Below are 144,179 nucleotides of genomic sequence, written 5' to 3' on the forward strand. Positions count from 1 at the left end.
GCCCCCGTGCGCAAAGCGAGGTCCATAAAGAAATGGTTTGTCGAGATCGGTGTGGAAGAACTTAACTGGCCTGCACAGAGCCCTGACCTCAACTCCATCGAACACCTTTGGGATGAATTGGAATGCCGACTGCGAGCCAGGCCTAATCGCCGAACATCCGGGCCCGACCTCACTAATGCTCTTGTGGCTAAATGGAAGCGACTCGCCGCAGCAATGTTCCAACACCTAGTGGAAAGCCTTTCCAGAAGAGTGGAGGCTGTCATCGCAGCAAAGGGTCCCCAACTCCATATTAATGCCCATGATTTTGGAATGAGATGTTCAACGAGCACTGTAGTGCACTATTATTCTGTCTCTCACTGTTCAAATAAACCTACCATTAAAATTATAGACTGATCATGTCTTTGTCAGTGGGCAAACGTACAAAATCTGCAGGGGATCAAATACTTTTTTCCCTCACTGTAGGTTCGGAAATGACCATGTCTCAACAGCAGAGATGAAGAGCTTTGTATCCTGTAGCCTCTCATCTCCCGCCTGGGCTTGGGGCAGCGGTCATGTTTCTCCTCCCTGGAGTTGCATGGCTCTGTTTCGAAATGCCGCCTTTTAATGCAGGTAACCAGCCAATGTAGAAATGCCAGGTGGAGGTCTGCTGACAACACACTACATGACCAAAAGTATGTCGAACATCTCATTCAAAAAATCACAACCTTTTACATATGAGTTAGCTTACTTGTACACTTTGAAATATGAAATTGTGTTGAATCTTTGAAGTTAAGTGTTAACTATTATTCAAGGTGAACTAGTGTCGATGTTGATTAATCACAGATCACAATCCTGCAGTGAAGAGGGAAAGGGAATCTGTCTCTAATTGGTCTGTTTCTGTGTTGTATTCTAAAATGAACAGTTCCTTTTTGTTCAGTCATAAGCTCTCCGGTTAGTTTTATTTGGCTGTCACTATTTTAAGGATATCAGCCATGTGAACCCATTTTGCAGCTGATAATGACTTGCAACACCAATGCAGCCATAGGCCTACAGCAGTGGTTCCCAAGTCCAGACCTTGAGTACCCCCAACAGCAAACATTTTTGTTGTAGCCTCGGACAAACATATAGTGGCTTGCAAAAGTATTCACCCCCTTTGGCATTTTTCCTATTTTGTAGCCTTACAACATGAAATTAAAATATATTTTTTGGGGGTTTGTATCATTTGATTTACACAACATGCCAACCACTTTGAAGATGCAAAATAGTTTTTTGGTGAAACAAACAAGAAATAAGACAAGAAAACAGAATACTTGAGCGTGATAACTATTCACCCCCCCCCAAAGTCAATACTTTGTAGAGCCACCTTTTGCAGCAATTACAGCTGTCTCTTGGGGTATGTCTCTATAAGCTTGGCACAACTAGCCACTGGGATTTTTGCCCATTCTTCAAGGCAAAACTCCAGCTCCTTCAAGTTGGATGGGTTCCACTGGTGTACAGCAATCTTTAAGTCATAACACAGATTCTCAATTGGATTGAGGTCTGGGCTTTGACTAGGCCATTCCAAGACATTTAAATGTTTCCCCTTAAACCACTTGATTTTTGCTTTAGCAGTATCCTTATGGCAATTGTCCTGCTGGAAGGTGAACCGCCGTCCCAGTCTCACATCTCTGGAAGACTTAAACAGGTTTCCCTCAAGAATTTCCTTGTATTTAGTGCCAACCATCATTCCTTCAATTCTGACCAGTTTCCCAGTCCCTGCCGATGAAAAACATCCACACAGCATGATGCTGCCACCACCATGCTTCACTGTGGGGATGGTGTTCTCAGGGTGATGAGAGGTGTTGGGTTTGCGCCAGACATAGAGTTGTCCTTGATGGCCAAAAAGCTCAATTTTAGTCTCATCTCACCAGAGTACCTTGTTCCATATGTTTGGGGAGTCTCCCACATGCCTTTTGGCGAACACCAAATGTGTTTACTTGTTTATTTATTCAAGCAATGGCTTTTTTTCTGGCCACTCTTCCGTAAAGCCAAGCTCTGTGGAGTGTACGGTTTAAAGTGGTCCTATGGACAGATACTCCAATCTCCGCTGTGGAGCTTTGCAGCTCCTTCAGGGTTATCTTTGGTCTCTTTGTTGCCTCTCTGATTAATGCCCTTCTTGCCTGGTCCGTGAGTTTTGGTGGACGGCCCTCTCTCTGGCAGGTTTGTTGTGGTGCCATATTCTTTCCATTTTTTAAATAATGGATTTAATGGTGTTCCGTGGGATGTTCAAAGTTTCTGATATTTTTTTATAACCCAACTCTGATCTGTACTTCTTTACAACTTTGTCCCTGACCTGATTGGAGAGCTCCTTGGTCTTCTTGGTGCCGCTTGCTTGGTGGTGCCCTTTGCTTAGTGGTGTTGCAGACTCTGGGGCCTTTCAGAACAGGTGTATATATACTGAGATCATGTGACAGATCATATGACACTTAGATTGCACACAGGTGGACTTTATTTAACTAATTATGTGACTTCTGAAGGTAATTGGTTGCACCAGATATTATTTAGGGGCTTCGTAGCAAAGGGGGTGAATACATATTCACGCACCACATTTCAGTTATAATTTTTTTGAATGTTTTGAAAAAAGTTGTTTTTTTAATTTCACTTCACCAATTTGGACTATTTTGTGTATGTCCATTACATGAAATCCAAATAAAAATAAATTTAAATTCCAGGTTGCAATGCAACAAAATAGGAAAAATGCCAAGGGGGCTGAATACGTTAGCTAGGCACTGTAACAAATTAAAGCATAATGATAAGGGGGACCTCTGGTGGTAGGTGTGGGGACTGTACTGTAAATAGTAAATACACGTTTTTTTGTGCACTGTATTGTCAATTATGCTGCAAAAATACACCGAAGCTCGATACTTAAATGTTTTAAATGATGTAAAAACAGAGTAATAAAGATTGACATCTATTTCTCCATCAACTTTGTTGTTCTTTGTGTCAAGTGTGACCAGAAATATGTTGATATGACATTCAGTTAATTCATTTCTACAAAGCTGGATGATGGTTCTAAAATATCCTACAGTGATTTCAGTGCTAGAGAAGGATTAGGATTAAGCGCAGGTGTTTATTATATATAATATATCATTCCAAATGAATGTAAATTGTGCTTCATTTACTATCGGAAAATACCCCAAGACCAAAGTCCACTATGTTTATCAGTCAAAGCCTGCAAACCAATAGAGGGCAACATTGTTGAACAGGCTCAGTTAATGTAAAACCAGACACAGCTTCCTTATTAGTGGTTGTGGAGGTGGAGTTTGTGGTACAAATAGGGAAGTTTGTTCCTTTTTGAAGTGATGAATACATTTAACATTTCTTCCTCATAACAGGTTTTAATATTACTGTAAAGTGCTCTTATTCTAGCCTTGTCTTCTATACTTATTGTGGAGACATACCTTCAGTCTGAATCACAGACATTTAAAAAATCAGAAGAGATGGAACACGCTGCAGTAATTTCTCTCACTATTGCAATACTCTCAGGAGCGATTTAAAGGGACAATCAGCAGTTGAAACAATAACAAAGCATTATCCTCACCCTTATTTTGATAAAAGCTGAGGGATGGGGCTGGAGAAATGCTACCACTCTCAATTTCATAATCCGAGCTATGGATGTAAGGACTGACCATCCATGATATCAAAAGTATAGTTTTAACCATGTTTTGAGACTTAATAGTGTTTAATTACATTTTGATTATAAATATTGGAGTAAAACAAGCTTTTGGGATCTGATGGGGAACTACAGTTGAACTAAGCTCATGAAGCATGTATAAGTTATATTCTTTAAGAATCAATAGGTACATATCATTAACTTATAAGTCCAAAAATGGATGTAGAAGCTGTAGATTGCCCCTTTTAAGAGGGACAATTGATCTAAAAAAGGAGAAGTAAGTAGAGAAAAGTGCAATGGACATAAATTGTTATTCAGTTTTGGATCACTTTTATGGAGCTACCTTTATAAAAAATAAAAGAAATACATTTTCATTATTCTTCAATATTCACAAATGTACCATTTGAATGGCATTATCTATTCACCTTTGTATGACGCCTGATATTAGTGACAATCCTTTAAGTATTTGTCAATAATGTATATTTTGTATCTATGTTATATTAAGAATAATTGAGACAATATTGATTCCTGATGGTGGTGGTTAGTTATAGGATATGTAGTCCCTCCTACTGAGGAAGCATCTTAAACTAACCTATTTTCTATCTAAAGGTACAAACTTCTATTTCGACAGCCTGAACCTGACACTGTTGGTTGGGCTGGAGAAATGTCATCACTGTCAAATTCAGGGTTTGAAGGTTCTGTTTTAACAATGATGGATTATCAAACTGTTGCTTTACTAAATACCTCAACACCAAAGTCCAGTATTGTTGTCTATATAATCAGCATACTATTATACCAGTAGAGGGCAACACTGTATGACAGGGAAAACCTCACACAGCTTCCTTATTGAAGCGTCATTGCAGTTATTCATTTGTTCCGTTGTGCTGCAGTATCACTTATGAAGACATTTTAAACCAATTTTATATAATATTATGATCACAAAGCAAAGAGTCTGGTATTACTGAATACCCTTATTATTTGTTTGGACATATTCAATCGGAATCACCAACACTTGTTACATCAGGAGAGATGGAAGCAGCTACTGTAGTGTCTCTCACCATGGCAGTACTTTCAGGTAAGTCTTTACCTGCCGTTCTCCACAGACACAGACACAGACACACAAAGGTAAAACAGGGATGTTAACTGCATAGTGGAGAGAGGTGCAAGAGAAGTGTTTAGCTTTTAGTTATTAGTTTACCTTCATTGTTATTTTTCTTCTCCCTACCCAGCTACCAAAATTACTTTCCAGGACGTGACCACAAAGTTATTTTAGTCACTACATAAGTCATGATAACATTATTGTGAAACTTACAGACAATGTTCCAAAATGCTTTTCTATCATTCCGATTGTAACGTCATATGAAGACAAACCATAGCTCTAAATGTAACGTTATGAAATGTTCCTAGGATATCTCCAAAATAACATGACATTCAGAACCTTTCATGGACTACCAAGGAACATTTTTAATGTTCCCATGATGTCTGTATAGCGACCTGATATTTATAACCTCTATAATACTTATTAGAAATATCATGAATGTGCCTATAATGTCCCAAACGGGCTATGGTACCTCTGGAAGACTGAAGGGGAATGTTACAAATGTCTCAGTTATGTTCCTTGTTAGCTGGGTAGTTTGCAAAGAAGTGTGAGATCAACCTTTCTTGTATGTTCTTCTTTGGTAACACTGTACATTAAGTTGCACATATTACTATGTAACTACACACATTGGAACGACTGTGTAATTACAAATCCACTTGCTGAAGCTTATTCCACATGTGTAATTATTCATTATATATTTTGTTGTTACACATTTTCTTGTTCCGCTATGAAACTAATACGTTTTGTAATTACATGTTTGAAAGTCACTTGTGAATTACCATGTTAATAATTCCAACCAAAATGTGACATTGTTACACGTAACTATCATAGACATTAAAACCAGAAGATAATGATAACGCTGACGTCATCCACGTATTCCTAAGTGATATTCCTGATGGCACATGAAGCCATCAGGAATATAACTCCCCTTGGCATATGACTGTAAGTCGCTTTGGAGAAATGCGTCTGCTAAATGGCATATTATTATTATTATTATTTGTCCTTTTTTGTTGCCTTACAACCTGGATGTAAATAGATTTTTTCGGGGTTTGTATCTTTTGATTTACACAACATGCCTACCACTTTGAAGATGCAAAATATGTTTTATTGTGAAACAAACAAGAAATAAGAAAACTGAAATCTTGAACGTGCATAACTATTCACCCCCCCATAGTCAATATTTTGTAGAGCCACCTTTTGCAGCAATTACAGCTGCAAGTCTCTTGGGGTGCAAAACTGCACCAGCTCCTTCAAGTTGGATGGGTTCCGCTGGTGTACAGCAATCTTTAAGTCATAACACAGATTCTCAATTGGATTGAGGTCTGGGCTTTGACTAGACCCTTCCAAGACATTTAAATGTTTCCCATTAAACCACTCAAGTGTTGCTTTAGCAGAATGCTTAGGGTCATTGTCCTGCTGGAAGGTGAACCTCCGTCCCCAGTCTCAAATCTCTGGACGACTGAAACAGGTTTCCCTCAAGAATTTCCATGTATTTAGGGCCATCCATCATTCCTTCAATTCTGACCAGTTTCCCAGTCCCTGCAGATGAAAAACATCCCCACTGCATGATGCTGCCACCACCATACTTCACTGTGGGGATGATGTTCTCGGGGTGATGAGAGGTGTTGGGTTTGCGCCAGACAAAGCATTTTCCTTGATGCCCAAAAAGCTCAATTCTAGTCTCATCTGACCAGAGTACCTTCTTCCATATGTTTGAGGAGTCTCCCACATGCTTTTTGGCGAACACCAAACATGTTTGCTTATTTTTTTCTTTAAACAATGCCTTTTTTCTGACCTCTCTTCCGTAAAGCCCAGCTCTGTGGAGTGTACGGCTTAATGTGGTCCTACGGACAGAGACTCCAATCTCCGCTGTGGAGCTTTGCAGCTCCTTCAGGGTTATCTTTGGTCTCTTTGTTGCCTCTCTGATGAATGCCCTCCTTGCCTGGTCCGTGAGTTTTGGTGGGCGGCCCTCTCTGGCTGGTTTGTTGTGGTGCCATATTCTTTCAATTTTTTAACAATGGATTTAATGGTGTTCCGTGGGATGTTCAAAGTTTCTGATATTTTTTTATAACCCAACCCTGATCTGTACTTCTCCCCAACTTTGTCCCTGACCTGTTTGGAGAGCTCCTTGGTTTTCATTGTGCCGCTTGCTTAGTGGTGCCCCTTGTTTAGTGGTGTTGCAGACTCTGGGGCCTTTCAGAACAGGTGTATATATATTGAGATCATGTGACACTTAGATCGCACACAGGTGGACTTTATTTAACTAATTATGTGACTTCTGAAGGTAATTGGTTGCACCCGATATTATTTACGGGCTTCATAGCAAAGGGGGTGAATACATATGCATGCACCACTTTTCCGTTATTTATTGTTTTGGAATTTTTTGAAACAAGTAATGTTTTTATTTCACTTCACCAATTTGGACTATTTTGTGTATGTCCATTACATGAAATCCAAATATAAATCCATTTAAATTACAGGTTGTAATGCAACAAAATAGGAAAAATGCCAAGGGGGATGAATACTTTTGCAAGGCACTGTATTTGAATTTGAAGCGTGCCATATTGCTGAATGATCATGGTGATAGTGTCTGTAACTATCAAAGGATCATGGTCGATGTATTCATTTTCATCCTGTCTGAAACAGTCAACCTTAATGTCTATGGCCCCTCCTCGCTGCCTGCTGGCCCGTGATTGGTCTGTGGCAGCAAGTGGTCCTGTTTGACGACAAATGTAATAGTCAGAATGGATCACTATTTAATTAAATATCTTGTTTTGTAGTTAACTTTAAAATAATTCACAGTGGGAATCGAACTTGATCATTATAAACACATTTTAGAGCCCAAAATGGGTGTATATGTTTTGGGGGATTTGTCTGTTCTGGCGATCGTAATTTAAATAGGCTTTCTAGGGCAGACCAGGGCTTTTGGCACCGCTAGGTTGCTACACAGTAGCCGAGCAGTAGAGCTCGTGACTTCACGCTCCAGACCGGACACTGGGGGCCTGGTAACTACACATGGCCAGTATAACCAAAAATCCAGGTATTCAAAGGGTTGATATGGTCTTGATATGTTGATCTTAATAGACTAGGACCTGTTAACAACTCTTGTAACAAGGCACGCGCACACCTTGCCATTAAAACCCCTTAGAGTCGATTGACGCACATTTGCCTCAATCTAAGTAACATAATAAAAAAATCCCCATCAAAATCCTTCATTATAAGCTAGATATATATTTTTGCATTGGATGCGTCTCAATTCATCATATCCGCCAATCTTGCACTTTTGCAACTGCAGTGAAAGGTGGCAGAGCTAGAGCGATGTTTGTCAGAATATGAGACATCCCTAAAATCGGTCTTTTCACGAAAGCGTCAGAACTATTATTACTCTATGGAAAGGGGAGACTCTCGTGAAGAAGATGGTGTTCTCCGTTTTGCTCTATGACCCCCAAAAGTGTCAGAATACTCTTCTGGAGTCGGTACCATCGATGTCCCAACATTCCTTTTGTAGCGTCCAAATCGTTTGGGCTACAAACTAATCTGACCCCCACAAGTGTCACAGGATTCGTCTGAAGGTAACCGGTGCCGGTTGAAAAAAATATATAGAAGTATGAAGGTACAGTGGCTTTGTGCCTACCCGAAAAAGGGATTAAATATGTGTCCCAAAAAAATATATACATATTTCCTGAGCTTTCTTATATCTCCGAGATATAGGACAGACACTTCAAAACCTTGTTTCTTAAGATGTATTTTTGGACTGTCCTTTTTGCCATATCTGAATGTGTTATTCAAGGTGTTTCTATGGGCTGCAGTGGTAAAGGCCAAATTCAATATTTTTTCATAAATAGATATGAAGCAGAGGCAAACAACAAAAATTACATATTTTAAGGCATGGTTTTCATCACAGTTTGAGTACATTTAGCTTCCCCATTCATTTAAATTCATTTATTTCCATATTTTATTCCATAAACATAATTATCTTACATTTAACTTTAAAAACCATGCTAGTTAAAATCATACAAAACATACAAACCAAACAATACAAAAAGGGGCACAGTAAGTGATGCAGCCCAGGAGGCAGGCATCCATTTTTTCCAGTTCTCCATTAAAGCTCAAACTTCATTGGGAAGGCTGTACGGATACGCTTGGTGCCCAAATTGATTACGTATGTCGCGCAGCTGAGAGTCGAGTGTAGACGAACAGATTCAGTTCAGTCAGATGTTCTGGGGTGTATTCATTACGGAAACCATTTACCATTTACAGCACATTCGGAATGTATTCAAACCCCTTGACTTTTTCCTAATTTTGTTACGTTACAGCCTTATTCTAAAATTGATTAAATGAAAACATGTCCTCATCAATCTACACACAATACCACATAATGACAAAGTGAAAACAGGTGTTTAGAAATGTTTGCAAATGTATAAAAAAAAACAACATAAGAGTGTTGGTGGTTCCAAAATTCTTCCATTTAAGCATTATGGAGGCCACTGTGTTCTTCAATGCTGCAGACATTTTTTGATACCCTTTCCCAGATCTGTGTCTCGACACGATCCTATCTCAGAGCTCTACGGACAATTCCTTCGACCTTACGGCTTGGTTTTTGCTCTGACATGCACTGTCAACTGTGTGTGCCTTTCCAAATAATTTCCAATCAATTGAATTTACCACAGGTGGACTCCAATCAAGTTGTAGAAACATCTCAAGGATGATCAATGGAAACAGGATGCACCTTAGCGCAATTTTGAGTCTCATAGCAAAGGGTCTGAATACTTATGTAAATAAGGTATTTATGTTTTTTAAATTTTTAATACATTTGCAAAGATGTCTCAAAACCTGTTTTCGCTTTGTCATTATGGGGTATTGTGTGTAGATTGATGAGGGAGAAAACATTTTAATCAATTTTAGAATAAGGCTGTAACGTAACAAAATGTGGAAAAAGTCAAGGGGTCTGAATACTTTCTGAATGCACTGTAAAAACCAAAGGAAGGCAAACAGCAAAACAAAAGTCTCTACGGGACAAATTTTGCTCCGTTTGCATCCGTTTTGCAACAAAATCAGCGGAATGAATACATCCCAGACAGTGGCGTAGCACAGACTCACGACCACCCTGCAAGGTCTGAGTAAGCTACAGTTTTAGCACTACTTCCCTCTCCTTACTGCGGAAAGACTGTATCATGGTGACATCCAGATGGTTACTACCAATGTTACAAGTTATCTATTTTGTAGGCTGCTATTCTACTCTAAATAAAATCAAGTAGGATGGAACAAATTGGCCATATTAGCTACCGCTAGCGACATGTGATATAGCTTTCCGGTGGGAAGCAACTGCTGCCCAGTGGGTATGAAGCAACTCACGTCGGCAACCATCTCAATACAACACCGTTGTACTGGTCATTCGCACCGGCTTCTCGTAACTTTAGCTAATTGGCATGTCACGGTGACATCCAGATGGTGACAAATACTACAAGTTATTTCTCCCTCGCCCATTGAAATAAACTTTATTTTACACATTTTAACTAAAGCCATGCTGCTGTTGTTGCCAGCTAGCAAGCATAAACTTTCTAGCTAAGGCTCATCAGAAGGACTTACTAAACTAACTGAACCGAATCCATTAATTTTCCATTTGGGCACCAGGCTTGTCCGTGTTGCCTCCCCCAGCTCTCTGCACACTCAGACGCACCATGCCTCCGGACTGCATTCACTTCCTGCACCATGCCTCCGGACTGCATTCACTTCCTGTGGGCGGCCGCTAGAAAAAACAAAACAGGAGTTTAAATATGCACAGTTCAAATCACATGATAAGTCAATCAATCAATAGGAATGCTAGTTATATTAAACATGCAAATAAGTCACACATGTAACATTCTCACCCACTTCAAATGAGTGTGTCCTCGCACTGGTTGTGAAAAACACTGCACAATGGCACACGTGCAAAAATACGTTTTACACTGGTTAGAAAAAGCCAATATACACACATAAATAAATAAACCCTGAATATTTCAAGAAACAAACAACGTCTCCTTGAAAATACAGTCCCCCAATGCCATAAGCAGCTCACCCACATGGTGTCCTGGGGCAGCCAGGCCATTTGTCTTCTCCATCCCCTGCTTCCTCTTTTCCTGGGCATCAGGCTTCCGGTGACCCTGGGTGACATCCTGACTGTGAGGTAACGATGGGTGTGAAATACAGAACTCTGCCCATCTCCAGTCACCTCAAGCCCATCGGTCACCCACTTTGAGACACTCTATCTGGCTGTCCGCGGACCCCCTTAGCAGTGCTGCCTTGTCCTCTTGCTGGCACATTCCCCTCAGCTCAGCAGGTCACACACCTCCAGCCATGTTGTTTGAACCGCTTAGGCTTCACCCATAGAGCACCTTAATTCCCCCCAGGCCAGTTAGGTCACACATAGTCCCTCAGTCCAGCAGGGGATGGTTTCCTCTTCTATCCCAGCTACCTCCAGAACCACCCAATGGGGAGACTGCAGAACCTGGGAGCACAGAAACACAGAACAGTAAAAGGCAAAACAAAACTGGCCCCTGCTCCACAACTGGCCACTCATTGGCCCAGATCCTGCTGACTACACCACACGTTTCACAAGTTGGAAAGTGACAGGTTCCAAGTCTGGAGTCAATTAACCAATTGGAATGCTAGTTAGATTAAACAGGCAAATAAGTCACACCTGTGACAGGTACATTGAATCAAATGATATGTAATTACAACGTTGTTACAAAGAATACACTTGTAATTATAATCAAGCAATGTAATTACCATCAAGCAACATAATGTAAAGTGAAACACAGTAGGAATGACTTTTTAATTACTATGTAATTACAATGCAACAACCTTTGCAGACAATAGGCTAACCAGTAGGTGACCTTCAAACATGTAATTACAAAACGCCATAGTGGACCTTTGAACGCCTGTTGATCTTGTTGTTTATAGTTGCAGCAGACAAAGACGTTTCTACAACAGGCCTTTCACCGTAAAGTAGCACATATGCAGAAGGTACGATTGTTTAGCTATTCGGAAGAGGCATCCAGAGAATCCGGCCATTCAGCCACTCCGTAACATAAAATAGGTAATTAGTAATTACACATTTGGAATAACCTTCAGCAAGTGGATTTGTAATTACACAGTCCTTGTTCCAATGGTCTTATAACCGATACAGCTAAACCCTATTACCATGTAAATAGGGCTACATAGCAAATCCTATGTAACTACTATGATGTTACTAGTCATTACTGTGTAGTTACATGGTAATAGGGGAAACTTAATGTACAGCGTTACCATTCGACCCAAAATTAAACATAAGGATGCTCCCGAGTGGCGCAGTGGTCTAAGGCACTGCATCGCAGTGCTAGCTGTGCCACTAGAGATCCTGGTTCGAATCCAGGCTCTGTCGTAGCCGGCCGCGACCGGGAGACGCATGGGGCGGCGCACAATTGGCCCAGTGTCGTCCAGGGTAGGGGAGGGAATGGCTGGCAGGGATGTAGCTCAGTTGGTAGAGCATGGCATTTGCAACCCCAGGGTTGTGGGTTCGATTCCCATGGGGGGCCAGTATAATTTTTTTTTTTATGTATGCACTCACTAACTGTAAGTCGCTCTGGATAAGAGCGTCTGCTAAATGACTTAAATGTAAATGTAAATATGATATAAACTCAGGCAAGTGCTGCTGTGATCGCTGCCTCATACGTTTTAATTTACTATATCAAGAGTCGTTGATTTAGCCAATATAAAGCTAGGCACGATTAGGTGGCATTTTTATCTCCTATCCAGCTACATCATTGACATCAGTGGCCAGGTGTGTTACACAATAATTTTGTGGAAGTGATATCATTCAACTGACATACAGAGACAGGATCACTTGAGTACTACAGTAAAGTCGACACACATTGTTACTCAAACCTGTTCTTGCCTTCCCAGGGTTTTGTCATGGATCAGGTGTGTTACCAGACGGGTCCCTGGTTGGGGGGATAGGAGGGAGTGTTACATTTAACAGAGCATCAGCCCAGCCATTTCTAACATTACAATGGAAAGTTAATGGTACAACTAATATACAACTAATAATGTAGGCCGTCATTGTAAAATAAGAATTTGTTCTTAACTGACTTGCCTAGTTAAATAAAGGTTAAATAAAATAAAAGAAATATATATATATATATATATATATATATATATATATATATATATATATATATATATATATATATATATATGTTCAACTATATAAGCAGTTCTGACACTTTAAACTCTGAAGATAGATACAGAGACAGAATCACATTTTCACAACCCCTGTCCCAAGACAGGTGCATGATAATGGTCCATTCTAAATCAAAACAAATGTCACACATATATTATTTAGTATATGTAAAGACAAGATTAAATCAAGAATAGTGTGATGGGTGACAATATTAGCCTACCACTTGTGAATTATATATTATCACTTGTGAATGATGCCCAGCATAAGAAACAAAGCCTTTTTTTTGCGACATGTTCGAATCATAGTCGCACACCTCATGTAGCCTAGCCCATAGGCCTATATGTTTTAATACGATTTGTATCACAACTAAAGTGGCCAAATAACTTCTTAAAATTAAGCATATTAATCCACTTTACAAGGGGTGTTGAGCCTAACTGGCATATACAGTGGGGAGAACAAGCATTTGATACACTGCCGATTTTGCAGGTTTTACTACTTACAAAGCATGTAGAGGTCTGTAATTTTTATCATAGGTACACTTCAACTGTGAGAGACGGAATCTAAAACAAAAATCCAGAAAATCACATTGTATGATTTTTAAGTAATTCATTTGCATTTTATTGCATGACATAAGTATTTGATACATCAGAAAAGCAGAACTTAATATTTGGTGCAGAAACCTTTGTTTGCAATTACAGAGATCATACTTTTCCTGTAGGTCTTGACCAGGTTTGCATACACTGCAGCAGGGATTTTGGCCCATTCCTCCATGCAGACCTTCTCCAGATCCTTTAGGTTTCGGGGCTGTCGCTGGGCAAAACGGACTTTCAGCTCCCTCCAAAGATTTTCTATTGGGTTCAGGTCTGGAGACTGGCTAGGCCACTCCAGGACCTTGAGATGCTTCTTACGGAGCCACTCCTTAGTTGCACTGGCTGTGTGTTTCGGGTCATTGTCATGCTGGAAGACTCAGCCACGACCCATCTTCAATGCTCTTACTGAGGGAAGGAGGTTGTTGGCCAAGATCTCGCGATACATGGCCCCATCCATCCTCCCCTCAATACGGTGCAGTCGTCCTGTCCCCGTTGCAGAAAAGCATCCCCAAAGAATGATGTTTCAACCTCCATGCTTCACGGTTGGGATGGTGTTCTTGGGGTTGTACTCATCCTTCTTCTTCCTCCAAACACGGCGAGTGGAGTTTAGACCAAAAAGCTCTATTTTTGTCTCATCAGACCACATGACCTTCTCCCATTCCTCCTCTGGATCATCCAGATGGTCATTGGCAAACTTCAGACGGGCCTGGACATGCGCTGGCTTGAGCAGGGGGACCTTGCGTGCGCTGCAGGATTTTAATCCATGACGGCGTAGTGTGTTACTAATGGTTTTCTTTGAGACTGTGGTCCCAGCTCTCTTCAGGTCATTGACCAGGTCCTGCCGTGTAGTTCTGGGCTTATCCCTCACCTTCCTCATGATCATTGATGCCCCACGAGGTGAGATCTTACATGGAGCCCCAGACCGAGGGTGATTGACCGTCATCTTGAACTTTTTCAATTTTCTAATAATTGCGCCAACAGTTGTTGCCTTCTCACCAAGCTGCTTGCCTATTGTCCTGTAGCCCATCCCAGCCTTGTGCAGGTCTACAATTTTATCCCTGATGTCCTTACACTGCTCTCTGTTCTTGGCTATTGTGGAGAGGTTGGAGTCTGTTTGATTGAGTGTGTGGACAGGTGTCTTTTATACAGGTAACGAGTTCAAACAGGTGCAGTTAATACAGGTAATGAGTGGAGAACAGGAGGGCTTCTTAAAGAAAAACGAACAGGTCTGTGAGAGCCGGAATTCTTACTGGTTGGTAGGTGATCAAATACTTATGTCATGCAATAAAATGCAAATTAATTACTTAAAAATCATACAATGTGATGTTCTGGATTTTGAAGTGTACCTATGATAAAAATTACAGACCTCTACATGCTTTGTAAGTAGGAAAACCTGCAAAATCGGCAGTGTATCAAATACTTGTTCTCCCCACTGTATAAGCAGCGCGTGAGTTTCAAGTTTGGGGAAGATAATCTTCACCATAAAATGCACCTTTATAATAAAAGCATTACATGCATAATTGCATTTGCGGTCACTTTTGATAATGGTGTTTTTTGCTAATAGACCATTCACGCTTATAGCCTACTACCATGTGCACATTGATGCGCTTATAATGTGAAGAAATAACCTAATAGTTTATCAACATTTTAAGCTAAACATTCTGATCTGTTGCGTCAGCCAAATTGCATAAAAAGTTGTTTTGATGCTAGAGGTTGTATTAATTTGGGATCTATCTCATCCCACAACTGTTCCAGACTATGTTTGGAATATTTATTTCCTGCACAGAATAGAATAGGTTGACCTTTGTACTATGTATACTCCCGAGTGGTGCAGTGGTCTAAGGCACTGCATTGCAGTGCTAGCTGTGCCACTAGAGATCCTGGTTCAAATCCAGGCTCTGTCGTAGCCGGCCGTGACCGGGAGACCCATGGGGCGGCGCACAATTGGCCCAGCGTCGTCCAGGGTAGGGGAGGGAATGGCCGGCAGGGATGTAGCTCAGTTGGTAGAGCATGGCGTTTGCAATGCCAGGGTTGAGGGTTCAATTCCCACGGGGGGACAGTATATAATAATGTATGTACTCACTAACTGTAAGTCGCTCTGGATAAGAGCGTCTGCTAAATGACTAAAATGTAAAAAAAATGTAGATTGACATAGGCTAGTGCTTTTGCTGTTCGTTAGGCCTACTCATCTTGTTGGCTGACGAAAAGTACATGTGGACAGTTCTTCCAATATCTTCAATATGCACCTCAGAATTGGATAAGGACGCGCGCAGTTGCGTCCCCGATGTGTCTGTCTTAACTTGTAGCCTGTGAGTGAGTGAGAGATGCTTCAGATTGCGCAGCACACTCAGGGAGGCCGCAAAAGGCATGGATTTGTTTAGGGTGTATTACGACCACATAGGGGATGTCGCCGTGAAATTCGAGGCATTATCAAGTGCTTGTCAAATTGTGAATGAGAGACTATTGGAGTGTGTACAGCCTGCGCAAAAAACAAAGCAGAGCTCATGCCTTTCAAGTGCCTTTTTTCAAATCATCATTAGAGTCTCATCATGCAGCCTTACAATGTATTAAAAATCTAAACATATAGCCCAAACTTTGTAGAACAACTAAAGTTTCATTAATAACTCTAAATTAAGCATATAGGACTACCTATTTCTTTGTTAATCGCTCAACACAGAATAGCCGCATGTGCACACTCCCTCAAATCGTTTGGAGAAAATATGTATATTTTATTCAGCTTTGTTCAATTGTATTCTTCATACTATAAAATAATATAAAATAATGACACGGAATTATAAGCAAATCTTGTCTGCTAAATGAACTAGTGTAGCACACAGCCATTTGGCATAGACACATCAGAACCTAACATTAGGACAACTCTGAGTATGCTATTCTTTTCTTCTGAAATAGACTACATTTTCTTCATATCATGCTTCTTTAGACCTGTCTAAAATAAATAATGAATTTATTGTGAAGGTGTAGGCTATATTACATGGATTTATTAGACTTTTTAAAATGGCTTGTAGGCTATGTGTGGAAGCCAGGAGATGCTAAATGTGTTTATGTTAGTTAACGGTCAATTACCGTGAGACTGACAGTTATTTGCTTGACAATCACCGGCTGACTAAATCTTGTGACCTCCACAGCCCTAGTAGTGAGTGGAAACACCAACTGTATGCTTCACAGTTATACATCAGTTGAAATATCTGGCTCATTGTTCTATCTGTGACAGAAGCGAGGGAGTTCTATAACTAACATTTCAAAATATCCACTCCAGCAGCCCCTGAGACCAAGAACTGAGAATGCATAAAACACTTGATACCGTTTCCATAAGCAAAGTCGACATTAGAATGAAGTTTAAACCACCTCCAAGCGATTTATCTAATGTGCTCTAGTGCACCCAAAGTTGTTTTCCAGTACTTTGTCAACATTTTTTATTGATGTTCATCCATTCTAGCGTGATAATATGTTTTATGGAAAAAGGGTTGGAAAAAAATAGGTGTCTCCATAATGACAATCTAAATAGCCTACCTACAACTGGAAAAAAATAAAGAAAAACCTTGAATGAGTAGGTGTGTCCAAACTTTAGACTAGTACTACCAGTCTAAAGTTTAGACACACCTACTCATTAAACGGTTTTCCTTTATTTTTACAGTTTTTTACATTGTAGAATAATAGTGAAGACATCAAAACTATGAAATAACACATATGGAATCATGTAGTAACCAAAAAAGTGTTAAACAAATCAAATTATATTTTATATTTGAGATTCTTGAAATAGCCACCATTTGTTTTGATGACAGCTTTGCACACTCTTGAAATTCTCTCATCCAGCTTCATGAGGTAGTCACCTGGAAAGCATTTCAATTAACAGGTGTGCCATCTTAAAAGTTAATTTGTGGAATTTATTTCCTTCTTAATGCGTTTGAGCATATATGGTTGTGTTGTGACAAGGTAGGGGGGTATACAGAAGATAGCCCTATTTGGTAAAAGACCAAGTCCATATTATGGCAAGAACAGCTCAAATAAGTAAAGAGATACGACAGTCCATCATTATTTTAAGACATGAAGGTCAGTCAATACTGAACATTTCAAGAACTTTGAAAGTTTCTTCAAGTGAGGTCGCAAAAACCATCAAGCGCTATGATGAAACTGGCTCTCAAGAAGACCGCCACAGGAATGAAAGACCCGGCGTTACCTCTGCTGCAGAGGATAAGTTCATTAGAGTTACCAAATTGCAGCCCAAATAAATGCTTCACAGAGTTCAAGTAACAGACACATCTCAACATCAACTGTTCAGAGGGGACTTTGTGAATCAGGCCTTCATGGTCGAATTGCTGCAAAGAAACCACTAATAAAGGACACCAATAAGAAGAAGAGACCTGCTTGGGCCAAGAAACACGAGCAATGGACATTAGACCAGTGGAAATCTGTCCTTTTGGTCTGATGAGTCCAAATGTGAGATTTTTGGTTCCAACTGCCGTGTCTTTGTGAGATGCGGTGTGGGTGAATGGATGATCTCCGCATGTGTTTTTCCCACCGTAAAGCATGGAGGAGGAGGTGTTATGGTGTGGGGCTGCTTTGCTGGTGACACTGTCTGTGATTTATTTAGAATTCAAGGCACACTTAACCAGCATGGCTACCACAGCATTCTGCAGCGATACGCCATCCCATCTGGTTTGGACTTAGTGGGACTATCATTTGTTTTCAACAGGACAATGACCCAACACACCTCCAGACTGTGTAAGGGCTATTTTACCAAGAAGGAGATTGATGGAGTGCTGCAACAGATGACCTGGCCTCCACAATCCCTCGACCTCAACCCAATTGAGATGGTTTGGGATGAGTCGGACGGCAGAGTGAAGGAAAAGCAGCCAACAAGTGCTCAGCATATGTCGGACCTCCTTCAAGACTGTTGGAAAAGCATTTCAGTTGAAGCTGGTTGAGAGAATGCCAAGAGTGTGCAAAGCTGTCATCAAGGCAAGGGTGGCTATTTGAAGAATCTCAAATATAAAATATATTTTGATTGGTTTAACCCTTGGTTACTACATGATTCCATATGTGTTATTTCAAAGTTTTGATGTCTTCACTATTATTCTACAATGTAAAAAATATTAAAAATAAAGAAAAACCTTTGAATGAGTAGGTGTGTCCAAACTTTTGACTGGTACTTTATATATAACATATATACCATGTTTTTTGGACAAATGCCATACTTTTTCAAGTTAATTTAAGTCAAAACTGTAACTCGGCAACTCAGGAACATTCACTGTCTTCTTGGTATGCAACTCCAGTGTAGATTTGGCCTTGTGTTTCAGGTTATTGTCTTGCTGAAAGGTGAATTCATCTCCAAGTGTCTGTTGGAAAGCAGACTGAAACAGGTTTTCCTCTAGGATTTTGCCTGTGCTTAGCTCCATTCCATACATTTTTTACCCTGTAAAACTCCCCAGTCCTTTACGATTTAAAGCATACCTGTCACAACTTCGGCTGAGGCTGCCTCCCCTCCTTGTTCGGGCAGGCTTTCGTTCGTTCGTCGTCACCGGAGTACTAACCACTGCTGCCCCAATCATCATCACAATAGTCTTGTCTCGTTATCACACACACCTGGTTCTAATCCCTAATTAGTCTGTGTATAAGTGTTCCCTCTGCCCCTTGTCCTTGTGGGTGATTGTTTATGAAGGTTAGTGAAGCTCGGTGGAGCTCGTGTATTTTGTTAGACGGGAGTATTTTCCTGTGTGCCTTGTATTTTCCAGTGCACCTGTTTTGTGCCCTGGAGTGTGTTTGACGCATTTCTGCGTAAACGTGTATTTTGCGGATTAAAGCCTGTTATTCTGTGATTTACCCTCCTGCGCCTGACTCCTTCAACACCACCTCATCACAATACCCATAACATGATGCAGCCACCACTATGCTTGAAAATATGGAGAGTGGTACTCTGTAATGTGTTTTATTGGATTTGCCCCAAACATAACATAAACAAACATATTCAGGACAAAAAGGTAATTGCTTTGCCACTTTTTTTACAGTATTACTTTAGTGCCAGGATGCATGTTTGGAATATGTTTTATTCTGTACAGGCTTCCTTTCAATTAGGTTAGTTGTTGAGTAACTACAATGTTGTTGACACATCCTCAGTTTACTATCACATCCATTAAATTCTGTAACTGTTTAAGAGTCACCATTAGCCTCATGGTGAAATACCTGAGCGGTTTCATTCCTCTCCGGCAACTGAGTTAGGAAGGATGCCTGTATCTACTGTATGTACTGACTTGGTGTATTGGTGTACACCATCCAAAGTGTAATTAATAACTTCACCATGCTCAAAGGGATATTCAATTTCTGATCTTTTTTTTTTTTTACCCATCTTTGCGAGGCATTGGAAAACCTCCCTGGTCTTTGTTGTTGAATCTATTTGAAAATCACTGCTCGACTGAGGGACCTTACAGATAATTGTGTGTGGGGTACACAGACATGAGGTATTCATAAAAAAGCATGTTAAACACTGTTGATGCACACAGTCCATGCAACTTATGTGACTTGTTAAGCAAATGTTTACTCCTGAACTTACATACTTATTGACTCAAGACATTTCAGCTTTTCGTATTTAAATACTTTTTTTAAATTTCGAAAAACATAATTCTACTTTAATATTATGGGGGATTGTGTGTAGGCCAGTGACACAAAATCTAAATGTAATCAATTTTAAATTCAGGCTGTAACACACAACAAAATTAGGAAAAAGTCAAGGGGTGTGAATACTTTCTGAAGGCACTGTATATATTTTTTTGAAAATAAGGCGTATATACATATTTCAACCCTTTTCCATCCCAAAAATTTGGAAGAAGCAAAGGCTTTGATTTCTGGTCGAACAGATGGAAAAGGGGGTCTTAGAAAACATCTAGCAGAAAAAATCTTAAGGTATTAGACCAAATAACAACAACAATAATGTTGAAGTAAATACCACTGCCAACTAATATCAACATTTTATATTGTCAGGCGTCAGTGTGTAGCGGTTGGACAGAGTCAGGCGCAGGACACAGAGCTAGTAGACAACGTACTTTACTCGTAAATAACAAATGAACATAAACTCCACGCAGGGAGGGCAATCCTGCTCACCAGTCGATAACACCATACATAGAACAAACACGCACAGAACACAGTGGGAGCCAGAGGGTTAAATAGGGACCAAATCATAGACATAAAGGAACCAGGTGTGTACAATGAAGACAAAACAAGTAGAACACAGAAAAATAGATAGGTAGCAGCTAGTACTCCGGTGACGACGAACGCCGAAGCCTGCCCGAGCAAGGAGGAGGAGCAGCCACGGCTGAATCCGTGACAGTACCCCCCCCCCCCGACGCGCGGCTCCAGCATCGGCCTCGGGGACGGCCAGGAGGACGCGGCACAGGGCGAGTCGAATGACGACGGTGGATATCCCTCAACATGGAGGGATCGAGGATGTCCCTCCTAGGGACCCAGCACCGTTCCTCCGGACCGTACCCCTCCCACTCCACGAGATACTGCAGGCCCCCCACCCAACGCCTCGAATCCAGGATGGAACGGACCGAGTACGCCGGTGCCCCCTCGATGTCCAGTGGGGGGGGAGGAACCTCCCGTACCTCAGACTCCTGGAGTGGACCAGCTACCACCGGCCTGAGGAGAGACACATGGAATGAGGTGTTAATACGATACTCAGGAGGAAGCTGTAACCTATAACAAACCTCGTTCAATCTCCTCAGGACTTTAAATGACCCCACAAACCACCGACCCAGCTTCCGGCAGGGCAGGCGAAGGGGCAGGTTTCGGGTCGAGAGCCTCACTGCGGTGGCGGTCGGCGCTCGCCTTTAGTCGCCTGATGGCCCGTTGCAGGCGTACATGGGCAGTGTTCCAGGTGTCCTCCGAGCGCCGAAACCATTCATCCACCGCAGGTTCCTCGATCTGGCTCGGATGCCATGACCGGCTGATAATCTAATACACACTGAAATGGAGAAAGGTTAGTGGAGGAGTGGCGGAGGGCGTTTTGGGCCTCTGCCTCTGCCCAGGGCATGAAAACCGACCACTCCCCCGGCCCGTCCTGGCAATATGACCACAGAAACCTATTCACATCCTGGTTTACTCTTTCCACCTGCCCATTACTCTCGGGGTCAGACCCTTGAGGTGAACTGGGAACCCCGATCAGACACTATATCCTCAGGTACCCCGTAGTGCCGGAAGACGTGTGTACATAGGGCCTCCGCAGTCGACGGCAGGACTTAGAAAACCGATCCACAACGACCAGGATCGTGGTGTTCCCTTGTGACGGGGGAAGGTCCGTAATGAAATCCACCGATAGGTGGGACCACGGCCGTTGTGGAATTGGTAGGGCTTGTAATTTCCCTCTGGGCAGGTGTCTAGGTGCCTTACACTGGGCGCACACCGAGCAGGAGGAAACATAAACCCTCACGTCCTTAGCTAAAGTGGGCCACCAGTACTTCCCACTAAGACAGTGCACTGTCCGACCGATGCCAGGATGACCAGAGGAGGGTGACGTGTGAGCCCAATAGATCAATCGATCGCGGACATCTAACGGCACATACATAAGACCCTCTGGACACTGGGGGGAGTGGGCTCTATACATAACGCCCGCTCGATGTCCGCGTCAACCTCCCACACCACCGGTGCCACCAGACACGAAGCCGGAAGTATGGGAGTGGGCTCCATGGACCTCTCCTCTGTGTCATACAGCCGGGACAGAGCGTCTGCCTTAGCGTTCTGGGATCCTGGTCTGTAGGAAAGGGTGAACACACAACGGGTGAAAACCATGGCCCACCTTGCCTGGCGAGGGTTCAGTCTCCTTGCCGCCCGGATGTACTCCAGATTGCGGTGTTCAGTCAAAATGAGGAAAGGGTGTTTAGCCCCCTCAAGCCAATGCCTCCACGCTTTCAGATCCTTAACCACAGCTAACAGCTCCCGGTCCCCCACATCATAGTTACGCTCCGCCGGGCTGAGCTTCTTCGAAAAGAAAGCACAGGGGCGGAGCTTTGGTGGCGTACCCGAGCGCTGAGACAGTACAGCTCCTATCCCAGCCTCGGACGCGTCCACCTCTACTGTGAATGCCAAGGAGGGATCCGGATGAGCCAGCACTGGAGCCGAGGTAAACAGGTCCTTCAGGTGACCAAAAGCCCTGTCCGCCTCAGCTGACCACTGCAGTCGCACCGGTCCCCCCTTCAGCAAGGAGGTAATGGGAGCCGCTACCTGACCAAAGCCCCGGATAAACCTCCGGTAGTAGTTGGCAAACCCTAAGAATCGCTGCACCTCCTTAACCGTGGTTGGAGTCTGCCAATTACACACGGCCGAAATGCGGTCAATCTCCATCTCCACCCCTGACGCGGACAGGTGGTGCCCTAGGAAGGAGACAGACTTTTGAAAGAACAGACATTTCTCCGCCTTGACGTACAGGTCATGTTCCAACAGTCGACCAAGCACCTTGCGCACCAGGGACACATGCTCGGCTCGTGTAGCGGAGTATATGAGAATGTCATCTATATACACCACTACACCCTGTCCGTGCAGGTCCCTGAAAATCTCATCAACAAAGGATTGGAAGACTGATGAAGCATTCATCAACCCGTACAGCATGACGAGGTACTCATAGTGCCCAGATGTGGTACTAAATGCCGTCTTCCACTCATCCCCCTCCCGGAAACGCACCAGGTTGTACGCGCTCCTGAGATCCAATTTGGTGAAGAAGCGCGCCCCGTGCAATGACTCCGTCATACTAGCAATGAGAGGTAGTGGATAACTGTACTTAACAGTGAACTGATTTAGACCACGGTAGTCAATGCACGGGCGTGAAGTGGAAGGCCGAATGTATCCCTGTCCCAGAGAGTCGGAGACATATGTTTCCATAGCAGCCGTCTCTTCCTGTGACAGAGGATACACGTGACTCCGGGGAAGTGCAGCGCCTACCTGGAGATTTATCGCACAATCCCCCTGTCGATGGTGTGGTAATTGAGTCGCCTTCTTTTTACAGAAGGCGAGAGCCAAATCGGCATATTCGGGGGGAATGTGCATAGTGGAGACCTGGTTTGGACATTCCACCGTAGTTGCATCTATGGAAACACCTACACACCTCCCCGAGCACTGACGTGACCATCCCTTGAGAGCCCTCTGTTGCCATGAAATCGTGGGGTCATGAGAGGTTAACCAGGGAAGCACCAACACCACTGGAAACGCAGGAGAATCAATCAGAAAGAGATTAATTCTCTCCTCATGACCCTCCTGCGTTTTCATCCAGAGTGGAGCTGTGACCTCCCTAATCAGGCCTGACCCTAAAGGGTGACTATCTAAGGCATGAACAGGGAAGGGCACATCAACAGGAACAATAGGAATCCCTAATCTACGGGAAAATGTACGATCAATAAAGTTCCCAGCTGCGCCTGAATCTACGAGCGCCTTATGCTGGGAATGCGGGGAAAACTCCGGAAATTCGATGTCAATACACATGTGCGCAACAGGGAGCTCTGGGTGAGTCGGGTGCCTACTCACCTGGGACGGTCCACCAGTGCTCTGCCTGCCGCCTTGACTCCCTGAGGACCCTCCCCAGCACCGACCAGCAGTGTGTCCTTTGCGGCCACAGTTGGTGCAGGAGACGGCCCCCCTTCCGGTCTCCCTGAGAGTAGCACCTCCAAGCTCCATCGGTGTAGGGTCGGAGGTGCTGGGGGATGGAATGGACGGACCCTGATCCGGACATCCGCGGGTCACCAACAGGTTATCCAGCCTTATCGACATATCCACCAGCTGGTCCAGGTTAAGGGTGGTGTCCCTGCAGGCCAGCTCCCGACGAACGTCTTCCCATAGGCTGCATCGGTAGTGGTCAATCAGGGCCCTCTCATTCCATCCCGCGCTGGCAGCCAGGGTCCTGAAGTCCAGTGTGAAGTCCTGTGCGCTCCTCTTCCCCTGTCTGAGGTGGAACAGACGTTCTTACTGACACCTACCCATGAGACCCCTCTCTTTCCATTTATTGTAACCCTCATCCACTGAGCACCGACCGACACCGGACGTGCATGGACGTTGAACATTTGTTCAGTCCAAAATCGAACAAATCATAGACAGCACAGTACAGTAAGGATATAGGTCTGTACAATACAGTACTGCACTGTACAGTAAAGTTTCGTACAGTAGAGCACACTATAGTAGAGTGCAGTGTAATTTACTGTATTGTACTGTACTGAACTCTTTTACTCTACTGAACTGAACTATACTCAACTGTATTGTGTTGTAGTGTATTGAACTGTACTCTGTACTGTATGTGATGTCCAAACTTGTGAAACATAGACGTCTATGATTGGTACAGATTTGGTCTTGTTTGGGGGCGGAGCTCATTTGAATAATAGCCAGTGTGTAGAACAGGGGTAGGCAACCCTGTTCCTTGAGTGTCGCATGTACTGCAATATTTTGTTCCAACTAGGCACCACACCTGACCAACTGAGCTAATTGATCAGTTCAGTGATTTCCTAAATTCAACATAGTGCCTGCGGGCACTCCAGGAACAGGGTTGCCTACCCCTGGCGTAGAATAATACTCAAACATGCAAAGGGGGATATTACATTTTTCTATCTTTGTGTACAAATTCAGGATACATCACAATGAGAATGACATTCATAATTATGATTTTCGGTATTGTACAGATCAGGGACCCCTGGTGTAATTCTGTTACCATCATTCTTTTACCGGGTATTAATCCACTTCACTTACTGTAGTTCAATAACTAGAAGATATGTTTTCAAACTATAAAATGTGTTATTATATTTGACACCCCATTCTTTCTGCAGTTATCTTTGAATCTTAATTCGGAGTAGATATTTAACAGAGCTTTGGGAAAACTTGGTCACATTCTGTTACCCAACTTTACATCTGCACTGTTCTTCGATTAAAGGTATTTTTGTAAAATGTTCAGTGGAAATTGTTAAAAGTAGTCATAGAGTTTTATGGCATTTTGCAATCAATTGTTTTTATTTGGCATACTTTTAAAGTGAATTTTTTTTTGTCTCAGCGTCATTTTGTTACCGTGGAGTTGCCCTAAATCATTCAAAAAATAGAATTAAAGGGGTCCCGAGTAGCACAGCGGTCTAAGGCACTGCATCACAGTGCTGAGGCACCACTACAGGTTTGATCCCAAGCTGTGTCACAGACGGCCATGACCGGAAGCCCCATAGGGAAGCGCCAACCGGGTTATGGGAGGGGTTGGCTGTGACACCTTGGGGAGGGCCGGGCGCCTGCAACCTGACTTTGGTCGTCAGTCGAGCTGTGTTTCCTCTGAGACATTGGTGCGGCTTACTTCATGGTTAAGTGAGCAGTGTCTTAAGAAGTACCGCGGCTAGGCGGGTCATGTTTCGGTCATGTCTCAACCTACGCCTCTCCCAAGCCCATAGAGGAGATGTAGCAATGAGACAAGGTTGTAACTACCAATCGGGGAGAAAATGGGGTAAAAAAATCATTACAATATACAAAATATTTAAAAAAGGGAATGAATGTATCATAGTAGGCTAACATAGGCTGTGATGGCTTTAAAAAAAGAATGGAAATGCTCTGATTAGAGGAAGCAGAGTTAATGGGGTCACTCCTACGCGACGCTCGTCCCTCAACCAACAGTGCAGGAGGAATCAATGCGCTATCTGACGTAAGACAATGAAGTCCAACAGTGATTTTGAAGTTGGAACAATTATAATAATAATAATATGCCATTTAGCAGACGCTTTTATCCAAAGCGACTTACAGTCATGCGTGCATACATTTTTGTGTATGGGTGGTCCTGGGGATCGAACCCACTACCTTGGCGTTACAAGCGCCATGCTCTACCAGTTGAGCTACAGAGGACCACAATTCTTCAACCAATAAGATTTTTACTAGCTTGTTAGGCTAGCTAACATGACTAATAATAAAGTTAGCTAGATTGCTTAACCTTGACAATGTGGTCTACATTATCCATATTGAAAAGGTTGTAGTTGTCAGATGGTGTTACAACATTTTCTCAGAGTTTCCCACTTATAGACCCCCCAACTTGGAGGGTCGTTCAAGTGAAATGTCCCACTTGGAACTAGGAGCTACCGACAACTCCTATACAGGAGCACTTGAACACAGCATAAGTAGGCCTAGTTGGGCTTGATAAGGTGACGCCATAATGTCAATAAAGACGCCTTACATTCAACAAATCCAATTAGCTCTTCATAAGGCCTATAATAATTATAACGTTTGATGTAGCTAATGTAATGATGATGATGATGATGATGATGTGCAAGCTGAAATGGGTAATCTGCGATTGCTCCATACATTTCTGGACTTTTAAATTGATGAGATACTGTATAGCCATTGATTCTAGAAGAATATAACTTACAAATGCCTCATGAGTTTAGTTCAACTGTCTAACCCCATCAGAGCCCAAAATATAAGCTTGTTTTACTCAATTGTTTGTCAATTGTAAACCAACATATCTACAAACATACATTTGGGGTGTGGTGAGTGTGAGGGGTTGCTGCATAACACTACTCCCATAGCTTTGGGGACCCTCTTACAGTGAGTGGACCCATATTCAGAAAACACTCATGTTTGAACCAGCTGAACTTTGCTCTTCTGAAATCTGATATGTCTTTCATTACAGCATTTTGTGTTTGTTTTGGAGACATGATAATCATGCCCTATTATTGTTTCCTCAGGATATTGTGCTGGTCTAGAAGTGCTTCCACCTGGACCCGTGAATGGATCATTGGGAGGAAATGTGATTTTCAAAACCACCATCAATCCAACCACACTTATTTCAATTGCCTGGGACTTTGGTGATCCCCCTGTTCCCATTGTTAACTTTGTCAACTCTGCAGGTCTTTTGACCGGAGAGGGATATGTTGGTAGGATCAGTCTGGAAAATAGCACTGGATCTCTGGAGCTCAGGAAACTGACCCTGAATGACAATGGAACATTCCGAGTGACCATAAGAAAGGCTGATGTTGTCTCTCTGGGATATACGTCACTGAATGTTTATGGTGAGTTCCAAATGTTGCAGGGTAAGCTATGTACATAAAGTTACGTTCACTAACGTTACGTTCACGCAGGGCAATATTTTGAGAACAATTGTCACAATGCGTCAGTGTTTTCTTTGATCAAGTGTCAAACTAGTTAAGACGATCTAAGCAAGGCTGGCTGAGGTCCCTAAGGTTGAGATACCGTATGAAAACAACCGCTCACTCATTTAGGTCAACTACCAATTCTGGGTTAACACTTGGCGTTTTAAATGGTTTTGAGCATTATTGCAACATGGGCTGAACACAATATTCTATAATTTTACAAATTACCTTTTGAAATGGTATGTTCTCTTTTTTCCCAATTTATGAGAGGATTGTTCTTAGGTTGTACCTAGGTTATCTACTTTTGAACGTAGACTTCTACTTTGAGAATACATTTTTATTTACACATTATTTTTTAAACGTCCAGGCATTTCTGGCAATGAAACATTGAATGTGACAGGCCAAAGTACCCTAAATTAATGTTGCAATTTACTATCAATTGGTAAACCTACACTCTTTTGCAATAGGGTGGTGCAGTAAGAGGAGGTCTTTCATTAGCTGGCTTGTCATCACTGGTCAGGTGGGGGCTGTTGTGAGCAAGGTATTGTAGCGGACGAATGGACAGGGGCGTGAACCTGGGTCACTGGCAGGATAGGAAAACACCCTACACATTGTGCCAATAGGGTTTCCCCAGTGGGAAATGTAATGTGGCTTATTAGCAAAGATCACTACAGTACCTTATCTTCCAATCTGGCAGACATTGACAGACAAGAAACATCTAATTCATTACATGTATATTTTCTCATAATGTATGCAGTGTGCCAACAATGTGGACTCTGCTACCTCATGTGCTGTAGCGTGGAAAGAGTCAATAGAGCAAAGCGCAAGCCAGGTACCTGGTTGGGGTAAATACTAGTATGCCTAAACATGACAATGCCTTAACTTAACTTTACCCTAACCCTAACCTTAACCACCTGCTAGCATGCTTCAACTAAATATGTAAAAAAAACACATTATGTGCAAATACACAGTGAGTCTGCAAGGAATCGTTTAACTATACTCGAAACAGTATTATTATGTGTCTGTGCTTTTGTAGTGAGCAACAGTGCAGTGTTTTGTAAATAAAGGCCATGGTGTTCTGAGTAATTTTATAAGAGTGGCTGCGGATCCGAATTCTCTGGAACCCTCTTCAGAAAAGCTAATGGTCTGCGGCTCCTACGCATGTGTGTGATTCTCGACTTTATGCACAGTCTCTGTTCTACTCGTTCTGTTGCCCAGAGAACAGGCTACTCGTGGCACATTTCAGTGATGAATGGAGAATGGTGCTTGTTTAATAAAGTTAGATCAAAGCTGAATCAATGTCTGCAAGAACACATAATGATCTTATTCTACATATCAAAACCGAATATTAAAGCATTGTATAACTTTTTACTGTAAGACAAAAAACACCACCGCATTTCTTACAATATTTTAGGATGCAGCCAAAACTCAACAGCGTGCCCCACTTGGCAAGATATATGCTTTGAAGAATGAAGAATGGCACCGGAGGAGATGGCTGCCATTTTACGGGCTCCTAACCAATTGTGCTATTGTGTGGGTTTTTTTGCGTTATTTGTAACTAATTTTGTACATAATCTTCCACCGATTCTGCCACCGTCTCTTATGACCGAAAAGAGCTTCCAGGTATCAGGACAACGATTACTCACCTCGTACTGGACAAAGATTTTTTCTTTAACGAGTCGGACACGAAGAGTTTTCTTCAGACACCAAACAAGGCCCAAATCCCAGTAATTCGCATGAGAAAGTGACAGAGATATCGGGCACGTAGGTCGGGGTGCCTTGTAAGGATCCGACGGCGAGTGGGTAATCTGCCTCTACCATCAGTAATATTAGCCAACGTACAATCATTGGATAACAAAATAGACAAACCACGATCTCGGATATCCTACCTACGGGACATTAATAACTGTAATATCTTATGTTTCACCGAGTCGTTGAACGACAACATACAGCTGGTGGGATATACGCTGCATAGGCAAGATAGAACAGCTGCCTCCGGTAAGACAAGGGGTGGTGGTCTGTGTATATTTGTAAACAACAGCTGGTGCACGAAATCTAATATTAAGGAATTCTCAATGTTTTGCTCGCCTGAGGTAGAGTATCTCATGATAAGCTGTAGACTATATTATTTACCAAGAGAGTTTTCATCTATATTTTTTGTAGCTGTCTATTTACCACCACAAACCGATGCTGGCACTAAGACCGCACTCAATGAGCTGTATAAGGCCATAAGCAAACAGGAAAACGCTCATCCAAAGGCGGCGCTGCTAGTGGCCGGGGACTTTGATGCAGGGAAACTTAAATCCGTTTTACCTCATTTCTACCAGCATGTTAAATGTGCAACCAGAGGGAAAAAACTCTAGACCACCTTTACTCCACACATAGAGACACGTACAAAGCTCTCCCTCGCCCTCCATTTGGCAAATCTGACCATAACTCCATCCTCCTGATTCCTGCTTACAAGCAAAAACTAAAGTAGGAAGCACCAGTGACTCGGTCAATAAAGAAGTGTTCAGATGCTAAGCTACAGGTCTGTTTTGCTAGCACAGACTGGAATATGTTCCGGGATTCTTCCGATGGCATTGAGGAGTACACCACATCAGTCACTGGCTTCATCAATAAGTGCATCGATGACATCGTCCCCACAGTGACCGTATGTACATACCCCAACCAAAAGCCATGGATTACACGCAACATCCACACTGAGCTAAAGGGTAGAGCTGCCACTTTCAAGGAGCGGGACTCTAACCCGGATGCTTATAAGAAATCCTGCTATGCCCTCCGACGAACCATCAAACAGGCAAAGCGTCAATACAGGACTAAGATTAAATCGTACTACACCGGCTCCGATGCTCGTCAGATGTGGCAGGGCTTGCAAACTATTACAGACTACAAGGGGAAGCACAGCCTCGAGCTGCCTAAAGACACGAGCCTACCAGATGAGCTAAATTACTTCTATGCTCGCTTCGAGGCAACCAACACTGAAGCATGCATGAGAGCATCAGCTGTTCTGGACGACCGTGTGATCACGCTCTCCATAGCCGATGTGAGTAAGACCTTTAAACAGGTCAACATTCACAAGGCTGCAGGGCCAGATGGATTACCAGGACGTGTACTCCGAGCATGCGCTGACCAACTGGCAAGCGTCTTCATTGACATTTTCAACCTGTCCCTGACTGAGTCTGTAATACCAACATGTTTCAAGCAGACCACCATAGTCCCTGTGCCCAAGAACACTAAGGTAACCTGCCTAAATGACCACCGACCCGTAGCACTCACGTCTGTAGCCATGAAGTGCTTTGAAAGGCTGGTCATGGCTCATATCAACACCATTATCTCAGAAACCCTAGACCCACTCCAATTTGCATACCGCCCCAACAGATCCACAGATGATCTCTATTGCACTCCACACTACCCTCAACACCGGGGCCCCTCAGGGATGCGTGCTCAGTCCCCTCCTGTACTCCCTGTTTACTCTGTACCCATACCCCGTGTATATAGCCTTGCTACTGTTATTTTACTGCTGCTCTTTAATTCATTATGTTTTATTTTTTACTTAACACTTATTTTTCTTAAAACTGCATTGTTGGTTAAGGGCTTGTACGGAATCATTTAACTGAAAGGTCTACACATAAATATGCCATTTAGCAGACGCTTTTATCCAAAGCGACTTACAGTCATGCGTGCATACATTTTTGTGTGTGGGTGGTCCCGGGGATTGAACTCACTACAAGCGCCGGATCGAACCCATTACAAGCGCCGTGCTCTACCAGCTGAGCTACAGAGGACCACATGTTGTATTCGGCGCATGTGACAAATAAGATTTGATTTTTGATTTGATTTGATTGAAACAAAACACACATACGCTACCGTTTAACACCATCTGCTCTAAAATTCACTCACTGTACTTAAGGGTCTTTCTTTAAATAATGGGGCCAATGTGTGACATTGGGATAAGAATTTCAAAATGGTTTGAATCAAAAATAAAAAGGATTTTCCTGCTGTTCCACATGTGGACTTAGATGAGTAAAAGTTAATATATGCTAATTGGCCCATAACTCCGCCTAGGACTACACAGCCTTTAAGCAGGGTTCATACAGACATTGGCAAGTCGAATTCAATAACTTTTTCAAGCACTTCACTGTAATTTTTAAGGACCTCAATGTTATACAATTCTATAATTTATATACAGTGTATTCGGAAAGTATTCAGACCCATTGACTTTTTCCACAATTTGTTACATTACAGCCTTATTCTAAAATGTATTAAATTGTTTTTTCCACTCATCAATCTACACACAACACCCCATAATGACAAACTGAAATATTAAATTTCCATAAGTATTCAAACCCTTTACTCAGTACTTTGTTGAAGCCCCTTTGGCAGCGATTACAGCCTCAAGTCTTCTTGGGTATGACGCTATAAACTTGGCCCACCTGTATTGGGGGAGTTTCTCCCATTCTTCCCTGCAGATCCTCTCAAGCTCTGTCAGGCTGGATGGGTAGCGTCGGTTCACAGCTATGTTCAGGTCTCTCCAGAGATGTGCGATCGGGTGCAAGTCCGGGCTTTGGCTGGGCCACTCAAGGACATTCAGAGACTTGTCCCAAAGCCACTCCTGCGTTGTCTTGGCTGTGTGCTTAGGGTCGTTGTCCTGTTGGAAGGTGAACCATCGCCCCAGTATGAGGTCCTGAGCACTCTGGAGCAGGTTTTCATCAAGGATCTCTCTGTACTTTGCTCCGTTCATCTTTCCCTCGATCCTGACTACTCTCCCAGTCCCTGCCGCTGAAAAACATCCCCACAGCATGATGCTGCCACCCCCATGCTTCACCTTAGGGATGGTGCCAGGTTTCCTCCAGACGTAATGCTTGGCATTCAGGCCAAAGTGCCTCGATACAATCCTATCTCGGAGCTCTACAGACAATTCCTTCAACCTCATGGCTTGTTATTTGCTCTGACATGCACTGTCAACTGTGGGACCTTATATAGACAAGTGTGTGCCTTTCCAAATCATGTCCAATCAATTGAATTTACCACAGGTGGACTCCAATCAAGTTTTAGAAACATCTCAAGGATGATCAATGGAAACAGGATGCACCTAGCAAAGGGTCTGGTGTTTTATTTTGAATTAATTTTCAAAAATTAAAAACAAAAACTGTTGTGATGAGGAAAATGTTTCATTTAGGCTGTAACGTAACAAAATGTGAAAAAGTCAAGGGGTCTGAATACTTTCCGAATGCACTGTAATAATTGTCAATGTAATAATACATAAAGTTACATACAAAAAGTGTTTTTAAAAAAGTAGGCCATTACCCACTTTAAGAATAATTACTTTTTTTTAGGCCTTGCCAATGCATTGATATTCCAATTATAATTACATTCTAAAATCTGTGAGAATAATTTGGACATTGCCTGACTAAATAGATTGGATGCATGCATGGTGATTTTTCTGTAGGCTATGTGGCCGATGCAGGCACACATAATAAAGCCATGAATAGCGGTAGCATTAAGCTCACCATTTGAATCTCACCATCTCTGTTTTTATGAGAAAGTGACCGAAAACCAGGTAGATTTTTTTAATGGAAGGATTTCCCGTGTAGCTCAGTTGGTAGAGCATGGCGTTTGCAACGCCAGGGTTGTGGGTTCGATTCCCACTGGGGGGTCAGTATGGGAAAAAAAAGACTAAAATGTAAAAATGTAACATTAGATGTTGTTGTCCTCATAATAACCACATGTGGTTTTACTGTGCAACACCCTTCAATTGAAGCAGTGGGAAATAAATGGAAGTGGCCACATGTCTCACAAAAACAGATCAAAAATGAAATCACTGATAATAATAAGGGAGCAGGAGAACTTGTAAATTGGCTACATTAATTAAAATGAATTTTCAAGCACCAAATTGAGGAAATGTCTGATTTTCAAGGTAGACCTATTCCAGTACTTTATTTATTTTTTGCTCCAAATTCAAAGATCAATTATGCTATTTCAAGCCCCTTGCATTGTAAAAAAATAAAAAAATAATGTTTATTGATGCAATGATGTGTCAATATAAGTAACATAATAAAAAAATCCCTGGAGCTAGAGATATCTGTTTTTTAGCATGGGCTGCACCTCAATCCAACGTATCCGCCTATGGTGGCCTTCCGCATCTGCTATTGCAGCATCATGGCTTTAGACACCTTGGAACACCTTGCTTTAGACACATGCATTTGTACACAAACACCTTGACAGATGTCATCTACGCTCTCACCCACAGATCCCATTTCAAACGTGACTCTGAGGGCCAACGTCATTGATCTAGTGGAACTGAATGACACTGCCATTTTCACCTGTTCTGTGTCCTCTGGCTCCTCCCCCCTTTCTTACCACTGGCTGAATGGCAGCTCTGAGGTCACAGCCAGAGATGGAATTCAGCTTGGTGATGGAGGCCGTACTCTCACCATAGCCAATGTGACCCAGTATGACCAGGGTCCATACAGGTGTATTGTGTCCAACCCCGTCAGCAGAGAACCCAGCCAGAATGTAACCCTCACCATCAGCTGTGAGTCTCTAACCTGCATATCTAACTTATCTACATGCATTTATGTAAACGTTGTTTACCTTTCACCATGTAGTTCACGTACAGTACTGTAGCCATCTCTTGATTTTGCTTCCTGCAGTACCTGTCTGCATAACTGTAACTGCTTAAGTATAACTACGTATATTGCATATAATGTCAGATGCTTCGGTTACAACGTTATTGCCTGTTCTGTATATCACTAAGACCTACTTAGGAAAACAGTCTTGTGGCAGGTCTTAATGTTTTTTTCTTTTCTTTTATCACTTCATCCTTTTGCCCCTAAGATGTAGCTTATATTTCTGTTGAATCCAGCCTGCCTACTGTATGTGTTGGGTGGCTGATTGCTGGTGATGGGACACTGAAGCTAGCTAGATAGATACACTAATGATAACAATAACCATCTTAAATGGGTCATTTGAAGATGGTCTAAAAAGTATCATTACATCACTGTTGGTGAACCTCCCCTCTTTAATGCTGGGGTTAAACATGGACCATTCATTACAGATGGTCCAGAAAACACAAGAATGAAGGTGACCCCTCTAGATGTCCTGTATGGATCAGGGTCAAACCTCACTCTGTCCTGCTCAGCTGAGTCCAGACCTCCTGCCCAGTTTCAGTGGCTTCTGAATGGAACACTGCTGTCCAATATGGGACCAGAACTCAGGCTGGAGAACATCCATGCCAATCAGAGTGGTAGCTACAGCTGCTGGGCCCATAATATCAGAACCCTGAGGTACCAGACATCTGAGCCCTCTGACATCACTGTGCTGGGTAAGTGGCAGAGAGGAGAGGAGATGGAGACAGTCATGGGAGGAAAGAGAGAGACTGGCTCTGGGGTGTCATGGCTGAACTAACTGAAATGTTTGTAAGGTTTGTTCTCAAGACCTTTGCAAGGTCTTTGAGTACACCATCTTCCTCGATGTGCAGGGGTACGAGCCCTGGTGTACTTCATAAACCGTTTCAATTTCCATATCTACTAGGAAGCTAAATGTTTGTTTCTTGGGCTTCAGGAATGTGACTGAAAAAGTGCCTCACGTCTTGAAAAATAAAAAAAATTAACTGATTGAAAGTATAAGGGGCGAACAAATGCCATGGACAAGGCTACAATGGCGCCAGTGCAATGAGAGGAGCTTACTCAGGTGTTCAATAGCTCATATCAGACCAAGAGCCTAATGCTTTTTATATACTGTAGTTCACTATGAGTTTTAGTTTAGAAAAAGATCTCTTGGCAGAAGCAACAGTTACAGGGATGGTAAAAACAGCTTGATTGCCGTAGCAACATCAGGGAATCTGGGCAGTAGGGAGGAGTGCTTAAAATACAGCAGTTCTGCAACATCTTTAATTGAGCCTCTCATTCTCCTTAATTGCCTGCCTCAAAACATTATGGAGAGATTGGATACTGCAAAGCCAATAAATTGGCAGATGCAAACAGATTATAATATTTAGCGGACAACAGTTCTTGAGGGCTTGAAAAAGGAAACAGTTAGCGATTTTTTTTCATACTGGTGAACTGGCGTTTGAGTTGTGGGGTTGCAGTATCAACAGTCCCTTATCTATGGTATATCTTGGCATGACTGTATTACTTGGCATTAATAGACTGGTTTTACGCACAACAGCATTCTCTCCAAGCTGGGAGAGAACGCGAGGATGGCTCATGCAGGTTCAGGTAGCCTATACAGGACAGCTGTATATTTAAAAAAATGAATTGGTATCTGATTAGTATTCTGTTGTATCGAACATTTTATTTTACAATCTGCAATTACTGAAAAAGTAATTACATTATTGCCACCAGCCAGCAGTTTAAAAATGGCAGCATTGCGACACCGTGTAAGCCCTATAGCTTCATGAAATATTAGGCTTAACCTGAGAAAATTACGACCAAATAGACCTACCAATAAACAGTTATCCATTAGCTAAAGCAAAGCTATGCCCTGGCACCATAGAAGCCCATCATCGATTCGATAGGCATGCAGCCGCATAGACGTTGCAATTTCAGCACCAACGACACCGATCGGTAGTCGGTAGCCTTTCTTGCGGGGCCCAAGAAACTGTGTTACGCCAGTGCGAGGTAATTAAGCAGATATGTACATATAACTAGGAATAAAGTGACGGATAATAAACAGTAACAGTAGCAGCAGCGTATATGATGAGTCAAAAGTTAGCGCAAGAAGGGTCAATGTAGATCAGGGGTGTCAAACTCATTTTAGCTCTGGAGGAAAATCTATTCCCAAGTGGGCCGGACCGGAAAAATCATGGTATATATAACTTAAAAACAACAACTTCAGATTGTTTTCTTTGTTTTAATACGATCAACATACAACATAAAGCTGGAGCCTGAGGACAGTGTGTCCAAAATAGTACAAGCACAACATCACTATTAATCATAAAACACGTCAAGTTTATTTGAAAATTCTAAAGAAAAAGAACACACAAACACACAATGCCTCAGTGATTAACAGAACTGTTTCACAGATCTCAGAACTATATCAGGATGTCATTTCTCAGGCAGAAATGTAGATAAAAATAATGAAATCCTGTTCCCCAAACAAGTGCAAGAACCACAGAGTCAAGAATAGGTTAAATATACAAATAAAATAAAATCAATTAAAAACAATAGCACATCAACATAAAAACATATAAATATAAAGCTGGAGCCTGAGGACAGTGTCCAAAAGCACAACATCACTATTAATCATAAAACACCTAAAGTTATTTGAAAGTTCTGAGGACAAAGAACACACAAACACACAATGCCTCAGTGATTCACAGAAGTATATCACAGATCACAGAACTATATCAGGGTGTCATTTCTCAGGCAGAAATGTAGATAAAAATAATGAAATCCTGTTCCCCAAACAAGTGCAAGAACCACAGAGTCAAGAATAGGTTAAATATACAAATAAAATAAAATAAATTAAAAACAATAGCACATCAACATAAAAACATATAAACATAAATCTGAAAGCGTTGCTCAAACTCCCGTAACAGTCCCGTTATTTTATCTTTGAACCGCTTCATGTCTGCCACATGTTGGGTCACGCACACATTTTTCAGACAGGGGAAGTGAGCTGCATCACCACCGGCAAGTTGCGTCTCCCACAATGACAGCTTCAACTTGAATGAACGTATGCTGTCATAATACTGCGTGACAACTTTGTTGCGCCCTTGCAGCTGTTTGTTCAAGTTATTCAGGTGCTCTGTAACATCCACCATAAATGCAAGGTCCTGCATCCATTCTGCGGAATGAAATTCTAACACTGGTTTGCCCTTTTCTTCCATAAACTGTTCAATTTCTTCTCGTAAATCAAAGAAACGCCTCAGCACAGCACCTCGGCTTAACCATCTTACCTCAGTGTGGTATGGCAGGCCATAGATGTGGTCTTTCTCTCTGAGAAGGCTGTCAAACTGACAGTGATTCAGGCTTCTGGATCGGATGAAATTAACAGTTTGGATGACCACCTTCATGACGTTATCCATCTTTAATGACTTGCAACACAAAGCCTCCTGGTGCAAAATACAGTGAAAAGTTAAAAAAATCACGTCCTTCATTTGCAGATTGCACTTTCTCTCTGAACTTTGTCACAACGCCTGCTTTTTTCCCGATCATTGAGGGTGCACCAGCTGTAGCCAGGCTGACAGCGCGGGACCAGTCCACTCCGACCCTGTCCAGCGCGCCGACGAGTGCGGTAGAAATATCAGCTGCTGTCGTTGTATCTGTCATCGGCACCAACTCCACAAACTCCTCGGTAACGGTCAATGTGTCATCAACTCCGCGGATGAAAATGGCCAGTTGTGCAACATCTGTAATATCTGTGCTTTCATCAATTGCAACCGAAAACGCAATAAATGACTTTACTTTTTGCTTCAACTGGCTGTCCAAATCCACTGAAAGATCGGAAATCCTGTCTGCAACTGTGTTTCTTGTCAGGCTGATATTTGCAAAAGCCTGCCGCTTTTCAGGGTGCACAATCTCCGCTGCCTTCATCATGCATGTTTTTACAAATTCACCCTCACTAAATGTTTTGAAGCCACTGCGATTTCATTAGCAATGAGGTAGCTAGCTTTCACTGCAGCGTCACTGATGTCTCGGCTGTGAGTAAACACAGACTGCAGTTTCTTCAGACCCGCCAACAGTTCATTCACCTTCTCTCATCTCCGCTGTCCTTGAAAGTTGTCATATTTGTCGGCATGAAGACTCACATAGTGGCGACGAAGGTTATATTCTTTCAGCACTGCAACATGCTCTGAACACACCAAACATACAGCTTTCCCATTCAATTCCGTGAATAAATAGGATGACCATTTTTCTTGGAACATTCTGCACTCTGCGTCCACTTTTCTCTTTTTTGACAGAGACATATTGGGGCAATGAGGGTGCCAAAGCACATAATGTTAAAAGTAGAAGCCGTAATAAATATCGCGGGCAAAACAAAGTAGCTCATTGGCTGCACGTGCTTGACCTACTTGCTCTGCCCCGGTATAAACAGTTTGCTTGCTTAACACAATTGCTATTGCGCCATCCAGTGGACGCAATTGGAACAGCAGTTTATTTTATTGAAAAATTGCAGCGCATTTTTATACTTAAAAAAAAAAGAAGACATTTTTTTTTTCTTTTTTTTTCGAAATCATCTCGCGGGCCGGATTAAACCCGTTTGCGTACGTTTGACACCCCTGATGTAGATATTCCGGGTAGCTATTTGTTTAACTAACTACAGTGGCTTGCGAAAGTATTCACCCCCCTTGGCATTTTTCCTAAAATAGATTTTTTGGGGGGTTTGTATCATTTGATTTACACAACATGCCTACCACTTTGAAGATGCAAAATATTTTTTTATTGTGAAACAAACAAGAAATAAGACAAAAAAACTGAAAACTTGAGCGTGCATAACTATTCACCCCCCCATTGTCCTGCTGGAAGGTGAATCTCCGTCCCAGTCTCCAATCTCTGGAAGACTGAAACAGGTTTCCCTCAAGAATTTCCCTTTATTTAGCGCCATCCATCATTCCTTCAATTCTGACCAATTTCCCAGTCCCTGCCGATGAATAATATCCCCACAGCATGATGCTGCCACCACCATGCTTCACTGTGGGGATGGTGTTCTCATTGTGATGAGAGGTGTTGATTTCTGAGCCAGACATAGCGTTTTCTTGATGGCCAAAAAGCTCAATTCTAGTCTCATCTGACCAGAGTAACTCTTCCATATGTTTGGGGAGTCTCCCACATGCCTTTTAGCGAACACCAAACGTGTTTGCTTATTTTTTTCTTTAAGCAATGGCTTTTTTCTTGCCCCTCTTCCGTAAAGTCCAGCTCTGTGGAGTGTATGGCTTAAAGTGGTCCTATGGACAGATACTCCAATCTCCGCTGTGGAGATTTGCAGCTCCTTCAGGGTTATCTTTGGTCTCTTTGTTGCCTCTCTGATTAATGCCCTCCTTGCCTGGTCTGTGAGTTTTGGTGGGCGGCCCTTTCTTGGCAGGTTTGTTGTGGTGCCATATTACTTCAATTTTTTAATAATGGATTTAATGGTGCTCCGTGGGATGTTCAAAGTTTCTGATATTTTTTTATAACCCAACCCTGATCTGTACTTCTCCACAACTTGGTCCCTGACCTGTTTGGAGAGCTCCTTGGTCTTCATGGTGCCGCTTGCTTGGTGGTGCCCCTTGCTTAGAGGTGTTGCAGACTCTGGGGCCTTTCAGACCAGGTGTATATACAGTGGGGGAAAAAGTATTTAGTCAGCCACCAATTGTGCAAGTTCTCCCACTTAAAAAGATGAGAGAGGCCTGTAATTTTCATCATAGGTACACGTCAACTATGACAGACAAATTGAGAATTTTTTTTCCAGAAAATCACATTGTAGGATTTTTAATGAATTTATTTGCAAATTATGGTGGAAAATAAGTATTTGGTCACCTACAAACAAGCAAGATTTCTGGCTCTCACAGACCTGTAACTTCTTCTTTAAGAGGCTCCACTGTCCTCCACCTGTTACCTGTATTAATGGCACCTGTTTGAACTTGTTCTTAGTATAAAAGACACCTGTCCACAACCTCAAACAGTCACACTCCAAACTCCACTATGGCCAAGACCAAAGAGCTGTCAAAGGACACCAGAAACACAATTGTAGACCTGCACCAGGCTGGGAAGACTGAATCTGCAATAGGTAAGCAGCTTGGTTTGAAGAAACAACAGTGGGAGCAATTATTAGGAAATGGAAGACATACAAGACCACTGATAATCTCCCTCGATCTGGGGCTCCACGCAAGATCTCACCCCGTGTGGTCAAAATGATCACAAGAACGGTGAGCAAAAATCCCAGAACCACACGGGGGGACCTAGTGAATTACCTGCAGAGAGCTGGGACCAAAGTAACAAAGCCTACCATCAGTAACACACTACGCCGCCAGGGACTCAAATCCTGCAGTGCCAGACGTGTCCCCCTGCTTAAGCCAGTACATGTCCAGGCCCGTCTGAAGTTTGCTAGAGTGCATTTGGATGATCCAGAAGAGGATTGGGAGAATGTCATATGGTCAGATGAAACCAAAATTGAACTTTTTGGTAAAAACTCAACTCGTCGTGATTGGAGGACAAAGAATGCTGAGTTGCATCCAAAGAACACCATACCTACTGTGAAGCATGGGGGTGGAAACATCATGCTTTGGGGCTGTTTTTCTGCAAAGGGACCAGGAAGACTGATCCGTGTAAAGGAAAGAATGAATGGGGCCATATATCGTGAGATTTTGAGTGAAAACCTCCTTCCATCAGCAAGGGCATTGAAGATGAAACGTGGCTGGGTCTTTCAGCATGACAATGATCCCAAACACACCGCCCGGGCAACGAAGGAGTGGCTTCGTAAAAAGCATTTCAAGGTCCTGGAGTGGACTTGCCAGTCTCCAGATCTCAACCCCATAGAAAATCTTTGGAGGGAGTTGAAAGTCCGTGTTGCCCAGCGACAGCCCCAAAACATCACTGCTCTAGAGGAGATCTGCATGGAGGAATGGGCCAACATACCAGCAACAGTTTGTGAAAACCTTGTGAAGACTTACAGAAAACGTTTGACCTGTGTCATTGCCAACAAAGGGTATATATCAAAGTATTGAGAAACTTTTGTTATTGACCAAATACTTATTTTCCACCATCATTTGCAAATAAATTCATTAAAAATCCTACAATGTGATTTTCTGGAAATGTTTTCCTCATTTTGTCTGTCATAGTGGACGTGTACCTATGATGAAAATTACAGGCCTCTCTCATCTTTTTAAGTGGGAGAACTTGCACAATTGGTGGCTGACTAAATACTTTTTTCCCCCACTGTATACTGAGATCATGTGATTGATCATGTATCACTTAGATTGCACACAGGTGGACTTTATTTAACTAATTATGTGACTTCTGAAGGTAATTGGTTGCACCAGATATTATTTAGGGGCTTTGTATCAAAGGGGGTGAATACAAATACACGCACCACATTTCAGTTATTTATTTTTTTGAATGTTTTGAAAAAAGTAATTTTTTAAATTTCACTTCACCCATTTGGACTATTTTGTGTATGTCCATTACATGAAATCCAAATAAAAATCAATTTAAATTACAGGTTGTAATGCAACAAAATAGGGAAAACGCCAAGGGGGATGAATACTTTTGCAAGGCACTGTATTTAGCAGTCTTATGGCTTGGGGGTGGAAGCTGTTCAGGGTCCTATTGTTTCCTGTTGGGTCCAGACTTGGTACATCGGTACTGCCTACCGTGCGGTAGCAGAGAGAACAGTCTATTACTTGGGTGGCTGGAGTCTTTGACCATTTTTAGGGCCTTCCTCTTACACCGCCTGGTATAGAGGTCCCAGAGGGCAGGGAGCTTTGCCCCAGTAATGTACTGGGCCGTACGCTCTACAATCTGTGTTGCCATGCGGTCCAATGCCAAGCAGTTGCCATACCAAGCTGTGATGCAGCCAGTCATGATGCTCTCAATTGTGCAGCTGTAGACGACGTCGTCCCCACATTGACCGTACGTACATACAGTGCTATGAAAAAGTATTTGCCCCCTTTCTAATTTTCTCTACTTTTGCATATTTGTGATACTGAATGTTATCAGATCTTCAACCAAAACCTAATATTAGATAAAGGGAACATAAGTGAACAAATAACACAACAATTACATATTTATTTCATTTACAAAGTTATGCAACACCCAATTCCCCTGTGTGAAAAAGTAATTACCCCCTTACACTTAATAACTGGTTGTGCCACCTTTAGCTGCAATGACTCCAACCAAATGCTTCCTGTAGTTGTTGATCAGTCTCTCACGTCGCTGTGGAGGAATTTTGGCCCACTCTTCCATGCAGAACTGCTTTTATTTTATTTTATTTAACTAGGCAAGTCAGTTAAGAACAAATTCTTATTTACAATGACGGCCTACACCGGCCAAACCTAGACGACGCTGGGCCAATTGTGCGCCGCCCTATGGGACTCCCAATCACGGCCGGTTGTGATACACCCTGGAATCGAACCAGGGGGTCTGTAGTGACGCCTCAAGCACTGAGATGCAGTGCCTTAGACCACTGCGCCACTCGGCATTACTGGAACCATGTCGTCCAAAAAGTTATACTTTTGAATCATCTGTCCATAGAACGTTCTTCCAAGAGTCTTGATGATCATCCAGGTGCTTTTTGGCAAACTTGAGTCAACTTTTTGGATGAGATGGGTCCCATTATGCCTGGCGAAAACCAAACACTACATTCCACAGTAAGAACATCATACCAAAGGTCAAGCATGGTGGTGGTGGTGTGATGGTTTGTGGATACTTTGCTGCCTCAGGACCTGGACGACTTGCCTTAATAGAAGGAACCATGAATTCTGCTCTGTATCAAATAATTCTACAGGAGAATGTCAGATCATCCGTCTGTGAGCTGAAGCTGAAGCGCAGCTGGGTCATGCAGCAAGACAATGATCCAAAACACACAATCAAATCTACATGAAAATTGCTAAAAAGCAACAAATTGGAAGTTTTGGAATGGCCTAGTCAAAGTCCAGACCTAATCCCAATTGAGATGTTGTGGCAGGACTTGAAATGAGCAGTTCATGCTTGAGAACCCACACGTCACTGAGTTAAAGCAGTTCTGCATGGAAGAGTGGGCCAAAATTCCTCCACAGCGACGTGAGAGACTGATCAACAACTACAGGAAGCATTTGGTTGGAGTCATTGCAGCTAAAGGTGGCACAACCAGTTATTGAGTGTAAGGGGGCAATTACTTTTTCACACAGGGGAATTGGGTGTTGCATAACTTTGTTTATGAAATAAATATGTAATTGTTGTGTTATTTGTTCACTTATGTTCCCTTTATCTAATATTAGGTTTTGGTTGAAGATCTGATAACATTCAGTATCACAAACATGCAAAAGTAGAGAAAATTAGAAAGGTGGCAAATACTTTTTCATAGCACTGTATCCTAACCAGCTGCCACTTTGAAGGAATGGGACAATAATCCCGGTGCTTATAAGAAAACCCGCTACGTCCTCCGACAAACCATCAAACAGGCAAAGCGTCAATACAGGACTAATATCGAATCCTACTACACTGGCTCTGACGCTCGTTGGATGTGGCAGGGCTTGCAAACTATCAAGCGTTACAAAGGGAAACCCAGCGCGAGCTGCCCAGTGACACGAGCCAACCAGAATTAAGATGTTGTCATAGATTTGAGAGCTCTTCTGCACCTATTACACTACTAAACTTAATAATTTATTTTATTTATGTTTTATATACCATGTGTGGGCCTTTACTTTCTTTATCATACACAAAGTTTACCAAGTTGCATTTTCATTTCACTTGTGCTTTGTGTTTTCAGGCAACTGTTACTGTTTGACAAAATAATATATAATCTACATTATAAACTGGGTGGTTTGAGCCCTGAATGCTGATTGGCTGACAGCCGTGGTATATCAGACCATATACCACGGGTATGACAAAACATTTATTTTTACTGCTCTAATTACGTTGGTAACCCGTTTATCATAGCAATAGGGCACCTCTGGGGTTTGTCGTATATGGCCTAAGAATTTAACCGTGGTATATTGGACATATACCACACCCCCTCGTGCCTTATTGCTTAATTATAATCTAGGCTACAATCTGTATTATCAATTCAATTCTGATTTATATACCATTGTCCTTCACAGAACCAATATCTGGTGCTATCATCACTACTACCCCAAATCCTCCAATCATCGAGGGGAATTCTGTCACCTTAACATGTGCTGCTTCTGGCTCCATCATCACCAGAGAGTGGATGAAGGATGGTCAGCTTCTGTCTGCTGGAGGCAACATAATAATCTCTGAGGATAAGAGAGTGCTGTCCATAAACCCTGTGAAGAGAACAGACAGTGGAGAATACCTGTGTAGAGTCGGCAACCCCATCAGCACCGCTGATGCTAATCACAGTCTCATTGTAAACTGTAAGTAGGCCTACTCTGCTATAAACTTGGGTTTACAATGACTGTTGTTTAACATTTTTTTGTTGCATTTAATATCTGACAGTTACAGTGTAAATGCTGGATATGCAAGAGTATGCAAAGCTGTCATCAAGGCAAAGGTGGCTACTTTGAAGAATCTCAAATATATTTTATTTGTTTAACACTTTTTTGGTTACTACATGATTCCATGTGTTATTTAATAGTTTTGATGTCTTCGCTATTATTCTACAATGTAGAAAATAGTAAAAATAAAGAAAACCCCTTGAATGTATCACGTTTCAGGTGAAGACCCAGATGCAGAGTGTCGAAGTAACAAAAGTTTATTACAAAAACAGGGGGCAGCAAACAACAGGTCAAGGGCAGGCAGAGGTCAGTAATCCAGATCAGCATCCAAAAGGTACAGAACGCCAGGCAGTCTTAGGGTCAGGGCAGGCAGAGGTCAATAATCCAGGGTGGTGTGACAAGGTACAAAATGGCAGGCAGGCTCAGGCCAGACAGAATGGTCAAAACCGGGAAACTAGAAAACAGGAACTTGAGATAGACAAGCAAGGGGAAAACCGCTGGTAGGCTTGACAAGACAAAACGAACTGGCAACAGAGATACAGAGAACACAGGTATAAATGGGGAAGATGGGCGACACCTGGAGGGGGGTGGAGACAATCACAAAGACAGGTGAAACAGATCAGGGTGTGACAGAATGAGTAGGTGTGTCCAAACTTTTGACTGGTAGTGTATATATTTATATAACAATTTGAGTGTATAACATCACACTGATTACCAACTAACAAACACATTGCTACCTCTAATTTGAATGGTAATCTGTGTTACAGATGGACCTTATGGTATGGAAATCAAGGGTCCAACTGAAATAGAAGTAGGACAGAAGTTTACATTGACCTGCTCTGCTGACTCCAACCCACCTGCCAACTACACCTGGATGCTCAATGGAACAGAGATACCTGGACATTCACCTGAGTTCCCTAAAGAGAAGAGTGAATACTCTGACAGTGGGGATTACACCTGTACAGCAACAAATGATGTCACTGGAAACAAAACATATGTGGTCCATAAACTGTCAGTAAAAGGTAAAGTTAGCTGAAGCTTTAAAGACAATATGAGCATAGTAAATCGATAGTAATTACATTTTTAAGAATCTCCAGCTTGCATAGCATACAGTAGGCTATTTCACTTTGTACATATGTAAACTGCAGTAGTTTTTACGCCATAGTGATATCTATTTTAAAACCTGCTCCTGATATGCTATGTAAGAATGTTCCATTTAGAAAACTTGCTGCAAGATTATTCATTTGTATTAGTTTTGCATTTCAAACTTGTTTTGAAATAATGCCATTAGGTGTATTTGTTGTGTTGTAATTGTCACCTAGATGCACTGTAATGTGCAGTTATGTTTCGTCATTGTGTGTAGCCTTTCTCTAATCTGTGTATGGTTCTATCTCTGGTCTCTGCAGCGGATGGCTCTCTAACTCCAGGACTGTCTGCTGGTGCCATCACTGGGATTGTGATTGGAGTACTGCTGGTTGTGGGACTGGCAGTTGGTGTTCCAGTCTACTGCACGAAGAAAAAGGGGTGAGAAAAAAAAAATACAACATGTGTAGACCTTACTGTGAAATGCTTACTTACAGGCCCTTAACCAACAACACAGTTCAAGAAATAGAGTTAAGAAAATATTTACTAAATAAACTAAAGTAAAAAATTAAAAGTAACACAATAAAATTACATAACAATAAAGAGGCTATATACAGGGGGTACCGGTACCGAGTCAATGTGTGGGGGTACAGGTTAGTCGAGGTAGTTTGTACATGTAGGTTGGGGTAATCTGTAAAGGAGCTTTTTGGACCTAGACTTGGCGCTCCGTTACCGCTTGCTGTGCGGTAGCAGACAGAACAGTCTATGACTTGGGTGACTGGAGTCTTTGACAATTTTTTGGGCCTTCCTCTGACACCGCCTAGTATATAGGTCCTGGATGGCAGGAAGCTTGGTCATGTACTGGGCTGTACGCACTACCCTCTGTAGCGCCTTATGGTCGGATGCCGAGCAGTTGCCATACCAGGCGGTGATGCAACTGGTCAGGATGCTCTCGATGGTACAGCTGTATAACTTTTTGAGGATCTGGGGACCCATGCCAAATCTATTCAGTCTCCTGAGGGGGAAAAGGTGTTGTCCTGCCCTCTTACCGACTGTCTTGGTGTGTTTGGACAATGATAGTTTGTTGGTGATGTGGACACTAATGAACTTAACTCTCGACACGCTCCACTACAGTCCTGTCGATGTTAATGGGGGCCTGTTGGGCCCTCCTTTTCCTGTAGTCCATGATCATCTCCTTTGTCTTGCTCACATTGAGGGAGAGGTTGTTGTCCTGGCACCACACCTCATCCCTATAGGCTGTCTCATCGTTGTCGGTGATCAGGCCTACCACTGTTGTGTCGTCAGCAAACTTAATGATGGAGTTGGAGTCGTGCTTGGCCACGCAGTCGTGGGTGAACAGGGAATACAGGAGGGGACTAAGCACGCACCCCTGAGGGGCCCCGGTGTTGAGGATCAGCGTGGCAGATGTGTTGTTGCCTTCCCTTACCACCTGGGGGTGGCCCGTCAGGAAGTCCAGGATCCAGTTGCAGAGGGAGGTGTTTAGTCCCAGGGTCCTTAGTTTAGTGATGAGCTTTGTGGGTGTTGAACGCTGAGCTGTAGTCAATGAACAGCATTCTCACATAGGTGTTCCTTTTGTCCAGGTGGGAAAGGGCAGTGTGGAGTGCGATTGAGATTGCGTCATCTGTGGATCTGTTGGGGCGGTATGCGAATTGGAGTGGGTCTAGGGTTTCCAGGATGATGGTGTTGAAGTGAGCAATGACCTGCCATTCAAAGCACTTCATGGCTACCGACGTGAGTGCTACGGGGCGGTTGTCATTTAGGCAGGTTACCTTGGGCACAGGGACTATGGTGGTCTGCTTGAAACATGTGGGTGTTACAGACTCGGTCAAGGAGAGGTTGAAAATGTCAGTGAAGACACTTGCCAGTTGGTCAGCGCATGCTCTGAGTACACGCCCTGGTAATTCATCTGGCCTCGCATCCTTGTGAATGTATTTTTTTTAAAGTGTTAAGTAAATAAAATAAAAGCAAATAACTAAAGAGCAGCAGTAAAATAAAATAACATTAGGGAGGCTATATACAGGGGGGTACCGGTGCAGAGTCAATGTGCGGGGGCACCGGCTAGTCGAGGTAATATGTACATGTGGGTAGAGTTAAAGTGACTATGCATAAATAATAGACAGAGTTGCAGCAGCGTAAAAGAGGGGGGTGGGGGTGAGGGGGCAGTGCAAATAGTCCGGGTAGCAATGATTAGCTGTTCAGGAGTCTTATGGCTTGGGGGTAGAAGCTGTTGAGAAGCCTTTTGGACCTAGACTTGGCGCTCCGGTACCACTTGCCGTGCGGTAGCAGAGAGAACAGTCTATGACTAGGGTGGCTGGAGTCTTTGACAATTTTGAGGGCCTTCCTCTGACACCGCCTGGTATTGAGGTCCTGGATGGCAGGAAGCTTAGCCCCAATGATGTACTGGGCCGTACGCACTACCCTCTGTAGTGCCTTGCGGTCGGAGGCCGAGCAGTTGCCATACCAGGCGGTCACAACCCACAGAGGGAAACCACAACTGTATGCAGTATAAACAGGAAGAAAGGGGGAAAGTATTAGCTTTGTTGCATTTCTCCCTGACCTCTGACCCTCAGGTTTATGTGTCTCTCTGACCAATAGCTGAAACTAAAACAGATGTTTGTCAATGATGTGGTTGCCTGATTCCTAACAGACTTTAACTCATGGAACTTATAAGGTTAGAGGCCATGGAGAGATATTTCTAAAGTTCGGTAGTCAATTATGAATTCCTATGTTGTCACCATTTGTTTAGAGACCATTTACTGTGATAGAGCCCTATCATAAGTTGTCTCTGTGTTTTAACTCCAAGGTATGGCTTTTCAAGTAACCAAACACACATTTCTGGAATCAGATACGCAATCATCAGCTATAATAAGAGAGGGTTTCAAAATAAAAAGTAATAAACAATGTGTGAAGGCTGTGGAAAGGTCAGTTGAAGGGCAGTTGACCATTACCTATAGGTCATTATAGACGGATAACAATCAAAGTATTGCGCCGCAGGGTGAAGAGGAGATACATTGAGTATACTGTAGTTTACAGTAAAATGAGTTTATAATCTGATAACAGGTTAACCCTCTCTGTATTTGGCTGGCAGGGCTGATTGTCAATGGTTGTTACGGAGAAATATAATTGTACAGAATTTGTTGGTGGTTCACAATGCATTTGCCTCATCTAAATTAAGCCTACATGTGTCTCTGCAAATAACAATAATGATTTCCCAAAGATACTGACTGCTCCCTAATTTACATTAGTTTATTCAAGAAAGAATCCTCCAGTGGAAATGGTGTTGGCAACAGTAAGTATGAGTTATGTGTCTCACATGCATCCATTGATTTAGTAAATAATGTATATGACCACTTAATGACCTTATGGTCTACATCTACTTCTGCTCTGTCTACTACCACTCTAGTAGTAAATGGATCTCCATATCTCTATCCACTGGGCACATACTGGTTGAATCAACGTTGTTTCCACGTCATTTCAATGAAATTACGTTGAACCAACGTGGAATAGATGTTGAATTGACGTCTGTGTCCAGTGGGTCTGTTCCCAGCTCTCTGAATACCTAAATTCCTCTGTTTACGTGGGCAAACAATCTCTGCTCCCGCTTACCATAATCTTCTGCACAGACACACAAAATATGAACTAATGATAACCTACTAATGTTAAGCATCATGCCTGTAATCTAAGGCAATGCTTTCAATTAAGGTGTGAATATAGACACTCAAAGTGGATCAGGGTTTCATAATTGGCAAGCCTATATACTGTAAACTACAGCTCCATCTCTAAATGCAGTTTGTGTGTCATCTCAATAGGTACAAGCTCTGCTAACGGTGGGGGACCAGGAGGAAACCAGGTACTATGCACTGTCATGTCATGCATTTAACTGTCATGTATTCTGTTTTCATAGCTTCCATAGTACATTGGTTTATCTGATATGCTTTTATTCCTTTGATTCTGCCATTTTGAGTAAAAAGAGCTGCACACTGGGCTTCATGTACAGTATCATATCTTGTCTGGCTATCAGAGATCATGATCAGTATAGTAAATATCAGTGTTGTGTAAGACCGAAGAGAATAATGTAATGATAATCACAGATAGCCTCGTCACAGTGTAGAGAAAGATGGGTCAATATAATAGTTATAATCATTATATAACTATATGACTATAATAGTTAACATAGCCTACCTAGAGCTTGGCTCTGGTGCTATATCTCCTGGCGTCTCTGCTAAGCAACAGTCTGGCCTTTGACCAGGTTTATAACCTCACATCATTATAGTGATGAGCACACTTCCAGGCAGGGGCAGTATGCATGGCCTGTTTACTGTAAGGCTGAGGGACTTTGCTCCAGGAAGATAATATTATATTGAGCTTACACAACTTTTATTGTGAAGTATTTCAAATAGATGAAACTGTTTCCTCAGTTCAGACAAATGTATTTCTGTCAAGTGCCACGAGCCTTAATGTATCCAATTTGGCTGCAATTTAATCTTTCCTGAAACTTAACCAAAATAAATATGAAAGCTATGAGGAACTACCTTTGTAATCAACACCACTGACCTCTTTCAGGATGACAATAGAAACATGCCAACCTGCTCATAATGAGCTAGTCTGGTAACTGGTTCACTAGCCGTGTGACACACCTTATCTCCTGGCATGCAAGGCTAGTAATGACCACACAGTTTGAGGGGATGTAACAAGCTCCCTGCCCTCAAGAAGTTGTATGAGAAATAACCAAAAGCATGTTGACTGAACTAACTCTGTGTTTGCAATTATCCACTGCTCTGGTGCTTATAGCTCTAGATGTCAGGCAATATAAGTGGGGACCTGAGTTTTTCCATTTCAGGTCATGGTCAGGACTTAACTAGGACATGTCTCTACTCTGTCCTCCTAGGACCTGAACTATGCAGACATCACGCAATTCCAGAAGAGGGACGGTGGGTCAGTTCAGCTGGGGAACCTGGGTACTTCCTCCACAGAGTACGCTCAGGTCCGAGTCAACAACCGGCCCAGTCAGCCTGCCGAACTGCCCACCTACCAAGCCCACCAATCCCAGTATTCCCAGGTGAACAAGCCCGCCCTTAAGACTGCCCCCGATGCTGCATCCACCATCTACTCAGATGTCCGAAGGAACTGACCACGCCTCCCTGTCAATCATCTGGACCAGTTGGGGTCAGTCAGGGCGACCAGGCCTGTTCAGACATGGTCAGTGAAGCCCCACAACCTTCTGTGTCTACAGTATGTGCCAACCAAACCTTTTCTAATACCTTATTAGGCCTTACAGATCCCTGGACAAACAAAAATGTCAGTTGACCCCTTAGCTATTATCAATACATTGGGTGCTCATTTGTTTTATCATTTATACTCAACTAATAGTAAAGAAATTATATTTCATTGACAATGTCGTAATAGATCTTAATGGTCGTGAGTATTTTGATATACACAAAAAATACAGCTACATACACAATTAAAGAAAGTCTCCCTTACTGCTCTATTCAGTTCTCATACATACTGTGGAGGTAACTGTACTGTACCACATATTGGGAAAAGCATTCGCATGCGTCCCTAGTTTTAGCATAATAGCAACATAGAGGAACACCATCTCTCAGGGTGACGTGGGTACCATTACATTTACGTCATTTAGCAGACGCTCTCATCCAGAGCGACTTACAGGAGCAATTAGGGTTAAGTGCCTTTCTCAAGGGCACATCGACAGATTTTTCACCTAGTCGGCTCGGGGATTAGAACCAACGACCTTTCAGTTACTGGCACAACGCTCTTAACCACTAAGCTACCTGCCGCCCCCATGACCATTGCCCTGGTCATTTGCATGTACGGTGTACATGATACCTTATGTACTGTTAGATACAGTATCATAAAATGGAAATGAAATAGCCCTGTGCGCAGTATGTGTAAATGATCAATACTTTGTTTGTTTTGTTTATTAGCAATAGATGGCTCTCACTGTTGCTTTGTTTCTCTTGTAAAAAAAATTATTGCGTGTACAGGATGTGCATTCAGGAATTATTTTTATCAATAATTTCCCTATTGCTATTTGATTATTAAAACACCAATAACAAGATAGAATATTTTGCTTATTATTTCTAAGAATATCTTTGTAAGTTGAAATGAACGAAACCAACAATGGTTATGTCGGTGACAAGGTTCAGTACCACACACATCTAGCATAGAACTTTAGCATAGAACTTCCTGCATTGTTGCTTGTGGACAACAAAGTCCGAACCATGCAATGGGAAGTTGTTAAACATTGCACTACCCCTTTAGCTTTAATAACAAAGCTGTATTTATTATTTGGGACATTTTCGACAATGATGCTTGTACCGCAAACTTATATTACTATATTTTAAATGATTCAATGAATTTACAATGTGAGAAAGTAGGCTTGACTTACAGTGAGATACATTTGATAATTGTTTTGATTGCCAGCTTTATTCTGGTTTATTGTGGTTCCAAGCATTTTTGTTATTTGTGAATCCACCTATGTTTGAGTTATGATGTATTTTGCAGCAAAAATAGAAGTGCCTGTATGCTTAAGAATTGTTTATTTAATGTCAAATGTGCTGTACATGATTTAGTGCCACATCTACTCCCAAACCAAACCAAACATTCCAGTCTATCTACTCCCAAACCAATCATAGAGTTGTTATGTACAAACACAGGGGAAGGAACAGCATGTGTAATGCTATACTCCAATTTCAAAGGCCCTCTTGTTCAACCCTCTCAATACACTTAGTATTTCCTTTATACTCATATGAATCCATTGGTTCCTATGATGTGAATGTGGGCCTGTCATTAAAGTTTAACTTTCTAACCTGTATACTGCTACTGTACACTGCACATGATCATAATGCATAATGAATCTTAGACTTGTCTGCATAAAAAAAAAAAGAGGAATACAACTATTTGTTTTGAAATAATTGCACTTTTATGGAAGAATTAGAATTTGAATGCCAATAAATTGTATTTGCTGTAACATGGCCAAAGTTTCTGTCTTGGAGTGGCAGGGAATAAGCATACAGGGTTCTGTTTTCAAATTGCTGTGTAGTACAGAAAAAGTACATCTGAGACAAACTATTTGGGGGTTTGAATGGTTTAAACTAAAGAATCTGGCAGTAACATATTCTTAATTTTAATAATGAACTGTAATGAGTGAAGTCCACGTATAATATTAAAGCACTTCTCTCTTTTAACAGTGTAATATTTCTGGAACTTCCTTGTTGAATATTTTAAAGCGCTTCCCTCTTTTAAAGGGCAGTTACGCCACTTTTCAATCTCATATTCATTATCTCCAGTACCAAACCAGTGTCGACATATGTGAAAACAGCGTGTTTCTATGAAAGGTCCTAAAAAATGCTTCTTTGTGACACCACTGGGTAGGATAATTTTTTTAACAAAAACAGTGATTTTTCAAACCCTGCAACCCGTTTCTAGCCAGAGGGAGGGTATTTTCTTGCTCCCCACATCACCGCGAATTTCAGTGTTTGAAAATCACTCTTTGAGGATGTAATCGGGTAGAACTTTTTAACTTTACATATTTTTCTACAAAATGTAGAAATGTGCCATTTTCACATATGTAGAAACTGGTATTGTGCTGGAGATAATGAAAATGAGGTTGAAAAGTGGTGGAGTTGCCCTTTAACAGTATGATGCTTCTGGAATTTCCTCGTTGAAAATACACAGGCACACACGCTCTCTTTCTCTTATTTTCTTTCCCTCTCGCATGAGTTTGGATATGTTTTACATTCATTAGTAAAGTGAATAAACATCTGTCTCTGAAGCACAAAGATGCAGTTATACGGTACATCACATTTGACATTGGGTTTCACAGAGTGCAAATAAGAGGACGGACCTGTGACAATCAGGGGAAACAGCTCATTAACTATTTTGAAAGGGAGACAAAATGCTAATGTTTTAGTGTTTGTTTTTTACCATATATATGTTGACTCATACAGGTTGTCACCTTAGCAGTGTTTTGTTTATTTTTTATTGCACTATCAGAGCCCAATAAATCCATCGGAAAAATTGAATTATGCAAATAGATTTAATTCATTCAGGGCCTGCAAAACACACCAGCCACCCATGGACTGATATAACACTGAACTGTTGAATCAACCTCATCTAACTCTTCATTTAACAGAATCTCACAGCAATATTTTTTTATCCATTTAATCCTTTATTTATAGACGTGATGCCGTTGAGATAACAAGTGTATTTTACCTACTTCAAGAAGGCAGCCATTTCTTTTATATACACTACCAGTCAAAAGTTTAGACACACCTTTCAGTTGTAAATGAGAACTTGTTCTCAACTGGTTTACCTGGTTAAATAAAGGTTAAATAAAAAATTGAAAATAAAATAAAAACACACAAATCTAAGTAAGGAATGAATTAAGAATATATACATATATGGACGAGCCATGTCAGAGCGGCATGGACTAAGATACAGTAGAATAGTATAGAATACAGTATATACATATGAGATGAGTAATGCAAGATATATAAACATTATTAAAGTCGCTAGTGTTCCATTTCAGTGATTTCTAGTCTATGTCTATAGGCAGCAGCCTCTAATGTGCTAGTGATTGCTGTTTAACAGTCTGATGGCCTTGAGATAGAAGCTGTTTTTCAGTCTCTCGGTCCCAGCTTTGATGCACCTGTACTGACCTCGCCTTCTGGATGATAGCGGGGTGAACAGGCAGTGGCTCGGGTGGTTGATGTCCTTGATGATCTTTTTGGCCTTCCTGTGACATCGGGTGCTGTAGGTGTCCTGGAGGGTGGGTAGTTTGCCCCCGGTAATGCGTTGTGTAGACCGCACCACCCTCTGGAGAACCTTCAAATCAAATCAAATCAAATTGTATTTGCCACATGCACCGAATACAACAGGTGTAGACATTACCGTGAAATGCTTACTTACAGCCCTTAACCAACAATGCATTTTTTTCTTAATAAAAAAGTACAACAAAACAACAACAACAAAAAAGTGTTGTGAAAAAAAGAGCAAAAGTAAAATAAAATAACAGTAGGGAGGCAATATACAGGGGGGTACCGGTGCAGAGTCAATGTGCGGGGGAACCGGCTAGTTGAGGTAGTTCAGGTAATATGTACATGTGGGTAGAGTTAAAGTGACTATGCATAAATAATTAACAGAGTAGCAGCAGCGTAAAAAGATGGGGTGGGGGTGCAAAAGTCTGGGTAGCCATGATTAGCTGTTCAGGAGTCTTATGGCTTGGGGGTAGAAGCTGTTAAGAAGCCTTTTGGACCTAGACTTGGCGCTCCGGTACCGCTTGCCATGACTAGGGTGGCTGGAGTCTTTGACAATTTTGAGGGCCTTCCTCTGACACTGCCTGGTATAGAGGTCCTGGATGGCAGGAAGCTTGGCCCCAGTGATGTACTGGGCCGTACGCACTACCCTCTGTAGTGCCTTGCGGTCGGAGGCCGAGCAGTTGCCATACCAGGCGGTGATGCAACCAGTCAGGATCCTCTCTATGGTGCAGCTGTAGAACCTTTTGAGGATCTGAGGACCCATGCCAAATCTTTTCAGTCTCCTGAGGGGGAATAGGTTTTGTCGTGCCCTCTTCACGACTGTCTTGGTGTGCTTGGACCATGATAGTTCGTTGGTGATGTGGACACCAAGGAACTTGAAGCTCTCAACCTGTTCCACTACAGCCCCGTCGATGAGAATGGGGGCGTGCTCAGTCCTCTTTTTTTTCCTGTAGTCCACAATCATCTCCTTTGTCTTGGTCACGTTGAGGGAGAGTTTGTTATCCTGGCACCACACGGTCAGGTCTCTGACCTCCTCCCTATAGGTTGTCTCATCGTTGTCTGTGATCAGGCCTACCACTGTTGTGTCGTCGGAAAACTTAATGATTGAGTTGGAGGTGTGCTTGGCCATGCAGTCATGAGTGAACAGGGAGTACAGGAGGGGACTGAGCACGCAGCCATGAGGGGCCCCCGTGTTGAACACCAGTGTTGCGGATGTGTTGTTACCTACCTTTACCACCTGGGGGTAGCCCGTCAGGAAGTCCAGGATCGAGTTGCAGAGGGAGGTGTTTAGTCCCAGGGTCCTTAGCTTAGTGATGAGCTTTGAGGGCACTATGGTGTGGAACACTGAGCTGTAGTCAATGAATAGCATTCTCACATAGGTGTTCCTTTTGTCCAGGTGTGAAAGAGCAATAGAGATTGCATCATCTGTGGATCTGTTGGGGTGGTATGCAAATTGGAGTGGGTCTAGGGTTCCTGGATAATGGCTACAGACGTGAGTGCTACAGGTTGGTAGTCATTTAGGCAGGTTACCTTAGTGTTCCTGGGCACAGGGACTATGGTGGTCTGCCTGAAACATGTTGGTATTACAGACTCAGACAGGGAGAGGTTGAAAATGTCAGTGAAGACACTTGCCAGTTGGTCAGTACACGTCCTGGTAATCTGTCTGGCCCTTGTGAATGTAGACCTGTTTAACGGTCTTATTCACATTGGCTACGGAGAGCATGATCACAAAGTCGTCCGGAACAGCTGATGCTCTCATACATGTTTCAGTGTTACTTGCCTCGAAGCAAGCATAGAAGTAATTTAGCTTGTCTGGTAGGCTGGTGTCACTGGGCAGCTCGCGGCTGTGCTTCCCTTTGTAGTCTGTAATAGTTTGCAAGCCCTGCCACATCCGACGAGCATCGGGCCGGTGTAATACGATTTGATCTTAGTCCTGTATTAACGCTTTGCCTGTTTGAAGGTTCTTCGGAGGGCATAGCGGGATTTTTTATTAGCTTCCGGGTTAGAGCCCCGCTCCTTGAAAGCGGCAGCTCTACCCTTTAGCTCAGTGTGGATGTTGCCTGTAATCCATGGCTTCTGGTTGGGGTATGTACGTACAGTCACTGTGGGGATGACGTCATCGATGCACTTATTGATGAAGCCAGTGACTGATGTGATGTACTCCTCAATGCCATCGGAAGAATCCCGGAACATATTCCAGTCTGTGCTAGCAAAACAGTCCTGTAGCTTAGCATCTGCTTCATCTGACCACTTTTTTATTGACCGAGTCAATAATGCTTTAGTTTTTGCTTGTAAGCAGGAATCAGGAGGATATAATTATGGTCAGATTTGCAAAATGGAGGGCGAGGGAGAGCTTTGTACGCGTCTCTGTGTGTGGAGTAAAGGGGGTCTAGAGTTTTTTCCCCTCTGGTTGCACATTTAACATGCTGGTAGAAATTAGTTCAAACGGATTTAAGTTTCCCTGCATTAATGTTCCCGGCAACTAGCAGCGCCGCTTCTGGATGAGCGTTTTCCTGTTTGCTTATGGCCGTATACAGCTCATTGAGTTCGGTCTTAGTGCCAGCATCGGTTTGTGGTGGTAAATAGACAGCTACGAAGAATATAGATGAAAACTCTCTTGGTAGATAGTGTGGTCTACATCTTATCATGAGATACTCTACCTCAGGCGAGCAAAAACTTGAGACTTCCTTAGATATCATGCACCAGCTGTTGTTTACAAATATACATAGACTGCCACCCCTTGTCTTACCAGAGGCTTCTGTTCTATCCTGCCTATACAGTGTATAACCCGACAGCTGTAAGTTATTCATGTCGTCATTCAGCCACGACTCGTGAAACATAAGATATTACAGTTTTTAATGTCCCGTTGGTAGGATATACGTGCTTGTAGTTTGTCCACTTTATTATCCAGCGATTGTATGTTGGCAAATAGTACCGAAGGCAAAGGCAGATTAGCCACTCATCCCCGGCTCCTTACAAGGCACCCCAATCTCCTTACGCGATATCTCCATCTCTTTCTCCTGCGAATGACAGAGATGAGGGCCCTGTCGGGTGTCCTGAGCACATCCCTCTCGTCCGACTCATTAAAGAAAAAGTATTTGTCCAGTGCAAGGTGAGTAATCACTGTTCTGATGCCCTGAAGCTCTTTTCGGTCATAAGAGACGGTAGCAGCAACATTATATACAAAATAAGTTACAAAGAATGCGAAAATACAAACAAAATAGCACGGTTGGTTAAGAGCCCATAAAATGGTAGCCATCCCCTCCGGCGCCATTTATCATAAGTTGGCTCTGTGTTTTTCCTCCAAGGCATGGCTTTTCAAGTAGCCAAACACATATTTCTGGAATCAGATATACAATTATGAGTTATAGTAAGAGAGGGTTTCAAAATAAATAGTAATACACAATATGTGAAGGCTGTGGAAAGGTCAATTGTTGGGCAGTTAACCATTTCCTATAGGTCATTATAGACATATTGTCAGGGGTGCTGAAGGTGGGTGTGGTGAATGAATCAAGCGCAGGAGGCAGAGGTACAGTCCAAAAGACTTTAGTGCAATATCCACAAGAGAAAAGCACATAATAGCCCGAAGGCGAAAATCACGGCGCACACAGGCGTCAAATAAACGGCGCACAAACATGTGCAAACAAACCTCTCCAAAACACTGGAGGGAGGAACAAAGCTCCAACACGAAAACAGAATGGGCAATCACACGCAAACACAGACACACACAACGAGAACTAAATAGAACACTAACGAGGACTAACTAGACACAGGTGTACAACATCAAGACAAAACCAAACGAACATGAAACATAGATCGGTGGCAGCTAGTACTCCGGGGACGACGACCGCCGAAGCCTGCTCGAACCAGGAGGAGGAGCAGCCTCGGCCGAAACCGTGACAGTACCCCCCCCTTGACGCGCGGCTCCAGCCGTGCGCCGACCCCGGCCTCGGGGACGACCAGGAGGACGCGGAGCAGGGCGCGCGGGATGGTCCCGGTGGAACTCCGACAGGAGAGATGGGTCTAGGATGTCCCTCCGCGGCACCCAGCACCGCTCCTCCGGGCCGTACCCCTCCCACTCCACGAGATACTGGAGACCCCCCATCCGGCGTCTGGAGTCCAAGATGGACCGAACGGTGTACGCCGGAGCCCCCTCGATGTCCAATGGGGGCGGAGGAGTCTCTCCTATCTCATTGTCCTGGAGTGGACCAGCTACCACCGGCCTGAGAAGAGACACATGGAACGAGGGGTTAATATTCTTATATTCAACAGGTAGATGTAACTTATAACACACCTCGTTCAATCTTCTCAGGACTTTAAAGGGCCCCACAAACCGCCGACCCAGCTTCCGGCAGGGCAGGCGGAGGGGTAGGTTTCTGGTAGAGAGCCAGACTCGATCTCCGGGTGCGTACACCGGCCCCTCACTGCGGTGGAGATCGGCGCTCGCCTTGTGACGAAGGACGGCCCGCTGCAGGTGGACGTGGGCAGCGTTCCACATCTCTTCCGAGCGCCTCATCCAATCATCCACCGCAGGGGCCTCGATCTGGCTCTGCTGCCACGGTGCCAGAACCGGCTGGTAACCTAATACACATTGGAAAGGGGTTAGGTTGGTAGAGGAGTGGCGGAGAGAGTTCTGGGCCATCTCGGCCCAGGGAATGTAACGCGCCCACTCCTCAGGCCGGTCCTGGCAATACGACCTCAGAAACCTACCCACATCCTGGTTGACACGTTCTACCTGCCCGTTACTCTCCGGGTGGTACCCCGAGGTAAGGCTAACCGAGACCCCCAAATGCTCCATAAACGCTATCCACACCCGGGAGGTAAACTGGGTTGCCTCGATCAGACACTATATCCTCGGGGACCCCGTAATGCCGGAAGACGTGGGTAAATAGGGCCTCAGCGGTCTGTAGGGCAGTAGGAAGACCCGACATAGGGAGAAGACGACAGGCCTTAGAGAACCGGTCCACAACGACCAGGATGATGGTATTCCCCTGAGAGAGGGGAAGGTCTGTTACAAAATCCACCGAGAGGTGGGACCATGGTCGTTGTGGAACGGGTAGGGGCTGTAACTTACCCCTGGGCAGATGTCGGGGCGCCTTACACTGGGCGCACACCGAGCAGGAGGAGACGTAAACCCTCACATCTCTAGCCAAAGTAGGCCACCAGTATTTAGTGCTAAGGCAATGCACTGTCCGGCCAATACCCGGATGTCCAGAGGAGGGTGACGTGTGAGCCCAGTAAATGAGTCGATCCCGAATCTCGAGCGGAACGTACCTCCGACCCTCAGGACATTGTGGAGGGCTGGGGTCGGTACGCAACGCTCGCTCGATCTCGGCATCGACCTCCCACACCACCGGTGCCACAAGGCAAGACTCCGGTAGTATGGGAGTAGGCTCAACGGACCTCTCCTCCGTGTCATACCGCCGGGACAGTGCATCTGCCTTACCATTCTGGGACCCAGGGATGTACGTGATTTTAAATACGAACCTGGTGAGAAACATACTCCATCGAGCCTGGCGAGGGTTCAGTCTCCTCGCTGCCCGGATGTACTCCAGGTTTCGATGGTCAGTCAAAATGAGGAAAGGGTGTTGAGCCCCCTCAAGCCAATGCCTCCACACCTTAAGGGCTTGAACTACAGCTAACAGCTCCCTGTCCCCAACGTCATAGTTACGCTCCGCCGGGCTGAGCTTTTTGGAGTAAAAAGCACAGGGGCGGAGTTTAGGTAGCGAGCCGGACCGTTGAGAGAGAACGGCCCCTATACCAGCCTCAGACGCGTCCACCTCAACCTGAAAGGGAATTGTGGGATCCGGATGCGCCAGCACCGGAGCCGACGTAAACAGGTCCTTCAGTCTCCCAAAGGCCCTGTCCGCATCAGCTGACCACTGCAGGCGCACCGGACCCCCCTTCAGAAGTGACGTGATGGGAGCTGCCACCTGTCCAAAACCCCGGATAAACCTCCGGTAGTAATTCGCAAAGCCCAAGAACTGCTGCACCTCTTTTACAGTGGTTGGAGTTTGCCAATTACGCACAGCGGACACACGATCCACCTCCATTCTCACCCCTGACGCGGACAACCGATACCCCAAAAAGGAGACCGACTCCTGGAAAAACAGACATTTCTCTGCCTTGACATATAGGTCGTGCTCCAACAGCCTCCTCAATACACGTCGCACCAGGGTTACATGCTCGGCTCGGGTAGACGAGTACACCAGAATATCATCAATGTACACGACCACCCCTTGTCCCTGCATATCCCGGAAAATGTCGTCTACGAAGGATTGGAAGACTGATGGAGCATTCATCAACCCATATGGCATGACAAGATACTCGAAATGACCCGACGTGGTACTAAACACTGTTTTCCATTCATCGCCCTCCCTAATGCGCACCAAGTTATACGCGCTCCTGAGATCCAATTTTGTGAAAAACCGCGCTCCATGCAATGACTCCGTCATGGTCGCAATCAGAGGGAGTGGATAACTGTATTTCACAGTAATCTGATTGAGACCACGGTAATCAATGCACGGGCGCAACCCTCCATCTTTCTTTTTCACAAAAAAGAAACTCGAAGAGGCGGGGGAAGTGGAAGGCCGAATGTATCCCTGTCTCAAAGATTCGGCTATGTACGTCTCCATAGCTTTTCTCTCCTCTTGAGACAAAGGATACACATGGCTCCGTGGGAGCGCTGCTCCTGCCTGGAGATCAATCGCACAATCCCCCTGTCTATGGGGAGGCAACTGCGTCGCCCTAGTCTTGCTAAACACGAGAGCTAAATCCCCATATTCAGGCGGAATGTGCAGTGCGGGCACTTGGTTTGGACTTTCCACCGAAGTCGCCCCCACGGAAACACCCAGACATCGCCCCTCACACTGAGCAGACCACCCATCGAGAGCCCTCTGTTGCCACGAAATAGCAGGGTTATGGGTGCTTAACCAGGGAATTCCCAGCACCACTGGGTACGCAGGAGAGTCGATCAGATACAGCTGTATAGTCTCTTCATGACCCCCCTGCGCACACATCCTAAGTGGCGCTGTGACTTCCCTGATCAACCCCGACCCCAACGGGCGGCTATCTAAGGCATGAACGGGAAAAGGTTTGTCAACAGGTAGGAGAGGGATCCCTAACTCTAAACAAAATTTTCGATCAACAAAATTCCCAGCTGCGCCTGAATCTACTAGCGCCTTATGCTGGGAATGAGGTGCGACCTGTGGAAAACCAACAGGTATACAAAAGTGCGCAACAGAAAGCTCTGGGTAAGTGGGGCGTCTACTCACCTGGGAGGCCCCCCCAGTGCGTGGCCTGTTGTCTTCTCCCCCGGAGAACCCTCCCCAGCACCTGGCCGCAGTGTGCCCTCCACGACCGCACTTGGTGCAGGAGACAGGCCCCCTCGGGCTCTTCCTCCTCCGTTCTCTAGCGCCGGCACCCCCGAGCTCCATAGGGCTCGGCTCGGAGATGCCGGAGGGCGGAATGGACGGACCCCCCTCGGGACGTCCACGGGTGGCCAGCAGGGTGTCTAAACGGATGGACATATCGACCAACTGGTCGAAAGTCAGATGGGTATCCCTGCAGGCCAACTCCCGTTGAACGTCCTCCCGGAGGCTACACCGAAAATGGTCGATGAGAGCCCGTTCACGCCACCCTGCATCCGCCGCTAGAGTCCGGTACTCCAAAGCAAATGCCTGTGCGCTCCTCCTCCCCTGTCTTAAGTGGACTAGCCGCTCCCCCGCCGCTTTGCCCTCAGGTGGATGGTCAAACACGGCCTTGAAGCAGCGGGAGAACTCGGCGTAGGAGATGGTGTTGGCGTCCATCTTCCTCCACTCAGCGTTAGCCCACTCCAACGCCTTACCGGTGAGACAGGAGATGAGGGCGGAAATGCTCTCGTGTCCCGAGGGCGCCGGGTGTACGGTGGCAAGGTAGAGTTCCACTTGTAACAGGAACCCCTGACACCCGGCAGCGGTGCCGTCGTATGCCCTCGGGAGCGAGAGCCGAATCCCACTGGGTTCCGGTAGTTGGACGTGCGGGCTGACCGATGGTGATGGTGCGGTAGGTGGGGGTGTGGGTACCCCGCTGGTCTCCCATCTATGGAGGGTGTTCATCACTCGGTCCAGGGCGTGCCCGATTTGGTTGATACGATTCTCCTGACCACGAAGGCGCTCCTCCATGATCTGAGTGGGTACGGGTGCTCCTGCTGATTCCATAGTATGGTGTGTGATTCTGTCAGGGGTGCTGAAGGTGGGTGTGGTGAATGAATCAAGCGCAGGAGGCAGAGGTACAGTCCAAAAGACTTTAGTGCAATATCCACAAGAGAAAAGCACATAATAGCCCAAAGGCGAAAATCACGGTGCACACAGGCGTCAAATAAACGGCGCACAAACATGTGCAAACAAACCTCTCCAAAACACTGGAGGGAGGAACAAAGCTCCAACACGAAAACAGAATGGGCAATCACACACAAACACAGACACACACAACGAGAACTAAATAGAACACTAACGAGGACTAACTAGACACAGGTGTACAACATCAAGACAAAACCAAACGAACATGAAACATAGATCGGTGGCAGCTAGTACTCCGGGGACGACGACCGCCGAAGCCTGCCCGAACCAGGAGGAGGAGCAGCCTCGGCCGAAACCGTGACACATATAACAACCAAAGTATTGCTCCGCCGTGTGAAGGGGCGATATATTGAGTATAGTTTACAGGAAAAGGAGTTTATAATATGATAACAGATTGACCCTCCCTGTATTTGGCTGGCAGGGCTGGTTGTCAATGGTTGTTATCAACAAATGTAATTCTACAGAATTTGTTGGTGGTTTAATGTTGTGAACTTGCCGCTTCTAAATTAGGCCTACATGTGTCTCTGCAAATTTGTATTTAGTATTTTTATTTAACCTTTATTTAACTAGGCAAGTCAGTTAAGAACAAATACTTATTTACAATGACGGACTACCCGGGCCAAACCCGGACGATGCTGGGTTTAATTTCCCAAAGATACTGACTGCTCCCTAATTTACATTAGTTTCTTCAAGAAAGAATCCTCCAGTGGAAGGAGTGTTGGCAACAGTAAGTATGAGTTATGTGTCTCAAATGCATCCATTGATTTAGCAAATGAATAATTGATGTACACTACCGGTCAAAGGTTTTAGAACACCTACTCATTCAAGGGTTTTTCTTTATTTTTACTATTCTCTACATCGTAGAATAATAGTGAAGACATCAAAACTATGAAATAACACATATGGAATCATGTAGTAACCAAAAAAGTGTTAATATATTTTATATTTGAAATTCTTCAAATAGCCACCCTTTGCCTTGATGACAGCTTAGCACACTCTTGGCATTCTCTCAACAAGCTTCATGAGGTAGTCACCTGGAATGTATTTCAATTAACAGGTGTGCCTTCTTAAAAGTTAATTTGTGGAATTTCTTTCCTTCTTAATGCGTTTGAGCCAATCAGTTGTGTTGTGACAAGGTAGGGGGGTATACAAAAGATAGCCCTATTTGGTAAAAGACCAAGTCCATATTATGGCAGGAACAGCTCAAATAAGCAAAGAGAAACGACAGTCCATCATTACTTTAAGACATGAAAGTCAGTCAATACGGAAGATGTCAAGAACTTTTAAAGTTTCTTCAAGTGCAGTCGCAAAAACCATCAAGCGCTATGATGAAACTGGCTCTCATGAGGACCGCCACAGGAATGGAAGACCCAGAGTTACCTCTGCTGCAGAGGATAAGATAATTCGTTACCAGCCTCAGAAATTGCATCACAAATAAATGTAACAGACACATCTCAACATCAACTGTTCAGAGGAGACTGCGTGAATCAGGCCTTCATGGTCGAATTTCTGCAAAGAAACTACTACTAAAGGACACCAATAAGAAGAAGAGACTTGCTTGGGCCAAGAAACACGAGCAATGGACATTACACCGTTGGAAATGTGTCCTTTGGTCCGGAGTCCAAATTGGAGATTTTTGGTTCCAACAGCCGTGTCTTTGTGATACGCAGAGTAGGTGAACGGATGATCTCTGCATGTGTATTTCCCACCATAAGGCACGGAGTGCGAAGTGTGATTGTATGGGGGTGCTTTGCTTGTGACACTGTCTGTGATTTATTTAGAATTCAAGGCACACTTAACCAGCATGGCCACGACAGCATTCTGCAGCGATATGCCATCCCATCTGGTTTGAGCTTAGTGGGACTAGCATTTGTTTTTCAACAGGACAATGACCCAACACACCTCCAGGCTGTGTAAGGGCTATTTTACCAAGAAGGAGAGTGATGGAGTGCTGCATCAGATGACCTGGCCTCCACAATCCCCCGACCTCAACCAAATTGAGATGGTTTAGGATGAGTCGGACCGCAGAGTGAAGGAAAAGCAGCCAACAAGTGCTCGGCATATGTGGGAACTCCTTCAAGACTGTTGGAAAAGCATTCCAGGTGAAGCTGGTTGAGAGAATGCCAAGAGTGTGCAAAGCTGTCATCAAGACAAAGGGTGGCTATTTGAAAAATCTCAAAAATAAAATATAATTTGATTTGTTTAACACTTTTTTGGTTACTACATGGTTCCATATGTGTTATTTCATAGTTTTGATGTCTTCACTATTATTCTGCAATGTAGAAAATAGTAAAAATAAAGAAAAACCCTTGAATGAGTAGGTGTTCTAAAACTTTTGACCGGTAGTGTATATGCCAACCTAATGACTTTCAGGTCTACATCTACCTCTGCTCTGTCTACAACCACTCTCTAATAGTAAATGGATCTCCATATCTCTACCCACTGGGCACACACTGGTTGAATCAACGTTGTTTCAAATCAAATCAACCAAATTGTATTTGTCACATGCGCCGAATACAATAGTGAAATGTCTTCTTACAAGCCCTTAACCAACAATGCAGTTTTAAGAAAGAATACCAAAAAATATTACAAAAAAAATACAATCTAAAATAATACGAAATAAATTTAACAAATAATTAAAGAGCAGCAGTAAATATAACAATAGCAAGGTTATATACAGGGGGTACCGGTACCGAGTCAATGTGCGGGGGCACCGGTTTTTCAAGGTAATTGGGGTAATATGTACATTTAGGTAGAGTTATTAAAGTGACTATGAATAGATAATAAAAAGACAGTAGCAACAGCGTAAAAGAGTGGTGGGGGGGCAATGCAAATAGTCTGGGTAGCCATTTGATTAGATGTTTAGGAGTCTTATGGCTTGGAGGTAGAAGCTGTTTAGAAGCCTGTTGGACCTAGACTTGGCACTCCGGTACCGCTTGCCGTGCGGTAGCAGAGAGAACAGTCTATGACTAGGGTGGCTGGAGTCTTTGACAACTTTTAGGGCCTTCCTCTGAAACCGCCTGGTATAGAGGTCCTGGATGGCAGGAAGCTTGGCCCCAGTGATGTACTGGGCCGTACGCACTACCCTCTGTAGGTCCTTGCGGTCAGAGGCCGAGCAGTTCCCATACCAGGCAGTGATGCAACCAGTCAGGATGCTCTCGATGGTGCAGCTGTAGAACCATTTGAGGATCTGAGGACCCATGCCAAATATTTTCAGTCTCCTGGAGGGTAATAGGTTTTGTCGCGCCCTCATCACGACTGTCTTGGTGTGCTTGGACCATGTTAGTTTGTTGGGTTCCTTAGATATCGTGCACCTGCTGTTGTCTTACCAGAGGCTTACCAGAGGCTGCTGTTCTATCCTGCCGATACAGTGTATAACCTGCCAGCTGTATGTTATTCATGTCATCGTTCAGCCACGACTCGGTGAAACATAAGATATTACAGTTGGCAATGCTTTCAATGAAGGTGTGCGTATAGTAGATTAGTGCTTCATAATTGTGAAGCCTAAATACTGTAAACTACAGCCCCATCTCTAACTGCTGTTTGTTTTTCTTCTGCTCTGCTAACGGAGGGGGACCAGGAGGAAACCAGGTACTATGCACTGTCATGTCATACATTTAACTGTCATGAATTTCTGTTTTCATAGCTTCCATAGTACATTTGTTTATCTGATATGGATGTAGGCTAATATGTAATACCAATGTATAGTACATCCATTATTGACAATATTGACATACTGCAGGTTCACAGATAAGTGACTGGCCTGCTTTTATTCCTTTGATTCTGCCATTTTGAGTAAAAAGAGCTGCACACTGGGCTACTTGTACAGTATCATAGCTTGTCTGCCTATCAGAGATCCTGATCCGAATAGTAAATATCAGCATTGTATAAGACTGAAGATAATAATCACAGATAGTCTCATCACAGTGTGGATAAAGATGGGTCAATATAATAGTTATAATAACTATATGATTATAATAGTTAACATAGCACCAGAGCCAAGGTAGGCTATATCTCCTGGCATCTCTGCTAAGCAACAGTCTGGCCTTTGACCAGGTTTATAACCTCATGTCATTATAGTGACGAGTACACTTCCAGGCAGGGGCAGTATGCATGGCCTGTTTACTGTAAGGCTGAGGGACTTTGCTCCAGGAAGAGAATATTATATTGGTTGCACACCTTTTATTGTAAAGTTTTTAAAATAGATTAAACTGTTTCCTTGGCTACTCAGCGATGACAAATGCCTTTCTGTCAAGTGTCACGAGCCCTAATGTGTCCATTTGGCTGCAATTTAATCTCTCCTGAAATTCAACCGAAAGAAATATGAAAGATATGAGGAACTATCTTTGTAATCAACACCACTGACCTCTTTCAAGATAACAATAGAAACACACCAACACGCCCATAATGGCCTAGTCTGGTAACTGGTTCAATAGCTGTGTGACACACCTTCACTCCTGGCATGCAAGGCTAGTGATGACCACACAGTTTGAGGGCTAGCAATGACCACACAGTTTGAGGGGATGTAACAAGCTCCCTGCTCTCAAGAAGTTGTACGAGAAATAACCAAAAGCAAGTTGACTGAACTAACTCTGTGTTTGCAATTATCCACTGTTCTGGTGCTTACAGCTCTAGATGTCAGGCAGTATAAGTAGGGACCTGAGTTTTTCCTTGTCAGGTCATGGTCAGGACTTAACTAGGACATGTCTCTACTCTGTCCTCCTAGGAGCTGAACTATGCAGACATCACGCAATTCCAGAAGAGGGACGGTGGGTCAGTTCAGCTGGGGAACCTGGGTACTTCCTCCACAGAGTACGCTCAGGTCCGAGTCAACAACCGGCCTGGTCAGCCTGCCAAACCGCCCACCTACCAAGCCCACCAATCCCAGTATTCCCAGGTGAAAAAGCCTGCCCTTAAGACTGCCCCTGATGCTGCATCCACCATCTACTCAGATGTCCGAAGGAACTGACCACGCCTCCCTGTCAATCATCTGGACCAGTTGGGGTCAGTCTGGGCGATCAGGCCTGTTCAAACATGGTCAGTGAAGCCCCCGCAACCTTCTGTGTCTACAGTATGTGCCAACCAAACTTTTTCTAATACCTTATTAGGCCTTACAAAAATGTCAGTTGACCCCTTAGCTGTTATCAATACATTGGGCGCTCATTTGTTTTATCATTTATACTCAACTAATAGTAAAGAAATTATATTTTATTGACAATGTCGTAATAGATCATCAGATCTTGATGGTCGTGAGTATTTTGATATACACAAAAAATACAGCTACATACACAATTAAAGATAGTCTCCCTTACTGCTCTTTTCAGTTCTCATACATACTGTGTAGGTAACTGTACTGTACCACAAATTGGGAAAAGCATTCGCATGCATCCCATGGTTTAGCAGAATAGCAACATAGAGGAACACCATCTCTGACGTGGGTACCATTGCCCTGGTCATTTACATGTACGGTGTACATGATACCTTCTGTACTGTTAGATACAGTATCATAAAAGGGAAATGAAATAGCCATGTGCGCAGTGTGTGTAAATGATCAATACTTTGTTTGTTTTGTTTATTAGCAATAGATGGCTCTCTCACTGTTGCTTTGTTTCTCTTGTTTATTTTTTTTATTGAGTGTACAGGATGTGCATTCAGGAATTATTTTTATCAATCATTTCCCTATTGCTATTTGATTGTTAAAACACCAATTACAAGATAGGGAATTAAAAATAATATTTTGCTTATTATTTCTAAGAATATCTTTGTAAGTTGAAATGAACGAAACCAACAATGGTTATGTCGGTGACAAGGTTCAGTACCACACACATCTAGCATAGAACTTTAGCATAGAACTTCCTGCATTGTTGCTTTTGGACAACAAAGTCCGAACCATGCAATGGGAAGTTGTTAAACATTGCACTACCCCTTTAGCTTTAATAACAAAGCTGTATTTATTATTTGGGACATTTTCTACAATGATGCTTGTACCTCAAACTTATTTCAATAACTTATATTACTATATTTTAAATGATTCAATGAATTTACAATGTGAGAAATACACTTAGTATTTCCTTTATACTCATATGAATCCATTGGTTCCTATGATGTGAATGTGGGCCTGTCATTAAAGTTGAACTTTCTAACCTGTATACTGCTACTGTACACACTGCACATGATTATAATGCATAATGAATCTTAGACTTGTCTGCCTTAAAAAAAAAGAAGAGGAATACAACTATTTGTTTTGAAATAATTGCACTTTTATGGAAGAATTAGAATTTGAATGCCAATAAATTATATTTGCTGTAACATGGCCAAAGTTTCTGTCTTGGAGTGGCAGGGAATAAGCATACAGGGTTCTGTTTTCAAATTGCTGTGTAGTACAGAAAAAGTACATCTGAGACAAACTTTTTGGGGGTTTGAATTGTTTAAACTAAAGAATCTGGCAGTAACATATTCTTAATTTTAATAATGAACTGTAATGAGTGAAGTCCACGTATAATATTAAAGCACTTCTCTCTTTTATGTCACACCCTGGCTCTGGGACTCATTATGTTGAGCCAGGGTGTGTGCATTCTATGTGTTTATTTCTATGTTGGTAGTTCTGTTGTGTCTATTTCTAGGTTGTTGTATTTGGTTGTTCAAATGACTCCCAATCGGAGGTAACGAGTGTCAGCTGTCGGCTCGTTATCTCTGATTGGGAGCCATATTTAAACTGTGTGTTTTCACCTTGTGGATGTGGGTTTTTGTTCCGTATCAGTCTTTGTCACTGTGGACTTCACGTATCGTCATTGTTTGTTGTTTTGGTGTTCTATACTTTAATATAATAAAGTCATGTTCGCTCAACGCGCTGCGCTTTGGTCTCCCTCATTGGACGATCGTGACAGAAAAACCCACCAAAAAAGGACCAAGCAGTGTGTCCAGGAGCAAGGAGAATGGACATGGGAGGAAGCGCCGGGTAAGGAGATCGAGAGGCTGGCGATGGCCCAGGTGGGCAAATCGTGGTCCTGGGAGGACATGCTCGGGGGCAAGGGACCTTGGGGGAGGATCAAGGCCCTAGCGAGAGAGGAGCAACGGCGTCAGCAGGGCCATCGTCGGAGGGACGAGAGGCAACCCCAAAAAGTTTTTTGGGGGGGGCACATGGCTTGGGCGGCCGGGCAGCAGGAGGCTGCCACAGGGAGACGTGGAGAGAAGGCTACCGGTTTACGGGAGCCATTGGCGAGTAGAGGGAGGGAAGCAGTTGAGGCACGGCGTGAGAGACTGAGGTGTGTTACCAGTCCGGTCCGGCCCGTTCCTGATCCCCGGTTAAGGCCAGTGGTGTGTGTTCCCAGTACGGACCGGCCTGTTCCTACTCCACGCACCAAGCCCACGGTGTGCGTCGCCAGTCCAGCCCGGCCGGTTCCTGCTCCACGTAATAAGCCTACGGTGTAAGTCGCCAGCCCAGCCCGGCCTGTTCCTGCTTCTCGCATCAAGCCTACGGTGTGCGTCGCCAGCCCAGCCCGGCCTGTTCCTGCTCCACGCACAGAACCTACGGTGTGCGTCGCCAGCCCAGCCCGGCCGGTTCCTGCTCCACGTACTAAGCCTACGGTGTACGTCGCCAGCCCAGCCCGGCCTGTTCCTGCTTCTCGCATCAAGCCTACGGTGTGCGTCGCCAGCCCAGCCCGGCCTGTTCCTGCTCCACGCACAGAACCTACGGTGTGCGTCGCCAGCCCAGCCCGGCCTGTTCCTGCTCCACGCACTAAACCTACGGTGTGCGTCGCCAGCCCGACCCGGCCTGTTCCTGCCACTCGCACCAAACCTACGGTGCGCGTCGCCAGCCCGGTCCGGCCTGTTCCTGCCAACCGCACCAAGTCTACGGTGCGCGTCGCCAGCCCGACCCGGCCTGTTCCTGCCACTCGCACCAAACCTACGGTGCGCGTCGCCAGCCCGGTCCGGCCTGTTCCTGCCACCCGCACCAAGTCTACGGTGCGCGTCGCCAGCCCGACCCGGCCTGTTCCTGCCACTCGCACCAAACCTACGGTGCGCGTCGCCAGCCCGGTCCGGCCTGTTCCTGCCACTCGCACCAAGCCAAGGGTGCGAGTCGTCAGCCTGGTCCAGCCCGTTCCTGCTACTCGCACCAAGCCAGGGGTACGAGTCGTCGGCCTGGTCCAGCCCGTTCCTGCTACTCGCACCAAGCCAAGGGTGCGAGCCGTCAGCCTGATCCAGCCCACTCCTGCTACTCGCACCAAGCCAGGGATGCGAGTCGTCAGCCTGGGGAGGCCCGTTCCGGCTCCACGCATCAAGCCTAGGGTGCGTTTCGTCGGCCCTGTCCGGCCCGTTCCTGCTCCCCGCACCAAGTCTGTGGTGCGTTTCGTCAGCCCTGTCCGGCCCGGTCCCGCTCTCCGCACCAAGCCAAGGGTGCGCTTCGTCAGCCCGGTCCGGCCCATTCCTGCTCCCCGCGCCAAGGCAGTGGTGCGCGTCGTCAGCCTGGTAAGGCCCGTTCGTCCTCCACGCACCAAGCCAGGGGCGCGTGTCGTCAGTCCGGCTCCGGCCAGCGGGGCTAGACAGGACCAGGGGTACTTTGGGGGGGTTGCAGAGGAGGTGGGGATCAAGGCCGGAGCCAGAGCCACCGCCGAGGAGGTATGCCCGCCCAGCCCTCCCTTGTTTAGCCCGTATTGAGGCGCGGTCGCAGTCCGCGCCTTTAGGGGGGGGTACTGTCACACCCTGGCTCTGGGACTCATTATGTTGAGCCAGGGTGTGTGCATTCTATGTGTTTATTTCTATGTTGGTAGTTCTGTTGTGTCTATTTCTAGGTTGTTGTATTTGGTTGTTCAAATGACTCCCAATCGGAGGTAACGAGTGTCAGCTGTCGGCTCGTTATCTCTGATTGGGAGCCATATTTAAACTGTGTGTTTTCACCTTGTGGTTGTGGGTTTTTGTTCCGTATCAGTCTTTGTCACTGTGGACTTCACGTATCGTCGTTGTTTTGGTGTTCTATACTTTAATATAATAAAGTCATGTTCGCTCAACGCGCTGCGCTTTGGTCTCCCTCATTGGACGATCGTGACATTTTAACAGTGTAATATTTCTGGAACTTCCTTGTTGAATATTTTAAAGCGCTTCCCTCTTTTAAAGGGCAGTTACGCCACTTTTCAATCTCATATTCATTATCTCCAGTACCAAACCAGTGTCGATATATGTGAAAACAGCGTGTTTCTATGAAAGGTCCTAAAAAATGCTTCTTTGTGACACCACTGGGTAGGATAATTTTTTTAACAAAAACAGTGATTTTTCAAACCCTGCAACCCGTTTCTAGCCAGAGGGAGGGTATTTTCTTGCTCCCCACATCACCGCGAATTTCAGTGTTTGAAAATCACTCTTTGAGGATGTAATCGGGTAGAACTTTTTAGCTTTACATATTTTTCTACAAAATGTAGAAATGTGCCATTTTCACATATGTAGAAACTGGTATTGTGCTGGAGATAATGAAAATGAGGTTGAAAAGTGGTGGAGTTGCCCTTTAACAGTATGATGCTTCTGGAATTTCCTCGTTGAAAATACACAGGCACACACGCTCTCTTTCTGTTACTTTCTTTCCCTCTCGCATGAGTTTGGATATGTTTTACATTCATTAGTAAAGTGAATAAACATCTGTCTCTGAAGCACAAAGATGCAGTTATACGGTACATCACATTTGACATTGGGTTTCACAGAGTGCAAATAAGAGGACGGACCTGTGACAGTCAGGGGAAACAGCTCATTAACTATTTTGAAAGGGAGACAAAATGCTAATGTTTTAGTGTTTGTTTTTTACCATATATATGTTGACTCATACAGGTTGTCACCTTAGCAGAGTGTTTGTTTATTTTTTATTGCACTATCAGAGCCCAATAAATCCATCTGAAAAATTGAATTATGCAAATAGAGTTAATTCATTCAGGGCCTGCAAAACACACCAGCCACCCATGGACTGATATAACACTGAACTGTCGAATCAACCTCATCTAACTCTTCATTTAACAGAATCTCCTACAGCAATATTTTTTTATCCATTTAATCCTTTATTTATAGACGTGATGCCGTTGAGATAACAACTCTCTTTTACCTACTTCAAGAAGGCAGCCATTTCTTTATATACACTACCAGTCAAAAGTTTAGACACACCTTTCATAATTTTTACTATTTTCTACATTGCAGAATAATAGTGAAGACATCAAAACTATGAAATAACACATATGGAATCATGTAGCAAACAAAAAAGTGTTAAACAAATCAGAATATATTTTATGTTTGAGATTCTTCAAACAGCCACCCTTTGCCTTGATGAGAGCTTTGCACAACCTTGGCATTCTCTCAACCAGCTTCATGAGGTAGTCACCTGGAATGCATTTCAATTAACAGGTGTGCCTTGTTAAAGGTTAATTTGTGGAATTTCTTTCCTTCTTAATGCATTTGTGCCAATCAGTTGTGTTGTGACAAGGTAGGGGGGCATACAGAAGATAGCCCTATTTGGTAAAAGATCAGGTCCATATTATGGCAAGAAAAACTAAAATAAGCAAAGAGAAATGACAGTCCATCATTACTTTAAGACATGAAGGTCAGTCAATATGGAACATTTCAAGAACTTTGAAAGTTTCTTCAAGTGCAGTCACAAAAACCATCAAGTGCTATGATGAAACTGGCTCTCATGAGGACCTCCACATGAAAGGAAGACCCAGAGTTACCTCTGCTGCAGAGGATAAATTCATTAGAGTTAGCTGCACCTCAGATTGCAGCCCAAATAAATGCTTCACAGAGTTCAAGTAACAGACACATCTCAACATCAACTGTTCAGAGAAGACTGCGTGAAATCAGGCCTTCATGGTCAAATTGCTGCAAAGAAACCACTACTAAAGGACACCAATAAGAAGAAGAGACTTGCTTGGGCCAAGAAACACGAGCAATGGACATTAGACCGGTGGAAATCTGTCCTTTGGTCTGATGTGTCCAAATGTGAGATTTTTGGTTCCAACCGCCGTGTCTTTGTGAGATGCAGAGTAGGTGAACGGATGATCTCAACGTGTGGTTCCCACCATCAAGCATGGAGGAGGAAGTGTGATGGTGTGGGGGTGCTTTGCTGGTGACACTGTCTGTAATTTATTTCGAATTCAAGGCACGCTTAACCAGCATGGCTACCACAGCATTCTGCAGCGATATGCCATCCCATCTGGTTTGCGCTTAGTGGGACTATCATTTGTTTTTCAACAGGACAATGACCCAACACACCTCCAGGCTGTGTAAGGTCTATTTGACCAAGAAGGAGAGTGCTGCATCAGATAACCTGGCCTCCACAATCACCTGACCTCAACCCAATTGAGATGGTTTGGGATGAGTTGGACCGCAGAGTGAAGGAAAAGCAGCCAACAAGTGCTCAGCATATGTGGGAACTCCTTCAAGACTGTTGGAAAAGCATTCCAGGTGAAGCTGGTTGAGAAAATGCCAAAAGTGTGCAAAGCTGTCATCAAGGCAAAGGGTGGCTACTTTGAAGAATCTCAAATATAAAATATATTTTGATTTGTTTAACACTTTTTTGGTTACTACATTATTCCATATGTGTTATTTCATAGTTTTGATGTCTTCACTATTATTCTACAATGTAGAAAATAGTAAAAATAAATAAAAACCCTTGAATGTGTGATGAGGTGGTGTTGAAGGAGTCAGGCGCAGGAGGGTAAATCACAGAATAACAGGCTTTAATCCGCAAAATACACGTTTACGCAGAAATGCGTCAAACATACTCCAGGGCACAAAACAGGCACACTGGAAAATACAAGGCACACAGGAAAATACTCCCGTCGATACAAAATACACAAGCTTCACTAACCTCCACAATAAACAATCACCCACACAGACAAGGAAGCAGAGGGAACACTTATACAATGACTAATGAGTGAATAAGGACCAGGTGTGTGTGATTGAAGACAAGACAAATGGAGTGATGATAAATGGATCGGCAGTAGCTTGTAACCCGGTGACGCCGAACGCCAAAACCTGCCCGAACAAGGAGGGGAGGCAGCCTCGTCGGAAGTTGTGACAGAATGAGTAGGTGTGTCCAAACTTTTTACTGGTACTGTATATATACTGAACAAACATATAAATGCATCATGCAACAATTTCAAAGATTTTACTGAGTTACAGTTCATATAAGGAAATCAGTCAATTGAAATTAATTCATTATGCCCTAATCTATGGATTTCACGACTGGGAAGGGGTGCAGCCATGGGTAGGCCTTGGAGGGCATAGGCCCACCCACTTGTTAGCCAGGCACACCCACTGGGGAGCCAGGCCCAGCCAATCAGAATTAGTTTTTCCCAACAAAAGGGCTTTACTACAGACAGAAATACTCCTCAGCATCCCCCACCCCCACCCGCCCTCAGACGATCCCACAGGTGAAGAAGCCGGATGTGGAGGTCCTGGACTGGCGTGGTTACATGTGGTCTGCGGTTGTGAGGCCGGTTGCAGTTAGACGTACTACCAAATTCTCTAAAACAACGTTTGAGGCAGCTTATGTTAGATAAATGAACAGTCAATTCTCTGGCAACAGCTCTGGTGGACATTCCTGCAGTCAGCATGCCAATTGCATGCCCCTCAAAAGTTGAGACATCTGTGGCATTGTGTTGTGTGACAAAACTGCACATTTTAAAGTGGCCTTTTATTGTCCCCATCACAAGGTGCACCTGTGTAATGATCATGCTTTTTAATCAGTTTCTTGATATGCCACACCTGTTAGGTGGATGGATTACCTTGGCAAAGAAGAAATGCTCACTAACAGGGATGTAAACAAATTTGTGCACAACATTTGAGAGAAATACGCTTTTTGTATGTATGGAACATTTCTGGGATCGTTTATTTCAGCTCATGAAACATGGGACCAACATTTTACATGTTGTGTTTATATTTTTTAGTTCAGTGCAAATGTGTATTTATTTAACCTTTATTTTGACAGGGAGTCATGCTGAGACCAAGGTTTATTTTACAGATGAGGCATACACATCAATATGCATGTCAATATTCACATCAATAACAAAAAGCAAAACACAATCATAGAAAACAAAACATATTCTTCAGTAAAAAGTCCTCAATCAGCCTTTTGAATTGCCCTAGAGGCAACAATTTATTACATTTTAGAGAGCTTTGGAGATTATTCCACAAGTAAGGTACAAAAAAAACTAACTTTCATACCATACTTAAAACCAATAATACTGTGACACAGGAAATATATAAAATATAATAATAATATGCCATTTAGCAGACGCTTTTATCCAAAGCGACTTACAGTCATGCGTGCATAAATTTTTGTGTATGGGTGGTCCCGGGGATCGAACCCACTACCTTGGCGTTACAAGCGCCGTGCTCTACCAATACTGTCATACTGTACAGTGCTCTACCTGTGGAATCACACAAGGAGACAGTGGATCAAACTTTATAACAATATGAAGGTTGTAAAACAAGTTGGTAAAGTAGAATTGTCATGATAGACAGTGAATAATCTAGAAGATAGATACTGTATGTGATATTGATCTCCCCTGACGATATTACAGTGTCATTTTCTTGGTTCAGTTCTGCTTTTAGCTTCCAAATTGCATCGTGGGTTTCAGCAGAGTGAGCAGCAGTTTGCGTAACTATTTGTGGCTTTTCATGAGAAGAGACAAAAGCAACATTCTTGACCAGATATACAGTGGGGGGAAAAAAGTATTTAGTCAGCCACCAATTGTGCAAGTTCTCCCACTTAAAAAGATGAGAGAGGCCTGTAATTTTCATCATAGGTACACGTCAACTATGACAGACAAAATGAGAATATTTTTTCCAGAAAATCACATTGTAGGATTTTTAATGAATTTGTTTGCAAATTATGGTGGAAAATAAGTATTTGGTCAATAACAAAAGTTTCTAAATTCTTTGTTGTATACCCTTTGTTGGCAATGACACAGGTCAAATGTTTTCTGTAAGTCTTCACAAGGTTTTCACACACTGTTGCTGGTATTTTGGCCCATTCCTCCATGCAGATCTCCTCTAGAGCAGTGATGTTTTGGGGCTGTCGCTGGGCAACACAGACTTTCAACTCCCTCCAAAGATTTTCTATGGGGTTGAGATCTGGAGACTGGCTAGGCCACTCCAGGACCTTGAAATGCTTCTTACGAAGCCACTCCTTCGTTGCCCGGGCGGTGTGTTTCGGATCATTGTCATGCTAAAAGACCCAGCCACGTTTCATCTTCAATGCCCTTGCTGATGGAAAGAGGTTTTCACTCAAAATCTCACGAAACATGGCCCCATTCATTCTTTCCTTTACACAGATCAGTCGTCCTGGTCCCTTTGCAGAAAAACAGCCCCAAAGCATGATGTTTCCACCCCCATGCTTCACATTAGGTATGTTGTCCTTTGGATGCAACTCAGCATTCTTTGTCCTCCAAACACGACGAGTTGAGTTTTTACCAAAAAGTTCTATTTTGGTTTCATCTGACCATATGACATTCTCCCAATCCTCTTCTGGATCATCCAAATGCACTCTAGCAAACTTCAGACGGGCCTGGACATGTACTGGCTTAAGCAGGGGGACACGTCTGGCACTGCAGGATTTGAGTCCCTGGCGGCGTAGTGTGTTACTGATGGTAGGCTTTGTTACTTTGGTCCCAGCTCTCTGCAGGTCATTCACTAGGTCCCCCTGTGTGGTTCTGGGATTTTTGCTCACCGTTCTTGTGATCATTTTGACCCCACGGGGTGAGATCTTGCGTGGAGCCCCAGATCGAGGGAGATTATCAGTGCTCTTGTATGTCTTCCATTTCCTAATAATTGCTCCCAAAGTTGATTTCTTCAAACTAAGCTGCTTACCTATTGCAGATTCAGTCTTCCCAGCCTGGTGCAGGTCTACAATTTTGTTTCTGGTGTCCTTTGACAGCTCTTTGGTCTTGGCCATAGTGGAGTTTGGAGTGTGACTGTTTGAGGTTGTGGACAGGTGTCTTTTATACTGATAACAAGTTCAAACAGGTGCCATTAATACAGGTAACGAGTGGAGGACAGAGGAGCCTCTAAAAGAAGAAGTTACAGGTCTGTGAGAGCCAGAAATCTGGCTTGTTTGTAGGTGACCAAATACTTATTTTCCACCATAATTTGCAAAAAAATTCATAAAAAATCCTACAATGTGATTTTCAGGAAAAGAAATTCTCAATTTGTTTGTCATAGTTGACGTGTACCTATGATGAAAATTACAGGCCTCTCTCATCTTTTTAAGTGGGAGAACTTGCACAATTGGTGGCTGACTAAATACTTTTTTCCCCCACTGTATATCTGGTCAAGAATGTTGCTTTTGTCTCTTCTCATGAAAAGCCACAAATAGTTATGCAAACTGCTGCTCACTCTGCTGAAACCCACGATGCAATTTGGAAGCTAAAAGCAGTTCCCTTTATATCAGACCAGTAGACTGCAGTTACTGAAAGTGTAGTTAAGAAATGATTAGCATCAAATGCTGAGGAAGTTCTAAGTTCCCTCAATAACTCATGTAGTATTCATGCTATCCTAAAGCACCGTGTAAACAACGGTCACTGCCAGGAGTAATGCAGCATTGCAGCCCTTTTACAATGTGCTGGTAAATTGCAACATATTATGTTGGGACCTAGCCCCATTTCCATTCCTCCTCTTGCTTTACATGTCAACCTTTACTCTCTGGAGTCATATGTATGAGCACCATGAAGACTAGACTGGCATAGCAACCAGTTTAGTTTTGGTTCATGGGCCATTGCCAGTTGCTGAATCATATCTGTGCCCTCTGGTGGTATAGATAGATTCATATTTTGTGGCTGTTTTTTAAATTGAGAATGCTGTATTTCATGTTGTTCTCTTCTGAATGCATCAACCATAATTAAATAAGATGGTGCTCTTTAGGCAAAGGGATGACATACAATAAGTGAATCTCCATAACTATGGCCTGTGAAAGAAAGTGTTTTCTTTAACCCAGTCCTGTCCACTAACCGATATATTGTTATCCTTCCTATCTCCTTGTTATCTCACAATTGTCCTACTGTACATCCATAACAAGGGTTGAGTGAAGTTGATGATGTAGTCAGGTGAAATGGTCATACCTGCAAATGGTCATCAGATCAGATCAGACACACCTTACTCAACTTCACAGTGACGGTAACCTCGTCCCCAGGCTATTTCGCAGTGGGAAAGAGATTACAGTGACAGTAACTTCCAGTCAGTTTAGTTACTGATTACCACAGTTATGCTAAGAGGTCAGGGAACTTGACTTTGACCCAGTTAACCAGGGGGATATAATACACAAACCACAGGGGTTGGCTACAGGGGCCGTAGTGTGTAGGCTTTTGTTCCAGCACAGCTCTAAACCATGATTCAATATAATCAACTAATGATGGTCATCAACTGAAACATTGTGCTTTGGGGAAACAGGTAATTATCGATTGAGTAGCAGTCAAAGAAGGGATGAGACAAGTAAGGAAGGCATTTTTCACAAATCTCAACTCACCCAATACATTCTAGTGTACACACTATCATTTAAACCTGCCCACTCTTTGAGTAAGGTAACAAGGAAATAAAAACAGAATGTTTTAGCAACCTGGAATCTCTACTCAAGATTTCTCAGCACAAGATGGCTTAGGTGTGTATAAAGATTGTATGAATACATCATAATTTTGTGAGTTAGAGATTGAAATCTGGGACATTATACTATGCCAACGTAACACTTCCTGTACTAATGAAGGTATAAAGGTGTCCACATATTTTAGGTTGCCACAGAGAGTGGTAGAAGGCTTAAGTAGTAATACTATGTCATTCTATTTGAATACTTTCTACACTGTGTTTGTACTAACACTGAGAGGTAAGTGGTCTCACACACACACACAAGCGCGCACACACACACAAACACACACACACAGAGTCACAATTTCAGTGTGATCACTGTACAACATATTGGGCAAATCGTTAGCCACTCACATGGGTCTGTGAGAATTTTCCACTTTTTCTTATTTTTCCACTTGTGTGTGTTAAAGTTAAACGTGGTTGCGGCGGGGTTGCGTGCTTTGAACATGTACATGTACTTCCTCATAGATTCTCAGAAGGCCAAAGTGCATCATGGATTTCAGCAGTGACAGTTGGTGTAACTATTTGGGGCTTTTCATGAGAAGAGACAAAAGCAACATTCTTGACCAAATATACATGTTCCTCTTATATCGGATCCATAGACTGCAGTTACTGAAAGTGGAATTAAGAAATTATTAGCATTAAATGCTGAGGAAGTTCTAAGAATTGAATTAGCAATTATTATAATTTAATAGAATTTATATGGTTCTAAGTTCCCCCAATAATTAATGTTGTATTCATGCTATCTTAAGAGTGAGAGAGAAAGAGAGAGCTAGCAAGAGAGACAGTGAGAGAAAGAGAGAGAGAGAGGGTAGGGGGAAGTGAGAGAGGGGAGGGAGAGACTGGCAAAGAGCAAGAGGAGGAGAGCAAGAAAGTGAGAAAGAGAGAGAGGAGGGATAGGTTATTGATGACATAACATTCAAAGCCCATAAAAGGCAAAAGGTGTAGAAACATCGGTCACTGCCAGGAATGATGTAGCAATGCAGCCCTTTTACAATGTGCTGGTAAAATGCAACATGCATTGTGTTCGGACCTATCCCCATTTCCATTTCTCCTGTAGCTTTACTCTTTGGAGCCATATTTTTGAACACAATCAAGACTACACTCTTAGAAAACATTGTTCCAAAAGGGTTCTTCGTCTGTCCCCATAGGAGAACCCTTTTTGGTTCTAGGTACAATCCTTATCAAATCAAATCAAATCTAATTTTATTTGTCACATACACGTTGTGATGTCACGAGAGGCTGTGTCCTGGAGGGGCGTTACATCCCCCTGAGATGGCTGCAAACCCAGACAGCTATGGCTCCATCTGCTGGTATGGTCGGGAACTCCACCCCTCTATGGCCAATCTTCCCACGCAGCTGAAACAAATCAGGAGCTGATGAGCTGAAGGTTTTTGGAAGGGAAGAGACACACTGAGGGAGTGTGTGGGGGGTGAAGAAACACAGTCTCCAACCTGGGCTCTCTGGAGGACAAGAGTGCTGCACGTCCACTTCCAGGAGGAATATAAGGATTTGGAGATACTTACCTTTGGGAAATACTCACCGTTGGATATATGCACCTGTGGAAATACGTGAGAGACATTTGGAAGGACTTTTGCTGGGTTGGCCACTAGCTGCAACGTGGACTACAGTAAGGCTGGGGAAAAGTTATCTGAGCGAGTGAGAATTATGATTTTGGATGTGGAAGAGACATCCCTGAACTGTTAACCCTTAAAGAGCCACAAGAGAACAGAATTTTGTTATATTTTCGTTAATTTCCCAAGACCTATAATAAAATCCTTGTTTTGTTTGAACCTTGTCTCCTTGCACTACTTGAGCAATCCCGCTGAAAGCTGTGTAGCCTCTCGTGACGTCACAGATGGTGGAGAATACGGGCAGCTCAAGCGTTAATAGTGCATGTCAGAGGAGGATACCGAAGGTTTGATCACCCAGTTTTCCAAGTTGGCCGTAGGCTCCCCGCCGACGGAAATGGAGGACATATTGAAAGCCCTTGTTGCTGGCCAGCAAGCCCAGATGCAAGCAAACGTGGCTCTCTTGGAGGAGCAAAAGAAAGCCAACCTTCTGAAGGCAGAGGAATTGCAGTTGCAGAGACAGATGGTTGTCCAAAATACCCGCCCCATAAAGGCAAGTGACTTTATATCTAAGATGGGAGCTACCGATGACATTGAGGCATACCTGCATGCATTTGAGGCCACGGCCACTAGGGAAGCCTGGCCCAAGCAACAGTGGGTTGGTCTGTTAGCCCCCTTCCTAACCGGGGAATCGCTGAATGCTGTCCGGGACCTGGGCCCTGACCAGGTTACTGACTATGATGCCCTGAAGTCTGAGATCCTCAGCAGATATGGACTCACAAAGTTTGGTATGGCCCAGCGCTTTCACAGCTGGACCTTCCAACCAGACCAACCTCCTCGGGCGCAGATGCATGAACTTGTCCGAATCGCAAGGAAATGGCTGGATCCGCAGAGGAATACAGCAGCGGCGGTGGTGGAGGCCGTTGTGGTGGATCGTTACCTACGCGCCCTGCCTTATGAGGCAAAACGGTTCATCAGTCAACAGGCCTTGACCACGGCTGATCTGACCGTGGAAGCTGTGGAAAAGTACCAGGCCACAGCGGAGATGCTGAATGCTTCCCGAAAAGACCCCAGGAGTGCGGCCCACCACAAATGGGAAGAACCCGTCCAAAGGACCCCAAGGTCTCGAACCCAGCCACGTCAGGACTTATCCCGGCTCCAGGGGGAGCCAGAAACCAGGCGGGTCCAAGAAGAGTACACCAGGAGGGGGAAACTCGACAGTGTTACCGGTGTGGGGAGATGGGACATATCTCCTGGCAGTGTGGGAAACCAGCCGATGAACCTATGCCCACTGCGGAGTCCTCCAGCTCAGCACCCACACACCGTTTTGCCTCGCTCTTGGGAGTCGTGGATGGCGGCCCAGATCGACCCCCCCACCTGCCCGGTAACTGTGAATCACCATGATGTGGAGGCCTTACTAGATTCTGGTAGCCGGGCCACCCTGGTGCGTAAGGATTTGTTGGGCCCAACGTGTCTGACCCCGGGGAAAGTCCTCCCAGTTTCCTGTGTCCATGGAGACACCAGAGAATACCCCATTACTGAACTTACAATGACCAGCACACGGGGAACCATACACACGACGGCGGGGGTGGTTGATTCCCTCCCCGTCCTAATTGGACGAGACTGCCCAGCCTTTTACCCACTCTGGAGAGAGTCTCAGGAGAGGATAACCCGAGTACCTCGGAAACGGAGAGGCTCTGATAGGGATGGCAGGTGCCCAGACCGACCCAGAGACTGGTCCGGATACGGGAGAAGAGAACGCAGCCCAGGAAAGTGCTCCGGTCTCCAGGGAAGAAGACGTCCCAGGCACCCAAGAGCTTCCCCCTCTCACAGGCCAGTATGGGCTGGCAAGCACCACGGCAATGTGGACGCCCTCTCCCGGCGTGATGCCTTCTTCGCTGCCTTTACCCCGACGAGGACGTCGGTCCCGAGGAGGGGGATGTGTGATGTCACGAGAGGCTGTGTCCTGGAGGGACGTTACATCCCCCTGAGATGGCTGCAAACCCAGACAGCTATGGCTCCATCTGCTGGTATGGTCGGGAACTCCACCCCTCTATGGCCAATCTTCCCACGCAGCTGAAACAAATCAGGAGCTGATGAGCTGAAGGTTTTTGGAAGGGAAGAGACACACTGAGGGAGTGTGTGGGGGGTGAAGAAACACAGTCTCCAACCTGGGCTCTCTGGAGGACAAGAGTGCTGCACGTCCACTTCCAGGAGGAATATAAGGATTTGGAGATACTTACCTTTGGGAAATACTCACCGTTGGATATATGCACCTGTGGAAATACGTGAGAGACATTTGGAAGGACTTTTGCTGGGTTGGCCACTAGCTGCAACGTGGACTACAGTAAGGCTGGGGAAAAGTTATCTGAGCGAGTGAGAATTATGATTTTGGATGTGGAAGAGACATCCCTGAACTGTTAACCCTTAAAGAGCCACAAGAGAACAGAATTTTGTTATATTTTCGTTAATTTCCCAAGACCTATAATAAAATCCTTGTTTTGTTTGAACCTTGTCTCCTTGCACTACTTGAGCAATCCCGCTGAAAGCTGTGTAGCCTCTCGTGACGTCACAACGTGTTTATCAGATGTTATAGCGGGGTGTAGCGGAATGCTTGTGCTTCTAGCTCTGACAGTGCAGAAATATCTAACAAGTAATATCTAACAATTTTACAACATGTACCCAATACACACAAAACTAGTAAGGAATGGGATTTAAGAATATATACATATATGGACAAGCAATGACAGAGCAGACAGAGCGATGACAGAGCGGACTAAGATACAGTAGAATATTATAGAATAGAATACAGTATACACATATGAGATGAGTAGTGCAAGATATGTAAACATTATTAAAGTGGGTTTGGGTTCCATGTTGAGCCCTCTTGGAAAAAGGGTTCTACATGGAACACAAAAGAGTTCTACCTGAAATCAAAAAGGGTTATTCAAAGAGTTATCCTTTGGGACAGCTGAAGAACACCTTTAGGTTCTAGATAACACCTTTTTTTTAAAGAGTGTAGACTGTTTAGTTTCGGCTAATGGGCCATACATAGCCAGTTGCTGAATCATGTCTGTGCCCTCTGGTGGTATACAGCTGTGGAAAGAATTAAGAAAAAATTACACGTATGACAGCTATTCCATTCGAGTGTCTGTTGAATTCCAACACAGGCACACCTCATTCTACTGAATTAGGAACTGATTAGGTGATCACCTGAACCATATCTTATTTAACGAGGAAAAGTATAAAAACCACAGCTGTGGTCATCATTATCCTCTTGCAATAGGACCAGCTGGATGGCAAAAACAGTGCTAATAGTACCTCAAAAGTAATATTAATAAAAAAATAACTATTGACCATACCAAAAGAGTTGAAAAGGAACGTTTTGTGTGAGGAAAAGAAGGGTTCAATTCAGGCTTCACTGGCAGAGGGATACAGTGAACATCAGGTTGCTTCCATCCTTAAAATTTCAAAGGTGGCGGTTCATAAGAACAAAGCTACAGACCGGCAGAGGGTGAAAACGGCTCTCTACTGACCGGGATGACCGCCAACTCATTCGAATGTCACTCAACAACCGTAGGATGACATCAAGTGACCTACAAGAAGAATGGCAAACGGCAGCTGGGATGAAGTGCATGGCGAGGACGGTTCGAAACAGGCTCCTAGGGGCAGGGCTGAAGTCGTGCAAAGCTAGAAAAAACCCTTCATCAATGAGAAGCAAAAAAGAGCCAGGCTGAGGTTTGCAAAAGACCATAAGGATTGGACTGTAGAGGACTGGAGTAAGGTCATCTTCTCTGATGAGTCCAATTTTCAGCTTTGCCCAACACCTGGTCATCTAATGGTTAGACGGAGACCTGGAGAGGCCTACAAGCCACAGTGTCTCGCACCCACTGTGAAATTTGGTGGAGGATCGGTGATGATCTGGGGGTGCTTCAGCAAGCTGGAATCGGGCAGATTTGTCTTTGTGAAGGACGCATGAATAAAGCCACCTACAAGGTTGTCCTGGAAGAAAACTTGCTTCCTTTTGCTCTGACATTGTTCCCCAACTCTGATGATTGGTTTTTCCAGCAGGACAATGCGCCATGCCACACAGCCAGGTCAATCAAGGTGTGGATGGAGGACCACCAGATCAAGACCCTGTCATGGCCAGCCCAATCTCCAGACCTGAACCCCATTGAAAACTTCTGGAATGTGATCAAGAGGAAGATGGATGGTCACAAGCCATCAAACAAAGCCGAGCTGCTTGAATTTTTGCGCCAGGAGTGGCATAAAGTCCCCCAACATCAATGTGAAAGACTGGTGGAGAGCATGCCAAGACGCATGAAAGCTGTGATTGAAAATCAGGGTTATTCCACCAAATATTGATTTCTGAACTCTTCCTAAGTTAAAACATTAGTATTGTGTTGTTTAAAAATGAACATGAACTTATTTTCTTTGCATTATTTGAGGTCTGACAACACTGCATCTTTTTTGTTATTTTGACCAGTTGTCATTTTCTGCAAATAAATGCTCTAAATGACAATATTTTTTATTTGGAATTTGGGATAAATGTTGTCAGTAGTTTATAGAATAAAACAAAAATGTAACTTTTACCCAAACACATACCTATAAATAGTAAAACCAGAGAAACTGATAATTTTCCAGTGGTCTCTTAATTTTTTCCAGAGCTGTAGATTCATAATTTGTGGTGTTATTTTAAATGGAGACTGCGCTTCCTAATTTGGCCTCGCTTTAGATTTGGTTCATTAAGAACTGCTAGCGGCCATGACTGAATTCAAATGTGAGTTGGTTTCAGGGTGTAGTTTGATGTGGGTGTCTCGTGTGTGTGTTCGCAGGTGGGAAGAGTTAGCCAAATTATTTCGCCAATTAGCTTCAACCGTGGCAAAATTGGTTTGACTTTGGATAACCTATCTCCAGAGCTAGTTAGGGACCGTCAATAAACTACTTGAGAAAGGCCAGCTGTGGGCATGTGGGCAGGATTGAAACAAACCCAACCTTCAGTTACGTTGTGATGTAGTTGCGACCACAAGTCACACAAAACTCTGTTTTGGATGAGACTGACTTTACAACCAAAATTATCCTATTTACACTTTGTATTCAATTATGACAGTAGAATACATGTTTATGACTCATATGGATGACTCACAGGCTGTTTTCTAAATGAGAAGTTGTTTTATAGGAGCCGTTGCTCTTTAAATTGAAAATGTCCTATTTCATGTTGTTCTCTTCTGTATGTATCAACCAGAATTCAATAAGGTGGTGCTCCTCAGCCAAAGGGATGACACATCTCCATAACTGGATATGCTCGGTGAAATAAAATGTTTTCTTTAACCCAGTCCTGCTGGCCACATTATTATCCTTCTTCTCTACCTTTTACGTCACAAGTGTTCTACATACATAACTAAGGTTGTGCCATAGAGAATGATAGAGGCCTCTAGAGGCCAAAAGGCTGTATTAGCATGGGCAGCTCCATTTTAATACAGTCAACTGGGTGGGACTTCCAACTTCATTGGCTTATCCCTCCTGGTAACCCTGTTGGAGTCAAGTACAACCGGGTCATCAGGAGGGATCAGCCAATCATGAAGAAGAAACTGGACTACTTCAAAATGGAGATAGCCTATAACGGCACAGATACAAAGATGAGTCTTCTATCTATGGGTTGAGTGCAGTTCATGGTGCAGTCAGGTGAAATGGTAGGTCATAGAAAAAACTGCAGGCAAATCACCCCCTGGTGGCTCCTGGTCACACCTCCAGTGCAGACACCAGACCAGATCAGACACACCTTGCACTCCTTCACAGTGACGGTAACTTCCAGTCAGTTTAGTTACTGATTACCACAGTTATGCTAAGAGGTCAGGGAACTTGACTTTGACCCAGTTAACCAGGAGGATATAATACACAAACCACAGGGGTTGGCTACAGGGGCCGTAGTGTGTAGGCTTTTGTTCCAGCCCAGCTCTAACACATGATTCAATATAATCAACTAATGATGGTCATCAACTGAAACATTGTGCTTTGGGGAAACAGGTAATTTCCGATTGAGTAGCAGTCAAAGAAGGGAGGAGGCAAGAGAGGAAGGCATTTTACACAAATCTTAACTCACCCAATACTTACTAGTGTACACACTATCATTTAAACCAGCCTACTCTTTGAGTAAGGTAACGAGGAAATAAAAACAGAATGTTTTAGCAACCTGGAATCTCTGACTGACTTTATAACCAAAATTATCCTATTTACACTTTGTATTCAATTTTGACAGTAGATTAATGTTTATGACTTAAATGGATGACACATAGGCTGTTTTCTAAATGAGAAGTTGTTTTATAGGAGCCGTTGCTCTTTAAATTGGCTGAGGAGTGTATAAAGAATCAAGAATGTATGAATAAATATAATTTTGTGAGTCAGATGTTGAAATCCAGGACGTTACAGTATGTCAACATAACACTCCCTGTACTAATGAAGCTATAAATGTTTCCACATATTTTGGGAGGCCACATAAAGATTGGTACAAGACTGAATAGAAGTTTCGTAATGGTTAGGTTGTTAAGAATGCACTGATATAAGTGGACGCACGTGGCATTTCGGCAACAAATACTTATTTCCCTCATTAAAATGCAAATCAATTTATAACATTTTTGACATGCGTTTTTCTGGATTTTTTTGTTGTTATTCTGTCTCTCACTGTTCAAATAAACCTACCATTAAAATTATAGACTGATCATGTCTTTGTCAGTGGGCAAACGTACAAAATCAGCAGGGGATCAAATACTTTTTCCCTCACTGTATAATAGAAAATCTTTGGCGCAGTCCATGGTGGTCAGGTGAAACGGTAGGTCATAGAACAAACTGCGGCCTGATCACCCCCTGGTGGCTCCTGGCCACACCTGCAAACACATCAGCTCAGACACACCTTTACATTGACCGTAACCTCGTCCCCAGGCTACTGCGCACAGCATGGGAACTAGATTACAGTGACTGTAATTTCCAGTCAGTTTAGTCACTGATTACTACAATATTGCCAAGAGGTCAGGGAACTTGATCAGTAAAGAACTCCAGTGACCCAGTTAACCAGGGGGATATCATACACAAACCACAGTGGTTGGCTATAGGGGCCATAGTGTGTAGGTTTTTGTTCCAGCCCAGCTCTAACACACATTATTCAATATAATCAACTATTGATGGTCGTCACCTGAAACATTCTGCTTTGGGGCAACAGGACATTTCAGAATCAGTAGCAGTCAGGAAAGGATGAGGCAAGAGATGAAGGCATTTTACACAAATCTCAACTCACCCAGCACTTACTAGTGTACACACAATAATCTAAACCAGCCCACTCTTTGAGTAAGGTGTAAATAAAAACAAAATATTTTAGCAACCTGGAATCTCCACTCAAGGTTTCTCAGCACAAGAGGCGTGTGTAAATAATGTATGAATACATCATAATTGTATGACTCAGATGTTGAAATCTGGGACATTACAGTATGTCAACATAACACTAATTGTACGAATGAAGGTATAAAGGTGTCCACATATTTTGGGTGGCCACAGAGAGTGCTAGAAGATTTTGGGGGTAATACTATGGCATTCTATTTGAAGACTTTCTACACTGTGTTGGTACTGGCACTGACAGGTAAGGGGTCTCTCCCACGCATTCACACACACACACACACACACACACACACACACACACACACACACACACACAGTCACACATATATACAGATGACTGAATCATTCAGTCAATTAATCCTGTAAAGGAGGGGCCTACAAATGGCGATTTGACACGAAAATTAATTTATTCATTCACACACACACAGTCACAATTTCAGTGTGATCATTGTACAACATATCGGGCAAATTGTTAGCCACTCACATGAGTCTGTGAGAAATAACATTATTCAGACACAGCTCGTCAGGTTGTATGATGCCCTTAAAGTGGCAGCAGTTGCTACACCATTTTTGTACTTACAGTATAAATGAATGATATATACCCATTGATTCTTGAAGAATATAACTTATAATTGCCTCATGAGCTTAACCTAGTCATTCCCCATCAGAACGCAAAATATAAGCTTGTTTTACTCCAATGTTTGTAAACAAAGCAAATGTATACAAACTATATAGCCTCAAAACATGGTTAAAACTTTTAGTCCTTGCATCCATAGCACTGTCTATGAATTAGAGGGTGGTTCGATTTCTCCAGTCCCATCCCTCAGCTTTTAACCGAACCAGGGGCGGGGCTTCTGCTTTGTTATTGTTTCTACCACTGATTGCCACTTTAATGAAGTCTCTCTATCTCTCCTCGTCCTCCCTGTCTCTCTGTCTCTCTCCTTGCCCCCCACCCCCCCCCCCTCTCTCTCTCTCTCCAGGAGGCCTTGATCCTACCAGTGTATTAGCAGCATCTCCTAATCCAAGTGAGTACCCAACTACCTAAAACTATTAAAGACAACATCTAATATCTTACCATTACCACCAAAGCAATTGGTAGCTCACAATTACATAGAGCCACATTTTACTATATGTTTAGTATCATAGTGTTTGTTATTGTGTTATTTTTTCGTTATTTTGTTATGACATTGCGACTGCGGTTTATTAAGCTATAACAATGGACTGTATAGTAAATCAATCTCCCTTGCGGGTGGACCTGATTTAACAGGCCTCTCCTACGTGGGTCGGGTAAGAGCTGGATACGAGACGACCTTCACCTGTACCTCCAACTGCATCCCAGGATGCACCCACACCTGGTTGCTGAAGGGACGCACATTCAATGGGAGTGAGTTGACCTGGACCCCAGACGGTCTGGACCGTATTGTGGAGCTGCAGTGTACTGCGGTCAACACAGAGAGTGGGAGCTCCAAGAGCATAACCACAATCTTGGAGGTGAAAAGTAAGAGATTTTTTTGTTTTTAACTTACAGTCAAGGTTGCATGTGGTCCCAGAAATGGAACCTACTATCCTGGCGTTGCAAGAGTCATGCTCTACCAACTGAGCTACAGAGGCTCACACTACTGTAGCCACCACTGCAACCTGTATTACAGATGTCTAAATCTAGTGTCAACTCTTTCCATCCTGTGCAACATGCTGAGGTGCAAAGAAAATAAGAATACTTTATAGTCCATTGTCCTTACAGTTCATCAGGGGCGGCCTGTTCAATAGGGCGATATGGGCGACGCACTGCCAAACGGGAAAAGGAAGGGATTTTTTTTCTAATCAATTATATCACGGCAACAGTAGTTATCAGTGTTGTAATCTATACGTCTGATCTGCCACAGTGCCACACTGCCACTAAATGTCGAATCAGGCTAAAGTCGTGCTTCAAATGGCTCCCCCCCCTTTTGGGGCGATTTCAGTCAGGTTGAAAATCGCCCAGAAGTCTCTCATAGCCTCTAATGTAAAATCTATTTTTTTCAAATTTCAGAGCCTTCAATACAATCTCTATGGGTGTCTGAGGGCTTGCACTTACGCGCTTTCGTCATACGTAACGTAACGTAACCATGAACGTAACTGAGAAAAGAGCGGATTGTGTCTTTGAAAGAAGTTCCTTTTTGTCGGCGAACAAATGAAGATAAATTGGCAACGAAACAATTAGGACCTCCCAGAACAAATTTAATAATTCAACAGGTTTCTACTAAAGGCGGAAAGTCCTACACCCGAGGATTTTCCAAAAATTGGTACGAACGGAAAAATAACATTGCCACTCAACTTGATGAGGGATACAGGCTAGCTGTCCGCCGCCACAACGATGAGGTTAGTGTTGATAATCACAAGTTTACTGGAGAACTGAGACCAAGTAGAGACTTTGGACAGGGTGGATATGGTATAATAAAGGCAGTTTATTCAGAGGTAAAGATATCTGGAATCGCGTGCACGGACCCGTTCGTCAAACTCTTAGGGAGCTATAAATTAAGCCCCATTACTTACCATATCAGATAAGAGAAATTGCTGCAGCTACATATATTTTACATCCTGGCCCTACATAGTTCACTATTTGCATCACTTACCAAAATATTACATGTGGTCATATATGCTTGGAAAGTGGAGATGCCATAGAACATCAAAAAAGTAAACATTGCTGGAGACACATTGCCGTTTTGGAGAAGACATCGCGTTTGCTAGCGAAGAGATTTGTTGTGGCAAATGAACTTGGGCTGGGAATTGCCAGGAACCTCACGATAAGATATATGCATCAGCATTGCGAGTCTCATGATTCTATACGTATTGCGATTCGATACTGTGATTTTATTGCGCACCATATGTCTGTTGCAGAGGGATCAGAAAGCCATGAGAACGAGTTTTGATCAGTCATGGAAATAAAAGTGCTGAAAACAAATTGGCTCCCAATGTGAAAAGATTGAGAACAAGCTATGAAGGAACAATAATGGTGTTTTGGTGCAGGTACAGCCAACTAGCGCTAAAATATTGCGATATTGTCAATACAGTATATCGTAAAGTATCACTATGTAACTCGATTTCTTTCACCCCAATCCCTCAAATTAACGGTAAATAACTGAATTGTTTGCCCCACATTTAGCTAAGATGATTAGCTAGCCAGCTAAAATGTTTTATTTAGTTAGCAGTCGCATCTACAATAGTTTACTGTCAATAACATGTCTCCAAAAATGACGTGGTGTCTCCAATTGTGTTGACATTTTACAATTGCGATGCGCATCCATGAGTATCCACTTTCTGTAGCTCAGCTGGTAGAGCATGGCGCTTGTAACGCCAAGGTAGTGGGTTCGATCCCCGGGACCACCCATACACAAAAATGTATGCACGCATGACTGTAAGTCGCTTTGGATAAAAGCGTCTGCTAAATGGCATATTATTATTATTATTATTATCTGAAGAGAGCCCCAAAACATTTTGTGCAGACATTTTATGCAATAAATGAAGTAGGTTGAATCTAGTAGTTCTGATCTTCTGATTGGTCCTGGTGAGTTGGGCGAGGTCCCCTCCAGGCTACTGTCACTGTTGCATTGGCTCTGAGTCGGGTTCTCTGTCTTCAAATGTTCAGCCTAAGAGAGGGGATTTTTGTGTGTGTGTGTGTGTGTGTGTGTTTAACAGTGATGATGTGTGTGTGTGTGTGTGTGTGTGTGTGTGTTTAACAGTGATGATGTGTGTGTGTGTGTGTTTGTGTGTGTGTGTGTGTGTGTCCTCAGAGCAAGAACTCGTGAGTTGGAAGAACTGAGAGGCCTATGGCGTGGGTGTTGTCCTTGGCCACCTGCTGACAAGGCTGACAAGATAGGACCCTTTTGTCCATTGTTATTGGATAGGAACAGAACTTATAACCAGCTCCTGACCTAAATAGATCTTAGCACAACATTTTACTCAACATATCATATTCCATATTCACTATAACAAATATATTTACTACGACATTAGCAAGAACCGCCACATCCTCAGCCGGCTAATCCAGTGTGTGAAGTTTTGCGGAGTGTTTGAGTTAGCTTTGCGAGGCAAAGATGAAACTGAGGGCTCCACCAACCCTGGTAAGCCAACACTTTTGAGACCAGTCAATAAATGCTTCTGGTATTGACTTATATGCTGCCCCTGTCTTCATGTTGTTGCTGGACATATCTTTTTTTAAATGTGTGTAGGTCACCTAAATCATCAGAAAAATTGCCCCCCCTGAGAATTTTTTCAGGAGCCGCCACTGCAGTTCATCCACAGAAATGTGTCTTTTCGCTTTCAAGCGCTCTTAAGAAAGTGCAGTATGGAAAACCAGCTATCTGCCCTGATTGAATCTGCCTAAGATCCCTAACCCTAACCATCCCTCCAATCACACCTCTGGATCTCCCCTCTGTGTGTTCCAGACTCAGTTTCCGTGAGGGCCACAGCTCTCTCTCCCCATCCTCAACCAGTCCTTCAGCCTGGACTGTGACGGCTCCTTCCCAGGCCTGCCAGTGCTCTGGTACAAAGACGGCCAGGTTGTAGCTCCAGACGCAAGGATAGACGTGTTAGAACACAACACCTCCCTCCACTTCAACTCCCTGCTGCCCTCTGATGGTGGCTTCTATCAGTGTGAGGCGAGCATGGCAAACCTGTCTGACAGAAAGGTCATAAGCTTGGGCTACCTGCTAAACTGTGAGTATATGATGGAATGCCTATGCTTCATTTGAGAGAATCAGTAAATATGGGTGATGCTGTCCAATTTTCCTTTTAAGAAAATGAAGAGGCAATGCTATTTGCTGACATTTTCTTCCTTTGCTGACAGTTGATCATTGGAGTGTTAGTATCAGTGGCCCTGACACAGTGTTGCCTGGGAGGGAATACACCTTTACCTGCCAGGTGAACTGCACCATCGACCTGGACTGCTCCATCCGCTGGCCATTGAAGGGGGGTATCCTCACTAGCACCTACCTCTCCGTGAACAGGAACATCCTGAAATGGATCCCGTCGGTACCTGGTACAGTCCAGAACTTCACCTGTGTGGTGGAGAACACAGCAGCTGGACGCTCTGCAGAGGCCTCCAAGACAGTGAAGGTCACAGGTGATCACTCCCATTTTATTGTTTGATCAAATAATATTAATAATAATAATATGCCATTTAGCAGACGCTTTTATCCAAAGCGACTTACAGTCATGTGTGCATACATTTTTACGTATGGGTGGTCCCGGGGATTGAACCCACTACCCTGGCGTTACAAGCGCCATGCTCTACCAATTGAGCTACAGAGGACCAAAAGCTTCACAAAATAATCAATTATTGTAAAGGCAGTTTTGTGATTGTAGTTTGAGGGTTCTTTAGATCGTGAATAGATGACTCTCTAGACAAACCCTGGATGGAGACTGATTGCTCTTTGGCAGATTTAATGATGAACTGACCACATTTACTCAGCCATGCATAAAGGTAGATAATCAAGTACTATTACAATTCCAAACAACTGATTCACCATATTGTAGAACTACACTAGACTTGGACATATAATAATATCCCTCATAAAATATTCCTACACTATTATCACCAAGTTATCATGATACAAAATTAAATAACTCATCCTTAACCCCAGTTGTAGGTACTATTAAATCTAAATGTTTAAATCTAAATGCTTTGTTTTTTAACCTAGCTAGAATACTTGCGTCATACATGGTAAAATACTTATGTGGAAACTGTTTTAGACCGTTTCCATCATCTCCAAAATCGCAGACTGAAATCATGTTATTGTTCCCTCATGCAGGACCCACAGTATCAGGATCTGAAACAGTGAGGCTGAGTGGAGTTTTAGGACTGGTCCTCTGTGTGGGACAGCTGTTCCTCCTGGATTCCTAGCGGCGGCGCTATAGGACTACAGCAGATGGGAGGACAGAGGAGAACGCTGAATGAGTCCAGGTTCACCTTCAGAATTAACAATAAAATAGGAACCAACGTTTTGAAATTCTTAGTCCTGTCCAATAAGAACGCTCATTTATCAGAATAAGAATATTAGAATGTAAGAATATAAGAATGTTTCCTCTGTTATGGCATAATTATAGTTCAGTCATTGGAAGTTTCCAGTGAATTATATTTATCATTCACCTGCAGTGGATAATAATGGGAAAATAACAAAACCTTCATATTGATATTTTCTATGTAATATTTTCTTATTTGCAAAATGTACTGTATTATTATTATTTCTGTAATTAGTTGTAGTTGAGATTACCTTCTAAAATAAACCCCAAATGACTGTGGTAGTAGATACCTGTCTCTGTGTTGAGTTTTCACTTTTGGCCTTTGATTTGCAGGGGTAAGTGGCCAACTACTATATTAAAAGAAGGACCCACCATACCTCCAGATCCACTCCCAGACGTACCAGCAGAGGACGCTGTACTTTTCCTCCCCTCACTATGGAGTAGAGACAACCCTGCTGTCTCCTCAGGGTGTTGAGTTTCAATGAAACAGTCCTATGAAAAGCTGCTGTTATAATCACTCCATCTTCACACCATAACATCACTTTTTTGTGTGAGAGGGGTAATATGAGACTAGCCTGAACTACATACACAGAAGTCGTTTCATAACATGATACTATACTGTAGGCTGACAGTGTGCAGGCTCATATAGCTACCGTAGCCTACTTATTGCAAAGGCTAACCTGCTGTACAAGTTGTAAACTCTTTTCCCCAGTCCTAGCCCCATGTTCAACACAATCACACACATTCAAATGTCTTTGTTGGCAAATCTCTTTCGTGTGATAAGGTATTGTCTACCTCAGACCCATGTTTGCCTACCCTGTTTGGTCAGGGCATGACACTCTAAAATTGAACAATGGACACCATATGTCATGGACCCAGAATACCACAAACTAGATACTGGAGCTAACGTCAAACCTGGAAATGGCACAATGGGAGAGGAGGCGATCGTTTATCAATACAACTGGCACAATGCCATTGGTTTTTTATAATTTAACCTATACTGGACACATTCATACTCAAGCATCTGTTTTATTATGCTCCTTCATTTGTGACCACATCATTTGCGTTCTATTGAAAGTCAAAGCATTATTCAAATAATGTCCAATAGTTAGTGTGCCTAGCTCTAACCATGACCCTAACCCTTACCCTAGCTTCATCTCCACACCCCGGCTCAAACCTAACTCTATTCACACATTAGAAGGACTTCTATCAGGGAATCGGGTTGAGCAGGGCTGTGGACATTTGGTTAGGGTTAGGCTTATTATTACATTATATTAGGGGTGTCACACCCTGATCTGTTTCACCTGTCTTTGTGATTGTCTCCACCCCCCTCCAGGTGTCACCCATTTTCCCCATTATCCCCAGTGTATTTATACCTGTGTTCTATGTTTGTCTGTTGCCAGTTCGTTTTGTTTCAGCAAGCCTACCAGCGTTTTTCCGCTTGCGCCTGTCTTTTTCAAGTTCCTGTTTTCTAGTTTTCCCGGTTTTGACCATTCTGCCTGCCCTGACCCTGAGCCTGCCTGCCATTCTGTACCGTGTCACACCACCCTGGATTATTGACCTGTGCCTGCCCTGATCCTGAGACTGCCTGCCGTTTTGTACCTTTTGGACTCTGATCTGGATTACTGACCTCTGCCTGCCCTTGACCTGTTGTTTGCCTGCCCCATGTTTTTTAATACACTTTTGTTACTTCGACACTGTCTGCATCTGGGTCTTCTCCTGAAACATGATAAGGGGAAGTTATGATTCACCCCCTATATTACATTGAGTAATAGTTGATACGAATGATACAGACACAATGTAAATCAGGCTAAATTGTAGGTGAGACCAGTGTAAATTGCCTCTGCGTTGTTTTGATTGGCTTACACATGACCATAGGATCAGGGTTGGTGTTGATCTTTTATTCTCTGATACGGAAAGGAAAAACTCCCATAAACAAATGCTGTGCTGCCCTTATACGCTGACTCCTCTCTTCCACATGAGTACAGTAGACAGGGCAGGGCAATATAACAATCTTGTTTCACATGACAGTACAATATAATGCAAACACAATGTACAGTATGAAATGTAAATGTAAAGTAGCCTATAGGCCTAGGCTAGCCAACATTCCCAATGACAGCCAGGCGTTACGTACAGTACAGTAGTGACGTGCACTTGTCAACATACCTAACCATGGACAGTAAATATATCATCCACATATCTTAAAGGCCAAGTGCAGTCAAAAACGGAATTTCCTTTGTTTTATGTATATTTCCTCACTATGAGGTTGGAATGAAATTGTGAAAATTATGATAATGCCCTTTTAGTGTAAGAGCTATTTGAAAAGACGGCCTGAAACGTCAGCCTGTTTTGGTGGGATGGAGTTTTGACCTATAATAAAGAGAGTTCTAAACCTCTTTGACCATAACAGCTCATTTTCAGTTTTCCCCTCCCCACTCAGACCACTCCCAGACAGAACTAGCAAAATTCTTGCTTGAGAAATGTTTTACCCTTTTAATTGAAAAGCACAGTAAAGTAATTAATTGTTACCCAGAATTTTTTCGATATTGAGATAAACACGGCTGCATCGGACCTTTAACAAACAAAAGCATATGACATCAAATCAAATCAAATCAAATTTTATTGGTCACATGCGCCGAATACAACAGGTGCAGACATTACAGTGAAATGCTTACTTACAGCCCTTAACCAACAGTGCATTTATTTTAAACAAAAAAGTAAGAATAAAACAACAACAAAAAAGTGTTGAGAAAAAAAGAGCAGAAGTAAAATAAAGTGACAGTAGGGAGGCTATATATACAGTAAAATAAAGTGACAGTAGGGAGGCTATATATACAGGGGGGTACCGTTGCATAGTCAATGTGCGGGGGCACCGGCTAGTTGAGGTAGTTGAGGTAATATGTACATGTGGGTAGAGTTAAAGTGACTATGCATAAATACTTAATAGAGTAGCAGCAGCGTAAAAAGGATGGGGTGGGGGGGCAGTGCAAATAGTCCGGGTAGCCATGATTAGCTGTTCAGGAGTCTTATGGCTTGGGGGTAGAAGCTGTTGAGAAGTCTTTTGGACCTAGACTTGGCACTCCGGTACCGCTTGCCGTGCGGTAGCAGAGAGAACAGTCTATGACTAGGGTGGCTGGAGTCTTTGACAATTTTGAGGGCCTTCCTCTGACACCGCCTGGTATAGAGGTCCTGGATGGCAGGGAGCTTTGCCCCAGTGATGTACTGGGCCGTACGCACTACCCTCTGTAGTGCCTTGCGGTCAGAGGCCAAGCAGTTGCCATACCAGGCGGTGATGCAACCAGTCAGGATGCTCTCGATGGTGCAGCTGTAGAAGTTTTTGAGGATCTGAGGACCCATGCCAAATCTTTTTAGTCTCCTGAGGGGGAATAGGCTTTGTCGTGCCCTCTTCACGACTGTCTTGGTGTGTTTGGACCATGATAGTTCGTTGGTGATGTGGACACCAAGGAACTTGAAGCTCTCAACCTGTTCCACTACAGCCCCGTCGATGAGAATGGGGGCGTGCTCAGTCCTCTTTTTTTTCCTGTAGTCCACGATCAGCTCCTTTGTCTTGGTCACGTTGAGGGAGAGGTTGTTGTCCTGGCACCACACGGCCAGATCTCTGACCTCCTCCCTATAGGCTGTCTCATCGTTGTCGGTGATCAGGCCTACCACTGTTGTGTCGTCGGCAAACTTAATGATGGTGTTGGAGTCGTGCCTGGCCATGCAGTCATGGGTGAACAGAGAGTACAGGAGGGGACTGAGCACGCACCCCTGAGGGGCCCCCGTGTTGAGGATCAGTGTGGCAGATGTGTTGTTACCTACCCTTACCACCTGGGGGCGGCCCGTCAGGAAGTCCAGGATCCAGTTGCAGAGGGAGGTGTTTAGTCCCAGGATCCTTAGCTTAGTGATGAGCTTAGAGGGCACTATGGTGTTGAATGCTGAGCTGTAGTCAATGAATAGCATTCTCACGTAGGTGTTCCTCTTGTCCAGGTGGGAAAGGGCAGTGTGGAGTGCGATAGAGATTGCATCATCTGTGGATCTGTTGGGGCGGTATGCAAATTGGAGTGGGTCTAGGGTTTCTGGGATTATGCTGTTGATGTGAGCCATGACCAGTCTTTCAAAGCACTTCATGGCTACAGACGTCAGTGCTACGGGTCGGTAGTCATTTAGGCAGGTTATCTTAGAGTTCTTGGGCACGGGGACTATGGTGGTCTGCTTGAAACATGTTGGTATTACAGACTCAGTCAGGGACATGTTGAAAATGTCAGTGAAGACACTTGCCAGTTGGTCAGCACATGCTCGGAGTACACGTCCTGGTAATCCGTCTGGCCCTGCGGCCTTGTGAATGTTGACCTGCTTAAAAGTCTTACTCACATCGGCTACGGAGAGCGTGATCACATAGTCGTCCGGAACAGCTGGTGCTCTCATGCATGCTTCAGTGTTGCTTGCCTCGAAGCGAGCATAGAAGTGGTTTAGCTCGTCTGGTAGGCTTGTGTCACTGGGCAGCTCGCGGCTGTGCTTCCCTTTGTAGTCTGTAATAGTTTTCAAGCCCTGCCACATCCGACGAGCGTCAGAGCCAGTGTAGTATGATTCAATCTTAGACCTGTATTGACTCTTTGCCTGTTTGATGGTTCGTCGGAGGTCATAGCGGGATTTCTTATAAGCGTCCGGGTTAGAGTCCCGTTCCTTGAAAGCGGCAGCTCTACCCTTTAGCTCAGTGCGGATGTTTCCTGTAATCCATGGCTTCTGGTTGGGGTATGTACGTACGGTCACTGTGGGGACGACATCATCGATGCACTTATTGATGAAGCCAGTGACTGATGTGGTGTACTCCTCAATGCTGTCTGAAGAATCCCGGAACATGTTCCAGTCTGTGCTAGCAAAACAGTCCTGTAGCTTAGCATCTGCGTCATCTGACCACTTTTTTATTAGCCGAATCACTGGTGCTTCCTGCTTCAGTTTTTGCTTATAAGCAGGAATCAGGAGGATAGAGTTATGGTCAGATTTGCCAAATGGAGGGCGAGGGAGAGCTTTGTATGCGTCTCTGTGTGTGGAGTAAAGGTGGTCTAGAGTTTTTTCCCCTCTGGTTGCACATTTAACATGCTGGTAGAAATGAGGTAGAACGGATTTAAGTTTCCCTGCATTAAAGTCCCCGGCTACTAGGAGCGCTGCATCTGGATGAGCGTTTTCCTGTTGATTAATGGCCTTGTACAACTCATTCAGTGCAATCTTAATGCCAGCATTGGTTTGTGGTGGTAAATAGACAGCTATGAAAAATATAGATGAAAACTCTCTTGGTAAATAGTGTGGTCTACAGCTTATCATAAGATACTCTACCTCAGGCGAGCAAAACCTCGAGACTTCCTTAGTATTTGATTTTGTGCACCAGCTGTTGTTTACAAATATACACAGACCGCCGCCCCTTGTCTTACCAGAGTCAGACGTTCTGTCCTGCCGATGTAGCGTATAGCCTGCTAGCTGAATGTTGTCATACCTGATAACAAAAGGAAAAACAAAAGGAAAAACTTCCATAAACAAATGCTGTGCTGCCCTTATACGCTAATTCCTCTGTAAAGTAGAAATTAACATGGAAAGGGGACAGGAATAGCCATGCTAGCCCAATGATGCCATGTACAGTAAAAAGCACAGTAGCTAGCTAACATGTACAGTATTCATAAAGTACAAGATGCCATTTTTATAAATACAGGAAATGCATGAATTTCCCAATATAATGGTAGGATGCCATAATAATACAATGTCAGGGACCATATAAACTCATTATCTGTGCTTTTATATATATACTGAGTGTACAAAACATTAGGGACACCTGCCCTTCCATGACTAGGTGAATCCAGGTGAAAGCTATGGTCCCTTATTGATGTCACTTGTTAAATCCACTTCAATCAGTGAAGATGAATGGGGGGGGGACAGGTTGTTTGATGAAGGTTTTCATTCGCTCCGTATTGTGTCACCTGACCCCTGACCTCTGAGCCCTTGCATTACCACTAGTCTAGTGTCTTTGATCCTCCTTGCATTGGAATGTATCACCTGTCTGACCCTGCTCAAACACAACTCTCAAACAAAACCTCATAAACCTGATGAACAGACCACTTCTGTTGTATGAATCACTGATGTAGGTAAATCTTGAAATGTGTTTAAAGGCCCAGCACAGATTTTCCTGTGTTGTATATACACTGACTGTCCAAAACATGACATAGACTGACCAGGTGAAAGCTATGATCCCTTAGTGATGTCACTTGTTAAATCCACTTCAATCAGTGTAGATTACATTTACATTTTAGTCATTTAGCAGACGCTCTTATCCAGAGCAACTTACAGGTAGTGAGTGCATACATTATTTTATTTTTTATTTTTTTCATACTGCCCCCCCGTGGGAATCGAACCCACAACCCTGGCGTTGCAAACGCCATGCTCTACCAACTGAGCTACATCCCTGCCGGCCATTCCCTCCCATACCCTGGAAGACGCTGGGCCAATTGTGCGCCACCCCATGGGTCTCCCAGTCGCGGCCGGCTACGACAGAGCCTGGATACGAACCAGGATCTCTAGTGACACAGCTAGCACTGCGATGCAGTGCCTTAGACCACTGCGCCACTCGGGAGACTTAACCCTTACCCTTACCCTTACCCTTACAAGATGAAGGGGAGGAGACGGGTTAAAGATGGATTTTTAAACCTTGAGACAATTGAGACATGGATTGTGTGTGTGCCATTCAGAGGGTGAATGGGCAAGACAAAATATTTAAGTGCCTTTGAATAGGGTATGGTAGTAGGTGCTAGGCGCATCGGTTTGAGTGTGTCAAGAACTGCAACGCTGCTGGGTTTTTCTCGTTCAAAAGTTTCCTGTGTGTATCAAGAATAGTCCACCACCTAAAGGACATCGTGCCAACTTGACACAACTGTGGGAAGCATTGGAGTCAACATGGGCCAGCATTCCTGTGGAATGCTTACGACACCATTTAGAGTCCATGCCCCGACGAATTAAGCCTGTTTTGAGGGCAAAAGGGGGTACAACTCAATATTAGGAAAGATTGATCATGATTTCCATGGGACAATTTCACTATAACCTACCTCTTCCACATGTGTACAGTAGACAGGGTAGACAGGGAAGAGGTAAGGGGGCAGGGGATGTTTATGAGGGGGAACACAGAAGGAGAAGGACGTGTGCAACATTGAAACTTACACCACCAAAAGGAATGTACACTAATATCAGGCATGGGAACTGTTCAGATTTGTTGTATTATATTGAATAATTTAATTATATAACATGAAATACAACACTTGTTACATGAGCAGGCAGCACATTCAGGCCCTGAACAGAGATGAGTACAATGTCCCACTGTTCAACTCAGCTCTCATGTTGTGATGGTGTTATCATAAGGTACCGTTCTCTCCTTCAGGGCTTTATGCTGGTTAATATGACCTATTACCCTCATCCTGAGAGCTTTACAATACAGCATGTGGGTACTTATGTTGGTTTCACAGAGTAGCTGAATATCTTTCGCATGACCAGTTTGCTCCTCTATTCATGCTCCTTGGTTGGACAGCGAGATAACGACAGGCAGCATACCTTTTTCCTCCACTGTTCATCAATCAAACCTGATCTGGCATAAACACACATAGGTGTGCTCAGGTGTTCCCTGATAGGGACCTGTCCCCACAGATTAGATCATTCTACAGGTGTTGACCTGGGAGATGTGAAAGGCATGTGTTTGCCTTGTTACACACACTGCCAGGAATAACAGAGGGAGATTTCTCAATACTTGGGAAAATTGTGAAATGGGAATTTCAATGTAATAGGTACTCTATGCTAAAGCATTATGTTACAATATCACAGACACGATATATGATACTTGATGTATAGTATGTACCGTTCTATTCTGGAATTGTTGACTACATTATAAACATTTAACACATTTTGTTGTCACTGTGTTTTTGTAAGAGACTGTAGCCCTGTTCCAAACCAGTAAAGCTGTCGTCAGAAAATACAGACTTAAACTACACAGAATGAAATAGTGTAGGAGTAATCCTATTGATGTTTATTTCTAGATGTCTAATTGATCGGTGAAAATATTTGTAATGATTCTTTACTACAATGCCATTGCCAAAATAAGGCTACATGCTGTAACAAAGTGTGAAGGAGACAGAAGGGGTGAAGGGGGGTAGGCGACTCAGAGATTACACACATTCTCTGTCACCATTTGTCAATCAGATTACCCTAATTGGCCACCAAGGAAAATATTTGTAGAAAAAAAAACGACAGAATGTGAGGCCTCTTTTGTAGTTTGACAAGAACGAGTACTATATGATGGACACTGGCATATAAAGATATGATATTAACTTGTTTCCTGAGGTTTTTGGGTAGGGGGCTGGACCGCAAAATACCAATATAAAAGAGTAGGAGCATACATAGACCACCAAAACAAAATGGGGGAGACAAGAGGAAGGGTCCCACATGTTCTTCTACTGGCTTTGATACAAGGTAACATGTCTTCTTTTTCAATAATACAAGTAACTCTGGAGTTAACTTTCAGTTTCATATACTGTGAATTCACAAGTCCAGAAGATGGAGAAATGAAAGTGTAAAATAGAGACATTGACAGTAAAATTAGAATTTAGTAATTGCAACTTTTACTAAAGTGGATACAGTTTTAGACAAGATAGTTTGTGAAAAAATCTATTAATATTTTCTTAAGTCATTGAAATAGCTCAAAACGTTTTTTGATTGAGTACATGTTTATTGTATTTGTATTAAATAATTACCTAAGAAACTACAAAGTTGTATTTACCAGGTAGACTTTACCAAATGTCCTCAAAATATTGCATGTTAAAGACTAGTGACCACAAGTTCATATTTGACCCGTGATAATATCACTTCAAAATAACTAAACTCTGTGAATTCAACTAATGTATGTCTTGATCAGCAATTAATTAGCTGGCAGAGGAACAAAAGTGGGTACACCCTGTTGTGTTCCAGGACCAGGATTGGGGACCACTGGATGCTAAAGACCAATCTTTCCACTCTTCTCCAGGTGTGCTGAGCTCCAGCACTGTGGAGGTGCTTCCCTCTGAGAACCCGGCCTGTGCGGGCAACATGGTGACCCTGACGCTGTCTCCGGCCACACAGCTGCAGACCGGCAGCTGGGCTGTGGGGGGCACTCAGATCCTGACCTGGTCGGGGGGCCAGCAGGCTGTGTTCCCGAGCCACAATGGCAGGGCCTCGGTGAACGTCAGCACAGGGACTCTGACCCTGACCTCCATCACGGTGGCTGACTCAGGGGTCTTTGTGGTCCAGAGCACCAGCCCTCAGCTCACAGCCACCTCCACCCTCACTGTGCTGGGTGAGTCAGAGATATCAGCCCAGCTTACTATTAGATTAGTTAGATTAGACAAGTAATATCCTGAAGGCCCTGTGGGTCTATACTGTAACTACTGTTAAGCCAGCCTGGCTTCCAACATTACTTGTAGTGTAATACAACAATTCTGCCAGTCTGTTATGGCACGGAAATACTGGTTTAGTTTGAGTGTGCACCTGTGTGTGTTCATGTCTACAGTGCATTTGGAAAGTATTCAGACCCCTTGACTTTTTCCACATTTTGTTACGTTACAGCCTTATACTCAAATGTATTAAATTGTTTTTTTCTCTCATCAATCTACACACAAAAGCCCATAACGACAAAGCAAAACCAGGTTTTTAAAAATGTTTCCAAATGTATAAAATCAAAAAAACTGAAATGTCACATTTACATAAGTATTCAGACCCTTTACTCAGTACTTTGTTGGAGCACCTTTGGCAGCGATTACAGCCTCGAGTCTTCTTGGGTATGACGCTACAAGCTTGGCACACCTGTATTTGGGGAGTTTCTCCGGTTCTTCTCTGCAGATCCTCTCAAGCTCTGTCAGGTTGAATGGGGAGCGACGCTTGGCATTCAGGCCAAAGAGTTCAATCTTGGTTGTCCTTTTGGAAGGTTCTCCCATCTCCACAGAGGAACTCTGGAGCTCTGTCAGAATGACCAACGGGGTCTTGGTCACCTCCCTGACCAAGGCCCTTCTCCCCCGATTGCTCAGTTTTGTGGTTCCAAACTTCATCCATTTAAGAATGATGGAGGCCGCTGTGTTCTTGGGGACCTTCAATGCTTCAGAAATGTTTTGGTACCCTTCCCCAGATCTGTGCCTCGACACAATCCTGTCTCGGAGCTCTACGGACAATTCCTTCGACCTCATGGCTTGGTTTTTGCTCTGACATGCACTGTCAACTGTGGAACCTTATATAGACAGGTGTGTGCCTTTCCAAATCATGTCCAATCAATTGAATTTACCGCAGGTGGACTCCAATGAAGTTGTAGAAACATCTCAAGGACGATCAATGGAAACAGGATGCACCTGAGCTCAATTTCGAGTCTCATAGCAAAGGGTCTGAATACTTATGTAAGGCATTTTTTATTTTTATTTTTTGCACAAACAAAAAAATATATATATTTTCACTTTGTCATTATGGGGTATTGTGTGTAGATTGATGAGGCCATTTTTTTATTTTCTGACATTTTGGTAGGCCATTTGTTAGTCTGTCAACTTGTAATTAGATACAAGCAGCTTCTCTTTTGTCAGTATATGTTGACCTAGAAGACTAAATAAACCCTTGCTCAAGAAATAATGTAATAGATCGATAGAATGAATGCTATACTGAACAAAAATATAAACGCAACATGCAACAATTTCAACGATTTTACTGAGTTACAGATGATATAAGGAGATCAGTCAATTGAAATAAATTCATTAAAACCTAATCTATGGATTTCACATGAATTGGCAGGGGCGCAGCCATGGGTAGGCCTGGGAGGGCATAGGCCCACCCACTTGGGGGCCAGGCCTAGCCAGTCAGAATGAGTTTTTACCCACAAAGGGCTTTATTACAGAAATAAATACTCTTCAGTTTCATAAGCTGTCTGGGTGGCTGGTCTCAGACGATCCCGCAGGTGAAGAAGCCGGATGTGGAGGTCCTGGGTTGACGTGGTTACACGTGGTCTGCGGTTGTGAGGCAGGTTGGACCTACTGCCAAATTCTCTAAAAAGACGTTGGATGCGGCTCATGGTAGAGAAATGTACATTCAATTTTCTGGCAACAGCTCTGGTGGACATTCCTGCAGTCAGCATGCCAATTGCACGCTCCCTCAAAACTTGAGACATCTGTGGCATTGTGTTGTGTGACAAAACTGCACATTTTAGAGTATCCTTTTATTGTCCCCAGCAAAAGGTGCACCTCTGTAATGATCATGCTGTTTAATCAGCTTCTTGATATGCCACACCTGTCAGATAGATGGATTATCTTGGCAAAGGAGAAATGCTCACTAACAAGGATGTAAACAGATTTGTGCTCAACATTTTAGAGAAATAACCTTTTTGTGCATATGGAAATTGCTGGGATCTTTTATTTCAGCTCATGGGACCACACTTTACATGTTGTGTTTATATTTTTGTTCATGGGTAAACTTTTGTCTGTCATCTATTTTCGCGGAGCAAAGACGTTTAGGGACTGGGTAGAAAATGCAATAATGCAAAAGAAAACTGGAAAGATTTTCTGTGCAAAATGTCCAAATGACATCAGTTTGACCGGTTGTAAGGAAATTGAAAGCTGTGAAAATGACACAATGTGTTTCTGATAAGACTTCAGTTTGGCTTCAATGCATATTTTATGTGGTTGAAATACTATCAGCTTTTATAATGCTGACAGCATCTCAAGATCATTTTACTGCAAGAAATGCTTAATTCTGCAGGAGTTAAGATTATGGCTATGTGAAAGGTTATAGACATACTGTACGTACAGTCAGTGTCCAGATTTCAGTTTCCATTTAACACATCTAAACCGTAGGCTACAGTTCCCTTGACATGCCATAGACCTATTTGAATTTCCGTTTTGTGATGTGGAATTTTGTCACGAACGTCTAAGGAAGCGGACCAAGGCGCAGCGTGTGCAAAATACATCTCTTTATTTATGAAGAGAGAAAAACACGAAACCGAACACTATCCAAAACTAACAAAACAACAAACGACCGTGAAGCTAAATTACGTAAGTGCACTGACAAGCAACAAACGTTCAACATAGACAATTACCCACAAACACATGATGCCCATGGCTGCCTTAAATATGGCTCCCAATTAGAGACAATAACCCACAGCTGTCTCCAATTGAGAACCAATCTAGGCAGCCATCAACATACAAACACCTAGACAAGACATTACCCCATAAACATACAAACCCCTAGACAAACCAAAACACATACTACACCATGTCACACCCTGACCTAACTAAAATATTAATGGAGACAAAGATAACTAAGGCCAGGGTGTGACAAATTTGTACAGCGCTTCACAATTATGCTATCATCCTCTTTTACCACTTCACCAAATCTTTCCCAAACATTACTTTTCTGGCCCTCCCTTTTCTTTTTCAACTCTCCTTTCGCAGCTTTTGTCTTATTGAATTAAACTCTGACAATGTCCCTTTTGCCTTAGTGGATTGATGTTAACATTCTCTGCCTGTTCCCAAAATCATTATTTGATGATTGGTGTGTAGGCTATTTCGCTCAAGTACAGTTAAGCCCTAAAGTTTAGGTTTATGGATTATTTAAAGAAAAACCTCAATGTAGCCTATAGATATAAATTGCATAATAATTAGACATTTATTAATTTTTTAAGGTATCGTTTTCTCTTTATTAAAACCGCCCGCCACCCAGCGTCCCTTCAGCCACACAATATTTAATGACCCTAAACCCGTCCGCCCCACGGATATAAACGCAGGGACTGCGGTTTATGAGTCACCCCACGCATCACTAGTATGCATGGAAATGCTGACTACACTGTTGACGATGTCTGTGTTGGCATTTTGTCTGGGCCAGGTGACTGATGACTTGGCTGTTGGTCTTTGATCAACCATAACATTGACTTTCTCATACTATTATAAGAAATATAAGGCTCACAAACAACTAGTAACCTTCATCAAATTACATCAAGCTGTGTGAATTGAACTAAAAGTCAATCATACTGAAATGGCTATAACATATTTAGATAGGATTCTGCAAGTCATCATGACTACAGACAAGTATTGCCAAAAGATGGGCTGACACCAACAAACTCCACTAAAACAATGGGCGTAATGGAAACAGGTTGTCTTGGTCCCTTTTCCAGCCCAGCCTGGTGTTCCCTCTGGTTTCTGTTATGTGTTTTCCCTCTCTTTCTTTCCCTGTAACAATCTCTCTCTCTCTCTCTCTCTCTCTCTCTCTCTCTCTCTCTCTCTCTCTCTCTCTCTCTCTCTCTCTCTCTCACCCACAGAACCTGTTTCTGCTTTGAGACTGGTGGCCAACAACACAGGCAATTTAGTGGAATTCAAAAGCTCTGTCAGTCTGTTTTGTTCTTCCTCTGGCTCCTCCCTCTCTTACTGCTGGCTGAATGGCAACTCTGAAGTCACAGCCAGTGATGGAATTCAGCTTGGTGATGGGAACAGCACTCTCACCATAGTCAATGTGACTCGATACAACGATGGGCCGTTTCGCTGTAATGCTTTCAACGCCGTCAGTAATGGAACCACTGAGCCTCTACATCTCAATATCAGCTGTGAGTATGAGAGTATGCACACTAACTGTACTTGATGAATTCACATCTTTTGGCTGCAGCCCACATGTCAAGCTTTGACTGACTCTTTACAGTGATTTGGGAGTGACACAATAACATAGCTACAATCATATGGCCAATGGTGTATGATTTATCATGATCAATTGATTTTGCTCTATAACACATCGACTCCCTGAATATCCCTTCATCTCTACCACCAGGCCTCCTTGGCTATCTATCTACTACATTTCCATAGACATTATCTGTTGAGTCATGACAGTAATGCATATCTCCCTACACAGATGGTCCAGACGGTGTGTCCTTCACAGTCAACAGGCTGAACACCACTACCTCTTTCCTGATTGGGTCTACTCTGACCATGTCCTGCTCGGCCCAGTCCAACCCTCAGGCTGAGTTTCAATGGGCTTTCAATGGGAAGCATCTGAATGGGACAAGTCCAGATCTGAAGCTATACAGTGCTGTGGAGAGCCAGAGTGGCCTATACTCCTGCCTGGCCTTCAACAACAGAACCATGAGCAACAGCAACGTCACTAGACAGATCACCATCAGCAGTGGGTCAGTGTCAGTACAGCTGGGGGTCAGTGTCTGGCTCGTCCTCCTCCTCTCCTCATTGGCTGGGGTCCTCTTCTGAGCTCCAATGGGCAAGCATATCTCACTGACTGGAAAATAACACACAGGCCAAATAAAGCATTCAGTTAAATGAACCCATAAAATATATTTATTCAAACATTAATTTAATTGACTTAGTGCCATGGGCCAGGGCAATGTGAATAAATTATGTAATTGACTGAAGAAAAAAAAGAGTTTTATAATATGGTGAAATAATATCCTAGATATTGATGTAACCGAACATGGTCACTCTTGTGCAATGTCAGACCACAGTGTGCATCCTGTGAAAAAAAAGTATAATGGCTATGATATCAGGAGGGTGTGTGTTCCCACTGGCTTGAAATACACTGAGTATACAAAACATTAGGAACCTGCTCTTTCCATGACATAGACTGACCAGGTGAATCCAGGTAAAAGCTATGATCCCTTATTGATGTCACTTGTTAAATCCACTTCAATCAGTGTAGATGAAGGGGAGGAGACAGGTTAAAGAAGGATTTTTAAGCCTTGAGACAATTGAGACATGGATTGTGAGTGTGCCATTCAGAGTGTGAATGGGCAAGACAAAATACTTAAGTGTCTTTGAATGGGGTATGGTAGTAGGTGCCAGGCCACCAGTTTGAGTGTCAAGAACTGCAATGCTGCTGGGTTTTTCACGCTCAACAGTTTCCCATGTGTATCAAGAATGGTCCACCACCACCCAAAGGGAATCCAGCTAACTTGACACACCTGTGGGAATCATTGGAGTCAACATGGGCTAGCATCCCTGTGGAATGCTTTCGACACCTTGTAGTCCATGCCCCAATGAATTAAGGCAGTTCTGAGGGCAAAAGGTGGTGCAATTCAATATTAGGAAGGTGTTCCTATAGTTTTGGACACTCAGTGTATTTAGAAAGAGAAAATACATTGCACCATATTCATGTAGTCTAATATCTATCTAGTCAAATATTAACAGAGAAGAATGAAAAAGGCGTAGAAATATATTTCACCACTATGATGTTATTCAAACATATCATCACTCATCATCATCATGGTATTTACAGGAGTAAAGCTTAGGGAAACTAGCTCATGACCATTCTTTCCCAATCTCTTACAAATATTTTCCACAGATATCTGAACCTGTCATCCTAAGAAGGAACATGTCTGCTGTAATTGCATCCTGATACAGAATATATCTCTCGTTCCAATATCATGCTGCCAAAGGAATGATTTATCTGAAAACAGTTTTTTATTGTATTTTTTCTTTATTCAAGCTTTATTTATCCAGATTAGTATCACTAAGAAGAATCATATAACATGGATTTCAACACCCCTCATTACTGTAATTATCTTAAGACCTGGTGGAATAACAGAAATATGTCAAACATTCTTGTGGTAATATGACTTGAACATACATTTCTTAATTGCTTATATAAAAACTGTTTTTGTTGTTGTTGTTGAATAAATCAAAATGCTCCATAAGGGTACACAGTGCATAGGCCCACCCACTTCGGAGCCAGGCCCACTCAATGGGGAGCCAGGCCCAACCAATCAGAATTAGTTTTCCCCACAAAAGGGCTTTATTACAGAAATAAATACTCCTCAACACCCTGCCCCCCCTCCCCTCAGTCGATCCCGCAGGTGAAGAAGCCGGATGTGGAGGTCCTGGGCTGACGTGGTTACACGTGGTCTGCGGTTGTGAGGCCAGTCGGACGTAATGCCAAATTCTCTAAAAAGACGTTAGAGGTGGCTTATGGTAGAGAAATTAACATTGAATTATCTGGCAAAAGCTCTGGTAGACATTCCTGCAGTCATCATGACAATTGCATGCTCCCTCAAAACTTGAGACATCTGTGGCATTGGGTTGTGTGACAAAACTGCACATTTTAGAGTGGCCTTTTATTGTGCCCAGCACAAGGTGCACCTGTGTAATGATCATGCTGTTTAATCAGCTTCTAGATATGCCACACCTGTCAGGTGGATGGATTATCTTGACAAAGGCTAAAATGCTCACTAACAGGGATGTAAACAAATTTGTGCCAAAATGTTGAGCGAAATAAACTTTTTATGCCTATGGAAAATTTCGGAGATCTTTTATTTCAGCTAATGAAACATGGGACAACACTTTTCATGTTGTGTTTATATTTTTGTTCAATGTAGAAAGGAAAGGTATGTGTTTCTAACGGTGTAGAACCGTCAACCTATGTTGAACACACCCTTGTTGGTCTACCTGTGCCAGGTGTATTTGAGTGGCCTTTTGTATAGAAGCCTTCCTGTTTGTTTCAATCAGGGTATCCTTTTACTGAGAGGACGAGAGCGGTGATGGTGGTTTGAAAAAAAGTAAATATGAGAAATAGGAATAATTGTGAATGTAGTGCTTTTAGGCATTGGTGCCCATATTCCACCCAGACCTGCTCTCCTTCTCACTGGGCACTCTGTTTGACTATGTGAATAAAACTTATAAACTTAGTGGTATTTGGTTGTGAGAAATCAGACATTTCTGTGTTAAAGTCTTGTAGGACAGCTGTATGGAGCTCCTGGAGGTGAATATGTATGGGAATGATTACGTCCTATGGAGATTGTGCCTTTCTTGTGACGCTGAAAATAAAAATAAACAGTTGCATCCTGATATTGTTGTCTGATTCCCATGCTCCACTCCTCGAAGAAAATAACCTTTAGCTTAGTCCTGAGGACCTCACCTTACATATAAAAGGGGCGTAGTACGGATACAGGAATAGGTTATTGTTAAATCCTTGCATTATGTTTTAACAGAACAATACCAACAATCACTACTACTCCTTTCTGTTTTGTGCTGTCTGAAAACATGTCATGAAGTATGCTTAATTTGAGATGGCAGAGTTGCTGCTAAAATAAGTTCCACTCATCACACACTTCAAACCCTTGACCATATATGTACAGTTGAAGTCGGAAGTTTACATACACCTTAGCTAAATACATTTAAACTCAGTTTTTCACAATTCCTGACATTTAATCCTAGTAAATATTCTCTGTCTTAGGTCAGTTAGGATCACCTTTTTATTTTAAGAATGTGAAATGTCAGAATAATAGTAGAGAGAATGATTTATTTCAGCTTTTATTTCTTTCATCACATTCCCAGTGGGTCAGAGGTTTGCATACACTCAATTAGTATTTGGGAGCATTGCCTTTAAATTGTTTAACTTATCAAACGTTTCGGGTAGCCTTCCACAAGCTTCCCACAATAAGTTGGGTGAATTTTGGCCCATTCCTCCTGACAGAGCTGGTGTAACTGAGTCAGGTTTGTAGGCCTCCTTGCTTGCACACGCTTTTTCAGTTCTGCCCACAAATGTTCTATAGGATTGAGGTCAGGGCTTTGTGATGGCCACTCCAATACCTTGACTTTGTTGTCCTTAAGCCATTTTGCCACAACTTTGGAAGTATGCTTGGGGTCATTGTCCATTTGGAAGACCAAACATAACGATGGTCATTATGGCCAAACAGTTCTATTTTTGTTTCATCAGACCAGAGGACATTTCTCCAAAAAGTACAATCTTTGTCCCCATGTGCAGTTGCAAACCGTAGTCTGGCTTTTTTATGGCGGTTTTGGAGCAGTGGCTTCTTCATTGCTGAGCGGCCTTTCAGATTATGTCGATATAGGACTCGTTTTACTGTGGATATAGATACTTTTGTACCTGTTTCCTCCAGCATCTTCACAAGGTCCTTTGCTGTTGTTCTGGGATTGATTTGCACTTCTCGCACCAAAGTACGTTCATCTCTAGGAGACAGAACTCGTCTCCTTCCTGAGCGGTATGACGGCTGCGTCGTCCCATGGTGTTTATACTTATAATATAATAATAATAATATGCCATTTAGCAGACGCTTTTATCCAAAGCGATGTACAGTCATGCGTGCATAAATGTTTTTTTTGTATGGGTGGTCCCGGGGATCGAACCCACTACCTTGGCGTTACAAGCGCCGTGCTCTACCAGCTGAGCTACAGAGGACTACTTACGTACTATTGTTTGTACAGATGAATGTGGTACCTTCAGGCATTTGGAAATTGCTCCCAAGGAGTTTGAAGGAAGGCCTTGAAATACATCCACAGGTACACCTCCAATTGACTCAAATGATGTCATTTAACCTATCAGAAGCTTCTAAAGCCATTTTCTGGAATTTTCCCAGCTGTTTAAAGGCACAGTCAACTTCTGACCCACTGGAATTGTGATACAGTGAATTATAAGTTAAATAATCTGCTGTAAACAATTGTTGGAAAAATTACTTGTGTCATGCACAAAGTAGATGTCCTAACCGACTTGCCAATACTATACTTTGTTAACAAGAAATTTGTGGAGTGGTTGAAAAACGAGTTTTAATGACCGACTTCAACTGTACACGTATGTCTTGATCAGCAATTGATTAGCTGGCAGAGGAACAAAAGTGGGTACACCCTGTTGTGTTCCAGGACCAGGATTGGGGACCACTGGATGCTAAATACCAATCTTTCCATTCTTCTCCAGGTGTGCTGAGCTCCAGCGCTGTGAAGGTGCTTCCCTCTGAGATCCCGGGCTGTGGGGGCAACTCAGTGACCCTGACGCTGTCTTCGGCTACGTACAGTGGGGAGAACAAGTATTTGATACACTGCCGATTTTGCAGGTTTTCCTACTTACAAAGCATGTAGAGGTCTGTAATTTTTATCATAGGTACACATCAACTGTGAGAGACGTAATCTAAAACAAAAATCCAGAAAATCACATTGTATGATTTTTAAGTAATTAATTTGCATTTTATTGCATGACATAAGTATTTGATACATCAGAAAAGCAGAACTTAATATTTGGTACAGAAACCTTTGTTTGCAATTACAGAGATCATACGTTTCCTGTAGGTCTTGACCAGGTTTGCACACACTGCAGCAGGGATTTTGGCCCACTCCTTCATACAGACCTTCTCCAGATCCTTCAGGTTTCGGGGCTGTCGCTGGGCATTATGGACTTTCAGCTCCCTCCAAAGATTTTCTATTGGGTTCAGGTCTGGAGACTGGCTAGGCCATTCCAGGACCTTGAGGTGCTTCTTAAGGAGACACTCCTTAGTTGCCCTGGCTCTGTGTTTCGGGTCGTTGTCATGCTGGAAGACCAAGCCACAACCCATCTTTAATGCTCTTACTGAGGGAAGGAGGTTGTTGGCCAAGATCTCGCGATACATGGCCCCATCCATCCTCCCCTCAATACGGTGCAGTCGTCCTGTCCCCTTTGCAGAAAAGCATCCCCAAAGAATGATGTTTCCACCTCCATGCTTCACGGTTGGGATGGTGTTCTTGGGGTTGTACTCATCCTTCTTCTTCCGCCAAACAGAAAATCCAGAAAATCACATTGTATGATTTTAAGTAATTAATTTGCATTTTATTGCATGACATAAGTATTTGATCACCTACCAACCAGTAAGAATTCCGGCTCTCACAGACCTGTTAGTTTTTCTTTAAGAAGCCCTCCTGTTCTCCACTCATTACCTGTATTAACTGCACCTGTTTGAACTCGTTACCTGTATAAAAGACACCTGTCCACACACTCAATCAAACAGACTCCAACCTCTCCACAATGGCCAAGAGCAGAGAGTTGTGTAAGGACATCAGGGATAAAATTGTAGATCTGCACAAGGTTGGGATGGGCTACAGGACAATAGGCAAGCAGCTTGGTGAGAAGGCAACAACTGTTGGCGCAATTATTAGAAAATGGAAGAAGTTCAAGATGACAGTCAATCACCCTCGGTCTGGGGCTCCATGCAAGATCTCACCCCGTGGGGCATCAATGATCATGAGGAAGGTGAGGGATCAGCCAAGAACTACACGGCAGGACCTGGTCAATGACCTGAAGAGAGCTGGGACCACAGTCTGAATGAAAACCATTAGTAACACACTACACCGCCATGGATTAAAATCCTGCAGTGCACACAAGGTCCCCCTGCTCAAGCCAGCGCATGTCCAGGCCCGTCTGAAGTTTGCCAATGACCATCTGGATGATCCAGAGGAGGAATAGGAGAAGGTCATGTGGTCTGATGAGACAAAAATATAGCTTTTTGGTCTAAACTCCACTCCCCGTGTTTGGCGGAAGAAGAAGGATGAGTACAACCCCAAGAACACCATCCCAACCGTGAAGCATGGAGGTGGAAACATCATTCTTTGGGGATGCTTTTCTGCAAAGGGGACAGGACGACTGCACCGTATTGAGGGGAGGATGGATGGGGCCATGTACCGCGAGATCTTGGCCAACAACCTCCTTCCCTCAGTAATAGCATTAAAGATGGGTCGTGGCTGGGTCTTCCAACATGACAACGACCCGAAACACACAGCCAGGGCAACTAAGGAGTGGCTCCTTAAGAAGCATCTCAAGGTCCTGGAATGGCCTAGCCAGTCTCCAGACCTGAACCCAATAGAAAATCTTTGGAGGGAGCTGAAAGTCCATAATGCCCAGCGACAGCCCCGAAACCTGAAGGATCTGGAGAAGGTCTGTATGAAGGAGTGGGCCAAAATCCCTGCTGCAGTGTGTGCAAACCTGGTCAAGACCTACAGGAAACGTATGATCTCTGTAATTGCAAACAAAGGTTTCTGTACCAAATATTAAGTTCTGCTTTTCTGATGTATCAAATACTTATGTCATGCAATAAAATGCAAATTAATTACTTAAAAATCATACAATGTGATTTTCTGGATTTTTGTTTTAGATTACGTCTCTCACAGTTGAAGTGTACCTATGATAAAAATTACAGACCTCTACATGCTTTGTAAGTAGGAAAACCTGCAAAATCGGCAGTGTATCAAATACTTGTTCTCCCCACTGTAGCTGCAGAGCGGGGGCGGTAGGGGGCGTTCAGATCCTGACCTTGTCGAGGGGCCATCAGGCCGTGTTCCTGAGCCATAACGGACTCTAACACTGACTTCTATCAAAGTGGTCGACTCTATCAAAGTGGTGGGCTCTATGTGGTCCAGAGCACCAGCCCTCAGCTCACAGCCACCGCCACCCTCACTGTGATAGGTGAGTCAGACATACACATCAGCTGATCTTACTATTAGATTAGTAATATCGTGAAGGCCCTGTTGGTCTATACTGTAACTACTGTTAAGATAGACTGGCTTGTACAATGACTTGCAGTGTAATACAACAATTCTGCCAGTCTGATATGGCGTAGAGATACTGGTTTCTTTTGAGTATGCACCTGTGTGTTTTTGTCTCTGTTGTACTTGTGTTTATGTGTGCTTGGAAATGCTGACTTAACTGATGACAATGTCTGTGTTGGCATTTTGTCTGGGCCAGGTGACTGATGACTTGGCTGTTGGCCTTAATCATCTACATCAAGTTGTGTGAATTGAGTATGGTTGTTTGAAGGTCAGCCATACTTATAGTCACCATTGTCACCATTGTTATAAAGTTATCATTGTTATAAAAACGTTTGTAATGGAAACTGGTTGTCTTTATCCTTTTCCAGCATGGTGTTCCCTCTGCTTTATGTTAAGTTTATTTTTTATTTTTTATATAATGCAAAAGAAAACGGGAAATATTTTCAGTGCAAAATGTCCAAATTACATCAGTTTGACCGGTTGTAAGGAAATAGGAAATTGAAAGCTGTGAAAATGACCCAATGTGTTTCTGATAAGACTTCAGTTCGGCTTCGATGCATATTTTATGTGGTTGAAATACTATCAGCTTTTATCATGCTGACAGCATCTCAAGATGCAGAAATGAATAATACATATTTCTCCACTTCTGTTCCCAAGTCAAAATGTAGCCTACATTTGGTGTATCATTTTACTGCAAGAAATGATCAATTCTGCAGGAGTTAATATTAAGGCTATGTGAGAGGTTATAGACATACTGTACAGTCAGTGTCCAGATTTCAGTTTCCATTTAACACATCTACATTTTACATTTACATTTTAGTCATTTAGCAGACGCTCTTATCCAGAGCGACTTACAGGAGCAATTAGGGTTAAATGCCTTGCTTAAGGGCACATCGACAGATTTTTCACCTAGTCGGCTCGAGGATTAGAACCAGCGACCTTTCGGTTACTGGCACAACGCTCTTACCCACTAAGCTACCTGCCGCCCCATAAACCGTAGGATACAGTTCCCTTGACATGCCATAGACCTATTTGAAGTTCTGTTTTGTGATGTGGAATTTGTATAGCGCTGTAAGGGATCGGGGGTTGGCAGGGTCTAGACAGAGTCTGACACTTCCCCGATCTACTGAGAGGGGGAGTCATCAGACTCGATCTGGTTCACCTGAGTTCTGAGCACACCTGTCAGTAATTAGTGTAGGATTTAAGGTGTGCTCAGAAGCTCAGTCGGCGCGAGGTATTGTTCCATTGTGACTTGCTAAGCGTTTTGTTCCGAGAGAGAGAGAGAGTTTGTTGTTTTTGATTACCTGTGTATCCGACCTGTGCCTGTGCCCTCGACTACGACTAAGCCCGCTCCATTGGTACCTCTGCCTGTCTATGCCTGGCCCGGTTTTGACCACAGCCCGCCCGACCACGATTAAGCTATTCCCTTGTCTGTACTCTAATAAAGCATCGCTATTCTGCGATTGGATCTTACCACTCTGTCCGAGTATTCATTACAGAATACCTCGCCAATACCATGGATCCAGCGGAATTACAGAGGCGATGGGAGATTCAGGAGAAACGGATGGATGAACTCCTACAGCTACTCAACGCTGGTGCGGCTGAAGGCACCACCCCGAGCACGGTCAGTCCTCGTCATGCACCTCCGATTTCTCTACCTACAAGGTATGATGGGGAACCTGGCAAATGTCAGGGGTTTCTACTCCAGACGTCCCTGTATATGTCGTATAATCATACTATGTTTTCCGATGACCGTAGCAGGGTGGATTTCATGATTTCTCTGCTAACGGGAAGAGCACTGGATTGGGCTACTGCGCTTTGGGCAGCTGAGGTCCCCGAGTTGAATGCGGAAGTTCAGTTCAAGAGATTGTTTCAAGAGGTGTTCGACCACCCAGTATCTGGGCGTAGTGTGGGAGACCAACTATGCGAACTTCAGCAGGGCCGTCGCACAGTAGCCGACTACGCTTTAGAGTTCCGTACTAAAGCAGCCGGTAGCGGATGTAGCGAGACTGCTTTGCTCACAGTTTTCCGAAGAGTGCTGCGCAAAGACGTACAGACTGAGTTGGCTTGTCGAGGAGATATCACTGCGCTACATGAGTTTATCAAAATAGCCATCTCTATTGATAATCTTATAGTGCAACACAAGGCATCCACAGTCCGGGAGTCCTCGATCACTGGTCCTATGCAATCGACAGAGCGGAGGAGAGAATCTGAGGAGGAACCTATGCAACTGGGACGGTCACCTCTACAAGGTTCGGTGAGACAACAACGTCGGCAAGACGGACTATGCCTGTATTGTGGTCAGTCGGGTCATTTCGTTCGTCAATGTCCGGTACGACCTAACCGTACACCAGGATATCGCCTCGGAACTGCCAAACCGGTGAGTGAGAATCAAGTTTTGAACATTACATCGAAACAAATGTATGTGCCAGTTACCTTATCTGTCGGAGAGAAAGTGCGCAGGTTGGAAGGACTTATTGATTCCGGAGCGGCTGCCAGCTTTCTGGATATGGGTCTTGCTGAGGAGTTGGGAGTTCAACTTATCCCAATTCAACCTCCCCTGCGAGTCAACGCGCTAGACGGTGAGCCCATGGGCACTGGGTTCATTACACACCGTACAGAGGTAATCAAGTTACAAGTGGGCTCCATACACCAGGAGAACATCTTTTTTTTCGTCATCTCCGCTCCATGGGAGCCACTAGTTCTCGGCCACCCCTGGCTCGTCCTCCATGATCCGGTCATCTCCTGGAAATCTGGCGATATCACAGCTTGGAGTGAGGTATGTAGGGCAGAGTGCCTCAATTTACCATGCAAAATGTCTACGGTGGAGGATGCGCAGGGTGCGGTGTCTACTGTGGTCCCTACAGAATACCAGGACTACGCGCAGGTGTTCTCCAAGGAGAGGGCTACCGTGTTACCACCTCATCGGGCCTGGGACTGCGGGATTGATCTGCTATCCGGAGCTACACCTCCTCGTGGAAGAATCTACCCATTGTCACAGCCGGAACGAGAAGCGATGAGCCAGTATATTGATGAGGCGCTACAGCAAGGGGCCATTCGCCCATCGACGTCTCCCGCCGCATCCAGTTTTTTATTTGTGAAGAAAAAGGATGGCGGACTGCGTCCTTGTATAGACTATCGAGGGTTGAACGATATTACCATCAAAAATCGTTACCCCCTTCCTTTGATTCCAGCAGCCCTTGAACAGGTGGGACAGGCCTCCATGTACAGTAAACTGGAACTCAGGAGTGCGTACAATCTGGTGCGTATTAGAGAGGGGGATGAATGGAAGACCGCCTTCATCACACATCGAGGACACTACGAATATTGTGTCATGCCCTATGGACTTACCAACGCGCCCTCAGTATTCCAGGCGTTCATGAATGACATTTTCAGGGACATGATTGATCGATTTGTTATAGTGTACATTGATGACATCCTAATATATTCTAACTCTCTGAGTGAACATGTGTCCCATGTACGACAGGTTCTGGATCGGCTCCTACAACATTCTCTGTTCGTGAAGGCAGAAAAGAGTGAATTCCATGTCACTACGATTTCCTTCCTTGGGGCCATACTCACTCCCGACGGGGTTAAACTGGATGAATCCAAGGTGCAAGCGGTACAAGACTGGCCTCAACCCCAGACGGTGAAGGAGCTCCAGAGGTTCTTAGGGTTTGCCAATTACTATAGACGGTTCGTGCGTAATTTCAGCAAAACACAGATTGATTTGGTGTTCAGTAATAAACCAGAGAGAGTGACTAAATCATTCAATATGGTTACTGGGCTATCTGATCATAATCTGACACTTATAGCCAGAAAGCTGTCTAAGAGCAGGTTTAACCTCTCTACTGTTAGACTGGAATGATCTCTTGTCCTATGCAGACGTGGAAGCTGATAGTCAATTTTTTCTATCCACAATCCAGACTACATTAAATGGTTTCCTAAAGAAAATCAAATCCAAACCTGGCCAAAAGAACACTCTTCCTTGGCTAAATGGAGAAATCTGGAAATTGATGAAAGAACGAGATTATTATCTAAAAATAGCCCTAAGATCCAAATTAGAGCATGACAGACGTAGGTTTACCATGTTGAGAAATAAGGTGATGAAAGAAATCAGACAGGCCAAGGCAAACTTTTTTATTAACATAATTGGTGAAGCAAAGGGAAATTCTAAACTGATCTGGGAGAATCTAAAAAAGTTAACAGGGAAAGACCATAGTAACACTGCAAAAAGACTAGAAATCATGGTGAATAACAATCTAACACAGGATGCAGTCGAAATAGCAATAACCTTCAATTCCTACTTTATTGACTCTGTCAGGGTACTGACACAGAACCCCTCCACTGGTTTCTTGGGCTCAGTGCTAGTAAATGATGCTCAACCTGTCTTCATCATAAGGGAGGTTTCTGAGTCAAAGGTAGACAAGGTGATTAGCTCACTAAAGAACTCTAAAGCCAAAGATGTGTTTGGGATGGACTCTACCTTTCTTAAAAACTACAAAGAGTCACTCATTGGCCCCATTACTAAGGTCACCAACACATCTATTGGTCTCGGGGTGTTTCCAAGGGTATGGAAGTCGGCCATAATAACGGCCATCTTTAAATCAGGCGACCCTGCTGACGTGAGTAACTACAGGCCCATTAGTATACTACCTGTGGTGTCAAAGGTTGTTGAAAAGTGTGTAGCAGAACAACTGATTGCCCATCTCAACAACAGCCCCTTCACATTACATTGCATGCAGTTTGGCTTCAGAGCGAAACACTCCACAGAAATGGCCAACTGCTTTTTTCTGGAAAATGTGAAGTCCAAGATGGACAAAGGGGGCGTTGTTGGGGCTGTGTTTCTGGACCTAAGGAAGGCTTTTGATACTGTTAACCATGAGATTCTCATCACAAAATTGTCCAAGTTCAACTTTTCCCCCGATGCCTTGAGATGGATGAAATCATACCTTGAAGTGGCGCAGTGGTCTAAGGCACTGCATCGCAGTGCTAACCGTGCCACTAGATCCTGGTTCAATCCAGGCTCTGTCGCAGCCGGCCGTGACCGGGAGACTCATGGGTGGCGCACAATTTGGCCCAGCGTCGTCCAGGGTAGGGGAGGGAATGGCCGGCAGGGATGTAGCTCAGTTGATAGAGCATGGCGTTTGCAACGCCAGGGTTGTGGGTTCGATTCCCACGGGGGGCCAGTATAAATTTAAAAAAAAAAAAAAAAAAAAAAAAAAAATGTATTCACTAACTGTAAGTCGCTCTGGATAAGAGCGTCTGCTAAATGACTAAAATGTAAATGTTGAAGGCAGAACTCAGTGTGTCAGAGTGAGCAATGAGCTGTCGCCCACTCTTAGCTATGATGTGGGTGTGCCCCAAGGGTCAATACTGGGGCCCCTCCTGTTCAGCCTGTACATTAATGATCTGCCTTCTGTCTGTACTGGGTCTGAAGTTCAAATGTATGCAGATGATACAGTGATATATGTGCATGCAAAGAGCAAACAACAAGCTGCACACGAACTCACTACTGTAATGGTCCAGGTTACAAAGTGGCTCAGTGACTCGTGTTTGCATCTCAATGTGAAAAAAACTGTTTGCATGTTCTTCACAAAGAGGGCAACAGATGCTACTGAGCCAGAAGTCTATGTGTCAGGGGAGAAGCTCCAGGGGGTATCTGATTTTAAGTACCTTGGCATCATACTTGATTCCAACCTCTCTTTTAAAAAGCATGTGAAAAAGGTAATTCAAATAACCAAATTCAACCTAGCTAATTTCCGATTTATACGAAATTGTTTGACTACAGAGGTAGCAAAACTGTACTTCAAATCTATGATACTCCCCCACTTAACATACTGTTTGGCTAGTTGGGCCCAAGCTTGCTGTACAACAGTAAGACCTATTCAGTCTGTCTACAAACAGGCTCTCAAAGTGCTTGATAGGAAGCCCAATAGCCATCATCACTGTCACATCCTTAGAAAGCATGAGCTCCTGAGTTAGGAAAATCTTGTGCAATACACCGATGCATGTCTTGTATTCAAGATCCTAAATGGCTTGGCTCCCCCTCCACTCAGTATTTTTGTTAAACAGAAAACCCAAACATATGGCAGCAGATCCACAAGGTCTGCCATGAGAGGTGACTGTGTAGTTCCCCTAAGGAAAAGCACCTTTAGTAAATCCGCTTTTTCTGTGAGAGCTTCCCATGTCTGGAATACACTGCCATCAGACACACATAACTGCACCACATATCACACTTTCACAAAATGCTTGAAGACATGGCTAAAGGTCAATCAGATTTGTGAACATGGTCCCTAGCTGTGTGTTGCCGCTTTCCATGTCTGTTGTCTGTAACTTGTGAGGTGTGGAAACACTTTGTTGCTTTTATGAATTTTGTCTTGCTGCTTTTTGTTCTATGTTGCTCTGTCTGTATGCTACGTCTTGCTTGTCCTATGTTGCTATGTATGTATGCTATGTCTTGTTCTATGTTGTTATTGTCTATATTGTAATTGTTTTTAATAACCTGCCCAGGGACTGCGGTTGAAAATTAGCCGGCTGGCTAAAACCGGCACTTTTACTGAAACGTTGATTAATGTGCACTGTCCGTGTAAAAATAAACTCAAACTCAAACTCAAACTCAAACAACCGCAGCGCCCCTGTCGGCGATGACCAGCTACAAGGGTCGCGGTCTGAACTGGACGGAGGGGGCAGTGCGTGCGTTTGAGACGTTGAAACAACGCTTTACCACCGCTCCTATTCTATGTCAGCCGGACCCTACCTTACCGTTTATCGTGGAAGTGGACGCTTCGGAGGTTGGAGTTGGAGCCGTGTTATTCCAACGCCAAGGTGAGCCGCCTAAATCACGACTCTGTGCTTTCTTTTCAAGGAAACTGAATTCTGCCGAGCAGAACTATGACGTGGGTAATCGGGAATTACTGGCGGTGAAGTTAGCACTGGAGGAGTGGAGACATTGGTTGGAGGGAGCAGAGCATCCGTTCCAAGTGCTCACGGACCACCGCAACCTGGAGTATCTTCACAGTGCCAAACGACTGAACTCCCGACAGGCAAGGTGGTCTTTATTCTTCAACCGTTTCCGATTCACTGTCTCTTATATCCCCGGATCCAAGAATGGTAAGGCGGACGCGCTTTCCCGACGGTTCGAGCGCACGGAAAGACCCGTGGAGCCAGAACCTATTCTCCCCATGAGTTACCGTGCTGGTCCGGTGAGGTGGGCTATTGATGACACGATTCAGGAGAGCTTACAAGCGGAACCAGCCCCTCCAGAAACCCCGGGGTCTAAGGTGTTTGTGCCAGCTTCTCTTCGACCTCAACTGATGGAATGGTACCACACGTCGCTGGGATCTGGTCATCCCGGAATCACTCGAACTACACGACTCATCAGCCGAAAATACTGGTGGGATTCCCTCACAGATGACGTCAGAGACTATGTCTTATCCTGTCCAGTATGTGCTCAGTCCAAGGTACCTCGTGCACTACCGGAGGGTAAGCTGATGCCATTGCCAACTCCTCAACGACCATGGTCACACATTGCTATGGACTTTGTTACCGACCTACCAGAATCAGAGGGCCATACTGTAATTCTCGTGGTCATCGATCGTTTCTCCAAGATGTGCCGGTTAGTACCCATGACCCGTTTGCCTAACGCCACTCAGATGGCTGAGACTATGTTTACCCAGGTGTTCCGGCAGTTTGGTGTCCCGGAGGATATTGTTTCCGACCAGGGACCCCAGTTTGTATCCCGGGTATGGAAGGCCTTCTGCGAACGCTTGGGCATCTCGGTTAGCCTAACCTCCGGATATCATCCCCAGGCCAATGGGCAGACAGAACGGCTCAACCAGGAAATTGGGAAATATCTACGGCAACAATGTTCGCGGCAGCCGCAAGAGTGGAGTCGATTCCTTCCTTGGGTAGAGTATGCTCAGAACTCACTCATTCACACCTCCCTACGCTTAACGCCCTTCCAGTGTGTTCTAGGGTATCAACCCCCCCTGTTCCCGTGGGATACCGCATCAGGGATGGTACCGGCGGTGGACGAGTGGTTCCGTCGGAGTGCGCAGGTCTGGGAGACGGCCCATCAACATCTCAGTCAAGCCTCACAACAGCAAAAGACCTACGCCGACCGAAGCCGGAGACCTACTCCCACTTATCAACCCGGGCAGCGAGTGTGGCTGTCTACCTGAGACCTGCGGTTCCGACGGAGCTGCAAGAAGCTCCAACCCAGGTACATTGGTTCTTTCAAAGTTCAGAGACGTATTAACCCTGTCACCTACCGTCTGTTACTCCCTCGACACTACAGGATAAACTCTACGTTCCACATCTCCCTGTTGAAACCTGTCCATTATAGCCCGATGTATCCACCAATCGCTCAACAACCTACTACACCAACTTTGGAGGATGAACAGGACACCACCTATACAGTCCACGAGATACTGGAGTCAAGACGGAGACGAGGGGGCATCGAATATCTCGTGGACTGGGAGGGATATGGACCTGAGGAACGGTCCTGGGTTCCGGCTAAGGACATACTGGATCCCGCTCTCAAGGCCACTTTCCACGCTGAGCACCCAGATCATCCAAGACCCCGACCCAGAGGAAGACCACCCGGTAGAGGTAGAAGGCCGTCAGGAGCCGGCCCTGGGGAGGGGGATACTGTAAGGGATCGGGGGTTGGCAGGGTCTAGACAGAGTCTGACACTTCCGCGATCTACTGAGAGGGGGAGTCATCAGACTCGATCTGGTTCACCTGAGTTCTGAGCACACCTGTCAGTAATTAGTGTAGGATTTAAGGTGTGCTCAGAAGCTCAGTCAGCGCGAGGTATTGTTCCATTGTGACTTGCTAAGCGTTTTGTTTCGAGAGAGAGAGAGAGAGAGTTTGTTGTTTTTGATTACCCGTGTATCCGACCTGTGCCTGTGCCCTCGACTACGACTAAGCCCGCTCCATTGGTACCTCTGCCTGTCTATGCCTGGACGGTTTTGACCACAGCCCGCCCGACCACGATTAAGCTATTCCCTTGTCTGTACTCTAATAAAGCATCGCTATTCTGCGATTGGATCTTACCACTCTGTCCGAGTATTCATTACAAGCGCTTCATAATCATGCTATCATCCTCTTTTACCACTTCAACAAATCTTTCCCAAACATTACTTTTCTGGCCCTCTCTTCTCTTTTTCTACTCTCCTTTTGCAGCTTTTGTCTTATTGAATTAAACTTCGACAATGTCCCTTTTGCCTCAGTGGATTGATGTAAAATTTCTCTGCCTGTTCCCAAAAGCATTATTTGATGATTGGTGTGTAGGCTATTTGGCTGTCACGAATGTCAGTGGAATGCGGTAGGCCAGAGTCAAGCGCAGGACACAGAATGAGATGAAGAACCACTTTACTGAGTAGTAAAGAAATACAAGCAAAAACCTCCAACAACAAGGGAGGAGCAAACCCGCTCACAAAATGACACTCGTACAAGCAAATAAACACGCACACCACACAGTGGACGTGAACAGGTTAAATGGGGAAAACAAACTAACATAATAGGGAACAGGTGTGCAACAACAGACAACAATCAAATGAACATAGAAACATATAACATAGAGCGGCAGCAGCTAGTACTCCGGTGACGACGAACGCCGAAGCCTGCCCGAGCCAGAAGGAAGGGCAGTCTCGGCAGAATCCGTGACATTGGCTCAAGTACAGTTAAGCCCTAAAGTTTGGGTTTATGCATTAATTAAATAAAAACCTCAATGTAGCCTATAGATATAAATTGCACAATAATTAGACATTTATGGATTTTTTAAGGTATTGTTTTCTCTTTATTCAAACCGCCCGCCACCCACCGTCCCTTCAGCCACAAAATATTTAATGGACCTAAACCTGTAAGCCCCACGGATATAAACGCAGGGACTGCGGTTTATGACTCAACCCACGCATCACTAGCATCCATGGAAATGCTGACTACACTGTTGACAATGTCTGTGTTGGCATTTTGTCTTTGATCAACCATAACATTGACTTTCTCATACTATTATAAGAAATATAAGGCTCACAAACAACTAGTAACCTTCATCAAATTACATCAAGCTGTGTGAATTGAACTAAAAGTCAATCATACTGAAATGGCTATAACATATTTAGATAGGATTCTGCAAGTCATCATGACTACAGACAAGTATGGCCAAAAGAGAGACTGACACCAACAAACTCTACTAAAACAATGGGCGTAATGGAAACAGGTTGTCTTGGTCCCTTTTCCAGCCTGGTGTTCCCTCTGGTTTCTGTTATGTGTTTTCCCTCTCTTTCTTTCCCTGTAACAATCTCTCTCTCTCTCTCTCTCTCTCTCTCTCTCTCTCTCTCTCTCTCTCTCTCTCTCTCTCTCTCTCTCTCTCTCTCTCTCTCTCTCTCTCTCTCTCTCTCTCTCTCTCTCTCTCTCTCTCTCTCTCTCTCTCTCTCTCTCTCTCTCTCTCTCTCTCTCTCTCTCTCTCTCTCTCTCTCTCTCTCTCTCTCTCTCTCTCTCTCTCTCTCTGTGTGTGTGAGCAACTATTAAATATCTTAAAACTATACCTTTAGCTCTAAAGATTATCATGCAGAGTAGTCACACCCAGACACCCGATACTACTACTCCTAAATATAGTCTGCGTTTGGTTAGATAGTGAGATATACAGTGAGCTCCAAAAGTATTGGGAAAGTGACACATTTTTTGTTGTTTTAGCTCTGTACTCCAGCACTTTTCCATATAGGGTAAATCGTTTAGGAATTACAGCACTTTTGTACATAGTCATCTGCACTTTACCCTCATAGTCATTGTATAATTTAAAAGTGCTGTAGTACAGAGCCAAAACAACAACAAATGTGTCCCTGTCCCAATACTTGTGGAGCTCACTGTATCATGTATAAAGGGCATGATCAAAGTTTACACTGTGAGTCCTTCTTCTGCTGTGGTGCAATAGTCAATGCGTCACACTTTGTCACACTTTGTGTGTAAAGGTGACCTTGTGTGTCGAGGTGTGTTACTCTCTCTCAGGTGGATTGTGGGTTCTAGTCCCAGATACAATACAACCAGGGACGGCCTGTTCAATAGGGCGATATGGGCGACGCACTGCCAAACGCGAAAAGGAAGGGATTTTTTTTCTAATCAATTATATCACGGCAACAGTAGTTATCAGTGTTCACGTCTGATCTGCCAGCCACTAAATGTCAAATCAGGCTAAAGTCGTGCTTCAAATGGCCCCGCCCGTTTTTGGGGCGATTTCAGTCAGGTTGAAAATCGCCCAGAAGTCTCTCATAGCCTGTCATGTAAAATCTATTTTTTTCAAATTTCAAAGCTTTCAATACATTCTCTATGGGTGTCTGTGGGCTTGCACTTACGCGCTTTCGTCATACGTGACGTAACCATGAACGTAACTAAGACAATAGCGGCTAGCAGCGTCTCTGTTGCGACCTGCAGTGTGGCGTTATTTTATGTTTTTAATTTGTAGACTTAGTTTACAAACATTCTGCCAACCATGGATTTCCAGTGTTGGGTTTTGGACTGATCTTGTTGATCGTGTACATACCCGCTACGAACGGACTAAATAATGAAAACGCTGCTGGCAGCGGAATCCAATACAGCTGGGAGACTTGGCTGGATGACAGAGTCCCGGACAGAGAAGTGGAGCCGGCCGGCTTCACCCTGGTCAGAGCGGACCGCGATCCTGGTAAGAGAGCGACTCTGTACCCCGACATTGAACTGCTTTCTGTGTCATTGCGACCTTACTATCTGCCCCGTGAGTTCCCCCAATTGTTTGTTACCGTTGTGTACTGTTGATAATCACAAGTTTACTGGAGAACTGAGACCAAGTAGAGACTTTGGACAGGGTGGATATGGTATAATAAAGGCAGTTTATTCAGAGGTAAAGATATCTGGAATCGCGTGCACGGACTCGTTCGTCAAACTCTTAGGGAGAAGAGAGCCCCGAAAACATTGTGTGCAGACATTTTATACAATAAATGATGTAGGTTGAATCTAGTAGTTCTGATCTTCTGATTGGTCCTGATGAGTTGGGCGAGGTCCCCTCCACTGTTGCATTGGCTCTGAGTCGGGTTCTCTGTCTTCAAATGTTCAGCCTAAAGAGAGGGGATTTTGTGTGTGTGTGTGTGTGTGTTTAACAGTGATGATGTGTGTGTGTGTGTGTGTTATCAGTGATGATGTGTGTGTGTGTGTGTGTGTGTGTGTCCTCAGAGCAAGAACTCGTGAGTTGGAAGAACTGAGAGACCTATGGCGTGGGTGTTGTCCTTGGCCACCTGCTGACAAGGCTGACAAGATAGGACTCTTTTGTCCATTGTCATAGGATAGGAACAGCATTGATTGAAAACAAACGCCCAACACAAAATGGGTCATGCACAAGATTTTAGTCAGACCAAGCTATAACATTATATATTTACTACGACAGTACATTCAACCAAAAGCTAATATAACAAAGGCATCAGAGATTATTTATAATCTGTCACAGAAACTGGAATCCATCTCCCCAGATCAGTCAATAAATGCTTCTGGTATTGACTTATATGCTGCCCCTGTCTTCATGTTGTTGCTGGACATATCTTTTAAAAAATGTGTGTAGGTCACCTAAATCATCAGAAAAATTGCCCCTCCTGAGAATTTTTTCAGGAGCCGCCACTGAATACAACATATCTGTTGTGTCTGACACCTGTGTTGTATTAACGTACATTTACATCAAAACCCCAAGCCAATATGGAAACCCAGAGATTAGTATTGAAATTACTCTCTATCAAGGGATAGATGGCAGGTTTTTTAAATACATTTTATCACTTGGCTAATTTCCAACTTCCTTGTATCCAGTGGCGGCTCCTGAAAAAATTCTCAGGAGGGGCAATTGTTCTGATGATTTAGGTGACCTACACACATTTTTAAAAAGATATGTCCAGCAACAACATGAAGACAGGGGCAGCATATAAGTCAATACCAGAAGCATTTATTGACTGATCTGGGGAGATGGATTCCAGTTTCTGTGACAGATTATAAATAATCTCTGATGCCTTTGTTATATTAGCTTTTGGTTGAATGTACTGTCGTAGTAAATATATAATGTTATAGCTTGGTCTGACTAAAATCTTGTGCATGACCCATTTTGTGTTGGGCCTTTGTATTCAATACAATGAACAAGAGTCCTATCTTGTCAGCCTTGTCAGCAGGTGGCTAAGGATAACACCCACGCCATAGGTCTCTCAGTTCTTCCAACTCACGAGTTCTTGCCCTGAGGACACACACACACACACCCACACACACACACACACACACACACACACACACACATCATCACTGATAAACACACACACACACACACACACACATCATCACTGATAACAAACACACACACACACACACACACACACACACACACTGATAACAAACACACACACACACACACAAATCCTCTTCTCTTAGGCTGAACATCTGAAGACAGAGAACCCGACTCAGAGCCAATGCAACAGTGACACTAGCCTGGAGGTGACCTCGCCCAACTCATCAGGACCAATCAGAAGATCAGAACTACTAGATTCAACCTACTTCATTTTATTGTATAAAATGTCAGCACACAATGTTTAGGGGCTCTTCTGATAAACTCCCTACGAGTTTGACGAACGGGTCCGTGCACGCGATTCCAGATATCTTTACCTCTGAATAAACTGCCTTATATTATACAATTATCCACCTTGTCCAAAAGTCTCTACTTGGTCTCCGTTCTCCAGTAAACTTGTTTTATCAACAATAGTAAGGTTCAATGACACAGAAAGCAGTTCAATGTCGGGGTACCCGTTCGTAGCGGGTATGTACACGATCAACAAGATCAGTCCAAAACCGAAGATCAGTCCAAAGCAGAATGTTTGCAGAATGTTTGTAAACTAAGTCTACAAATTAAAAACATAAAATAACGCCACACTGCAGGTCGCAATAGAGACGCTGCTAGCCGCCATTGTCTTAGTTACGTTCAACGTTACGTCACGTATGACGAAAGCGCGTAAGTGCAAGCCCACAGACACCCATAGAGAATGTATTGAAAGCTTTGAAATGTGAAAAAAATAGATTTTACATGACAGGCTATGAGAGACTTCTGGGCGATTTTCAACCTGACTGAAATCGCCCAAAAAACGGGCGGGGCCATTTGAAGCACGACTTTAGCCTGATTTGACATTTAGTGGCTGGCAGATCAGACGTGAACACTGATAACTGCTGTTGCCGTGATATAATTGATTAGAAAAAAAATCCCTTCCTTTTCCCGTTTGGCAGTGCGTCGCCCATATCGCCCTATTGAACAAGCCGTCCCTGCTTGTATCACAACCCTGTTCATCTCTCCTGACCAGGATGGTTACTGTATTTATGTCTGACCTTAGAAGAGTTTTTTACAGCTGGACCGTATAGATACAGTAAACAGGGACTAGAGTAATGTATGTGGAGGCAGGACCTGTGGTTAGTGGGTTTGTATAATAAAGGGTAAACAGAGAGACAGACAGATACATGTCTCCATTAAATCCCCGTCAATATTACTGAGTGCGAAGCAGTCCATGAGCAAACACACAGTAATAAAGGGACAGCAAAACGCTTTGATGTAGATGGCATATACACTTTTGACAAAAAAGTTCCAAAAGGGTGCTTTGCAAAGGGATAGGGTTCTGCCAAGAACCGTTTTCATCTGAAGAACCCTTTTCGGAAGACCAGGGCTCTTTGTAAGACAAAGGGTTCAATCTAAAACCTTTTTCATCCTTCTTGTCACACCAGCCTTCGCTTTGGCCCCCCCTCCTGTCCAGCTCAGGCGTTCGGCGTAGCCGGCCTTCTAGCTGCTGCCTAACCTACTGCTGGCAAACGCCCTTCACTCATCAACCCCGAACTTGTCTTGTCATTATTACACACACCTGGTTCCAATCCCCACTCTATCACTGTATACAGTTGAAGTTGGAAGTTTACATACAGTTAGGTTGGAGTCATTAAAACTCGTTTTTCAACAGCTCCACAAATTTCTTGTTAACAAACTATAGTTTTGGCAAGTCGGTTAGGACATCTACTTTGTGCATGGGTCAGAAGTTTACATACACTAAGTTGACTGTGACTTTGTCAGCCATTGTAAATGTTACTTGTTTTTCTGAGAGGTATTATTTCCTGAGTACTTTGTATTTTGCACTTTGGGTTCACCCTTTGCCTTTTTGTTTATGGAGATATATATTTTGAGCACAACAGCGTTTGGGTTTCGTCCCGCTTTGATCTATGGTACATAAATAAATTCAATAGTTCTAAACCTGCGACTGCCTCCTGCCTACTCCTCTCTACACCTGTGACAGAATGACCGACCTAACAAAACAGCAAGCAGCAGGACATCCCGACCTCTCAACTGTAGGAGCGAAGCTCCACCACCACGACTCGTGCCTGGAGCGCCTCGGGACTGCCATGGACGAGGTGCTCCGGGCCGTAAGCCAACTGCAGGCTACACCACCACCTTCCCAGCTCCCCACGGTCGTTCCAGTCACCCCACCACCATCTACATCACCCATTCCGATCAGCAATGTCCACCTGCCCCACCCGGAGCGGTTTGACGGCACCCCAGCTCACTGTAGGGGGTTTCTCCTGCAGTGTGACCTCCACTTTGCACGTCATGCCGGGACGGCCTCCGAGAGGGACAAGGTGGCCTTGGTGATCTCAGTGCTGACAGGCTCTGGAGTGGGCGCACACCGTCTGGGAGAGGGACGGTCCAGAAGTGCAGTCCTATGAGCGCTTCACCCAACTCTTCTGTGCCGTCTTTGACCACCCAACAGAGGGAGGTGAGCGTCTCCTCCATCTACACCAGGGGTCCAGGACAGCGTCGGAGTATGCTCTAGATTTCCGGACGGAAACATGAAACATTACCAAAAGTATATGGACACCTGCTCGTCGAACATCTAATTCCAAAATAATGGGCATTAATGTGGAGTTGGTACCCCCTTTGCTACTATAAGAGCCTCCACTCTTCTTCAGTAGGCAATTAAGGTCACAGTTATGATCACTTAGGACACTAAAGAGGCCTTTCTACTGACTCTGAAAAACACCAAAGAAAGATGCCCATGGTCCCTGCTCATCTGCGTGAATGTGCCTTAGGCATGCTGCAAGGAGGCATGAGGACTGCAGATGTGGCCAGGGCAATAAATTGCAATGTCTGTACTGTGAGATGCCTAAGACAGAGCTACAGGGAGACAGGACGGACAGCTGATCGTCCTCGCAGTGGCAGACCATGTGTAACAACACCTGCACAGGATCGGTACATCCGAACATCACACCTGCAGGACAGGTACAGGATGGCAACAACAACTGCCCGAGTTACACCAGGAACGCACAATCCCTCCATCAGTGTTCAGACTGCCCGCAATAGGCTGAGAGAGGCTGGACTGAGGGCTTGTAGGCCTGTTGTAAGGCAGGTCCTCACCAGACATCACCGGCAACAACGTCGCCTATGGGCACAAACCCACCGTCGCTGGACCAGACAGGACTGGCAAAAAGTGCTCTTCACTGACGAGTCGTGGTTTTGTCTCACCAGGGGAGATGGTTGGATTCGCGTTTATCATCGAAGGAATGAGCGTTACACTGAGGCCTGTACTCTGGAGCAGGTTCGATTTGGAGGTGGAGGGTCCGTCATGGTCTGGGGCGGTGTGTCACAGCATCATCGGACTGAGCTTGTTGTCATTGCAGGCAATCTCAACGCTGTGCATTACAGGGAAGACATCCTCCTCCCTAATGTGGTACCCTTCCTGCAGGCTCATCTTGACATGACCCTACAGCATGACAATGCCACCAGCCATACTGCACGTTCTGTGCGTGATTTCCTGCAAGACAGGAATGTCAGTGTTCTGCATGGCCAGCGAAGAGCCCGGATCTCAATCCCATTGAGCACGTCTGCGACCTGTTGGATCGGACGGTGAGGGCTAGGGCCATTCCCCCCAGAAATGTCCGGAAACTTGCAGGTGCCTTGGTGGAAGAGTGGGGTAACATCTCACAGCAATAACTGGCAAATATGGTGCAGTACATGAGGAGGAGATGCACTGCAGTACTTAATGCAGCTGGTGGCCACACCAGATACTGACTGTTACTTTTGATTTTGACCCCCCCCCCCTTTGTTCAGGGACACATTATTCCATTTCTGTTAGTCACATGTCTGTGGAACTTGTTCAGTTGATGTCTCAGTTGTTGAATTGTTTTATGTTCATACAAATATTTACACATGTTAAGTTTGCTGAAAATAAACGCAGTTGACAGTGAGAGGACATTTCTTTTTTTGGTGAGTTTACCATGTGCCATGGAATCGGTTCATCGAAAATCTCCACCCAGCTATTTTGCAACCTGTATTGCGAAGCCGTCAAAATGTTTGTCCTCAAATGAAACTGGTCATTTTTTCATTAACGCCAATCCTTTCCAGACAATTTTATCTTTAATATATGGCAGACAAACAAGTTCCCTACCTTCTCCCTTTTCCACTTGCCACCTCCATTTTTGCAGTAATGCTGCAATCAGTTAGATGTAACTTTGGATTAAGCAAATATTCCCATATACACTGCTCAAAAAAATAAAGGGAACACTTAAACAACACAATGTAACTCCAAGTCAATCACACTTCTGTGAAATCAAAATGTCCACTTAGGAAGCAACACTGATTGACAATACATTTCATATGCTGTTGTGCAAATGGAATAGACAACAGGTGGAAATTATAGGCAATTTAGTAAGACACCCCCAATAAAGAAGTGGTTCTGAAGTTGGTGACCACAGACCACTTCTCAGTTCCTATGCTTCCTGGCTGATGTTTTGGTCACTTTTGAATGCTGGCAGTGCTTTCACTCTAGTGGTAGCATGAGACGGAGTCTACAACCCACACAAGTCGCTCAGGTAGTGCAGCTCATCCAGGATGGCACATCAATGCGAGCTGTGGCAAGAAGGTTTAATGTGTCTGTCAGCGTAGTGTCCACAGCATGGAGGCGCTACCAGGAGACAGGCCAGTACATCAGGAGACGTGGATCAGCCTGTAGTGTGGTTTTCCACTTTAATTTTGAGGGTGACTCCAAATCCAGACCTCCATGGGTTGATAAATTTGATTTCCATTGATAATTTTTGTGTGATTATGTTGTCAGCACATTCAACTATGTAAAGATTATTTCATTCATTCAGATCTAGGATGTGTTGTTTAAGTGTTCCCTTTATTTTTTTGAGCAGTGTATCTTTGATAGCTGTGTATGTGACATAATTCGTCCTATTCATAATATCATTAACAATTTCTCCCATTCTTCTCTGCAGATCCTATCAAGCTCTGTCAGGTTGGATGGGTATGGTCGCTTCACAGCTATTTTCAGATATCTCCAGTGATGTTCGATCGGGATCAAGTCCGGGCTTTGGCTGGGCCACTCAAGGACATTCGGAGACTTGTCCCGAAGCCACTCCTGCATTGCATTTGGCTGTGTGCTTAGGGTCATGGTCCTGTTGGAAGGTGAACCTTCATCCCAGTCTGAGGTCCTGAGCGCTCTGGAGCAGGTTTTCAGCAAGGATCTCTCTGTACTTTGCTCTGTTCATCTTTCCCTCGATCCTGACTAGTCTCCCAGTCCGTGCTGCTGAAAAACATCCCCACAGTATGATGCTGCCACCACCAGGGATGGTGCCAGGTTTCCTCCAGATGTGATGCTTGGCATTCAGGCCAAAGAGTTCAATCTTGGTTTCATCCGACCAAAGAATCTTGTTTCTCATGGTCTGAGTCCTTTAGGTGCCTTTTGGCAAACTCCAAGCGGGCTGTCATATGCCTTTTACTGAGGAGTGGCTTCCATCTGGCCACTCTACCATAAAGGCCTAATTGGTGGAGTGCTGCAGAGATGGTTGTCCTTCTGGAAGGATCTCCCATCTCCACAGAGGAGCTCTGGAGCTCTGTCAGAGTGACCATTGGGTTTTTGGTCACCTCCCTGACCAAGGACCTTCTCCCCCGATTGCTCAGTTTGGCCGGGCGGCCAGCTTGGCGGTTCCAAACTTCTTCCATTTAAGAATGATGGACACCACTGTGTTCTTGGGGACCTTCAATGATGCAGAACATTTTTGGTACCCTATCCCAGATCTGTGCCTCGACACAATCCTGTCTCGGAGCTCTACGGACAATTCCTTCGACCTCATGGCTTGGTTTTTGCTCAGATATGCAATGTCAACTGTGGGACCTTATATAGACAGGTGTGTGCCTTTCCAAATCATGTCCAATCATTTTTATTTACCACAGGTGGACTCCAATCAAGTTATAGAAACATCTCAAGGATGATCAATGGAAACAGGATGCACCTGAGCTCGATTTCGAGTCTCATAGCAAAGGGTCTGAATACTTATGTAAATAAGGTATTTCTGTTTTTAATTTTTAATGAATTTGCCAAATTTTCTAAAAACCTGTTTTCACTTTGTCATTATGGGGTATTGTGTGTAGATTGATGAGTAAAAAAATATATTTTAAAATAAATTTTAGAATAAGGCTGTAATGTAACAAAATCTGGAAAAGGTCAAGGGGTCTGAATACTTTCCGAAGGCACTGTATATATAATGTAACAAAAAAGCTGCTTGACCGTTGGTAGGAGGGTCTTACTGTGTAATGCAGTGTTTGGTTTTCGCCAGGCATAATGGGACCCATGTCGTACAAAACGTTGACTCAGGTTTTCCAAAAAGCATCTGAATGCACCTGGATGATCATCAAGACTTTTGGAAGAATGTTCTATGGACAGATGATTCAAAAGGATAACTTTTTAAACGAGATGGGTCCCATTATGCCTGACGAAAACCAAACACTGCAATCCACAGTAAGAACCTCATACCAACGGTCAAGCATGGTAGTTGTAGTGTGATGGTTTGGGGATGCTTTGATGCCTCAGGATCTGAACGACTTAATAGAAGAAACAATGAATTCTGCTCAGTATCAGAGAATTCTACAGGAGAATATCAGGCCATCCGGCTGTGAACTGAAGCTGAAGCGCAGCTGGGTAATGCAGCAAGATGATGCAAAACACAATTTGATGTTTTGGAATGGCCTTGTCAAAGTACAGACCTATTTCAAATTGTGATGCTGTGGCAGGACTTGAAACGAGCAGTTCATGCTTGAAAACAGTTCTGCATGGAAGAGTGGGCCAAAATTCCTCCACGACGACGTGAGAGACTGATCATCAACTACAGGAAGCTTTTGGTTGGAGTCATTGCAGCTAAAGGTGGTACAACCAGTTATTGAGTGTAAGGGGGCATAACTTTTTCACACAGGGGAATTGGGTGTATCATAACTTTTTTAATAAAATAAATAAAATAAGTATATATATTTATTTATTTTGTAAACTCAGGTTACCTTTATCTAATATTGGGTTTTGGTTGAAGATCTGATAACATTCAGTATCAAAACTATGCAAAACTATAGAAAATCAGAAAGGGGGCAAATACTTTTTCACGGAACTGTAAGTGTTTTCTTGACAGGTTCAATGTGAACAGTGTCTTATGAGCCCACATTGCCTTAGCCACTGTGAACAGATCATGAGTTTCGACAGTGTCAGAGGACCTGTCCCCGGCATCATTGGCCATGTACCATCCAGCCTCCTCCCAGGACACGTATAGGACAGTCAGAGTTGTTCAGATTTACAGTAAACCATAATCAACATGAAAACACCCCTGTGTGTCAACAAGAAAGTGGGAAAAATGTACGTGGGCAAAACAGGGCGTGGGTAGTTGGGTAGGTGTGTGTGAGTGCGTTCTGGCGGCAGGTAGGGTGGGTAGGTACATTTGCATCATTTGACTCCAGCACCATTACATGATCCTGAATAAGTATTTGCTGATTGAGAGGAGAGCGTGACTGTGCAGTATCGACATGTTTGGATTTACCAAGAAGGCTGGACAGTCATTTGGTTTATAGGAAAGTGTCCCGTTCATTTCTGATCCGTGGTGTTTGATAAGTGGCAGAACTATGGAGTATCCTCTGGTGTGTGTTCTCTTCCTGGTGCTGCTCAATTTCACTACAGGTAAAGTGGACAATAAGCTCATTCTGGAAATATATTGATGCCTATTTGTGCTATATGGCACAAACGCTTTGTTAAATAAGTAGCAGGTTGTCAAATGTCTCTGTTTGATTGATCCACTTCAGTCAAACAGTATCAAGTCAGCAAGAAGGAGATTTATATTTATCTGACATTGACAACCAATGTCTAGAGTAGACACTAGACATAGATAGTAGGTAATTTTGTAAATTGTGCGTTCAACTTGAAGGCACTAATTTTGAATGAAAAGCTTGTATTTCTGTTAAAGTGCCATAGTCTGAAGATTTGATTAATCTCAATTAAAATATTTTAAAGAACTTTAAAGACTTTTGTACTGATTAATAATATCTCAAAACATGAACTAAACTCATCAATCCATTCTCTTCTAGATGTCTCTGGCCAGGCTGTGGTTCCCTCTATGAACCCCTTAGCTGTGGGAAGTAATGTCACACTGAACCTAGTTCCCCAAAGCCCCATCACCGTAGGGACCTGGTCATATGAAACTACAATCATCATAATTGTCTATCCTGGTGGCAGTAGTGTGAGTAAAATGTATCAAGGCAGAATCTCATTCAACCGCTCCTCCTCAGAGCTGTCCATAAGCTCTCTCCAACTCAACGACTCAGGACGATATACTGTCCAGGGAATGGAGCCTGACCTGAACGCAGTGGTGACTTTGTCTGTCCAGGGTAAGGAACTGACATCTGCCTGTCTGTTTATCTTTCTACGATGGTAGACTCTCACACACTGGCACACACGGTCACTTGCTCGCACACATGCTCACCTGCACACCTATTCATATATTTTCTTGCACGCAGGTTCACATGCAAACATCCATGCACATCAGTGGAGGCTGCTGAGGGGTGGACAGCTCTTAATAATGGCTGGAATATAGTGTAATAGAGTGAATGGAATGGTATCAAACATATGAAAAACATGTTTTTGATACCATTCCATTTACTCCATTCCAGCCATTATTATGAGCCGTTCTCCCCTCAGCAGCCTCCACTGATGTGCATACATTCTCTATCAATGATTGATCTCTGTCACAATAATAAAAGGCAAAGTCATTTTCCTGACATGGAAACCTAACACTTAAATGTGTCAATGTATTCTGAAACTATAGTGAAGTTGGCCTTCATAATACCTCTGAAAAGAATGAACCTGAACAGATCACAGAGTATGAGCAAATTTTACACAATACTTTTTATGTGTGTGCAAAGAGACTAAGGGCTCTACAGCGCTCAATCCTGTAACTTGGTCTCTATGAAAAGTAAATAAAATAAAATTGCATATTTAGATTAATTTCCAAAACAAGTTTTACAATGTGAAACAAAACATCAACTATATGGTTGTAATTCAGTAACACACAAAAACACTTTCTTGAGACACATCCATCTTATCTTGACTGCCATCTACTCTCTCACCCACAGAGCCCATTTCAAACGTGACTCTGAGGGCCAATGCCATTGATCTAGTGGAATTGAACGACACTGCTATTTTCACCTGCTCCGTCTCCTCTGGCACTTCCCTCTCTTACCGCTGGCTGAATGGCAGCTCAGAGGTAACAGCCAGTGACAGAGTTTGGCTTGGTGGTGGGAACAGCACTCTCACCATAGTCAGTGTGACACGATACGATGAAGGGCCTTTCAGATGTGAGGTCAATAACGGAATCAGCAATGGCACCAGCCAGCCCATTGGCCTCAATGTTAGATGTGAGTATCAGAGTCTGCAGTACATATGAATCATACACAACAGACATGATTTCTACCTTGTCATTGAGAGCCAGCATGCCATTCAATGATGCAATATGCCTATTTTCATCCCAAACCATTCCTCTGTGTCCACAAGATCCAGGTCATTATTTGCATGGATCATTAGTACACTGTGTTTAGTAGAGCAGGACAAAAACATATTCTAGGTAATGTTACCCAACACATCATTGTTATTGGTTCCTCCCATAGATGGCCCAAGTAACCTCACCATGATGGTACTTCCTGAGATGACCATAGGACATACAGCCTACAAATCGGGCTCTGACATCACGCTGTCCTGCTCCGCTCAGTCCAAACCCGCTGTGTCCTACAAGTGGATGTTTAATGGGGCGTTCCTCAACGAGCAAAGCCCACAGCTCAGCCTGCAGAACACCAGGGAGAACCAGACAGGAAGTTACTCCTGCTTAGCCCACAACAATGTCACACTCCGATTCGCCACCCTGACCACAATGATAATGTCATGGGCCTCTCACTCCACCGGGTTACCACCTTAATTTTCTTCCACTCTGCTCACCACTCTCTCTACTCAGCCTAACTAGCTCCACCTGTCCCTGCTCTGCTCTGCTCTAATTACTCTGCCAGCTGCGCTGCATTACCCACTACCTCTCCCAGTATTTAAGGCCCTGTCTTTCAGCTCTCCGGTGTCAGATCGTCTGCAAAGCTCACACCCGGAACCTGTTTGCTCGCGCTTCTGGCTCACCCTGGTTTTGTGACCCCGGACCTGCCTGTTTTTTGGATACTCTTCCGCCTCAGGAGATCCAGACCTGCTTCTGCCATTACGACTCCTGACTACTCTTCAATCCCGGTAACTCTGACCAGCCTTCTGCCTTGCTACTACGTATTTTGGATTTCCCTTGAACTGTACTGCTGCCTGGTTTCATTCCGCCCTGTTGTGTCTGTGTCTCCCCCCCCCCAGGACTTCTGGACCACCCACCACCGGCTTCATAGGACGCATCGCTGCCACTGGGGGGGGCACAGACCCAGCGCATTGGACGGGATCCCTGTTACCCCTGGAGCCTTCATTCACTCCCTACTTCCCTTTTCCCTTAAGTTTAATAAACTTTCTGGTGTGACGCAATTGTGGTCCTCTGGTCGTCTGTCTGAATCGTGACAGTACGATCTGACCATTATGGACTCAGCGCACACTTTCCCCGACATGGAAACCGATGAGCATGAGCAGCAGTTCCAGCAGCAGCAACAACAACTCGCCATGATCATTCAACTCCTCACCAACCTTACCCCAGCCAGTCTGCCCACCAGCCCAGCCCCCGAGTTACCTGCCCCGGTCATTGCAGCCGCTGCTCCGGAACCCAAGATTGGAAACCCCGAGCGGTTCAACGGCGATTCAACCCAGGTCCGGCCATTCCTGACTAGCTGCCGACTTCAGTTCTCCTTGCAGCCAAGGACCTTCGCCACGGAGGGGGCTAAAGTTGGGTATGCCATCACTCACCTGACGGGCCGAGCTCGACTCTGGGGAACAGCAGAGTTCGAACGTCAAACCCCCGCATGTGCAACCTTCGACCTGTTTGCTGAGGAGATGCTGAAGGTGTTTGACCTGGATTCACCCACCGCAGAGGCGTCTCGTGAACTGTTCAGTATTCGACAAGGCAGACGTACAGTCGCAGACCATTCCATCGACTTCCGAACCCTGGCTAGACGAAGTTCTTGGAACACACCATCGTTGGTGGACGCGTTCTTCCATAGTTTGGCTGACTATATCAAGGACGAGTTGGTCTCCCATGAACTGCCTTCCACTCTTGATGAAGCCATCGCACTGACTGTCAGGATCGACAGAAGGATACAGACCCGTCGTCGTGAGAGGGGGCGCCAAGGTCCACCTACTACCGGCATTCGGAGAGATCCGACTGGGCTCCTGTCATCTACTGCCACTCACCCAGGTCAGCTTGATCAGTCTGAGCCTATGGAGATTGGGCGAGCCTCCCTCACTCCTGCAGAGCGCCAGCGCCGCTTCACCTCAAACCTCTGCCTCTATTGTGGAGGTGATGGACATCGTGTGGTAACCTGCCCTTTAAAGGGCCGAAGCTCACCGGGCGTAGGGGGAGTCCGGTTGAGTTCAATGACCATCCAGTCCTCCGACCGCAAACCCCTGCTGCAAGTTCACCTCCGCCTCTCTGACTCAACTCACACCCTGGCTGCTCTGGTGGATTCTGGCGCCGAAGCCAACATAATGGACATCAAGCTGGCACGCCAACTGGGACTGGAGAACCTCCGTTTGACACCTCCTATTCCTGCCCGGGCACTGGACGGACACTTACTCGGATCGGTCACTCATGTCACGGCCCCGGTCTCGATGGGTCTGTCCGGAAACCATCAAGAAACTATCCAGTTTCACCTGCTCCCCTCTCCAGGCCAACCCCTCATCCTGGGTTACCCATGGCTCCGCCGGCACAACCCTCAGCTCGACTGGGTGACCGGGGTGATCAGGGAGTGGGGAGAGGACTGCCACCGAACCTGCCTGCTTGCTGCCGCACTACCCCCTCGGCCAGTACCTACTAACTCCGCTCCTGACCTCTCCAATGTCCCAGAATGCTACCATGGTCTCAGAGAGGTGTTTAACAAAGCAAGAGCCACATCTCTGCCCCCTCACCGACCGTACGACTGTGCCATCGACCTCCTCCCTGGAACAGCTCCTCCAAGGGGTCGTCTTTATTCGTTGTCTGCTCCTGAAAGAAAGTCCATGGAGGACTACATCAATGGCTCTCTGTCCGCAGGATTAATCCGTTCATCTTCATCTCCTGCTGGTGCTGGCTTCTTCTTTGTGGGGAAGAAGGACGGATCTCTTCGCCCCTGCATCGACTACAGGGGACTCAACGACATCACAGTGAAAAACCGTTACCCTCTGCCTCTGCTCACCTCTGCTTTTGAGTTGCTCCAGGGAGCCACTGTTTTTACCAAGTTGGATCTCAGAAACGCTTACCACCTAGTGCGGATCCGGGAGGGAGATGAATGGAAGACCGCATTCAATACACCAACAGGCCACTACGAGTATCTGGTTATGCCTTTTGGCCTCACCAATGCTCCTGCTGTGTTCCAGGCTCTAGTGAATGATGTACTGCGGGACATGTTAAACAAGTTTGTCTTCGTTTACCTGGATGACATCTTAATTTACTCCAGAAACCTGTCTGAACACACCCGCCATGTCCAGCAAGTCCTTCATCGTCTTCTGGAGAATTCCCTCTACGCCAAGGCAGAGAAATGTGAGTTTCACGTCAAGACAGTGGCCTTCCTGGGGTACATAGTGGCAGAGGGAAGTATCCAAATGGATCCTGCCAAAGTATCAGCAGTCACTTCATGGCCAGTTCCGGAGAACAGAAAGAAGCTGCAACAGTTTCTGGGGTTTGCTAACTTCTATAGGAAGTTTATCCGGAACTACAGTACCGTTGCTGCCCCTCTCACTGCTCTAACCAGCACCAAGCAACCCTTCACCTGGACCCCAGCAGCCGACAAAGCCTTCAGTACCCTCAAGGTGAGGTTCACCTCCGCTCCCATCCTCCAGATGCCTGATGTGGACCGGCAATTCATTGTGGAGGTGGACGCCTCGGATGTGGGAGTTGGTGCTGTGATTTCTCAGTGGGCTGCGGAGGATAGGAAGCTCCATCCCTGTGCCTTTTTCTCACGTCGGTTGTCCCCCTCTGAGTGCAATTACGACATAGGGAACCGTGAGCTGCTGGCTGTGAAGCTTGCCTTGGAGGAGTGGCGTCACTGGCTGGAGGGGTCCACCATTCCATTTCTCGTTTGGACCGATCATAAGAACTTGGAGTACATCCGCACGGCCAAACGGTTGAACTCCAGGCAGTCCCGCTGGGCCCTGTTCTTCACCAGGTTTAATTTCACTCTGTCATACCGGCCTGGATCACGCAACACCAAGCCAGACGCCCTCTCCCGTCAATTCCAGAAGGATGACACCCCCTCCAAGGACCCTGTGTCGATTCTGCCAAGTCCCTGCATCGTTGCAGCTCTGACCTGGGCTGTTGAGGAACAGGTGCTGGAGGCTCTCCGTAACCAGCCAGGTCCCAGCACTTGCCCAGCTGACCGCCTTTTTGTCCCCGAAGACCTGAGGTCCCAGGTCATTCAGTGGGGACATGACTCCCGCCTAGCTTGTCACCCTGGCTCCACCCGCACTTACAACCTGCTCGCCCAGAGGTTCTGGTGGCCCTCTCTGAGGAAGGATGTACGGGAATTCGTCCAAGCCTGCCCCATCTGCAACCAACACAAGTCGTCCTGCCAGCCCCCAGCCGGATTGCTGCAGCCCCTGCCTGTGCCCAGACGTCCCTGGTCTCACATCGCCCTTGACTTTGTCACGGGGCTGCCCCCTTCAAGTGGCATGACCGTCATTCTCACCATCGTTGACCGTTTCAGCAAGATGGCACACTTCATTCCCCTCCCCAAGCTCCCAACCGCCAAAGAGACCGCCCAGGTGGTCCTGGAACACGTCTTCCGGATCCACGGACTGCCAAAGGATGTTGTTTCTGACCGTGGTCCACAATTCTCCTCCGCTTTTTGGAAGGAGTTCTGTCACCTGCTGGGAGCCACAGTCAGTCTGACTTCCGGATTCCATCCCCAATCCAATGGGCAGTCAGAGCGGGCTAATCAGGAGCTCGAGAAGGCACTGCGATGCATGACTTCACGCAACCCCCACTCCTGGTCGCAGCAATTGACATGGGTGGAGTACGCACACAATTCTCTGACCTGCTCTGCCATCGGTATGTCCCCTTTCCAATGTGTTTATGGATACCAGCCTCCTCTATTTGCCAGCCAGGAGGAGGAGGTTACTTGCCCATCTGCACTTGCTTTTGCCCGTCGATGTCGCCGCACCTGGTCACAAGCCCGAGCCACACTCCTCAGGTCCGTTGCCAGCTACACTACCGGGGCCAACCGTCGGAGAATTCCTGCTCCCACCTACCATGTTGGTCAAAGGGTGTGGTTGTCATCGAAGAACCTGCCACTCAGGGTGGAGTCGCAGAAGCTGGCACCTCGGTTCATTGGCCCATTCCCTATCATAAGAGTGATTAGCCCAACTGCTGTCCGGCTCCAACTGCCTAATTCCCTGAGGGTGCACCCCACTTTCCATGTGTCTAAGATTAAGCCCATCCATGAGAGTCCGCTGGTCCCTGCTGCGCCTGGTCCTCCTCCTCCACGGCTCGTCGATGGTGGTCTGGTTTACACCGTCCGCCGCCTGCTTCGGTCCAGACGGAGGGGTAGGGGTCTCCAGTACCTCATTGACTGGGAGGGCTATGGACCTGAGGAAAGGACCTGGGTGCCAGCTAGTCGGATTGTGGATAGGACTCTCATCACCGCTTTCCACCAACGGCATCCTGATCAACCTGCAATCCGTAGGGGCCGCCCCAGAGGGGTCCCTAACCGTCCGGCCCGCTCGGCTTCCTGTCCTGTGCCTGATCCTGTCTCGGGACCTGTCCCATCTCCCGACCACGGCCCTCCGGCTTCCTCCGAGGATGAGGACGTTCACTCGGACCGTTCGGAGGAGTTCTAGCCCTCCTCCGGCTCCCCTCCTCCCGCCCGGCGTGGTGTTGC

General features: G+C 44.2%; 3 protein-coding genes and 1 long non-coding RNA gene across 10 annotated transcripts; all 4 read left to right on the forward strand.

Moving 5' to 3' along the window:
* Positions 1–4,480: 4,480 nt before the first annotated feature.
* Positions 4,481–53,016, forward strand: LOC311140497 (cell adhesion molecule CEACAM1-like). The gene is made up of 10 exons (XM_084175577.1): positions 4,481–4,706; positions 27,215–27,538; positions 33,873–34,157; positions 34,680–34,946; positions 44,343–44,618; positions 45,467–45,721; positions 46,106–46,223; positions 49,049–49,092; positions 49,613–49,653; positions 50,692–53,016. The coding sequence occupies exons 1-10, from the start codon at positions 4,661–4,663 to the stop codon at positions 50,932–50,934; spliced, it is 1,899 nt and encodes a 632-aa protein (XP_084031703.1). The 5' UTR covers positions 4,481–4,660; the 3' UTR covers positions 50,935–53,016.
* Positions 53,017–66,475: 13,459 nt separating this feature from the next.
* LOC311140499 lies at positions 66,476–69,232 on the forward strand. Its single transcript, XR_014614144.1, has 2 exons — positions 66,476–66,510; positions 67,646–69,232. It is a non-coding gene; the product is annotated as an uncharacterized lncRNA (long non-coding RNA).
* A 17,779-nt stretch (positions 69,233–87,011) lies between these two features.
* LOC311140328 (uncharacterized protein) lies at positions 87,012–96,185 on the forward strand. Of its 7 annotated transcripts, XM_084175341.1 has the most exons (7): positions 88,615–88,731; positions 89,471–89,515; positions 89,758–89,988; positions 92,915–93,185; positions 93,316–93,591; positions 94,280–94,431; positions 94,824–96,185. In XM_084175341.1, the coding sequence occupies exons 4-6, from the start codon at positions 93,134–93,136 to the stop codon at positions 94,369–94,371; spliced, it is 420 nt and encodes a 139-aa protein (XP_084031467.1). In that variant the 5' UTR covers positions 88,615–88,731; positions 89,471–89,515; positions 89,758–89,988; positions 92,915–93,133; the 3' UTR covers positions 94,372–94,431; positions 94,824–96,185. The 7 variants fall into 7 exon arrangements, with proteins under 7 accessions (XP_084031468.1, XP_084031467.1, XP_084031470.1 ...); XM_084175342.1 differs by lacking the exons at positions 88,615–88,731; positions 94,824–96,185 and adding an exon at positions 87,012–87,128 and having other exon boundaries at positions 94,280–94,777; XM_084175344.1 differs by having other exon boundaries at positions 89,740–89,988; positions 94,280–96,185.
* A 6,781-nt stretch (positions 96,186–102,966) lies between these two features.
* On the forward strand, positions 102,967–109,029 carry LOC311139904 (cell adhesion molecule CEACAM2-like). The gene is made up of 4 exons (XM_084174901.1): positions 102,967–102,992; positions 103,543–103,851; positions 107,839–108,120; positions 108,420–109,029. Exons 2-4 carry the CDS (start codon positions 103,605–103,607, stop codon positions 108,767–108,769), a joined length of 879 nt encoding a protein of 292 aa, XP_084031027.1. The 5' UTR covers positions 102,967–102,992; positions 103,543–103,604; the 3' UTR covers positions 108,770–109,029.
* The last annotated feature ends 35,150 nt before the right edge of the window (positions 109,030–144,179 follow it).

The sequence above is a fragment of the Coregonus lavaretus genome (genome assembly GCF_964263955.1).
Source record: "Coregonus lavaretus genome assembly, chromosome: 13".
NCBI lineage: Eukaryota > Metazoa > Chordata > Actinopteri > Salmoniformes > Salmonidae > Coregonus > Coregonus lavaretus.

What these genes read in the sequence shown, in the direction of transcription:
- LOC311140497 (XM_084175577.1), top strand. Translation starts at nt 4,661, where the DNA reads ATGGAAGCAGCTACTGTAGTGTCTCTCACCATGGCAGTACTTTCAG. An exon ending in CTCTGACATCACTGTGCTGG is followed by an intron (nt 34,947 to 44,342) that starts GTAAGTGGCAGA and finishes TGTCCTTCACAG; the next exon opens with AACCAATATCTGGTGCTATC. An exon ending in TACTGCACGAAGAAAAAGGG is followed by an intron (nt 46,224 to 49,048) that starts GTGAGAAAAAAA and finishes AATTTACATTAG; the next exon opens with TTTATTCAAGAAAGAATCCT.
- LOC311139904 (XM_084174901.1), top strand. Translation starts at nt 103,605, where the DNA reads ATGGTGACCCTGACGCTGTCTCCGGCCACACAGCTGCAGACCGGCAGC. An exon ending in CTCCACCCTCACTGTGCTGG is followed by an intron (nt 103,852 to 107,838) that starts GTGAGTCAGAGA and finishes TCTCACCCACAG; the next exon opens with AACCTGTTTCTGCTTTGAGA. An exon ending in TCTACATCTCAATATCAGCT is followed by an intron (nt 108,121 to 108,419) that starts GTGAGTATGAGA and finishes CTCCCTACACAG; the next exon opens with ATGGTCCAGACGGTGTGTCC.
- LOC311140328 (XM_084175342.1), top strand. Translation starts at nt 93,134, where the DNA reads ATGGCAAACCTGTCTGACAGAAAGGTCATAAGCTTGGGCTACCTGCTA. An exon ending in CTTGGGCTACCTGCTAAACT is followed by an intron (nt 93,186 to 93,315) that starts GTGAGTATATGA and finishes CTTTGCTGACAG; the next exon opens with TTGATCATTGGAGTGTTAGT. An exon ending in CAAGACAGTGAAGGTCACAG is followed by an intron (nt 93,592 to 94,279) that starts GTGATCACTCCC and finishes TCCCTCATGCAG; the next exon opens with GACCCACAGTATCAGGATCT.